Source organism: Cannabis sativa, chromosome 6 (genome assembly GCF_029168945.1).
Source record: "Cannabis sativa cultivar Pink pepper isolate KNU-18-1 chromosome 6, ASM2916894v1, whole genome shotgun sequence".
Lineage (NCBI taxonomy): Eukaryota > Viridiplantae > Streptophyta > Magnoliopsida > Rosales > Cannabaceae > Cannabis > Cannabis sativa.
Genome location: NC_083606.1, coordinates 56675648 through 56808521, shown reverse-complemented (window position 1 = coordinate 56808521; position 132874 = coordinate 56675648). Strand labels below are relative to the sequence as shown.

The 132874-nt window shown below is 31.5% G+C and overlaps 8 protein-coding genes and 1 non-coding gene across 14 annotated transcripts; 6 read left to right on the top strand and 3 right to left on the bottom strand.

Moving 5' to 3' along the window:
* The first annotated feature begins 12794 nt into the window (after positions 1-12794).
* LOC115694712 (pumilio homolog 6, chloroplastic) lies at positions 12795-21038 on the top strand. 3 transcript variants are annotated; one of them, XM_061117307.1, is made up of 11 exons: positions 12796-12976; positions 13349-13432; positions 14054-14758; positions 15035-16392; positions 16484-16625; positions 16733-16840; positions 18720-18932; positions 19039-19149; positions 19581-19775; positions 20293-20464; positions 20602-21038. In XM_061117307.1, exons 3-11 carry the CDS (start codon positions 14117-14119, stop codon positions 20613-20615), a joined length of 2955 nt encoding a protein of 984 aa, XP_060973290.1. In that variant the 5' UTR covers positions 12796-12976; positions 13349-13432; positions 14054-14116; the 3' UTR covers positions 20616-21038. The 3 variants fall into 3 exon arrangements, with proteins under 3 accessions (XP_030477659.1, XP_060973290.1, XP_060973289.1); XM_061117306.1 differs by having other exon boundaries at positions 13298-13432; XM_030621799.2 differs by lacking the exon at positions 13349-13432 and having other exon boundaries at positions 12795-12976.
* Positions 21039-39114: 18076 nt separating this feature from the next.
* LOC115696039 (small nucleolar RNA R71) lies at positions 39115-39221 on the top strand. Its single transcript, XR_004007640.1, has one exon. It is a non-coding gene; the product is annotated as a small nucleolar RNA R71 (small nucleolar RNA).
* A 5351-nt stretch (positions 39222-44572) lies between these two features.
* Positions 44573-49029, top strand: LOC115724928 (mitochondrial outer membrane import complex protein METAXIN). Its single transcript, XM_030654304.2, has 6 exons — positions 44573-44977; positions 46637-46971; positions 47102-47178; positions 47340-47400; positions 47822-47981; positions 48661-49029. Exons 1-6 carry the CDS (start codon positions 44815-44817, stop codon positions 48837-48839), a joined length of 975 nt encoding a protein of 324 aa, XP_030510164.1. The 5' UTR covers positions 44573-44814; the 3' UTR covers positions 48840-49029.
* A 201-nt stretch (positions 49030-49230) lies between these two features.
* Positions 49231-54335, bottom strand: LOC115724927 (protein ROLLING AND ERECT LEAF 2). Of its 3 annotated transcripts, none has more exons than XM_030654303.2 (5): positions 53600-54335; positions 51027-52547; positions 50669-50883; positions 50346-50569; positions 49231-50270 (listed from the first exon to the last, which is right to left on the bottom strand). In XM_030654303.2, the coding sequence occupies exons 2-5, from the start codon at positions 52411-52413 to the stop codon at positions 49526-49528; spliced, it is 2571 nt and encodes an 856-aa protein (XP_030510163.1). In that variant the 5' UTR covers positions 52414-52547; positions 53600-54335; the 3' UTR covers positions 49231-49525. The 3 variants fall into 3 exon arrangements, with proteins under 3 accessions (XP_030510163.1, XP_030510162.1, XP_060973288.1); XM_030654302.2 differs by having other exon boundaries at positions 54028-54335; XM_061117305.1 differs by having other exon boundaries at positions 51027-54335.
* Positions 54336-60607: 6272 nt separating this feature from the next.
* Positions 60608-61438, top strand: LOC115695254 (uncharacterized). Its single transcript, XM_030622333.1, has one exon. The coding sequence runs from the start codon at positions 60608-60610 to the stop codon at positions 61436-61438; it is 831 nt and encodes a 276-aa protein (XP_030478193.1).
* A 14744-nt stretch (positions 61439-76182) lies between these two features.
* LOC115695255 (uncharacterized mitochondrial protein AtMg00810-like) lies at positions 76183-77370 on the bottom strand. The gene has a single exon (XM_030622334.1). The coding sequence runs from the start codon at positions 77368-77370 to the stop codon at positions 76183-76185; it is 1188 nt and encodes a 395-aa protein (XP_030478194.1).
* Positions 77371-90073: 12703 nt separating this feature from the next.
* On the top strand, positions 90074-93565 carry LOC115725680 (pentatricopeptide repeat-containing protein At2g34400). 2 transcript variants are annotated; one of them, XR_009688432.1, is made up of 3 exons: positions 90075-91137; positions 91299-92326; positions 93127-93565. XR_009688432.1 is itself a non-coding variant. In XM_061117304.1 (2 exons), the coding sequence occupies exons 1-2, from the start codon at positions 90221-90223 to the stop codon at positions 92248-92250; spliced, it is 1869 nt and encodes a 622-aa protein (XP_060973287.1). In that variant the 5' UTR covers positions 90074-90220; the 3' UTR covers positions 92251-92686. The 2 variants fall into 2 exon arrangements, 1 of the variants encoding a protein (XP_060973287.1); XM_061117304.1 differs by lacking the exon at positions 93127-93565 and having other exon boundaries at positions 90074-91137; positions 91299-92686.
* Positions 93566-93596: 31 nt separating this feature from the next.
* Positions 93597-121483, bottom strand: LOC115725679 (putative inactive cadmium/zinc-transporting ATPase HMA3). The gene is made up of 9 exons (XM_030655263.2): positions 121130-121483; positions 97059-97319; positions 96785-96882; positions 96411-96666; positions 96177-96314; positions 95620-95947; positions 95286-95488; positions 94943-95145; positions 93597-94827 (listed from the first exon to the last, which is right to left on the bottom strand). Exons 1-9 carry the CDS (start codon positions 121326-121328, stop codon positions 93703-93705), a joined length of 2811 nt encoding a protein of 936 aa, XP_030511123.1. The 5' UTR covers positions 121329-121483; the 3' UTR covers positions 93597-93702.
* Positions 117849-120044, top strand: LOC115725681 (vesicle-fusing ATPase-like). Its single transcript, XM_030655265.2, has 5 exons — positions 117849-118484; positions 118653-118748; positions 118851-118932; positions 119032-119082; positions 119435-120044. Exons 1-5 carry the CDS (start codon positions 118264-118266, stop codon positions 119489-119491), a joined length of 507 nt encoding a protein of 168 aa, XP_030511125.1. The 5' UTR covers positions 117849-118263; the 3' UTR covers positions 119492-120044.
* Positions 121484-132874: the final 11391 nt, after the last annotated feature.

The window sequence follows — 132874 nt, the reverse complement described above, 5'->3', positions numbered from 1 at the left end:
CTTAGAATTATAATTGATCAATCACGAATCAATTAATGAGTCTTACAAGCAGAATGTTCTCAACTAGAATGGGGACCATGGATCTATATGCTGAGCTTCCAATAAGTGAACCAAATTTACCAAGTAAATTCCTACTTATTAATTCTTCGTTGAATCCACTCTTAGAACTTAGAATTGCACTCTCAGACTTATATAGAGCATATTGTATGTTTCACGATACCAATATACTATCTCATTTAACCATTGTTATAATCTTATTGTGATTTAAAGATCCTCTATATAGATGATTTACATCGAGATGGGATTTCTTTACCGTTCTCACCCCTCAATGTATTTTGCCCCTTAAAACACTTAGCTACCTATAAATGGTGTTTAGTGATCTAATAATTAGTCAGTTAAACAAGAGCTCATCCATTTACTTCTATTTGTTAAGCTCGAAGGGAATCATCACTTAACTTCTATACACCAGTAGAAGCTATAGATTCCATATTTATGTTCAGCACTCCCACTCAATCATACTATCATGTTCCCAAAATATACGTATCACCCTGACCCAAAAGTAGGCTTAACTAATAAATCAAAGAACATGAATAGCACTCCTGAGTTGAGCCCAAGCATATCAGGATTTAGATTCTTTTTAATCTTAAGATCAACTACTGATATTGACTTGGAAAGATATGTATAACGGTAAGTTTGTAATATCTTAACTTAGTTGCAATATCGGTCCAGTCCAATGTATACTCCATACATTCGAAACTAGTATACTTTACTAATGTCCTGGAAAGAACATAACACTTACTCCAAGTGTAAGTACACATCATCGCTGATTATCACATTAGTGTAAATCCAATAACACTGATGAAACAGGGACCAAAACTTTTGATACATATGATCACAATCACATTCCACTGTGTTGACGATACTGTAATTGTGAATAAACATATGATCTGGATTTAACTGATTTTGTGTGTATGAATGTAATAAACATATTAAACCATTAGCATGTAAAATTCATGCAAACATCAATCACTTCTAATTTCTTTTATTGATAACTAATCAGATTGTAAAGAGTTTTATTTAGGGCATAAAACCCAACAAACTCCCACTTGCACTAATATAAAACAAAATGTGCAAATAGGTCAATCTGATGTCTTGATCTTCAGATCAAGTGTAGTATATTTGAATCCACCCAAACATCTGGAAACTAGTTCATAAATACACTTACGAAACATCCTTTACTATATGCTTTACTTATCAAGGGATACTGAAATCTTTACTGTTTTAAAAGTACATCTGAATTAACAGAAGACATATCTCTCATATTTTAAAATATGTAATTGAGATAATACAGTGTAGACTTTTCTTCAGTGATATAACTTTCTGGTATTTTCGAATAGACCAAGTTATAATTCTTCTCTGGTAGAGCTTGAATTATTATACAATAATTCCTCCACCCCCAAAGTAAGCACCATCTTATAGAATTTCGAAATTAGATGGTGAGATACAAAGACAACTGATACACGGGTCCTTAATATCTGACATATAGATCACTTACATAAATCCTTCTTGAATATCTTCTAATGTTCCCTATTTGATTACATCTCAGATAGCTCCCACTCAATAGCAGATGTCTGGTTAAATAATACTTTTAACCTCTGATTGTTTAGAGAGTTACCTAGTTGTGACTTTTGTATTAGTCTTAAAACTTTAAGTTAAGACTAAGTCATCAACTTAGCAGACTAGTATTTGAAGTGAAAAATACATGCCAGAGATAAAGTAATCAAAATTAAGATACCATAAAATTTTATGAGGATTAAGAATTCTTGGTTCAAGTCATTTGAATGGACTGAACTAGAGTTCTTTATCTTATTCTCATAATTCTGATAAGTTATTACCTATCCATGTGAATGGTTAGATTTGCTTTTCAGTAGTGTTCTTAAGTACCTATCACAATTATCAACCTAATGAAGATGGGTATAGAACTTTAAAATTCTCCCACTCAATTAAGGTAGTGTGAAACTTTAACAAAGAACTTTCAAAGGTATCATACTTTTACTTACAGCAGTAAAATCGAAATGGAACATACAATCAAGATCAAGAATTTATATTGATAATAGCTGACTCATTATATTACTTCTATGTTTAAACAAGATATGTGTTTCATAGGGAATTGTAGAATAGACTCCACCCCTAAGAATATACATATAGGTACTATGGATAACCTCCACCCCTAAGTATATAGAGATTATGATCCACCCCTAAAGGTTGTAAAGATCATGATTCTCTTAGTGTGATAGAGTTTATGTGGAGTTGAATACTATCCAGAGTTCATTAGATATAAAAGATCGTTGAACTGCATAGTTTTCTTAACTTTTCTCCACCCCTATCAGATCATAAGATCCTTTTATTAAACAAATTCTTAATAATTGTATGAGAATTAACAATTATTGATAAACATAGAAATAATTTCTAGTGTTTATATAATATAACTCTATGAAGAGTTGTAAATATTATAGAATTTGCATCAATAATAAAAACACTTACACATACAAACATACAAATATAATGTGGTAATTGTTGATGAAGATAAAATAAATGAAGCTCAATCTCATAAGTTGCAATGGTGATTTCAAAAATAAAATAATACTTTTTTTAAAAAAAAAAATATTGCAACAATATGAGAGAAACAGGGATAAATATCCCTAACTAAAATTTGAAATCCAAATTGTTTTAAACTTAAAACAATTAATTCAAAAATAAATTGAAGAGCTTCATCTTCATCTGGACGATTTCACCATTGGTCCAGCTTGCTGATCCAACTCATTTGAGTTCAAGTAGCTGGGCCTATGAGAAGAAGAATACAAATAAACAAAGTTTAGTCCAGAATCATAAATCCAATTGGATAATAATTCACTAAACTCTTAAAGTTTATAAATGGAAATACCTTGTTTCTTTGCAAGAAGTTTAGGAAATTGGGGTTTCCAATGACCTTTTTCATTGCAGTAGAAACACTTTCCTTTAAGTGTAGCATCACCAGAAGGAGCAGCTTTTTTCATGGCTTTTGCTCGCTTCTTGGTGTTCTTCCACTTCTTCTTCGATTTGGGCTTTGAAGCAGAGGCAACATTTGCTTCAGGTTTCATCGTCCCATTACCATTACCAGGATTGTGAGGTTTACTCCCTTTCTTCTTGGGTCCTCCAATCAAATTTTCATAAGTTTGAAGGTCATTGACTAATTCATGAAAGTCAATTTCCTTCTTATTCATGACATAATTTGATGTGTATGGTAGAAATGCTGGAGTCAGGCTATTCAAGATAAGACTAACTTGAGTAGCACTGTCCATTTCAGCACCATGATCCTGGGCTTCTTGGAAATAACTGGACATGAGGAGAACATGATCACGCACGTTTTGATGAGGTTCATCCGTGCGTTAATGTACTTCTTAGTCGCGTCAAAGCGTGACTGAAGCGATGCCTTACCGAATAGCTCATTTAACTTCGTCATAACTTCAGCAGCCTTCTCAGTTTTAGAAAACCGAGTTTTGAGGGTGTCAACCATGCTAGAAAGCATAAAGTATAGAGCTTTGTCATTTGCTTTCTGCCAACGCTCATACTTTTCTTTCACAGCTTTGGTTGCATTGTCCCCAGGCACTTCAGGTGACGGCTCAGTTAAAACAAACAAGGCACTTTCTCCTATGAGAGTAATATTAATGTTCTCATTCCATTTATTAAAGTTAGATCCATTCAGCTTGTTTTCAGTCAACAGTGATAACATGGGATTCATTTTGATAATACAGGATACTACAAAATAATAGAAATCAACAAATAGAAATTAATAATGGTTTAACACACAAAAACAATTCAGAAATTATAAGCACATAGCAAGTAGGAATGATATGAGAAAATACTTAAAAAATTCAATCCTAAATAATTTCCAAGGTTTTCAACAAACTGATATCAGTGTCCCGTTTAGGCGAGAGTCAAAGCTACCATCCATTGAATAGAGTTGTCAGCTCATCTAAAATATTAAACATTCTAGCAACCTTTTATTCGATCAAGATCAGAATCCAGCGTTGTCCCGTTTAGGCGAGAGTCAAGGCTATTCTATCTCATGAGCTTCTACCATTGTTTCGCAATTTGCAAGTCAAATATGGTCGCCACCATTAGGGTGATCTATACCATATAACACTTACAAACCACTTATCATGCGAGATTAAACGGTGCGAAATTGCTAATGAACGTTCCTCCATTAGGGAGGATTACTCACTAAAACAAACGCGGTGTAAAACCTACAATGGAGATCGAATATCTTAATAATAATAAAGCTCATTGTTTAAAATGTATTTTCTTTATTATTCTAATAAATAAATCTCATTAAATTCTATTTAAGAATTAAAATTCAAAATAAGAATTTAATATAATATTTATAAAATTATACTTAGATGGTGATTGAAATAAAATTAATTATTTAAGGAAATTAATTATACTTAGTAATAATCTTAAATATAAATATTAAGAAAATTAATTTAAGTTGAATTAAATAAATAATTAGCAACTTAAAAATTTCCTTTGAGAATATATTTATTGGGTTCGAAAATTTAAAGTATATAAAATATACAATTTTCGAAAAAATAATAAAAAATAGAAAAGAAATACTTCAAGCAAAAATATCACCTATCTAGATTTTCTTTTGACTAGTTAATTCAATTTCTAATAATATATATATTTTAAATTCATTTATTTTAAATTAATCAATTAAATGAAAAAATCATTGAATTGAGTTGGTCCAAGAATTAATTAAAATAAATAATTAATTTACAACTCAATCTATTTTTCAAAAAAAAAATTCGAAAATATTGCATAATTAAAATGCAAATTTCGAAATTGATTAATAAAATAAAGAAAAATATATATTGAAAATTATTTAAATTTAAGTTGAGAAATTAAATTTCAACCTAAAAATAATTTTCTATTTAATTAAGTGTCATGAAAAATCAATAAATATTTAAGTATCATGATGAAAATCAACTTAGATATTTAGATTTTTCAAGTTAATTAAATGTATTAAATTCAAGAAATAAATAATTAAGTGTAGAGAAGGCTTAATTATTAATTTCTATTTAATACTAGGAAAAATATACTTAATAAAATTGTACCAAAATTAATTATTTAAATAATTAATTTCACAAAAGTATAATATTTTCCTATTTAAATATTAGAAATAATAAGTAGTCTAGAAATTACTATCTAGAAAATATCTTATTTGACTAAGTATCTTTTCAAAATTTGAAAAATATCTAATTTAAGTTATATAGAAAAAATCTAAAACTTAAATAATTTCAAATCTAGATTTAATTAAATATCACAAATTAAGTTGTAACCACTTAATTTGAAGATATCTTTTTAAAGTTAATATTTGAAAAGATATTAACCAAAAAATATCTAAAATATTCCATTTTAAGTTAATATTTGAAAAGATATTAACTTAAAAAAATATCTTAAGAATCTTTAATAACTAATGCCTAAGATTCCTCAACTTGATTTAAAATTTAAATCAAATATTCAAATTTAAGTTAGTTAAGAAAAATCAGTTGATACAACTAATTTATAACTTAAATAGGAATATTTAATTAAATAAGCTCCAGAAAGAATCTTAGTTAGTTAAAATTCTATATTTAATTAAATACAAGAAAAATACAAATAGTTTGTCTAGAAATAATATCTAAACTAAAAGTGTTTTTCTTAAAATTAACTTTAAAATATTAAAATGAAAATAAATTTCATATATTTTAAAAGTTAATTATGTTGCTAATTCAATTTTATTAGGTCAAACTAATATAATTAACCTAGTACAGTTGTTCAAATCAGGCAAATGGGCCTTCACAATTGGGGTAGTTCATGTGAGGGGGTGCTGGGTTCAGTATGTCGTACCCACTTCTATGGCTCCCAACTCTCACACAAGGCCCAAAAGAGAGGAATTTAACCTTAAAATGAATAACTGTTATTAATTGAATAGGTCCAATAACTAAATGGACCTAAATAAAATCTATCATGGTGTGACATTTTATTTAGCAACAACCTATATGCATCTATATAATAAAATAAACATATAGGCTCACACAGGCACACTTTGGATGGATCCTATCATGTTGCTAGGTCATACACAGATGAAAGAAGATTGTAAAATTTACCTGTTACAAATTATTAACTTGACCAAGGGAGCCATCAGATCATTAGATCTGGCAAAAAGTAACCATGGCTATTTGCAATCAAGTAATAATAGGTTTTGAAAACTTACACACAAGCTAAAACCACATACTCCTGCAACAAGGTTAGTTGGATAGTTGGAAGTAGGATTTATTTAATTTTAAATAAATAATTTTGAAAAATAAATAATTAAAAAATATTTTAATTTTCGAAAAATAAAATAAAATAAAAAAAAATATTTTAATTTCGGAAATAATAATTTAAATTTCGAAATTAAAAAAAAATATTTAAAATTAAACCTACTTTTTGAAAAATTAGGTTTCAACCAACCTAAATATCATTTCAAAAATTTGCTAACTACTTTTAAAAATTAAATGTTATTTTAAAAATAAAAATTAAATAAAAATTAGAAAAGATAAATAAAATATCTTTTTCAGATTTTAAATTTAATTTAAATAAATAAAATAACAAAATTTAAAAGTTAGCAAAATATCTTACATCTATTTAAAATTACATGATTATAAATATCTTATTTTAAATTTAAATAAGGTCAAAATATCTAAAAAGATTTAATTTAAAAAAAATCTTAAAAGATAAGATATTTTTAAAATATCTTAAAAGATAAGATATTTTTAAAATATCTTAAAAGATATTAAAAATATCTCATAAAATCTGACCTTAAAAAAAATAAGATATAATCAAATTTAAAAATAAGATAGATTTTTAAGCAAGAAGATAGATACTAATTCTATTCGAATTCAAATTACACTAATATCTTGAATTAAATTTAAAAAAAAATATTAAATTAATTCAAAAAGATTATTAGAATTGAATTAGGAATAGTAATAGTATATATACAAAACCATACAAAAAATTGGAAGTTAATTCCATGAAAAAGTATGAAAAATTGAAGAAAAAAAGAAAAAATTCGAAACTGTACGGACAGTTCTGCGATCGCAGGAAAATATCAAGATGTACTCGATTTTGTCAAATCTTCAAAAAATCATAACTAATTCAAATAAAATCCAAATTGAGTTCTATAAAAGGCTAACTTGCTTAATTTTTTCCATACTATCCAATAAAAATAATTCCAGAAACGAAATCACAATTATTTTCCACGAAAATTTCACAAACATCAATCAATCATCAAATAACACTCAATACAACATGATACCATCCAAAGAACATACAAACAATCGTTTTAAAGTCCAAATTACATGTAAGTAAATCAATTACCATGGCTCTGAGGCCAGTTGTTGGGAATTATTTTACCAGGATCTTAGATCTACTCACAAGTATGTTTATTAACATCCTAAATAAGAACTTTCTAAAACGATAAAATAAACACATATAAAGTTAAGAAAACCTTACATTGATGCAGCGGAATAAATGTCTCCTTCCACTCAGATCACTAACCCTTGATTCCTTTCTGTAGCAGAGTATAATCAAGATCTGAGCCCGAATCTCCTTCTTCTTCAATCTTTGATCCTTCACAGTCTTCCAATCTATGATTGAGTTGCGCTTCTTTGTGTGTGGGCACTTACTCTTTCACTAGGGTCACGAAAAAGATGAAGGGAAAAGAGAGAGAGGTATTTCGGCCAAGGTAGAGAGTGAGGAAGGCTCAGTTTTCTGAAGAGAGAAATTTCTATCACAAAGCTAATGAAAGCATGTGTAATTTGACTGAGCCATCACTTTCTATTTATAGGCAACTACTAGGTTTAGGTTAGGAATTATTTGGCATTAAAATAATGAAAATATTAATTTGAAAAATCTATTTAAGTGGCCGGCCATATGGTGTTATTGGGCCTCACTTAATTTTGCAATTTTATCAAATTTTATCTCTATTTTCTCAAAAACGCCAATTTTCCAATTCTAACCTTTTAATGCCAAAACTAATTATTTAATAACTAAAATAGATTATTAAATAATATTGTCATTTAATTTAATTATTAATTAGACATATAAAGTCCATTAATAAATAAATAAACCTAGAAAACTCTTTTCCTTACAATTTCACCCCTGCTTAGTGAAAATTCATAAAATTAGACATAGTCTAACTTTAGAATTATAATTGATCAATCACGAATCAATTAATGAGTCTTACAAGCAGAATGTTCTCAACTAGAATGGGGACCATGGATCTATATGCTGAGCTTCCAATAAGTGAACCAAATTTACCAAGTAAATTCCTACTTATTAATTCTTCGTTGAATCCACTCTTAGAACTTAGAATTGCACTCTCAGACTTATATAGAGCATATTGTATGTTTCACGATACCAATATACTATCTCATTTAACCATTGTTATAATCTTATTGTGATTTAAAGATCCTCTATATAGATGATTTACATCGAGATGGGATTTCTTTACCGTTCTCACCCCTCAATGTATTTTGCCCCTTAAAACACTTAGCTACCTGTAAATGGTGTTTAGTGATCTAATAATTAGTCAGTTAAACAAGAGCTCATCCCATTTACTTCTATTTGCTAAGCTCGAAGGGAATCATCACTTAACTTCTATACACCAGTAGAAGCTATAGATTCCATATTTATGTTCAGCACTCCCACTCAATCATACTATCATGTTCCCAAAATATACGTATCACCCTGACCCAAAAGTAGGCTTAACTAATAAATCAAAGAACATGAATAGCACTCCTGAGTTGAGCCCAAGCATATCAGGATTTAGATTCTTTTTAATCTTAAGATCAACTACTGATATTGACTTGGAAAGATATTTATAACGGTAAGTTTGTAATATCTTAACTTAGTTGCAATATCGGTCCAGTCCAATGTATACTCCATACATTCGAAACTAGTATACTTTACTAATGTCCTGGAAAGAACATAACACTTACTCCAAGTGTAAGTACACATCATCGCTGATTATCACATTAGTGTAAATCCAATAACACTGATGAAACAGGGACCAAAACTTTTGATACATATGATCACAATCACATTCCACTGTGTTGACGATACTGTAATTGTGAATAAACATATGATCTGGATTTAACTGATTTTGTGTGTATGAATGTAATAAACATATTAAACCATTAGCATGTAAAATTCATGCAAACATCAATCACTTCTAATTTCTTTTATTGATAACTAATCAGATTGTAAAGAGTTTTATTTAGGGCATAAAACCCAACAAGAAATCGTCCCCCTTCAATCGAGACTCATCGCCCTTTGGCTTCTCAACATCCTTAGCATTTTTATCACTCCTTCCAACAACCTCAGATGGATTCACATCAGCAGGGGCAACATCAGTAACAACCTTGTCAGCATCATGAGCATCACCACCAACTTTAACCAACTCACCACCATCGTCGGAGTCGGAATCAATATTTTCTGGATCAGGCAATTGCTTCTCATCATCCTTAGCATCATCATCATCATCATCATCACCACCATCATCATCAGAATCTTGAGTTACTAATTCATCCGATGACTTTCCCTGCATCAAACAACATAAATGAAACTTAAATGAAACAGTAAAGAAACTTAAAAAAAATATGAAAAAACCTAAACAATAAAATATGAATAAATACCTCATCAGAAGGACGACGATGAATGGCATTAACCTTCTCCTAGATATCCTTAATTACAGTCATTACGGACTTGAAATTAAGATCAACAAAACACCTCAAGGTTATGAAGTCTTCGGCCAATGATGATTGATTCGAAATGACCATCTCCAACTTAGATTTCATCAAATCAATATCCGCTGAATCAGACTTCTTTGAAGATGACCCACTCTCAAAGGATTGCTTCGCTACACCACGGTCATCAATAGACTCATCGAGAAATAAACCGTCAAGTTGAAGCTTCTGCCTCTCTTCATCAGTAGGACACATGTTTTTTATCTTCAACTGAACAGTATAATCAAACATAATATGAAAAATATTAAAACAATTGAAAAAACTAAAAATTAACAACATAAAAAAAAACTGAAAAGAAACAGTAAAGAAACTGTAAATTACCTTGTCCAACGACAAATCAAAAATCTTGCCCTTCAAGTCTCGAAGAGTTGGATTTTTGGTGACAATGGTGCTGCTCCAGATCAGAATCCTTGGAATAGAAGATGAAACTTTCTTACAAAAAGAGTTCACCATAGCAGGACAGCATTCATAAAACCAAACCGTAAAAAACCAAGGACATCCCAAAGCCCTATACCAGCCATCATACTGGCCTCCCTTCTCTGCCTTCCTATTTTTCATAATAATCCCATGCTGAATTCTGCCTTTGAATGAATCAATTGTCAATTCAAATGATTCCCTACCCCAACAATACTCGTCCCACCGACCGCTATCCACAACATCTAGATCAAACCTAGATACTTCTTTATCAGGAGTATTGCTAGGAAGAAAACACTGAATAAAATACCAAACAGCCATTCAAACCAAGAGACTCATCCAAACCCCACCGACTACCCAAAAAAGCATCCTCGATGGCTTTGTGGTCAATAGTTTTTACACCACGGAAACAGGTTTCTACCAACTGATTTGTTTCCTGTGAAAACAACAACTTGTTGCAATCACCGAAACAATCAATTCCAAAAATCAAGTAAAATTCCTCGACACTAAACCGTATGCAACGGCCAACAACCTTAGCCCAATACTCTTTAGGATTGGGCTGGAAAACTTCCCTTAGTAATAAACTATGTACAACTTGCGGATGAAAAACAAACTCAGGCATATCTAGAAAATGACCAAACTGAGTTTCACAAAACATAGAAAGCAAATTAACAGATAAAATGTTCTTAATATTATCTATCACGGAAAAAACACTAGTGCATACACACTTAGATCTATAGAAATCAGAAGGACTAAATTTGTAGTCCCAAACCTGCAACATAACGAAAATGGCCACAATAAATTATTAATCGTGAATAAAACAGTATGAAAACTGCAATAAAACTATAAACAAACTACAAACAAACTACCAATCAGATACAACTACACAAAAATAAACAGCAAAGACCTGAAATCGTTTTGAAACCTAAAAAATAACAGCAAACAACTAAACCTAAAGAAAATCGAAAAACACATCAAACATAACACCACAATAAATTATTAATAGTGAGTAATACAATAGGAAAACTACAATAAAACTATATACAAACAACAAACAAACTACAAAACAGATACAACTATACAAAAATAAAGAGTCTTCATTGAAAATCATTTTGAAACCTAAAAAATAACAGCAAACAACTAAACCTAATGGAAATCGAAAACACATCAAACATACCAACATTAAACTATAAAAAAACTAATAAGAAACTACATATGACTGATTGTACACACTAAAAACGAAAACAAAACACAGAACCTAAAGCACAAAAAAAACACTAAAAATAAAGAAAACAAAATCAAATTTAAAAATCAAACCCAGAAAATAACAAAATAAATTGTTCAAAACCAACAATAAAGAACTAAAAAATTAAACAACATAAAACGAAATGTGCAAATGAAACCCTAAAATTACACAAAGCAGAATGAACAAAAAAATGCCAAAATCTGGGGAAAGTGTAAATGTTGGAAGAGGGGGAACGATAATGAAACTTAAAACCAACCTGAGTTCGATCTTCAACAGAGGCACAAGATTTTTTCCTAGCAATTTCTGGAACCGTGTGCTCCTCCACGTTGAGCTTCGTTTTATTCGAAGAATGGGGCCTCCCACGCTTGGTCAGTGGAGCATCAAAATCAGAATCATAGTCTTCAAGGATCGGGCGTTTACCCTTGGATTTGTTGGCCAAAGTTTTCTTGCCCATTTTCGATTTTTGTTTGAGAACTGGAGAAGGAGATGATGATGAACGAGTGATTGCCATCTTGTAAATAAATTTGAAAAAAAATGAAAGTGAGAGGGAAAAACAGTTGAGAAATCATGGGCTTAGTGGGAGTTGAAATTTTGTGGATGAACAAAAAACGAGAGGGAAAAAAACGTGATCAATAATGGGTGGTTAAGCTTATGAATGGAGGTTACTTGATCTTCAAAACAACTTAGAAACAGAAGGAAAAATCGAAAATGAAATTGAAAGAAAATGAAAAAAGAGAGGGAAGAGAGTGGGATTTGATTGATGAGTGATGGGGATAGCACACGTGTATGTGCATGAAATGATGACTAAGTGGTATTTTTGTAATAAAATAAACATGGTAAGTAAAAAAGTTGATGTAGGCGTGTAGGGGTATTTTTGTAATAAATTGTGTAAAATAGATTTTTCATGTAAAAATTTCTTATTTTTTTTTTGGTTAAAACTTAAAAAAATCCCAAAATACATTTAGTTATTGTAAATTGTACACGTGTTGATATTCTAAAGGGTCAACTACTGTTAAGTGTATAGTATAAGAAAGACTCTATAATTAGCCCTTGAAAAAGTAACTCTTTTGTCTTCTACCCACACTTCAAGGATCATTTGATATTTGTGCACTCTTTCCTTTGCTGCACCTTTAAACCATAATATTTATTTTTTATTATTAAAAAAAAAACAGTTTAATCCAACCAAAGTCCACGACTCAAAAAGAGACAAAAATAAAAATAATAAATATAAAACCGAAAACTTAAGCAAAAGAAATAACCTTATCTGAAATTTGGAAATACCTTTTTTTCTCCTAATACCCAACACAACACAGTTTTAAATATCCCCTGGGTTCCAACTTCCATCCAAAACTATCATTTTTTAGAATAACACCATTCTCTCTCTCTCTCTAAAAGAATCTAGGGTTTGTTTTGGAACAGTGAGCTTTCGCTTTTACCTATACTCCTGGTAAGAGAAACCTCAGACCATTTTCTCCAACCTTTCTTGTGATATATAAACTCTACCTAGGGTTTCACGGAAACTGAAGTTGCTGTCTTAATTATCATTCTCTTATCACTATTATTCTTTTTTTTTTCTTCTTCGACTAAATTGGTTGAGACTTGCGTGCTTGATAATTGCTGATTTTGAAAAAAGGAAAGTTGTTATTTTGAATGTATTAAATTCAGTTTTTTTTTTTTTTAATATTTGTGTAATTATGGTGGTTGGTAGCTTAGTTGCTATTTTGGGATGATATGTGTATGCGTTTAACTGTAAATGATACTTATACAGTCCTTGTCTCTTCCCTTGTCGGTTATTTGAGTTTTTTTCCCCAAAATTGAGGTGCTTAAATGGAGGTGGATGGTGTTCATAGTTTTCTCAGCAAAGGGTTGACTCATACAAATTTTATTTGGTTTAGTTTTTGAGGTAAAACCGTATTTTTTTTTCTTTTATTGATGACTGGTACTGAAAAAGAAAATTATTTTAAGTTATTATTATTATTATCATTTTCAAGTATAATGCATTTTTGGGATCTTTTATTTAAAATGGGTGTTTCATTTTGTCATAATTTTGTGTAATTACGAAATCGGTTTATGTTCATGTATGGATATTGTTTATTGTATAGCCCGCCCTCTGAAAAAAAGTTTGCACCAATCATTATTGTTCTAGTATGATCGAGTTTTGTTCTTTGGTACCTTTGATTTACTTAATTTTGAAAATGCTATCTTGATCTCCCATATAAAGTAGTAAAGTTCACGAAAACAGCTCATTCTGTAAAGGTCAAAATAATGAACTCTCTGTTTCTTACCATAGCTTTTAGGGTTCAGTTAATTAGGAATTCCATATGCTTTTCCACTCTTGATAGAAGATTTATATTTTTGACATTTACTTTTTTCTTATTAAGTTTATCCCCTTAATTACGCATTAAATGTACTATTTTATTCAGAGTCAGATATCTTTTTAGGGTGTTTACTTAGTATGTTGATCCTCACCACATATTGAGTGATTGAGTAGAAATGTGTTATACTCTTTTCGCTGTTTTACCAGGTTACTATGTGATTGTCTTAACTACTACAAGAAGAACAAGAGGAACATTGATCTTTTAATAATATGGCTACTGAGAGTCCAATAAGAATGTCTGAAACTAGTGGAAAGTGGGCCTCCCATAAAAAGGCCTCGACCTTTGCTCAATCATCTGCTGGTATGGCAGCAGAGGATTTAAAGTTACTGCTGAAAGGCCACAGGTTTACTGGCAGTGGAAAAGATGTAGCTCCTAGTCGAAGTGGAAGCGCACCTCCAAGTATAGAGGGTTCTTTTTTATCTGTCAGTAATATTTTTTCCCAGCAGAACTTTCAAACAAGTGAAAGCATGGCTAGTCTAAATATTGATATTGGAAAATATGAGTCCGAGGAACAGTTACGTGCTGATCCTGCTTATTTTTCATATTACTGCTCCAATGTAAACATGAACCCTAGACTTCCTCCCCCACTTATTTCTTGGGAGAATCGTCGTCTAGTACGTCACATTGGTAGTTTTGGAAATAATTGGGGATTAACTTCTGTAGATGACAGTGGGAATGTTTCCTTGCACATGGCTCAAGGATCTCTTCCTACACACAAAGAGGAGCCAGAAGATGATCATTCACCCCAACAGCCTTCTAATAGTGGGGTTGATAGAACAGGTGAAATTTGGTCTGGACAGGATACTATTTCAATGGCAGACCAGCACAAAGTTGCAGGCAGTTTATCACAGGTAAAATTATGTTAATTCAGTAGTTCATTGAACTGCATTTGTTCATGTTCTTACTTGTTTTATCATTGTACCATTATTGAATATGATTTATTCGTTACTCTTCTTCCAAACATCTTTCAAGATGATTATCCTTTTATTGTAATGGAAATTACAAATCATATTCATGTGAATAAAATCTGTAGTTGATTTTTATTTGAGCTATATCTTGTTGCTTCTGGTTCCTTTTAATGAAGTTACTTGGCTATGCGTACATAAATTTATTTTTTGAACTTACAGGATGATTTCAGTGGTTCTTCATTGCCTGAATATGCTTCAAGCCATGGAATAACTGAGGAATCAGCAAATTGTGATGCTGGCTCTAATTCGTTTTATGGCTCTCCCATTATAACACCCAATGTCAATGCATCTAATCTGGGAACAGAAGAAGCAACTAATACTGACCCCTCTGTTGCTCCTGTTTCAAGTTCATCATCAGTTGATTCTATTAGAAGCTCAGGTGGTGATGAATCAGGTATTAACATCATGGGCTCTGAAATGAAGGCTCTTGCCATTAGCAATTCTCCAACTTCCAGCAATCAAGCAAACCAAGAACAGTGGCAGCAAAGCAACCAGAATATTAAACGACCACAGAAGATGAAAATGCAAAATAATTTATCTCTGCCCCAAAGTGCTAAATCTCATATAACTACTCAAGGATTTAATTGCACACACAATGGTGTGGATCAACATCTCCACAGTCCTTGTAAGTTCTCAGCAGAGGTACAGCCTGTACTGCAGTCATCTGGGTTCACACCACCACTATATGCATCTGCAGCTGCCTACATGACTTCAACAAACCCGTTTTACTCAAATATGCAGGCACCTGGATTTTTTAATGCTCAATTTCTTGGTGGATATGCTGTGAACCCCAATGCTTTTCCTCCGTATGTTCCTGGATACCCTCCTGGGCCCGTTCCATTGGTTGTTGATGGAACTGCCGGTCTAAGCTTTAATACTAGAACAACTGGGGTTCCAAATGCTGGTGCCATTCCACCTGGTGCAGATGTGCCAAACTTAAATAAGTTCTATGGACAGATTGGATTCCCAATTCAACCTTCTTTTGTTGATCCTATGTATATGCAATATCATCAACAACCTTTTGGAGAACCATATAGTATTCCTGGTCCATTTGATCCTTTGGCAGCAAGAGCTGGCGTTGTTGGAGGCCAGGTTAATATGCCTGATCTGAAGAATGGGTCAGATAATGCTGTTTATATGGATGAGCACAAGATCCAGCATCAGAGAGGTGCATCTAATGCTAATTTGAATCCACGGAGAGGAGGAACAATGAGTCCGAATTATTTTGGGAATACATCCAATGTTGGTGTCTTGATGCATTACCCTACCTCACCCCTTCCAAGTCCAGTTTTGCCTGGATCACCAGGAGGTGGAAATGGTCTCTCTCGGGGGAGAGCAGAAACAAGATTTCCGCCAGGTACTGGTAGAAATGCAGGCATGTATTCTGGATGGCCTGGGCAAAGAGGTTTTGAAATTTTTGATGACCCCAAGATGTATAATTTCCTTGAAGAATTGAAATCTGGCAAAGGCCGCAGATTTGAGCTGTCTGATATTATAGGTCATATTGTTGAGTTCAGGTAGGTTGCGGTCTGCACTTGTTTGAGTAATGTCTATACATTAATATCTGTTTGCAGAGGCGAGTGAATAATCATATATCTCCAATTCCAGTTCTGATCAACATGGTAGCCGATTCATTCAGCAGAAGCTGGAGAATTGTAGTGTTGAAGAGAAGGCATCTGTGTTTAAAGAAGTTCTACCACATGCATCTAAGTTAATGACTGACGTTTTTGGTAATTATGTTATTCAGAAGGTATACTGTCAATTGTTTCCTTACTCTAGTTTCTGTGTATGTTTGTCAATTTTCTATGGTCCAATGGTTGGTTTATTTATATTTTTCTTTCATTTTTCATTCTGCAGTTTTTTGAGTATGGAAGTCATGATCAGAGGAAAGAACTTGCAAATCAACTCAGAGGTCAGATATTGCCTTTAAGTCTGCAAATGTATGGATGCCGAGTAATTCAGAAGGTATGTTCGATACCTTTGGTCCATTTGTATTGCTCTCAAGTATGTTTTTATGGTACTTTACAATATATCTTTTGAGTTTTACAAAGATGTTTCAACTTATATCCTGTGTTAGTTTGGTTTTAGCACGGGATATTTAACATCTTGTAATGTGTATTCCTTAATTTACTAAGTTTGGCATCATTTTTTTTTTTTTGTAATAAGCAAGAAAACATGTATCTTAGTTTGTTCACCAACGAAGTGATTCTTTTATGGATGCATCTGCACAGAAATGGGGTTTGAACTTAGAAGTAAAAGATGTTTCATGTTCTGTTTTTTGTATGTATATTCTTTTCTGTCCTAGTTGTTATCGTTTTTTCTTTTCATTTTTTTAATTAAAATCAAATATATTATGTATAATTTGTTTTCCTAAGACGTGATTATTTCTTGCTTTCAAAAAAAAAAAAAAGACATGGTTATATCTTAAGACGTGTATAAACGCATCCACGGCCCTATATTTATTCATTGCAGTATGATACGCTAGAAGGACCACATGATTTTGACACCAAATATCGATTTAAGTTTGTTTAGAGTTATACCATATAATCTCTAATGCAGACCATTCCAGTTCTTCTAAAATCTTAGAAAGCTTAGAGGTACGCTAAAGAGATGCCCTTGGAACTCCTTGATATGAAGATAAATAGCAAAGAATTTTAGTATGGTTTCTTAAGTATTAAACAACATGATATGTGAGTTAAAACATTAGTTCTCAACACTTAAGGGTACTTAAGAAGCCCTCTGATTAGTACTTGTTTAATACTTGTTTATATTAATGCAAATATTTAATACCAATCAACTTATAACTTTTAACCCAAGAAGGGTAGCTCAAATGGTCAGGCATGTGGTTTCCTCCCACTAGGTCTGAGGTTCGAGTCCATCATGAGTACCTACATAGCAATTGATATAGTTTCTTCGTCCTCAAATATTGTAGGGTTAGGCGGGATTCTAATTTTTTTTTTTTAAAAAAATCAACTTGAAACTTTTAGGTAGATAGAAGTATGCTGATGTTTCACTTGCTCATTTTGTATTTTATGCTTGATGTGTATGTCTTTCAGCTTATTTAGAATGTCGGAAGAAATTGGGAATTTATCTGTTATCACATCCCATATATAGGCGAGCCCTAAGTTCAGGTGTCCATGATATTCTTTTACTGTTTTACATTCTGTTTTTACATGTCTGAGCTGAAAGATGGATCACCATAGTAGCACAGGAGTAAAAAAAATGTTTCTTGAAATTTCTAATCCTATAAGTTGACATATTTAAGAACTCGAAAATGAGTTGAGCTTCTCTTAGTGTTTTTAATTTTTGTTCAGTGATACCTTTCATGAGGTACATGCTCTTTTGGAGGTGCTTCTGTAATTGTACTTATGTCTATACTGTGCAAACAGAGGATTTGATGTGTGCATTTTTTGCATGGACCCTATCTGATCTGGCTTAGAAAACTAAACAATAACTAAACATATACAGGAAACTAACACTAGAGAATTTAGTATAAGTTGGAAACTAAACATGATAAAAAATTGATATTGCAAATTAGATAGTCTTGTGTAAAATAAATCAACTTTAAACATAATCTTAAATATTCAATTTAATAATAGTGTAAAAAATTCTAATAGTTTATTCTTGTCTGCATTGACTTCTATTGTTCCAAGTGTGTTTGTTTTTTAGAACATCTTTTTTTTTGTGTGTGAATTACACAACCGCTAATGTAATTAGTTTGCTAAAATTAGCCAGCTGTAATCCAACCCAGTCACACACAGTTATAATTACAAAATGTAACCATGATTAATTAAGTGCTATATGCATCTGTCATTTGACTTTGTTTATTTATTGGCTGGTGCAGGCACTGGAAGTCATTGACCTTGAACAGAAAGCTCAGCTTGTTCGTGAGCTTGATGGACATGTTATGAGATGTGTCCGAGATCAAAACGGGAATCATGTAATACAAAAATGCATTGAGAGCATTCCAACAGAAAAAATTGCGTTTATAATCTCTGCATTCCGTGGACAAGTTGCAACACTTTCTATGCATCCTTATGGCTGCCGTGTGATACAGGTAATCCTATCCTTGACTGGTGTGATGCAGTCTCTTTCGTTCTCTTTCCTAATACTTTGTTCTTCAAGTTATGCGACCTGGTTGCTAAGATTTGTGTTTCTTGCAGAGAGTTCTGGAGCATTGCACAGATGAGTTGCAATGTCAGTTCATTGTGGATGAAATTTTGGAATCTGTATGTACTCTGGCTCAGGATCAATACGGAAATTATGTGACTCAGGTTTGCAGTTTCTTGGGTCACTCTGTCTCTCTCATATACACAACAACTAAGGGTTACTCGGATTATCTTCAAAAAATTTAGTTAAATAAATTCAAAATGAAAGTGAGATGTTTTGGTTTTAAATTTTTATAAATGGAAAATAATATCAGCAAAATTTATCAGATTGAATCTCATCGTAGTAGAAACATAGGGGTATTAGATTGATTTTCACAATAAATTTATTTATGCCGTTCAATTTGTGATATGGGATCGTCCATCTCATTATTTTTCCCTTTTTAACCAAATTTTGTCTTATTTCCAAGTCATCATTTCCTTAGGATTATAATACTCTTATTGGCCCTAGCATGTTAAGAAATGAATTTATATTGATATGATTACCTTCCCTGCTGTGGTCATTGGAAATTGATGTGATGCTTGTGATATCTTCACAGCATGTTTTGGAGAGGGGAAAAGCTAACGAAAGAAGTCTAATTATCAGCAAGCTATCAGGACATGTCGTTCAGCTTAGCCAGCATAAATTTGCATCAAATGTTATTGAAAAATGCTTGGAGCATGGTGGTCCTGCAGATCGAGAACTCTTAATCAATGAGGTTGTTGGCCATAATGAAGGAAATGATAACTTGTTGGTAAGTCAAATTGTTTCTTTAACCATTGAAGAATAATATGTTATGTTATTGTTACTTATCCATTGGATATTGTGATTGCCAACTTGACCTAAATATTCCAACATAATTTGTTGGAGAATAGATTTTACACTTGAATGATGCACTGCTGTTTTGCTTGTCACTGGTTTGACATCTTGAGATTGCCATAGGTTAGAAACACAAGTTAGGATGTAATGACATGATTTAATCAAAATCAATTTTAGTTTAGAGTAAATGGCGACTAAAAATACTCAAATGTTTTCAAAATGTTGTACTTTTATATCCAATCTCCATCTCCAATACTTTTAAAATGTTATATTTTTATACCCAATCTTATTCGTTGGCAGTAAATATGCTCATTGTTTTTAAAATGTCGGTAGTAGCGATGGAATACCAGTTTTTGAGACATTTTGAAAAAAGATTAGGTATATTAATTATTATGATATATTGGAGTATTTTTTTCCATCTACTTAACCACCATCTTGTTTGTTCCTAGTAGACAATGATGAAGGATCAATATGCAAATTATGTGGTCCAGAAGACTCTTGAAATTTGTACAGACAGTCAACGGATTGTATTGCTGAATGGCATAAGATCTCATGCACATGCATTGAAGAAGTACACTTATGGAAAACACATTGTTGCTCGTTTCGAACAGGTTTTCGGAGATGGTAAATCCTAGTTTATTCTCCTACCATAACACCTGTTGAAATTTGCTAGTTGTGATAAACATGTTTTGTCTTCTGGTTAAGAGCATGCTCCTTTTAATCCAAGATAAACTTTCTACTGTCTGATTTTCTGACTGCAGAAAATCAAACTTAGCGACATAAAAGATTATGCCAAACCAACAAGGGAATCATCCAAGGCAGCCCGAAATTTGCGCATGTGACATGGGAAAGTATAAACTAATGATTTCCTTCTTGTAAATGGTAATTGGAATTTTATTAGGAGGCCTGTTCCATGGAGGTTGCCTGGCTTTCATGCTTGAAAGTTTACCTTGTTCGTCGGACAAATGAACACCTCCAAGTGTTTGAAGTTCAATCACTGGGAGTAATTAGTACATAACTTGCATATTTCTAGGATTATTGGTTTGAAATAATGACTTGGGAATATATTTGGAAGGAAACCCTTCCCTGGTCTTGTAAATTTAATTACTAGATTCCGTTCCACTCTCTAAATTTTAGTGCTTGCTGCCGGTGTCTTCCAATTTAGAAACTGGGAAAATCAATTTGTAATTACGCATCATTCTATTTGTGTGCCTCGTAAAGTAAAACACCCAAAATCAACTAAACTTGTCGAAACTACCAAAAGGAAAATTATATCCTTAAAATATGGTGTAAAATGCACTAAAAAAAAAGGTACAAAATATGACTTTCAAAATCGAACCTTAGTTTTCGGTACAACATTGCTCCTTCAAAATTCATTCTCTTCCCTTTTCTTCTCAGCCTTTTCATTTGTATGTGCCTGTCAATGTTAACATATATTAAAAGGTTATATGCCTAATCGAGGTCCTTCACTTGATTGTCATATAACTTTGTTTTTGCTAGCCTGCCATCGATATCATATTCACCACCCTAATGTTAGCAACAAATGTTAAATCCAAAGAGACTATGACAATGTCTATATCACATATTTAAATATGTGTATATATTTGATCATATCTTGAATATTCATCGAGGAAAATGAGAATTTATCTTTCAGGTAAGTCTTATTTAGATTGGTTCACATTTTTTTTAAAAAACAAATATATGGTCTTATTTAAACTTCTTAAGTAAAACTAATGAGAGAAATCTGAAAAAAAAAAAAAGAGTACCAAGATAATAATATTAATCAATAAGAATAGGCTTGTAAGAGCTAATACAACTTAAGTAGCCAGGTCATCAAATATAATGATCATTATAAAAAAAGTTAGTTTTCCACACTATTGACAATCCTAAGACAATAAGAGAAGAAAAAAACATTAAGATGATTACAATAAGCTAAAGTATTTCTAATAATACAACCAAAATGTAAATGATCAATAGATTGATTCGGAAAGGCATTGACGACATTGATACAATCAATTGATTCGGAAAGGCATTGACGACATTGATACAATCAAACTCCACAAACACATGAGAATAGCCAAGACGAACACAACCACAAAAGGCCAAATGGCCGTAGCCAAAACCAAAACAGGAGATGCCCGCAAAATCACTCTGAATCTTGCTCTAGCCTTCATACTATCCACATTGTCATCACAATTCATTTTAGTAACCTCAGTCGGGGGCTTCTCCCACCTGTGTATAACAGTCAGAACGAGGCTAGCATTTGGTGTGTGGTCAGACAAGCTATTGGTCTTATAGTAACAATCAAGGAATTCAAAGCTCTACTCAACAATAAATATATCATGGATTAGTTTCTTCTCATTAACAAGGATATTACGTCTATACCAAATTCTCCAAAAGCAAACAATTAACTTCTCAAGACTAGAAATGGGGGACACATTAAAGAGAGACAACAAATACTCGTAAAAATCCAAACCTGAGATAAATGGAACGAAAACTAGGCCAACCAAAGAATCTTGAATCTACCTCAACGCATCACAAGACCAAAGAGCATGGTGAATTGTCTCGGCGCCTTTAGCAAAAAGAGGACAAAGGGTGTTCACCTGAATACCTCTATTTGCTAAATTGGAGAAAGTAGGAAGCCAATTATGGTCTTTTTTTCACCGAAAATATTTCACTTTAACAGGCAACATCAATTCTAGAGCTTGGACCACACTGAGAAACCCCAAAAGAGCCTACGAACCGTATAACAACCAAACTGCTCATGGTGCCAAATAAGCCTATCCTTTGAAGGGCAATGAGTTCTAGAAGTAGGCAAAATAGAATCAGCCTCCTCCTTTATGAAGGAATTCAGAATAAAATCCTCCTTCCTGTTACCATCAGGATCAATCAAGAAATTAACAGTAGTGCCAAAGGAAGAAAACACACAGATGATGATCTATTCAAAGCAAATCTCTACCTCACAAAATAGATCTACAAATCAAAGAAGATTTCTAAGATTTGGCAGCCTAGAGAGGTATGAGGGTAATAAATTTCTTTCAAGAACTTTTGTTACGAAAATTGCAAAACAATACGCAAGTGCACGCAATCAAGTAGTAAACTCACGCAAGTGAGGTCGAACCACAGGTAATTGGATTAATTACCACTAAATTATACTTATGATTCTATTTGGCAAATCAATAATTTTCAAGATTTAAACAAAATAAAAGTAATTCAAGAAACTTAAAGAAACAAGTGAATATTAATCAAGATGAGAAAATAGGGAGAAGAATCTTGTTGTTTGTCTACCCAATTGTTAATGCCTAATTGCTATCCTTTTTCTTGATGTGAATGACAGATTATAAATTAACCTAACTCTTTTTAGATCTTTTAGGTTCTAAATCACATGCTCTTTAATTAATCTCTTAATTAAACTAACATGAAATCAGCATTAAGCAATAATCTAAATGTCACAAAGGCTATGCAAATACTTTCGTTTCACATTAAAACCTAGATTATCCAATTTTAGCATTCTCAATTCTCACTTTTCAGATTTTAAATTGAGATCATAGAACATGTAGAAGGTGATCAAGCTTACACATGGAATTAAACACGAATATAGATAATTTCACAATCAAGATGGAGGAATGACAATTATTCATTAACTAGGCAAAAACTTTAAACAACATTCATCATCCTCCCTAAATAGGAGTTTAGTTCAAAACATCCATAATCAAATCCATAATTAACATTGAAATAGAAAATAGCATAGAAAAATTAAAGAGAAGAGAAAGAACTAGTTGAAGCAATTGATTCGGGTCGCCACAAGTCGCTCTTCTAGCCTCCTCCTTTGTTTCTAGGGCTCCAAATCTGAATAATCCCTAATTTTCACGAGCTCTCTCTGTTTAAACCAAGTCTCATCTTTAAAATTCGTGAAATTACGAAACTGCCCAAAAATCCTGTCTCTGGGTCCCCGTCGCGACTGGCAATGCCCGTGTCGCGACGGGGTTAAACTTTGAAACTTCGAGATCCTCTCTGCCAGTTCCCGTCGTGACTGGCATGTTCCCCGTCGCGACTGGAACAGGCAGCGACACAATTCTTGGTTTTTCTTCTCGATTCTTTCACTACTTTTCCTCAATTCTTGTACATACTTTCTTTAAACACCCGAGGACCTGAAACAAAAGAATCAAGCGTAATATAGCCCTAAAACTAGAAACAAAGAGTGAAAACTAACTGAAAATATGACCCGAAACTTAGACTAATTTTAGCCTATCAAATTCCCCCAAACTAGATTCTTACTCGCCCTCGAGTAAGATGAATACTACTAACTACTAATCTACTAACTACGCTAAGAGTTAATCACAATACTACTGCTCATGTGTTGTTCTCTTCCATTGCTCAAACTAGAATTTCAATTCTACCAACTCTAACAATTAAATTAGATGCTTAGTTTGTCACATACTGTACAAACACAAGATGACTTCACAATCGAAACAATGTTATAATGGTTTTACTCTTTTCAACCATTCCACCACCCGATAACTCATATGCTTGCATGCTTACCTCTCTCCACTAATATTGACAACATCATTTCAGAATCAATAGGGCTTTTTGAGGTTTAGAAAGTATGGTATAGATGTTTGGAAAATGAAAAACAATTTTAGCTAAAGATATCATAAGCACAAAAATAACCCACAAGCTTCTTCTAATTTCAAATTTCCCAAAGTGTTCCCACAACTCGCCATGATTGAGAAAAATTATTTTCTTTCTTTTTCTCAACATCACTGAATTTTATTATTCTTTTCTTGAATCATGTTTTTTTCTTTTCTTTTTTTCTTTTTTTTTTTCAGTGATATTGATCTTACCACATATCTATTTTTTTTCTCAATCTTGCAAGTTTTTTTCTATCTTTTCTCACACCATGCATTTCGCTCCCCCAAACTAATTATATAGCTTATGATATCTTTGATAAAATAGTGAGGACAAAAATTAACAGTGTGGATACATATTTCGGTTCAACAGGTGAAGAACAAAACAAGTTTAGGCTCAAGAGGGTTAACTAAGGATAATCATTTCATGGTAGGCTTGAAAGGCTCAAACTATCCAACAAATGCCTAAATCATATTCCTATTGAATGTTGTCAAGGATTTCGCCTCAAAAGAATAAGACATGCAAGTTCTAAGCTATCCAGTCAATCTTACCACAAACCATAGTAAAACAATTATAACATATTTCATAGATCATCAAATTGCATTCTTACACATGTTATACAAGCATCCAAACTAATCCAAAGAGTTAACAGAATTAAGCACACATTTATTTTGCAATTTCAGAGCACATTACAATAAACACCAGCACACAATTATCTTCTAGCTTATTGCCCATTCCTAACTAAAAACAGAAAATTAAAGCAGAAAATAAAATTTTTAAATCCCTCCCCCCAAACTAAAGATTCACATTGTCCCCAATGTGATATAAAATTCAAGGTGAGAAGGACTTACCTGAACCCCCATTAGAAGGGGTTTGGCCTCAATACTACTTAAAATTGGATTAAGTCCACCTCTTGCATCCAATAGGGTCCTTGTACCAAATGAAGAAAATTGACCTCCAATGTTGCTAATTTCAGAGTTTTGCACAAGAGTAAGTTCACTTTCAGAATTACCACACATCAATCTTTTCCAACGCCGCCGAATCGTTCGAAGTCCCTCTTTAGGCTTTGCTTTCTTCTTATCAGCTTTAACAAAAGAACCCTTCACCATCTCAATCTTGCAACAGGTAGGAATGTCGGTTGGGGCAAAAACATTAAAACTGACCTCTTCATCTTGCACTCACAACTTTAACTCCCCCTTTTGAACATCTATTAATGCTCGCCCCGTGGCTAAGAATGGTCTTCCCAAAATAATGGGAATAGTTGAATCTTCCTCCATATCAAGAATTAGGAAATCAGCAGGAAAGATAAACTTACCAACCTTCACCAGTACATCTTCAATTATCCCACGAGGATGAGTCAAAGAACGATCTGCCAGTTGTAAAGTCACTATTGTAGGCTTTGCTTTTCCCAATCCTAGCCTTTTGAAGACAGACAATGGCATTAGATTAACGCTTGCTCCCAGATCACATAGAGCTTTAGTTTCCACCGAACCCCCTATAGAGCATGGAATATTGAAACTACCCGGATCTTTAAGCTTGGGTGGTAGTTTCTTTTGCAAAATGGCGCTACACTCCTCAGTTAATGCCACTGTTTCATAGTCCTCCATTTTTCTCTTCTTAGACAATATCTCCTTCATGAACTTCACATAACGGGGCATTTGTTCCAAGGCTTCAGCAAAAGGAATGTTGATGTGTAGTCTTTTAAAGACCTCTAGGAATTTTGTGAACTGCTTGTCTAGATTGGTCTTTCGGAGTCTCTGAGGATAAGGTTGTTGGGTTTTATGCCCTAAATAAAACTCATTTCAATATAATCAGATTTACTTATTAATATAGATCAGAAATAACATTTAATGTTGCATGGTTCACATGATTTATTTCATGATTATATGTACATAATGTATAGATTTATCTGAAACCCTTTTCACATACTTGATCCTGTTTATTGTGCCGTCAACACATTGGAAAGTAAACATGACTATGTGAATAAAGTTTCCTAGATTTATCAGACACAGGGTTTTACTGATATGATAATCTACAACAAGAGTTTACTTGTATTTGGAGAAATACTATGTTCTTTCCAGAACATTGGTTAAAGTAAAGCTCAGGTTGGATGCATGGAGTATGCATCGGAAGGGACCGATATTGAACTTTGACTTAGATTTAATTAAACTTACCGTAAAATCTATTCAAGTCAATATCGCCTAGTTGATCCTAGATCAAATGTTCTTAATCCTGTTATGATTAGGCTCAATCTTGAAAGGCTATTCGTGTTCTTTGATTTGTTAGTTAAGCCTACTTTTAGGTCAGGGTGATACGTACATTTTGGGAACACGGTAGTGCAATTGAGTGGGAGCGCTAGCATAAACATGAAATCTATAGCTTCTATCTGACGAATAGTAAGCAAAGGATGATCTCCTTCGAGCTTGACCAAACGAAAATAAATGGTGGAGATCTCATTTCACATAAGCTGAAATATCATTTATACGGGGTCAAGTGTTTTAAGGATAAAATACATAGTAGGGTGTTACGGTAATTTAATCCCTTTACTGTGTAGATCATTCATATAGAGGATCATTGATCAAATTAGGATTATAACAATGGATAACTAATGATGCGTCTATATGGTGGAACATATAGAGCATTCTATATACTGAGAGTGCAATTCTAAGTTCTATGCGTGGATTCAACGAAGAATTAATAAGTTAGTGAATTTTAGTGCTAAATTCTTGATCTACTTATTGGAAGCTCGGTTATATAGACCCATGGTCCCCGCACTAGTTGAGATAATATTGCTTGTAAGACTCATGTAATTGGTTTTGATTAATCAATTATAATTCTCAAATTAGACTATGTCTATTTGTGAATTTTTCACTAAGTAAGGGCGAAATTGTAAAGAAAGAGTTTTAGGGGCATATTTGTTAATTATGATACTTTGTATGGTTCAATTAATAAATATGATAAATGACAATATTATTTAATAATTATTTATAGTTATTAAATAGTTAGAATTGACATTTAAATGGTTGAATTAGAAAATTGGCGTTTTTGAGAAAATCAGATGCAGAAAAGATAAAACTGCAAAATTGCAAAAAGTGAGGCCCAAATCCACTTGTATAGGGCCAGCCACTTTTGTAGGAAATTTAAACTGATTTTTTCATTATTTTAATGTCAAATAATTCAAACCTAACCCTAGTGGAATGCTATAAATAGATAGTGAAGGCTTCAGGAAATTTACACTTAAATTTCTACACTTCTGATTCAGAAAAAACTGAGCCTTCTCTCTCCCTATCTTTGGCTGACCCTTCTCTTTCTCCTTCCCTCTTCAATTTCGAAATCCTTAGTGTATGAGTAGTGCCCACACACAGCAAGTGATACCTCAATCATAGTGAGGAAGATCGTGAAGAAAGACATTCAGCAAAAGGAGTTTCAGCATCAAAGATTCAGAGAAAGAGATCCAGGTTCAGATATTGATAATGCTCTGGTACAGAAAGGAATCAAGGGCTAGATATCTGAACGGAAGGAGTCATATTATTCCGCTGCACCCAATGTAAGGTTTCCTAAACTTTATATGTGTTTATTTCATCGTTTTAGAAAGTTCATATTTAGGGTGTTAATAAACATACTTGTGAGTAGATCTAAGATCCTGGTAAAATAAATTCTAACAACTGGTATCAGAGCCATGGTAATTGATTTACTTGCAAGAAATTTGGATTTTAAAACGATTGTTCGTATGTTCTTTGGATGGTATCATGTTGTATTGAGTGTTATTTGATGATTGATTGATGTTTGTAAAATTTTCGTGAAAAATAATTGCGATTTTATCTCTGAAATTATTTTTATTGGATAGTATGGAAAAAATTAAGCAATTTAGCCTTTTACAGAACTTAATTTGGATTTTATTTGAATTAGTTATGATTTTTTGAAGATTTGAAAAAATCGGGGCTGTGCTGATATTTTCCTGCGATCGCAAATCTGTCCGTACAGTTCACAATTTTTTCGTTTTTCTTCGATTTTTCATGCTTTTTCATGGAATTAACTTCCGATTTTTCGTATGGTTTTGTATATATACTATTACTATTCCTAATTCAATTCTAATTATCATTTTGAATTAATTTAATATTTTTTAAATTTAATTCAAGATATTAGTGTAATTTGAATTTGAATAGAATTAGTATCTATCTTCTTGCTTAAAAATCTATCTTATTTTAAAATTTGATTATATCTTATCTTATTTTAAATTTAAAAATAAGATATTTATAATCATGTAATTTTTAAATGATATAAGATATTTTGCTAATTTTTTTTAAATTTTGTTATTTTATTTATTTAAATTACATTTAAAATTTGAAAAAGATATTTATTTATCTTTTCTAATTTTTTATTTATAAAATAACATTTAAAATTTTAAAGTAGTTAGCAAATTTTTGAAATGATATTTAGGTTGGTTGAAACCTAATTTTTCAAAAATTGTAGGTTTAATTTTAAATTTTTATTTAAAATTTCGATTTTTTTTTTTCAATTTTTTTTTAAATTTTTGAATTATTTTATTTAATTAATTATTTTCGAAATTAAATATTTAATTTAAAATTAAATAAATCCTACATCCAACTATCCAACTAACCTTGTTCCAGGAGTATGTGTTTTAACTTGTATGTAAGTTTTTAAAACCTATTATTACTTGATTGCAAATAGTCATGGTTACTTTTTGCCAGATCTAATGATCTGATGGCTCCCTTGGTCAAGATAATAATTTGTAACAGGTATATTTACAATCTTCTTTCATCTGTGTATGACCTAGCAACATGATAGGACCCATCCAAAGTGTGCCTGTGTGAGCCTATGTGTTTAATTTTATTATAGATGCATATAGGTTGTTGTTGCTAAAATAAATTATCATAGTTCTTGATAGAATTTATTTAGGCCCATTTAGTTATTGGGGTTATTCAATTAATAACAGTTGTTCTTATTAAGGTTAAATTACTCTCTTTTGGGCCTTGTGTGAGAGTTGGGAGTCATAGAAGTGGGTACGACATACTGAACCCAGCAGCCCCTCACATGAACCACCCCAATTGTGAAGGCCCATTTGCCTGATTTGAACAACTGTACTAGGTTAATTACACTAGTTTAACCTAATAAAATTGATTAGCAACATAATTAATTTCATTTATTTTGAAATTAATTTAAGAAAATTATAGTTTAAAGAATTTTTTTATTCTAAGCTAAACTATATGTATTTTCTTGTATTTAATTAAATATAGAATTATAACCATCTAGATTCTTTCTGGAACTTAATTTAAATTTTTTCATTAAATATTCTTATTTAAGTTGATATTTAGTTATCTACAACTAACCAACTTAAATCTGAATATCTTTTAAATTTCAAATTTCAAAATTAAGTTGAGAAATTTTAGGTATTGGTTATTAAGATTCTTTAGATATTTTTTAAGTTAATATCTTTTCGAATATTAACTTAAAATGGAATATTTTCAAATTAAGTGGTTACAACTTAATTTTTGATATTTAATTAAATTTAAATTTGAAAAATATTTAAGTTCTAGATTTTTTTTCTAATACAACTTAAATTAGATATTTTTTCAAATTTTGTGGAAAAGATACTTAGTCAAATAAGATATTTTCTAGATAATTATTTCTAGACTACTTATTATTTCTAATATTACAATAGGAAAATATTATAAATTGTGAAATTAATTATTTAAATAATTAATTTTGGTACAATTTATTTTAAGTATATTTTTCCTAGTATTAAACTAGAGACTAATAATTAAGCCTTCTCTACACTTAATTATTTATTTCTTGAATTTAATACATTTAATTAATTTGAAAATTAAATATCTAAGTTGATTTTCATCATCATACTTAAATATTTCTTTTTCATGACATTTAATTAAATAGAAAATTATTTTTAGTTGAAATTTATTTTTTCAACTAAATTTAAATAATTTTCAAAATATATTTTTTCTTTATTTTATTAATCAATTTTCGAAATTGCATTTCTTAAATGCTAGAATTTCGAATTTTATCTTGAAAAATAGATTAAGTTGTAAATTAATTATTTATTTTAATTAATTCTTGGATCAACTTAAATCAATGATTTTTTCATTTATTGATTAATTTAAAATAAATTGAATTAAAGTATATTATTAGAAATTGAATCAATTAGTCAAAGGAAAATCTAGATAGATGATATTTTTGCTTGAAGTATTTTTCTAGTGTATTTAATTAAATAGAAAATTAATATTTAAGTTGATTTTCATCATCATACTTAAATATTTGAAATTTTTCTTATATATTTAATTAAATAGGAAAATTATATTTTTTGTTGTAAATTAATTTTATTAATTAATTTTGGGCCAACATTAAATTAGAATAATTTTTCCAGGATTAATTTTTTTTTTTATTTTAACATGATTTTTCGAAAATTGTATTCTTAAATACTTTAATTTTTCGAAATGCAATATATATTTATAGAAAATTAAATTTGAGTTGTAAATTAATTTATATTAATTTTGTAACAACTTAAATTGAATATTTTTCTAAATATTTATTAGAAATTATTACTAAGATGGAAATAATTCATGTTATTTTTATTTCCATCTAAGTAAAATTTATAAATATTAAATTAAAATTTATATTTAGAATTTTTCATTCTAAATTGGAAATTTTAAATAAATATATATTTAAAATAAATAAATTAAATAAAGAGAATCAAAGAAAATATAACTCACTTTAAATAATGAGCTTGATTATTATTAAGATGTTCGATCTCCATTGTTGGTCTTACAAAAGTTAAATGTTTTCAATATAACCTCGAGACGCTAGACTTCGTCCCCCTATGGATGGTTATTCGTTGAACGCATTTAACACTGTAAGATTTCATTTGATAAGTGTTTTGTGAGTTTTCGTCTCTATTTAGACTCTCCCCTACGGTGACTACTTAGAGATAAACTCATAAAACATGAAATAATGGTGGAAGCTCATAAAATGAGAATAACCTTGACTCTCGCCTACCGAGACAACGTTGGATTCTTATTTTGATCGAATAAAAGGTTGCTAGAATGGTTTCTATTTTAGATGAGCTGACAACTCTATTCAATAAATGATGCTTTGACTCTCGCCTCTTAGGGACCTTTGTATCAGTTTGTTGAAAACCTTGGAAATTATTTAGGATTGTATGTTTTAGTATTTTCACTAGTCATTCCTACTTGCTATATGTTTATAATTTCTGAATTGTGTGTGAATTTATATTGAACCATGTTATTTTCTGTTATTAAGTTGTAGTTTAATTTCGAATCTTCATTGTTGGTCTAACATGTTTGTTTTTCTAATGAGATAAATCCCTAATGGATTTTCACCATTAGACATACATAATAGTGTAAGATCTCGAAAGATAAATATTGTATGTGCAACATCTAGCTGTTCATCAATTGATGACACCTTAGACTAGTATTTTTATACAATATGAAACAAGAAGATTACATAAATAAGATTACTTTGTCTTTCGCTAATCGAAGCATCGTTGGATTCTTATTTATAAACGAAATTATCCTAATTCCTCTTAGCTTATTCATTTCGAATTAGCTTCAAAACATATCATTGGATGAATGGTCTATAAATCATTTCATGTCATTCTATATTTTCTCTTAAGAAATTAAATGACGCATATGATTATAATCCCGAAATTCTATTCCCAATTGATATAAATCCTCAATCTTAGAAATCTCCTACTTGTATGGGCAAATCTGACTTAGAGTTTGTATTAGAAGTGCTGGTCCAAGATAGAATTACTCATTATATTTGGTATAAATTTAAGTCTTTGACTTTAATTTTAGATTCCAAATAGAAATTTTCTTAAATTTCTAATTCCAGAATACAATACAGTTACACTTTCTCAAGTGTTATATATCCATCTTCTATTAATGGATTAAAACTGTATGGAATATGAGTTAGGTATTCTGTGACCAGGATCCACTTGCAGTATTCTAAGAACTCTTTGATGTAACTAAACCTATGTCATCATAGACACTACCACATTTCTTTAATCTATGGCATTTGTATCTTGTTCATAGTGGATTTGACAAGATCAATCTCTGCAAAGAGTTAATATGCCTATATCCACTGAAAGTAGTTCATCTCATTCGCAGATGGATGTACATTCAGGGGTGGATATGAGTTTTTCGTTATATTCTTAAAACGATAACTCTAGATTATACCTTTTAGCAAAGAAATTTGAAATGTTTGAAAATTTTCATTAATTTCTAGCAATGGCTAAAACCATTAAGGTAAGTGGTTAAAGATCTTGCGAACTGATAGGGGTGGAGAAATAGTTAGTAGATATGCAGTTCAAAGATCATTAAATTGATTTTTGAATTATATCCAAACTTACCTCCCCAGAAATTTCGAGTTGTATATTGATGATTAGTTACTAGTCGTTGCCTAAATCCTTCTATGGTAATACAATTTCAGAATGATGTAATGGTTGTATACTTAATGTAAATCATTACTAGATTCATGGATGACCTAATCAAAATCTTAAGAAAAGCTAGAACTGTTAACCATGGTTTGTTAGCTATTCTAAGTGATTAGGGGTGGACCATCCCATTGTCAATAGATAAGAAAGTGTTTGTTCAAACAAATACTACTTTTCTAAGAAAATGACTAAGTCTGAAAAACAAGTAGCAAATAAAGGAGATATTTAATTCTTGATTCCAAAAGTGTTCTATCATCTTATATAACATATGATGATCCCACTGCCTTTGTTGTCTTGTCACAACCGAAGAGATCAATACCATTTAGTTTTCTTAGACATAATTCACGGTGCCTTGTCGTAGTGGGAGAGTTTCTAGGAACTCACCTTCTTATGACTTGGGAGACACTAGTGATTAAAATCCATTGTGAGTTTAAACAAGTAATGGATTGTCAAGATAAGAAACTAAGAAGAAAGCCAATAGAACTATGGTTTAATCCATTCACATGGAATAACCTAAAGTTTTCTATTACAAGGACATAAAAGGAAATTTTCGTTTATAAGTCCATTCAATGGACTTAACAAAACTTCCTGTTCCTAGTATTATAGGTTTGAGTTTATCTAAACCTATGGCTTGTGGTATACCTTGTAATTACTTACTCTAATGCAAGCAACTTATTTTAGTAAGATGCTGAAGCATTTTCTTTCTAATGGAAATCTATAGAAGCTTCACAACTTCTTAGGTATAGATTTTATTTATCTAAGGAAAAGTCTTAACTATTCCAGAAAAGATAAAGCCATGAAAGAATTTCTTATATCAACAGTGAGAGGTCTTAGATATGCTTTTGTATGCCTTAGACCAGACACCTGCTGTTGAGTGGGAGTAATGAGTAGGTATCAGATTAATCCAGGAGAAGAACATTGGAAGACAATCAAGTAAATCCTAAGATTAAGAAGAGGAACTATATGTTAGTCTATAAGAATGTGTTTAAAACTCTTAGACTACACCACATTAGATTTCGAAATTTGCCTATGTGCTAGTAAATATTTCTGATAAGATGGTGGTTACTCTGGGGGTGGAATAGTGATTTTGGAGAAGTGTAAAAACCTATCTGAAGTCTCTAGGTCTACCAGAGAGGGATTGAATGTTAAGGTTGCAGGAAAGGTACTTATTCAGTCTAAGGAAAGTTCTATACATTTTTGGCATCATTCCAAATTGCCTTAAACTACTAGTGTTAATTTCCTGATTAACCAAAAGTAGTTGCCAAAGATATAGAATCCAGTATCCCAAGAGAGTAGACATATAGAGAGGAATTTCACATTATCAATGATTTTGTGATTAAAGGAAGAGTAATAGTGGAGGAAAGGTTGTGGTTAATTCAACCTTTCAGATCCTATTACAAGGAGTTTACTACTACTACACTTGATTTGTATATCAAGGTGTTGAGATTATTTGAAACCCACTTTTTGTTTTATATTAGTGCAAGTGGGAGTTTGTTGGGTTTTATGCCCTAAATAAAACTCATTTCAATATAATCAGATTTACTTATTAATATAGATCAGAAATAACATTTAATGTTGCATGGTTCACATGATTTATTTCATGATTATATGTACATAATGTATAGATTCATCTGAAACCCTTTTCACATACTTGATCCTGTTTATTGTGCCGTCAACACATTGGAAAGTAAACATGACTATGTGAATAAAGTTTCCTAGATTTATCAGACACAGGGTTTTACTGATATGATAATCTACAACAAGAGTTTACTTGTATTTGGAGAAATACTATGTTCTTTCCAGAACATTGGTTAAAGTAAAGCTCAGGTTGGATGCATGGAGTATGCATCGGAAGGGACCGATATTGAACTTTGACTTAGATTTAATTAAACTTACCGTAAAATCTATTCAAGTCAATATCGCCTAGTTGATCCTAGATCAAATGTTCTTAATCCTGTTATGATTAGGCTCAATCTTGAAAGGCTATTCGTGTTCTTTGATTTGTTAGTTAAGCCTACTTTTAGGTCAGGGTGATACGTACATTTTGGGAACACGGTAGTGCAATTGAGTGGGAGCGCTAGCATAAACATGAAATCTATAGCTTCTATCTGGCGAATAGTAAGCAAAGGATGATCTCCTTCGAGCTTGACCAAACGAAAATAAATGGTGGAGATCTCATTTCACATAAGCTGAAATATCATTTATACGGGGTCAAGTGTTTTAAGGATAAAATACATAGTAGGGTGTTACGGTAATTTAATCCCTTTACTGTGTAGATCATTCATATAGAGGATCATTAATCAAATTAGGATTATAACAATGGATAACTAATGATGCGTCTATATGGTGGAACATATAGAGCATTCTATATACTGAGAGTGCAATTCTAAGTTCTATGCGTGGATTCAACGAAGAATTAATAAGTTAGTGAATTTTAGTGCTAAATTCTTGATCTACTTATTGGAAGCTCGGTTATATAGACTCATGGTCCCCGCACTAGTTGAGATAATATTGCTTGTAAGACTCATGTAATTTGTTTTGATTAATCAATTATAATTCTCAAATTAGACTATGTCTATTTGTGAATTTTTCACTAAGTAAGGGCGAAATTGTAAAGAAAGAGTTTTAGGGGCATATTTGTTAATTATGATACTTTGTATGGTTCAATTAATAAATATGATAAATGACAATATTATTTAATAATTATTTATAGTTATTAAATAGTTAGAATTGACATTTAAATGGTTGAATTAGAAAATTGGCGTTTTTGAGAAAATCAGATGCAGAAAAGATAAAACTGCAAAATTGCAAAAAGTGAGGCCCAAATCCACTTGTATAGGGCCAGCCACTTTTGTAGGAAATTTAAACTGATTTTTTCATTATTTTAATGTCAAATAATTCAAACCTAACCCTAGTGGAATGCTATAAATTGATAGTGAAGGCTTCAGGAAATTTACACTTAAATTTCTACACTTCTGATTCAGAAAAAACTGAGCCTTCTCTCTCCCTATCTTTGGCTGACCCTTCTCTTTCTCCTTCCCTCTTCAATTTCGAAATCCTTAGTGTATGAGTAGTGCCCACACACAGCAAGTGATACCTCAATCATAGTGAGGAAGATCGTGAAGAAAGACATTCAGCAAAAGGAGTTTCAGCATCAAAGATTCAGAGAAAGAGATCCAGGTTCAGATATTGATAATGCTCTGGTACAGAAAGGAATCAAGGGCTAGATATCTGAACGGAAGGAGTCATATTATTCCGCTGCACCCAATGTAAGGTTTCCTAAACTTTATATGTGTTTATTTCATCGTTTTAGAAAGTTCATATTTAGGGTGTTAATAAACATACTTGTGAGTAGATCTAAGATCCTGGTAAAATAAATTCTAACAAAGGTATCTTCACATGATGATCAATACTGACTGGTGGAGACTGTTGTTGTGGTGCAGGATTATCAGTAGTCTTCTTATCTGATGATGTTGGAGTTGGTGCTGTTTGATCTTTAATCTCTTTATTCACTGGTTGTACCATTTCAGGCCCATCATATTTCTTACCGCTCCTCAGGGTAATTGCCTTGCAATTTTCTTTAGGATTAACTTCAGTTGTACTAGGCAGATTTCCTTGAGGACGGGTTGCTACCTGAGTTGCTAGTTTCCCCATTTGAGTCTGCAAATCTTTAATGGAAGATCTAGTTTCAGTCATAAATTGTAGCAATAAATCTGTCTGCAAACAAGAATTTCTACTAGAGCTTTGTTGCTGAGTATACTATTGGTTCTGTGTCTGGTGCTGGTTTCTCTGTTGATAAAACCCATTGTTCCTTCGGTTACCTCCTTGATTGAACCCATAGTTGTTGTTGTTGTTGTTCTGCGAATAATTTCCAATGGCTTTTGCTTCATCCATTGGCAAATCATCTGTTGGGTTTTATGCCCTAAATAAAACTCTTTACAATCTGATTAGTTATCAATATAAGAAATTTGAAGTGATTGATGTTTGCATGAATTCTACATGCTAATGGTTTAAATATGTTTATTACATTTACACACAGAATCAGTTAAATCCAGATCATATGTTTATTCACAATTACAGTATCGTCAACACAGTGGAATGTGATTGTGATCATATGAATCAAAAGACTTGGTCCCTGTTTCATCAGTGTTATTGGATTTACACTAATGTGATAATCAGCGATGATGTATATTTACACTTGGAGTAAGTGTTATGTTCTTTCCAGGACATTAGTAAAGTATACTAGTTTCGAATGTATGGAGTATACATTGGACTGGACCGATATTGCAACTAAGTTAAGATATTACAAACTTACCGTTATACATATCTTTCCAAGTCAATATCAGTAGTTGATCTTAAGATTAAAAGAATCTAAATCCTGATATGCTTAGGCTCAACTCAGGAGTGCTATTCATGTTCTTTGATTTATTGGTTAAGCCTACTTTTGGGTCAGGGTGATACGTATATTTTGGGAACATGATAGTATGATTGAGTGGGAGTGCTGAACATAAATATGGAATCTATAGCTTCTACTGGTGTATAGAAGTCAAGTGATGATTCCCTTCGAGCTTAGCAAATAGAAGTAAATGGATGAGCTCTTGTTTAACTGACTAATTATTAGATCACTAAACACCATTTACATGTAGCTAAGTGTTTTAAGGGGCAAAATACATTGAGGGGTGAGAACGGTAAAGAAATCCCATCTCGATGTAGATCATCTATATAGAGGATCTATAAATCACAATAAGATTATAACAATGGTTAAATGAGATAGTATATTGATATCGTGGAACATACAATATGCTCTATATAAGTCTGAGAGTGCAATTCTAAGTTCTAAGAGTGGATTCAACGAAGAATTAATAAGTAGGAATTTACTTGGTAAATTTGGTTCACTTATTGGAAGCTCAGGATATAGATTCATGGTCCCCATTCTAGTTGAGAACATTCTGCTTGTAAGACTTATTAATTGATTCGTGATTGATCAATTATAATTCTAAAGTTAGACTATGTCTAATTTTATGACTTTTTACTAAGCAGGGGTGAAATTGTAAAGAAAAGAGTTTCTAGGTTTATTTATTTATTAATGGACTTTATATGTCTAATTAATAATTAAATTAAATGACAATATTATTTAATAATCTATTTTAGTTATTAAATAATTAGTTTTGGCATTTAAAAGGTTAGAATTGGAAAATTGGCGTTTTTGAGAAAATAGAGATAAAATTTGATAAAACTGCAAAATCAAGTGGGGCCCACTATAACACCATGGCCGGCCACTTATTGTTGGTTTTTCAAATTAATATTTTCATTATTTTAATGCCAAATAATTCTTAACCTAAACCTAGTAGTAGCCTATAAATAGAAAGTGATGGCTCAGTCACAATACATGCTTTAACATGCTTTCATTAGTAATCTGACAGAAATTTCTCTCTTCAGAAAAACTGAGCCTTCCCCACTTTCTATACCTGGCCGAAACCCTCTCTCTTCTTTTCTCCTTGATCAATTTCGACCCTAGTGAAAGAGTAAGTGCCCACACACAGCAAGCAGTAACTCAATCATAGATTGGAAGACTGTGAAGGATCAAACTTGAAGAAGAAGGACATTCGGGCTCAGATCTTGATTATACTCTGCTACAGAAAGGATACAAGGGTTAGAGATCTGAGTGGAAGGAGACATTAATTCCGCTGCATCAATGTAAGGTTTTTTTAACTTTATATGTGTTTAATTTATCGTTTTAGAAAGTTCATATTTAGGGTGTTTAAACAACATACTTGTGAGTAGATCTAAGATCCTGGTAAAATAAAATATTCCAACATCATCCACATCTGCCTGACATTCAGAAAAGTGATGGTTGCCTCCACATATCTCACAAACAACTTGGGCTTGTTTAGCTTGCCCTGCGATCAGCTTTGTTAGGGCCTCAACCTGAGCTGTCAGCTTTGTAATGGCATCGACCTCCAACACATCAGCGACCTTCTTAGTTTGACTTCTTTCAGTTGGCCACTGCTGATTGTTTAGGGCCATCTCCTCCAACAGCTCATAAGCCTCATTCGCACTTTTTCTCATAAATGCTCCACCAGTTGCAGCATCTATAAGTGTTCTTGTGCTACCAACCAGCCCGTTGTAGAAGTTGTGAACCAGCATCCACTTCTCAATACCATGATGAGGGCACTTTCTGATGAGATCTTTAAACCTCTCCCAAGACTCATGGAGAGATTCATTTTCTTGCTGACAGAAGTTGTTGATTTCTCCTCTCAACTTAGCTGATTTTGCTGGAGGAAAGAACTTGGACAGAAATTTTGTAGCCAAGTCATTCCATGTGGCAATGGAGTTGGGTGGCAAGGAAATTAACCAACTCTTGGCTCTTTCTCTGAGTGAGAAAGGAAACAGTCTCAATCGGATGGCGTCATCACTAACTCCATTTACTTTGAAAGTCTGGCACAACTCTATGAAGTTTGATAGATGCAGATTGGGATCTTCAGAGGGGAGTCCACCAAACTGGACTGAAGACTGCACCATTTGGAGTTTGGCAGGCTTGATTTCAAAGTTGTTAGCCTCCACTGCTAGTGGCCTGATACATGACTGAGCCCCTGTGAGAGTAGGGAGAATATAATCTCTCAAGCTACGGCCATTAGCTTGATCTTCAACGGCACCTCCATTATTACCGTTGTTGCCTCCATTATTAGCATTATTAGCATTTTCAGCCATGATTTCTAGTATTCCAGCAGTTGTTGAAACTCTTTCTTGCCTCTTGTTCTTTCTGTTTCTCCTACAAGTTTTCTCGATTTCAGGATCAACTGGTAATATGACTGCTTGTCCTTGATGGCGCATACACTTAGGATTCCTGAAATAGATAAAGAAAATATTGCAAGAAAAATATTAGTAATTAGCAAGAAAAACAAACCAAAGTAGAAGTTAGTATAATTTTGTGCAATATTAATATTTATACAATTCCCCGGTAACGGCGCCAAAAACTTGTTACGAAAATTGTAAAACAGTACGCAAGTGCACGCAATCAAGTAGTAAACTCACGCAAGTGAGGTCGAACCACAGGAAATTGGATTAATTACAACTAAATTATACTTATGATTCTATTTGGAAAATCAATAATTTTCAAGATTTAAACAAAATAAAAGTAATTCAAGAAACTTAAAGAAACAAGTGAATATTAATCAAGATGAGAAAATAGGGAGAAGAATCTTGTTGTTTGTCTACCCAATTGTTAATGCCTAATTGCTATCCTTTTTCTTGATGTGAATGACAAATTATAAATTAACCTAACTCTTTTTAGATCTTTTAGGTTCTAAATCACATGCTCTTTAATTAATCTCTTAATTAAACTAACATGAAATCAGCATTAAGCAATAATCTAAATGTCACAAAGGCTATGCAAATACTTTCGTTTCACATTAAAACCTAGATTATTCAATTTGAGCATTCTCAATTCTCACTTTTCAGATTTTAAATTGAGATCATAGAACATGTAGAAGGTGATCAAGCTTACACATGGAATTAAACACGAATATTGATAATTTCACAATCAAGATGGAGGAATGGCAATTATTCATTAACTAGGCAAAAACTTTAAACAACATTCACCATCCTCCCTAAATAGGAGTTTAGTTCAAAACATCCATATTCAAATCCATAATTAACATTGAAACAGAAAATAACATAGAAAAATTAAAGAGAAGAGAAAGAACTAGTTGAAGCAATTGATTCGGGTCGCCACAAGCCGCTCTTCTAGCCTCCTCCTTTGTTTCTAGGGCTCCAAATATGAATAATCCCTAATTTTCACGAGCTCTCTCTATTTAAACCAAGTCTCATCTTTAAAATTCGTGAAATTACGAAACTGCCCAAAAATCCCGTCTCTTGGTCCCCGTCGCGACTGGCAATGCCCCCGTCGCGATGGGGTTAAACTTTGAAACTTTGAGATCCTCTCTGCCAGTTCCCGTCGCGACTGGCATGTTCCCCGTCGCGACTGGAACAGGCAGCGACACAATTCTTGGTTTTTCTTCTCGATTCTTTCACCACTTTTCCTCAATTCTTGTACATACTTTCTTTAAACACCCGAGGACCTGAAACAAAAGAATCAAGCGTAATATAGCCCTAAAACTAGAAACAAAGAGTGAAAACTAACTGAAAATATGACCTGAAACTTAGACTAATTTTAGCCTAACAACTTTGCAACAAGAGACTTTGGATCAAAGTATAGACGAGCAACTTGTTTCACCAATATAACTTGGTTGAATAGAAAAAGATCTTTAAAATCCAACCTATTATCTTCTTTGTGCCAACAATGTTTCTCCTAAGTACATCAAAAAAGTTTCTTTTTATCAACTCCACCTCCCCACCAAAACTGAGAATATTGCATATGAATCTCATTAATCAACGCAACAGGAATTCTGAACAGATTCATAAAATAAGTGAGGATTGTTTGGATAATAGACTTAATAAGAGCCTCCTTACCACCAAAAGAAAAAGATAAAGATTTTTAGTTGAAAAGTTTATCCCACACATAGTCTCAAATATATTAGAAGAAACATTTCTTACTTTGGTCCTCATAACAAGGAAGCGCAAAGTACTTCTCATGGCAAGCAACCACATTAACACCAAGAATAGAAGCTATAGATTGAGCAGCACTAGCATGCACCCGAGGACTAAAGCAGATAACAAAGTTGGTGAAGTTAACTTGTTGATCCGAAGCACTATTATACCATTCCAAGAGTTGTTTAAGTCTAATGCAAGCAAACTCTGTAGCTCTGAAGAAAAACAGGCTATTATTAGTAAAAGAGAGGTGGGAGATAAGCGGTCCAGAAGTGCCACATGAAATGCCAGACGGTAAGCCATTCAAACAATCCCGGGGCACAAGCACAAATATCTCTTCAGTATAGATGATAAACAAAAAGGGCGAGAGCAGATCACCCTGTCGGAGTCCCTTGCCAAGAACAATGTGACCCAAGACTTCACTATTGAGATTGGAAGAATAATTTACCAAAGAAATATAGGCGAACACCAATGAAATCTATCTCTCATGAAAACCCAACTTACGCATAAGAAAATAAAGAAAAAATCACTAAACACGATCATAAGCCTTAGACATATCAAGTTTAAGAGAAAAACCCCCGTTTTGCTTTTGACACGGTGCTTGAGATGGTTAAAGCACTCAAAACCAATCATGTCATTATCAGTAATCAACCTGCCAGAGAGAAAAGAACTTTGCTCATCAAAGATAACTTGCTCCAGAATCTCATGAAGTCTATTAGTCATATCCTTTGCAATGATTTTATAGAGAACTTTACAAAGGCTAATAGGCCCAAAATTAGAAACACGCTATAGTTCATCAAACTTTGGAATAAGAGTGATAAGAGTTGAATTAATACCTTCATTGCTACCATTCTCATTCAAAAAGCTAAGACAATAATTACAAACTTCATTATTCATAGTATCCCAATAATTTTGATAGAAACCAACAGACATACCATATCTTTTAGGACTTTAGAAGGATGCATTTGGAAGAGGGCACCTTTCCCATTATCACGAGTGTGCGGCTGGGTCAATTAGTTATTCATTGTAGTAGAAATTTTAGGAGACACATCATTGAGGACTGGCCCCATAGAATCTACAAAAGTGAAATCCGAACTAAAAAGCTCATAGAAGTAGTCATGAAACACAAAAGCTAAATTAACTTGGCCCTCTCTTAGATAAATATTATCATCAAGCAAAGAGTGGGTAAGATTTCTTTTCTTCCTAGCAGAAGCACTCTTATGGAAATAACTAGTATTATGATCACCAATCTTGAGCCAAATTTGTCTTTGATCTAGAAGCCCAATATTTTTTCTCCTTACAATGAAGAACATCAAGATCCTTTTCAAGAGAAACATATTCGCCCCAAATTAGAAGAAGAAACAATAGGATTAAGATTTTGCAATTTTTTTTTAAAAAAATTTTCTTATGCCTCCTATAAACATTAGAATTCCAATTACTAATGACAACAGAAACATTCTTAATTTTATTAATAGGACTCTCACCAAAAGAGCCTAAAGGAGCATTCCAAGAAGAAGAAATAATAGCCCAAAATCATATTCATCAGCCCAAGCTTGTTCAAAGTGAATCGAGATTTCATCCTTGGTCCAGAAATAACATTGTTAAGATCGGAAGTAAATTGGACATGTAGAGGCCTATGATTAGAACCCCAAAAACTAAGATGCAAAACTTTGTAACTTGATGTTGATACCAAAATGGTACGTTTTGCATTTATCAACTCGCAAGAGCACAAATCTTTATTGTATGTAGAAATTATGAAGAACAAGGTCAAATCCATAAGAATTGTATGAGATCGAAGAAATTACTTATTTAATCAAAATTATTAAAACTATAACCTAGTTTTGAAAATGATGAGATTTTTGGTAACAAAATAAAATAAAGTGTTTAACGGTAAAAATGACAGTAACAAATATTTGTAATGATATTTAGGGAGAATTATTAAGGTTTTAGAATCTACTTAAGTGTATATAAAAGATTTATGTTTATATTGATTCTCATAATTAAATTAGCAATCAAAGTAATTATTTTCTAACAAAAGATAAAAAATTTTTGCTTTAAAATTTTAACTTTTAAGCATTAAATGTGAAACAAGTTAATGCAAATACATGAAATCAAGTAATATTATTTTTAATAAAATTTAGAACCAAGCATTAATAATTTATGACTATAAAAGTATATAATATTAAAAATGAAATAAATACAATGAGCGATATTAAAAATCTAAGCATATATTATACGTGGCGAACATGGAAGAAGTTAAGTAGATGAGGGACCTTTGAAATGACTCTCTGGAAGGCATTGGTTGGTTGTGTAGACTAGATGGGGTTGTCAAGCATCAGGCATATCCATGACGGAGTATACCAACTAATAGTTTGAGCAACTAAAGAGCCATCTCGCAGAAAGCGTTCGACCAACGAGTTCATAGGAGAAAATGTCCAAATTCATTCTAATAAATTATTTTCTTACAAATAGGTCAATTAACACTTCTATAATTGAGAGATTGCAATAATCAAGAGAAATGAGAGGATTTTATGGGATTGACTCATTATTTATTCTATAATTAAATATAAATATTTGACATCCCGTTTCTTATAAATTATAAATAGTGCATCATATTCACTATTTAGGAGTGGTTTTTATATTCTCAAGAGAACTATTACATTGCCAATATACTTGTAACTTTTAGAGATAGCAAGAAACTCACTTGACAAGGTTCATTTGTTATCTAAACACTTTACTAATTCCGCCTAAAAATGAGGTCAACACTATATTTGTAAAAGAGAAATGCTAAAAGGCACCAGTATTGCCAAATACCCTCCTACGTGTCAATATCGCTATTGGTCTAATTTAGTATCGGGTTCCATATAATTTAATATAATAGATTTTAGAGAGTATCGCTAATCAATCGTAAGACGACACGTCTTAAGGCGACACGTCTTAAGGCGACACGTCTTATGGGTGATAGACAGTAGACACCACTAATAGCAATGCATACAAATTGTTCTCATTTTCAAAAAAAAAAAAAAAATGTTTTGACTTGGACCAATAGATAGACATAACATAGTAACCCTTTGACAAAATACCCAAAAAAAAAAAAAAAAAAAGGAAGAAGAAGAAGAGAATCCGAATCGATCTTCACATCACTGGTCATTTTTTGCTTTTGTGGAGAATTGATTTGTTTGTGTAGAGGACTAGAGTCTTTTTAGAGAGTCATAAACAGTTGTCGAGTTTCCCAAACCCAAAACCCTACTTACCCTACCACCTAGGGTTTAATGTTCTTCTCAATTTTGTGATTCCCGAACTTAGGATGGAAGGTGTAGTGGGCGAAGGAGAAAGTTACACTCTCGTGGTGAGGAAGCCTTGTTTCGGTCTCCCAACTGCTTGCCCCTCTTCCTTGCCTCTTTACTTGTACCTCAGATTCGCCAATGTCCCATTTCAATTAGATTTCAACCTTGTCTTCCCTGACTCTGGTAATTTCCTTCCTTCTCTCTCTTTTATCACGTCTTTGCATGTATATATTTTCTCCTTGTTGTTGTTTGTGATTTTTATTGAGCATTATATGTGTATTTTATCATTGAATTACTTGTTTCATGGTATGTTTTCTTAAAAATTGTTATGTAAACTTTAATTTGTCCTGGTTTTTTTTCCCTTACTTTGAAACTGAAAAATGATGTGTTGTGTGAAGGTTTAATGGAAAATTTTGTACTTTTTATTTTGGAGAGAGGGAAAAAAAGGTTCATGTTTCTCCCTTTTATTTTAACTTATATTTACTAATAGGAAGAAAGGAAATTGATAGCATACATTGCGTTTCAAGTTTTAACATCTCATTTGGATACCTATGAAAATTTTTTGGGATTTCTTTTTTGGGTTTTGTTACCAATTTGAAATGGATTGTATTGCTTGGACTAGAGATAAACACTTTATTAATAACTTCACTGTAGAAGTGGTGGATCGCAAGTATGTTATCCTTTGTCCAAGATTTTGGGCGTTGGGGAGCTAACTAATGTTATTTCTGGGTTGTCTGGAACACAACAGAAGTATGTGTGGTCTTGCGAAGACCGGAAGGTCTCTGGATGACTACCATGATTTTCCTAAATAGCATCTGTTCCCTGATGGCTGTACTAGATTGGGAATCTTAGATTATATATTCATTTATGAATTAAAAATTATTATCTGATAGGTCCCAGTCAGAGGTAGAATTAAACCAGGAAAACTATAGATCTTCTTAGGGTGAAAATCAAACCAAGTAATGATTTAAAATATGACTGCCTTTATTAATCAATGGTGATTACATATATAATATTCAGAACAACAACTTATTCCTAATTCTAAGCATGAAGCACCCTATTCTTCAGGAAACACATAGCAACGTTCAAAGACTAGTTCCACTATCTCATTTATTAAATAAAAGACAACTGAAAAAATGCATAAACTAATATAGCTGTTATTCCTAATACAAATACTTTGGATTCTGTTTAGGCACACGTGTAGACCTCCTAGATGGTCTATCATTATCGATTTCCACTTCGAAATTGGGTGCGCTTTTAAGCACTTTGTAGCATTAGTTTGATGCTGTTGAAGTGCATCTCCTTTCTCTATTGTATGTGAGAACATTTGCTGAGATCCTTTTGAACCCTGGTTTAAGAGCTTGACGAAGTACCATGAGCATAATACTTAATTTGAGTTCACTCTTAAGCACTATATAGTTTTGTAACATATGTATGGCCATTAATACTTCTGCTCACTTGTTTCTAGATGGTATACCAGCGGTTAAGTTGTACACATTTTTTTTTTTTGAAAAAAGAGAAGGAGGCCATATGGCTGGTCTCCCCCTATAATATTAAAGCCTCACTTGTGGCGGAGGAAAACCATGGTACATAAATTGTAAGAATACAATGAATTATCACAATGAAAACAAAAGAGAGAAAACCCGAGTTAATTTGTACACATTATGCTCTAGACAAAGTTCTCAATTGGAGGGGACTGGTGGATATTTCACACTTAATTTATGGTTTTTCTGGGCCTTTCAGTGTTTTTTTTTTGTACGAAGTATGAAGTTTTTCCTAACGGAAGTTATTTAAATAAAAATAACTAATAACAATCACTATTGTTTGAATTCCTTTTGTCAGATCAAATTCCTTACATTGAGTCTGGTGATTATGTGGCCTACAATAATGAGAAGGGTGGAGTCATTGAGAGATTAAAAAGAGACGGCATTATTGACCTCGACACTGAACTCTACTCTGTTCCTGAATGGATATCTACTAAAGCAATGCTTAGCTCCTGGCTTGCCGATGCTATCACGTATGAACTGTGGGTAGGGAGTGATAGTAGTTCTGCTGAAACGATATATTGTTCTGATCTTCCATGGCCAATTGGAAATGTTTTGTTTTTGAAACAAGTACATAGCGTTAAGCAGCAACTGGGGATTACAAAGGAAAATGCCGAGCAAAAAGGAGAAGAGGTTTATATTTTTTAGTTGGTTGCTAATCTACCACACCCTCATATTTTCCTTCCCCTTTTTTTTGTGTGTGTTTTGTTGCAAAAGCAAGTGTGCCAATTTCTGTTGTGATAAATGTTTTGTTGATGAACAGATCTACAGAAGAGCAGGCATTGCTTATGAAGCTTTGTCGACTAGGTTGGGAGCTCAGGACTTTCTCTTTGAAAACAGGTCTGTTCTGAATATGCTCCAACTTGTATCCTTTAATGTAAAAGGAAATTTCAGAAATATGTTTTTTTTTTCCTAATAATAAATTTGGTTATTTTACTTTTAATGTAATGAGATAAGAAAAGGGGAAGAATGCTGTCTCACCTTTGATGCTTTCCTTGCAGGCCGTCAAGTTTAGATGCCATCTTTCTGGGACAGGCACTTATTGTTCTTCAAGCATTACCTGTGAGCCAATTTAGTTAACTATATAAAGTTTAATATTGGTTTATTGTCAAAAATGTTTCCATCGTTAGACTTGTTTCAGATACCCTCTGAGAAACACTGTTGTGTCTGTGTTGACTAAATTAAAATGTACAGTGATATTGTGGGGATGAGGCTAACATGTTTGCTGATTGAGGCAATTGACCCCTTCTATTTTTTTTATACTTGTGGTGGAAGGTTTATCCTTGCATTATTTTGTTAGCACGTATAGGTAGAGCTTAACTATTGCATATAGACAAGTATTCCAAAATCATGTGTAATGTTATTTCTTTGGCGTTATCTAAGCATGTTTGGTGGAAAGTTTCAAAGTTTCTTTACTGAAAGTATGCTATAGATTGATTTTAACTACATAAATCTTATGTGCTATAATACTATGTTTTTTCAGGAGATGTCAATACTGCGGAGAAAACTCTTAGAACATGGTAATCTTGTAAGGTATGTTGAGAGGGTTAAGACTGAGTTTGTCGAGACTGGTCCTTCATATTCTGTCCCACATTTTAGAGCTGACTCATCATCATCAATTCCCAAAAAAGGTCCTAGTAAGAGTAAGATGCTTTAACATTCTGTATATGCTTACAAAGTTCCGTTATTCTTTTATATGTGGCTGACTGCCTTGCCATATTTGTACGTACTTTTTTCAATTACTTTAATTAAGTGTTGTACAATTTTACATTTCCATGCTAATTTAAACTGGATCTTGCTTATATTTTGGGAATTTACTGAAATTGCTGTATTGATACAATTTTTTGGGCATCCTTAATCTTTTTCCCTCATGGACTGAGTTTCTTAATCAGACTGAGTTATTGGTTTCTTGGTCAAGTTAGCAAAATTGGTGTAGTTGGGTGAAAAATTAACTATGACATTCTTCTGGATCAGAATACTTCCTCAGGAAAAACATTTCATGAGACTGTTTTATTTACTAGAACATTTTTTGAGACTTAATTATTTCCTTTATCTCCTTTGGCACTGTTCATTTGTTTTATATCGAAGTTAGTATTTTTCAAGTTGCATGTGAAAATTGATAATTTTTATAGCCTTTATTGCCATGTTTTATTGTAATTTGTTAAATGTTTAACGCCTTAGCTAGTGACTTTGTTGGAAAGGAGCTGTTCCTAATAATTTCCTATTGATAATTCATTTTGGTGATTGTCATTTTTTTATATTATTTTTTTTTTGTAAGGTGGTGATTGTTATCTTTATTCATAATGTTCTAATTCATTTTAGGTTCCAAGCCCAAAAGCAAACCGAAAAAGGAAAAAACAAAGGAAGAAAAGACTTTTAAAAGAAGAGCCAAGTACTTCCTGGCAACACAACTGGTTGCAGTTTTACTTTTCCTTACACTTATGGGAAGACCGGATGATGTTGAAGTTGATCTTGATGACGATGATGAAGGCTACGACTGAGACAATCTACAATCTGACCAGCTCATTTAACATTTAAAATACCTTCATATCTTTAATTCATCCAAGGTTACCACCTGATGAATGTTATTTGTGTCTGTGCTTTCAATTTTTTGTAACCCAAATGAAGATTTTGGAGAATAAATCCTCATGGAGCAAAAATTTTTGCACAATAGATAAAAGTTACTTTTTTTTTGGTGGTTTAGAAGAGATATTTATTGCAAAAACGATATACAGAGAACTTCTTTGCGGATTGTACTTTGGGCTGAGTAGGAATATGAAACTTTTAGAGGGAGGCAACGAGAATGTTTGAATGTTCATTCCTATTGCTTTCTCTGATTTTGATCAATTTGACTGAACAAACGAGGTTAAATTTTTGCTCTGTTCTCGTTAGTTAAGTTGCATATTGAAACAATTACGAAAATTTGTTCTCTTTTTCTGTTTACAACATTTTCCAACATCATACAGTTGTACTTTCAATGTCTTCTAATCCCCTATTCTATTTGCCGATTATCATTATCATCAGCCAAAAAACAACGCCCCCACCCCCTGAAAAGAAAAAGAAGAAAAAAATTCTAAGCTACTACCCCCTCTTTAGTTAAATAAAAAAGGTGCTGCTGGCTAAAAACTCATCACCTACTACCTTCTGTAAATAAGTTAAATTTTTTTACACCCCCCAAAAAATACTACTACACTCCAACCCTGCCTTGTAGATTTTGAGGTGGCCACTGGGCGGTCTCCCATTGGTTGATGAGCTCAGCATAGGCCTTGGCAGAACCATTAGAAAACTCACTTAGTGAGCTCATGGCAACTGACATCCCAGCACAAAGCACCCTTATGGCAACCTCAGCCATTTTCTCTGCAGTCATGACATCTTCCACCTCCCCACCTCCGATCTCCACAACCTCCATATTGTTCCCTGTGATAATTTCCTCAGAAAATCTCTTGGAGCCAAGATGTACACGTCGTGAGGAATCTTCTCTTTGTTGCTGCTGAGCGTAAAGTGATCCCATCCCAGCAGCAAAGAAATCAAGGCCATCCAGTACAGGAGCTTCCCTGGAAGCGTCCATGGACCTCGACCATTGTATGCATAGTCCAAATATGGGAAGGGCTCCAGCTGAGCGGCGTGGCGAGAAGGGGATCTTCGAGGTGTCAGGGTCTGATCGTACACACCTAAGGAGCCAGCCTGAGAGAGCATGCACGTAGGATCGCTGAGAAGCGATCCATGACTCAAAGCATCCTTGCCAGTTCCTAAGTTCTGATTCAAGGTTGGCAGCTGAACGAGCTACCCTTTGAGGGTCAGAAACCGACATGAAAGAGTGCTTCCTCGAATCAAGTTTTGATGGTGTTCCTGCTAGCAAGAGTTTGGCTTCGTCTAATGTCCGCTTTTGTGACTGATGACACTCAGCCATTACTTTCCACATTCTTGATAACCTAGAGGGAATTAATATGATATATTTTAAAAACCATATTGGTCAAAGTTATTTATTAAAATTTAAACATACATACCCTTTTACCAATTCTAGAAGTTGAGGCTGCAATTCTTCATCTCTCAAAGTTTCAATCCTTTTGGAAATAGCTTCAACCGAGTGTATTGAAACCTTAATCTGAGTATGAAGATCTCTAATAATTGCTCTTGTTTTATCCACTGAAGAAGGATCATCTCCTTTCACATCTTGGTTTCTCAATTGATTACATTTCTTCTCATATGCTATTCGAACCTTTTCTCCAGACTAAAACAAATATAAAAATAAATGATTAAAAGGAATGCACTGTTGACTGGTTTTGGGAACACAACTAAATTTTGTTTAGTTTATTAGAAGTGTTTGTACCTTGACTTCATCGAACAGTTTCTTTTCCCAAGCATATAGTCTGTCCAATGTTGATTGGTGACTCCCTGAAAACATGCATTCCTCTGAGAAATCACTGCTACTGCTCTCTTCAGTTTCCTCTCTAGAGGAGCTTGAAGAATTCGCTATGAATCTTGAGGAAGATGACCGAGATGAAGCTGACCGAATCAGTGCTACTGGGTTTAAAATTTTCTTCACTGAAAGGGGAAACACTTTCATAAATAAACAACATACATACAAGAAGACTTAATGATATATATTCTATGGTTATTTGAAACTCAATCATGTCTTAAAAACCATATTATGCCATGTTTGAGTGAGCTAAAAGAAAAACAAAAACCTGTGAGTTCGTTGGAGGATGATGAGTACTGAGCTTTGTTAGCCTCTAACATTGATGATACCTCATTAGCTGCACTGCAAACAACCATGAACTGATCTTCTAGCTCCTTGATTACCTCTGCCATGCTTGTAGGCCTCCGGTTTACATAAACAGTAAAACCCGGTGTCTCATCTTTACGTTCTCTACCACCACCAGCCACTTCTTGATTACTGGTTTCAACTACTTGTCTTGCAGTTTGAGACCTTGAAACCTCTATGGTAGTTGTTCTCCCATGTTGTGGGTTCTGTGCTCTAATTTCACTCTCACAATCACAATCACACTCACACTCAGATTCTTCCTCTTCATCATCATCATCTTCTTCATTCTCATCAACATCTTCAACAATGACTTCATCTTCTATGTTTCGATTCATATTAGATTTGGTTCTTTCATCTATCACATTTGCATTTTGTTCAGGTTCTTTTTGTTCAATATCATCGTCTTCTAAGTCGGGAATACCTTCTTCTTCTCGGAGCTGCCTTAGTCCTCTTATGTCATCATCCACAATTGTATGCTGCTGATCTAGACTAGCTCTATTTGGATAGCCATAGTAGTCTAACGATGAAAAGGGATTCCAGAAAAAATCCCATTGAGAATTTTGGGGCGAATTAGGGGGGAGATTACTAGGCCTATTTGGTGAGAAAGAAAAAATTGAAGGATTCATTGGTGAAGAAGATTGCATTGAGAAAAAACCATCAAAACCATATTGTTCCATTGGAGGATAACTTTCCACTCGAACTCTTCCAGGTGATTGAGACATTTCTTCAACAGAAACAGCTCTGTTCCCACCTGATCTTAGGTAACTAGGCCTTGGTGAACGAGGGGGAAGATTAATAGACCTGTTTGGTGAGTAAGAAAAACTTGAAGAAGGATTCATTGATGAAGAAGATTGCATTGGGAAATAACCATCAAAACCGTATTGCTGCTCCATTGGAGGGTAGCTTTCCACTCGAACTCTTTCCGGTGTTTGAGGCCTTTCTTCAACAGAAACAGCTCTGTTACCACCTGATCTTAGGTAGTTAACTTTGATAGTTGAACTGGGATGGGACTGGATTTGAGCTGGGACAAAAGATTTTGGAGAAATCGATATAAAACCAGGACTAGTTTTCTTAACTGGTGTGAAAGGTGGGGCTATAAAGGAGTCTAATAAGAAATCATGAGGCTCATTATGTTCTCCTTCAATATAATCACGTAGAGCAGCTGAAACTCTTTTCAAAGATTGAATATAAGCCAAGTGTCCTGAGGCAAACTTTGCTCTTTGCTCAACAGCTTGTTTAATGAATCTCTTTCTATCTTTACAGAGTTGAACTGCTTCTTCATCTTCCAACTTTGATGTAGAACATCCCATTATCTCTCTCTATTCTTCCCAAAAATTCTCCTTTTTTATTCAGACTATGAATTTTTCAGGCTCAAATCAAAACCAAATTCACAAGGGTATTCTTTTGTATTTCTGTCCAGATTCATAAGGATATAGTGAAGAAGCTGGATTAAGAAAGAAGAAAGAAACAGGTCTTAAATTAGTTAACAAAGAAGAAAATATGAAAGGAAGCAATAAAGAGACTCTTAAGAAACTAAAGTTTAATTAACAATTTTTTTAAAAAACAAATGGCTCAATCCCACCATTTTTTCTAGATTTTTAGCCAAGAAAATGGTGTATTAATTTTTTTTTGGAGGTGCTTTTCTTTCAAAAGAAGTCAAATAGAGACGTTATTAGAGGGAACATCTTCTTGTTCACATACAAATTTTTGTAGATACTTTGCATTGGTCTCTCTCTATTGGCCAAACGCTAACAAGGCAAGAATTCAACAACTTGTAAAGGAAAATGGCAAAAAAAATAAAAATAAATAAATAAAAAAAAAAAAAAGAAGAAAAGATAGAATAAAAGCATAAACTTTAGAATAAGGTATAACTCCACCTCCCTAAACCAAGAAAAGGTGATACTTGTTTAGTGTTATTTACCACACACATATAAATAATAATACTATATATAATTATTTTGGACAGAGAATATAAAAAAAATAATAGATATATTAATGAACATTCATAAAAGTGTAAAGAATAACTAAATATTAATATGTAAAAAATTATTATTGATATCCTGTATCTTTTAAAGTAGTAAGAGAGAACATGGGAAAAGAAATAAAAGTTTTAAACAAAAGAAAGGAAAAGAATAACTACAAGTGTGAGATCAAAGATATGGTAAATCTAACAATGAACACATAATTGGAAAAATATGGGATTTTTAACAAATTTCTCAAGAAAAATAAAATAAAATTAAACATTTAAATTTAAAGGTTGGAGGGGAAATTATATTTCTGATAAAAAAATGTTATACAACACGTTATCAAAGAAAAAAAAAGGAATGAAACTAATTTTTCACAAACCCATTTTAAGGTTAGGAAAACTGGGAAATTGTATATAATAAGTTCACAAGAAGGAAGAGACAATTCATATCAAAGAGAAGACGAAAAGAAAAACATGAAAATTCATATAAAAGAGAAGAAGAAAGAAATCCATATTTATTTACTGCCTACCTGACATAAAAATAAAATATAATAAAAGCACTCATAAGCATCAGACGAAGAAGGGGAAAAAAACAGAGCAACCAAGTGAGCCAGTCAGCCAGAAGAAGACAATCTTAAGAAACTTAAAAAACACATTTGGCTTGCATTAAAATAAACCAAAACAAAATCCATTTTATTCCTTCAATATTAGAAAAGAGAGAGAGAGAGAGAGAGAGAGAGAGAGAGAGAGAGAGAGAGAGAGAGAGAGAGAGAGATTAATTTGTAATGCTTAATAAAATTTCTGACATGGTTGAAATGAGATGGGAGAAGTAGGTAAAAAGCAAATAATGAGAAAAAAACAAAATCAAATAAAATCTGCAGTGAACAAAGATTATTTTATGTGTGAAATGCAGTAAAAAAAATGGGGTGAGCGGAAGACAACGGAGGAAGAAACGTACCGGGAAAAACGGCCGAGTATAAGAAAATGGAATGGAAGGGAGAGAGTGTGAGCGCTTGATCACAGTGAGAGTGAAGAGAGAGAAAGAGAGCCGTTGAGAAAAAGCAACGGTCAAAATAAGAGTGAGAGAAAGAGAGAAAAATAATTAAAAGAAAAACATAAAGAAAACAAAAATAAAGTGCACAAGTCCGAAAATAAAAAGATAAAGTGAAGAGAACAAAGATGAGATTGAGATGAGAAGAAGAGAATATGACAGGTTCTTCTCTTTTTGACCTCAATCTTTCTCCAAATCTCGAGATTGCCACGCTGTGTTAGTTTGTTCGCACTTCACACTTTTTTTTTAATGACTAATATTTCCGAACTTTCCAATATTACAAAAGAGATTTTCTAAAAATTAAAATAAAAAAGGAGTTTTTTCATTCTTAAATGGGAATAATAGTGACAAAACTTCCAACTCATTTTGTAGCACTTAACTTTATATGTAAAATGTTTAGTAGTAAAACTCTTTATTTTAAGAAGGCTAATTAGGATTTTTATCCATTAAATTTTAACATGTACTAAATCATGCTTTTTGAATTTTTTTGGCCGTTAAAAATTCCCCTTAAACTATTTAGATTGTTAGATTTAAGAACTTTTGTCTAATTTCATTCAACTTTACTATTTCAGTGATTGTTTATGTACTAAATCATACTCCCCAGACTTTGATATCTATCAAATCATGCCACTCGAAGTTTGACATGTACTAAATTATGCCTCTTGAACTTTCACTTATGTTAGATTTTTTTTTACTAAAATCGGACAAAAGTCCTTAAATCTAACAATCTCAATAGTTCAGGAGGCATTTTTAACGACCTTAAAAGTTTAGGGAGTATGATTTGGTACATGCCAAAATTCGAGAGAAAAAAATTCTAATTAGCCTGTTAAGAATTTGTAGCAATACACTTTCTATTGACTGCTTAAAAAAAGTTAATTTTGACTAAATTAACACATGTCATAATATAATTTTTATTTAATAATTATGAGAATAATTATTTAAATTATTTTTAAATATTAAATATTTTAAAATATAAATGGTAAATCTATTTTTTTTTACAGATGGTAACCCCTGGTTAATATAAATGGTAAATCCAACAGATAGGGACACAAGGAAAATTCAAAAAGAAAAAACCCTGGGACGACACGTATCAATACCCGAGTTGTACCATCTGACACCCTTAAATATCATATAGAGAAAAGGCTACCTACCAAACCAACAATAAGATTTCGTGTTAGATTTTATGCCCTAAATAAAACCCATTTTAATATAATCTGTTTTGTTATCAATAGAAAATTAGAAGTCATTTATGTTTATATGTAGTTTCATGTTTATGGTTTAATGGATACAATTTTTGTTAAATCCAGAACATATAATCAGAGGCGGAGGGAAGGGGGGCATGTGGGGTCATTTGCCCCCCCTCAATTTGTTATAAATATAAATTTTGCATATATTTTTTTGGGGTATTTTATATTTTGACCCATAAAAATAATTTTTTTTCATCTTTGTTATTACATATTTTTATATTTATCCCCATAAAATTTATATTTTTCACTTTTGTTCTCACATATATTTACTTTTATTCTCATAGAATTTGTGTTTTTTTAATAAAAATTATATTTGTCATTAATGCTTCAAAATTTTTTTTTTGCCCCCACTAAAATGTTGGCCTGGCTCCGCCACTGCATATAGTTATTCACAATTAAAAAGATAAAGTGAAACCAATTAAAAAAAATTAATATAGAAATAGAACCCGACTCTTGATGAATATGCTCTCTCCCGAGAAGAGCCTGCCGGAAGGATTGCTGAACAAGCCCGTGACAACCATGGAAGATCTACTATCTCAGACTAACAACCTAACTGTTCTTGATGAAGACGGTTGAGAAATCAATGAAGATGGAGATGCTGAAGTGGGGAAGATGTGTGCGATAGGACGTCTCTGTTCTAATCGCACAATGAATCGTTCTTTGATCAAAACGATTCTGAGCCGAGTATGGGGATTATCTTAGAAAGTGTGGGGTGTCGAAATCAAGCACACTTCAAAGAATGCCATTTTCCTGGTTTTCTCCTTCAAATCGTCCCAAGATTTAAACAGAATTCTTATCAAGAACCCTTGGTTTTTGAATAATGGCACACTAATCTTGGAACGTATGAAGGAAATTCCATTAAATTGGGATTCTTGTCTCTCTAGAATTCAATTGAGTGGAAGAATTTTATCCTTGCCCCCTAAATCAATCACTCAAAGGAATTTAGAAAGACTTGCGGGTATGGTGGGTGAAATCATTGAAGTGCAGAAAGCAGATGTTGCCAAGATTTCTTCAAAGGGGTTCTTCACTTTCAAAGTATCGTGTGATCTGAACAAACCCATTTGTCCGGGGTTCCTATATCCATTCGAAGGCAGGAAATTATGGCTCCCATTCAGGTATGATAAATTACCTTATATGTGTTTCAATTGTGGTTATATTGGTCATGAATTGAAGGTTTGCTTAGACCCTATCCGACGGGTAGTGGAAGACCCAAACAACTTAAAGCAGGGATTTGGAACATGGCTCAAGGTGGATGAGAAGAAGGATATTGCAGATATTTTTGGGAAAGGAAAATTGGGTACTGGATCGAATGCTACTGTTGGTAGACATAATTATTTAGATAATAGGATCACCAATTCTATACACTTGAGGAAGGCACAAGAACAGGGGAGTATCAAGCAATCGGATATGTTAATTCCCTCGGAGAAGTCAGTGGCACATAATACACAGGAGTCTGGAACTGAAGATATGGAGGTGATCGTAGAAATGGGACCATCGATGATTGATAAAACTGTGGGACAAAAACCAGATCTGTTTAAAGGAAATCCTCAACTCTCGGGGGGAATAAATTTGATTAACCATAAACGAAATGGGGATTGGCGGGAAGATCTGATGGGGAACTTACCATCCAATTTGGAAATTTTGAACTCTATTGATACACAAGTCTCAACAACAATTCAGAAAACAAATACTCTAGAAACTGTTCAACTCTTTGAAGTTCCGGTTACTTACGAGAGTAAACTCAATATATCTGGACTGGATGAAGGAAAGTCGAAGCGAAGGAAGATCACTCCGAAACGACTCAAGAACAGTGGCAGTTCGAACACAGGTCTGGTTAGTTCTGTGGCTGGAAAGAAGGAAGATGGGAGTAGCACCTCAAGGAAAATTTCGGATTTGACCGATTTGATCCTTGATACTAAATTGGAAGCGGCGAACCCAACTGGTTTGGGTCGCCGATCGCAATGAATGCTCTATTTTGGAATGTCCAAGGGCTTGGGAATCCTTGGACATTAACTACTCTCAAATCCCATGTCAAGGAGATTCATCCCGGGATGATCTTCTTATCCGAAACTCGTCTTTCAAGTGCTGCTATGGAATTTATTCGTGTTCAGCTTGGTTACGAAGGTTGCTTTTCTGTTAATGCTAAAGGGAAAAGCGGCGGATTGGCTCTGCTTTGGACAAATTTGTTTAAAGTTCAGATTAAGTCTTTTACGGTTTCTCATATTGATGCCTTAGTGGAGAATGACTTGGGTTTCATGTGGCGTTTCACGGGTTTTTATGGAAGTCCGGATTCGGGGGGTCGAAAAGAAAGTTGGAAATTACTAAAGAGGTTACAACCGATGTATAAGGGCGCTTGGGTTTGTGGAGGTGACTTCAACGAGATTACAAAGAAGTCCGAAAAGAAAGGGGGAAATGTTAAACCGGCCTACCTTATGTCTAATTTTAGAAGAGCTATTTCGGATTGTTTCCTGAAGGAAATTCCTGCTGAGGGAGGAAGTTTTACATGGTGCAATGGTCGAGTAGCGAATCTTGTGTTTGAAAAACTAGATCGAGTTCTTTGTAATTCAGATTGGATGGACAAATTTAAGATAAACTTGGTTAGACTTTTGGATTGGAGAAATTCAGATCATCGGCCTTTGGTTATAACGGCTCATCTCAACCATCCAAACCGTGGGGGTAGGTGTTCAAGAGGTCCTCGATTTCACTATGAGCAAGCTTGGGAGGATAACAAAGAGTGTCAAGAAATTATCCACAAGGTTTGGAATAATGCCATCCCAGCCGAACCATTGTCAAAACTTACTGCACTCTTGCAAAGCTGTGGGGAGAAGCTCCATGGGTGGAATAGGAAGCAAAAACAAGACCTCAACAAGAGAAGTAAAGAGATAAAAGATAAAATTGAGGGGCTGTCTAAATCTTCCTGTCAATCCGATTGGCTCACCATGAAGAAATTGGAGAATGATCTCAAGTGTATGGAAGACAAACAAGAAATGTATTGGAAACAAAGGAGTCGGGCACTTTGGCTAAAACACGGAGATAGAAACACCAAATTTTTCCACTACAAAGCTTCCCAAAGAAGACGAAAAAATACCATTGAAGGCCTATATGATAACCGGTTGCATTGGCAGACTAGTTTGGAGAAAATTGCTGAAATTGCAATTAGTTATTTCAAAGAGCTATTCACAAAGTCGAACCATGGTGTTGAGCTAAGGGATATCCTTGTCAATTGTGTTCCTAACCGAATTAGTAGCGAAGAAAATAGTTCACTCCTCAAACCATTTAATGAACAAGATGTGAAGTTAGCCATGTTTCAAATTCATCCATTGAAAGCCCCCGAAAAAGATGGCCTACCGGGTTTGTTTTTCCAAAAACATTGGGAGTTAGTGGGCAATTAAGTCACTAAGGCATGCCTTGATATTCTCAACAACCAAGCCGATTGTGGAAGTATTAATGAGACTCTTATTTGCCTTATACCTAAGACCAAACGACCTACAACAATGTCTGAATTCCGGCCCATTAGCTTATGCAACGTGGTGTACAAAGTGGTGTCGAAATGCCTTGCCAACCGAATGAAGCCTACTCTCAATAATGCAATATCTCCGAATCAAAGCGCTTTCATTGGTGACCGAATCATCCATGACAATGCTATCATTGGTTTCGAAAGTCTCCACTGCATGAGAAAAGGGAGATTTGGCAATGGGAAAAAAATGGCCCTCAAGCTTGACATGTCAAAAGCCTACGATAGGGTGGAATGGAATTTCTTGGAAACCATGATGGCTTGCCTCGGCTATGATGAGCTCTGGATCTCTAAGGTAATGAATTGTGTCCGTTCTGTGTCATTTTCAGTTTTAATAAATGGTTCAATTCATGGTCATTTTATACCCGAAAGGGGGTTAAGGCAAGGTGACCCCCTTTCTCCTTTCTTATTCTTATTGTGTTCTGAAGGATTAACTTGTCTTTTGCATGAGACGGAGAGAGCCGAAAAAATACACGGGCTGCGGTTTGGTAACATGGAACATAATCTATCCCACCTCCTCTTTGCGGACGATAGCCTCGTCTTCTTGAATGCCAACATTGAGGAAAGCAAAGCTCTTAAAGAAGTGTTGGACTGCTATTCTGCCATATCGGGTCAGACCATTAACTTAGAGAAGTCTAATTTATGTGTGGGAGGGAAGATTAAAGAGGACATGGCCAATTCTTTAGCCACCTATCTCGGGGTTCACCTTGTGAAGCATCATACAAAATATTTAGGCATGCCGACTTTTGTGGGGAAAAATAAAAAAGAGGTCTTTGGGAAGATTCGAGATAAGGTGGAAGCTAAGCTCCAAGGTTGGAAAATGGGACTTTTCTCTCAAGCGGGAAAGGAGATATTAATCAAAGCCGTGATTCAAGCGTTACCTTGCTATGTTATGAGTTGCTTTCGTATTTCAAAAGGCATCCTTCATGACATAGAAAGCATGATTGCTCGGTTTTGGTGGGGAGCGAACTCAAAGAAGCATAAAATACATTGGGGATGTTGGGAAAAAATGTGTAAACTCAAAGAGAATGGGGGTATGGGTTTTAGAGCCTTAGAGGATTTTAATCAAGCGCTTTTAGCAAAACAAGGATGGAAAATAGTGACCAATCCCGATTGTCTTATGGCTAGAGTCTTGAAAGCACTCTACTTTCCCAACAAAAATTTCTTAGAGGCCAAGATGGGACACTTCGGATCTAATATATGGCGGGGATTATTATGGGGAAGGGATTTGTTACTTAAAGGATACCGCTGGATAATTGGGAATGGTTCCAAAGTTAGGATCAATGAGGATCCTTGGATCCCTAGAGGAGCTCCTTTTACTCTTCGTACTAAGGTTCAAGTCCCGGCTGAAGTGAAAATTCAAACTCTAATTACCGAAGAAGGGGATTGGAAAACTGAAGAGATTGCTGGCTGGTTTCATGAGGATGATATTCCTTGGGTTTTGGGGATTACTCCTTCGATAAACAGGGAGGATGGAATCGGTTGGAGCCTCACCACTAACGGTCAATACACAGTGGCAAGTGGTTATAAACTGAGATTTAAGGACCCAAACATAGCAGAATGTTCAGATAATTCTGCCATTAAAGCTTGGTGGAAGGTGGTTTGGGGGTCTCGGCTTACTCCTAAAATGAAAATTTTCATATGGCGTGTGTTCCACCATTAGATTCCGGTAAAAACAGAGTTAATTAAGCGTGGTATGTCCATGAATACAACTTGTAATAGATGCATGAGTCATGATGAGGATGTATGCCATGCTTTATGGAGTTGCCCCAAGTTACACAAGGTTCGGAAGCATTTCGGGTTCCTACACCAATTCCCTACTTCCTTAAGGTATGCCCCTGACTTTCTCATGGTGATGAAGGGGAAGCTTTCAAAAGATGAGTTTATTTTCTTCATTGGTATTACTTGGCTAATTTGGTTTCGTAGGAATAAATGTATTTTTCAAAATAAAGACATTGATGATAGTATTTGGATTCCTTGGGCCATGGAAATGTTAGAAATGCACCTTGCTGCTGCCCCAAAAGATTCACATCAAAAGCCTACACAGGACAAGGTCTGTTGGTCTCCTCCTCCTTTGGGATCTTTTATGATAAATACTGATGCTTCTCTCATTGAGGGTAAACCAGGTTGTGGCTTAGGAGTCATTATTCGTGATCATTTGGGTGAGTTAGTCACTGCTGCAACAGACTACATTCTGGGATATCTTTCAGTGCTTATGGCAGAGACTTTGGCGATCTGTTTAGCTCTGAAACTAGCTGCTTCTCGATCCTTGCAGAATATTTTCATAGCTTCGGATAATCAATCAGTGATCACAGCATTGAAAGGGCAGACTAGATTCAACACGGACTGGGGTAAAATTCTTGAAGACTGCATCATAGCAGCCAAAAACTTCAATACTCTGTCTTTTAATTTTACTCCTAGAAAGTGTAACAATGTAGCTCATTGCTTTGCAAATTGGAGCCGTGTGGCTCATGTATCTGATGTGTGGACATCTTTTTTGCCTGATTGTGCTGCTGCTACTTTGATAGCAGATATGCCCCAAGGCGTTGGTTTGTAATCAAGTTTCTTACTCAAAAAAAAAAAAAATAAGATAAAGTGAAGAGAACAAAGATGAGATTGAGATGAGAAGAAGAGAATATGACAGGTTCTTCTCTTTTTGACCTCAATCTTTCTCCAAATCTCGAGATTGCCACGCTGTGTTAGTTTGTTCACACTTCACACTTTTTTTTTAATGACTAATATTTCCGAACTTTCCAATATTACAAAAGAGATTTTCTAAAAATTAAAATAAAAAAGGAGTTTTTTCATTCTTAAATGGGAATAATAGTGACAAAACTTCCAACTCATTTTGTAGCACTTAACTTTATATGTAAAATGTTTAGTAGTAAAACTCTTTATTTTAAGAAGGCTAATTAGGATTTTTATCCATTAAATTTTAACATGTACTAAATCATGCTTTTTGAATTTTTTTGGCCGTTAAAAATTCCCCTTAAACTATTTAGATTGTTAGATTTAAGAACTTTTGTCTAATTTCATTCAACTTTACTATTTCAGTGATTGTTTATGTACTAAATCATACTCCCCAGACTTTGATATCTATCAAATCATGCCACTCGAAGTTTGACATGTACTAAATTATGCCTCTTGAACTTTCACTTATGTTAGATTTTTTTTTACTAAAATCGGACAAAAGTCCTTAAATCTAACAATCTCAATAGTTCAGGAGGCATTTTTAACGACCTTAAAAGTTTAGGGAGTATGATTTGGTACATGCCAAAATTCGAGAGAAAAAAATTCTAATTAGCCTGTTAAGAATTTGTAGCAATACACTTTCTATTGACTGCTTAAAAAAAGTTAATTTTGACTAAATTAACACATGTCATAATGATATTAGTTCAAAATAATTTTTATTTAATAATTATGAGAATAATTATTTAAATTATTTTTAAATATTAAATATTTTAAAATATAAATGGTAAATCTATTTTTTTTTACAGATGGTAAACCCTGGTTAATATAAATGGTAAATCCAACAGATAGGGACACAAGGAAAATTCAAAAAGAAAAAACCCTGGGACGACACGTATCAATACCCGAGTTGTACCATCTGACACCGTTAAATATCATATAGAGAAAAGACTACCTACCAAACCAACAATAAGATTTCGTGTTAGATTTTATGCCCTAAATAAAACCCATTTTAATATAATCTGTTTTGTTATCAATAGAAAATTAGAAGTCATTTATGTTTATATGTAGTTTCATGTTTATGGTTTAATGGATACAATTTTTGTTAAATCCAGAACATATAATCAAAGGCGGAGGGAAGGGGGGTATGTGGGGTCATTTGCCCCCCTCAATTTGTTATAAATATAAATTTTGCATATATTTTTTTGGGGTATTTTATATTTTGACCCATAAAAATAATTTTTTTTCATCTTTGTTATTACATATTTTTATATTTATCCCCATAAAATTTATATTTTTCACTTTTGTTCTCACATATATTTACTTTTATTCTCATAGAATTTGTGTTTTTTTAATAAAAATTATATTTTTCATTAATGCTTCAATTTTTTTTTTTTGCCCCCACTAAAATGTTGGCCTGGCTCCGCCACTGCATATAGTTATTCACAATTACAGTGATGTCAACACAGTGAAAGGTAATTGTAATTATATGCTTCAAAAGATAATGTCCCATGATTCATCAATGCACTGGATTTACATTGATGTGATAGTCAGCGATAAAGCTTACTTACACCTTGAATAAGTGTTATGTTCTTTCCAGCACATTGGTAAAGTATGCTAGTACGGATGTATGGAGTATACATTGGACTGGGACCGATATTGATATTGGTAAATATATTATAATCTTACCGTTGTATCTTCTTAAGACAGTATCACTTGTCAGTGGGCTTGGACCATTTAAGGGGTTAATGCCCATTTTGTTTGAATTAATTAAAAGAAAAATAAAGAGGAAAACAGTAATTGTATCTCGAGCAGCCAAGAAAAAAAAAAGAAAAAGAAAGGGAAAGAAAGAAAGAAAGCTAGAGAGAGAAAGGGTTTTGGTATTTTGCATTGAAGATCAAGTGGTTGATTCTCATCCATTTTAGCTCAAATGTTGGGTTTTGAATCCTTGCAAGGCGCTCTACCAATCTGTTGGTTCCGATTTGGCGATTGTCCTCTCTAAGGTGCTCTTCTACAATACCCACTTGGTGAGACCCAACCTTTTTCTATTTGTGTATCTATCTTTTGAGATGATGATGATGATGATGATGATTGTATAGGTGATCCAAGAATGTTTAATCTTGATGTTGTTGTGAGCCTCTAGTTTTAGTAGAGAAGAACTTTGTAATCCCATTATTAAACTTTGGTAATAGTAGATGATTTGAGCGGACTACGATCCTGTGGTTTTTTTTCCGCATTGGGTTTCTACGTAAAAATCTTGGTGTCTCACTTTTATGCTTGATTTGCGTATTTTATATTGTTTGTGGTGCTTTGGTTGATATTTGATAATTGTTTATTGTGGTATTTGATAAGTATCCTATTTTTGACATACAAAGAGTGAATATATTGTGGTTAATTGCAATAGGTTTTCCCAACAGTTCTCTACCCTCCAAACCTTCAAGGTCTGTTCTCGAGTCGAGTAGAAGAATGCATCCCACATCAACCTCAAACAAGAAATGGTGGTGGGGGTGGAGAGAATTTCAGAGAGAGAGAGAGCGTGGGAAGGAAAGGCGATTAGGATTTTTAGGTTGTTTTTGTTTTTTTTTTCTTTCACTTTTTTATTTTAGGAAATTAGGGTTTAAAAAAGAAAAAGAAGAAGGAAAAAAGAGAAAAGAAAAAGAAATTGTTTTTATTTTTTATTTAAACTAGGAAACAGGCCGCGCTTCACGTGCGGCGGTTAAATAATTATACATATAAATATTTATTGAACAATAAAATTGAAATCAAATAATTAAACTTATTTTTATGTATAATTTTTTTGAAATATATATGCTTATAAAAAATAATAAATCTATGTAGAGAACTCTAAAGAATTTTAAAAAAAAATTATCATGCAATTTCTTATATAAATACAAAAGCACACTTTTTTTTTTTAAATGTACAGTATAGAAGAAAAATTAGAAATTGAACAATCCTTACGCAATATAGAAATTTGAAATTATATATATAAATATTAATTGAATAATAAAATTATATGAAATTATTTCAAACATATTTTTATGTATATTTTTTTTTAAAAAAAATGTAAATCTATATAGATTACTCTAAAGAATTTTTTTAAAAAATATCATCATACAATTTTTATATAAAAAGAAAGCATATAAAAAAATATCTTCAAAATAAATGTTATCACAATATTTCATTTGCAGTCACCACTACATTTAAAATCGATATCATTACCGTATCTCACTTGTAGTCATCATTAATATATACTGTTATATATTTTGTTAATAATTTTAAATTAATTAATAATCTGTATTTTTTTTTGACTAAATTGGTGATCTTTAATTAAATAATTTAGAATAAAAAATAATTAATTAATGATCTCTAATTAAATAAAAAATAATAAAAAATGAAAAAAAAACAATGAGACAATTAGAGAATTTAAAGTAGAATAAAAAAATTCGAAAAATAAGAGAATTATGGAGAAATTGATAGAAGTATTTGAAAGAAAAAATATCTTGAAAATTATAATATTTTAAAATTTAAATTAAAATAAAATTTATATAATAAATTTTATTGTTATAAATATTTTAATTTAATTTTAGTACATCTTGCAAATCAAATTTATGATCACAATAAATTAATTAAAATATTTAAGTTTAAAATTATTAATTTGTTCAAAATAAAAATTTTGTTAATGATTGGTACATAATTTAGATAAAGATATTTTTTTTTTTTTTAAAAAAAAAATAAATATGTGTATGCTAGCACACAACATGACATATATATAATTAGATTTAGAGTTAATTAAGTATTTTATTACATATATTTGCATTTTTTTAGAAAACTATTTGCAACTCATAAAATGATAAATACGCTCTATTATTAAAAATATAAACTTAAATAATTTTTAAAAATTACTCTTAATATTTTTTTTAATTTTTTGCTCACATTATTTTATATTAATTTCAATACTTATTTTTATTTCATTTTCATATTTTTTTCTAACTCATGTATATATATATATATATATATATTTTCTAAAAAAAAGTTTATATAATTTTTTATTTTAATATTTTTTTCATAATATTTAAAATATAATTTATTTTTGTTTGATAGGTATATTATTTTAAGAATATGAATTAGAAAAAAAAAGTTAAAAAAAAAGCCCTTAGTACAATTAAAGATATAAATTTTATATAAAATACAAATTATTAAAATGGAGTGTCTTTATAAATTTTTGGTTAATAGATATTTTAGACAAATAAAATTTTAAGAATGATTTAGAGACATAATTTAAGATACATATAAAGAATCGTGATAGAAAAAAATAATAAAAGATAAAGTAAAAAATATTCAAAAAAACGTATGATATTTTTTTTAATTTATCATATATATGTATAGATTTTGGAATTAAGTGATGATATATAATTTTTAAAAAAATTATTTTTTTTTTAAAAAAAAAAGAAAAGAAAAAGCCAAAATATGGCCAAAACATAACTTGAATATGTTAATTTTGATGATATTTTTTAAAAAAGTATTATTTTTAAAATTTTCAATTTAAAAAAAAAAAACCAAAACGTGGATAAATATACTTAGATTTCATAATTATATATATTATATTAATTAATATTTATGAAACTAATAAAAAAATTAAAAAAAGAGAGAATTAAGGAGAGAAGAGATAGTGAGATTAAAGTGATTTTAGAGTGTCACATCACCGTTTCATACTTCTCCTTTTATATATATATATACTAGATGAGAGTTACGTGGCGAGCCACGTAAATATTAGTTTTATATAATTTCTAGTGGTTTTTGTTTAAGAATTCAGTAACTAAGCAACGACAACAACAAAACAATGGTCATTAGATCTATTTAAGTTTTTCATATTTGTAAAGATTATAAATCTAAACTTTTAATTTTCTTGATTTGAGATTTTGAATTGTTCTGATTTATTTGTTTATGAATTTATTGAAATACTTGAATATTTATTTGTTCTGATTTTGAAATTAGTCTGTAGCTTTATGTTTCTAGAAAAAAAAAAGTATTATTTTATTGTTGAATCGTTTTTTTTAAAAGGATTCTATTTTATTCCTTTATTAATAAAACTAGTAAAGAGAATAACAAAAAAAATAAAAAGAATTGGTCAGAAAAAAAAAGAGAAAATATATATTATTATTATTAATAAATAATAATATAGATCCACTTTTCTCTCTAACTTCCCACTTCCCACTCTTATCACTTTTCACATAGTAAAAAAAAATAGAGTTTATAAAAAGAAGAAAATCAGACAAAAGAGAGGGAGGAGAGTATTGCATTTTGCAAAGAAAAAAAAATAGAGAAAGAAAACAGAGAGAAAGAGATAAAAAAAATTACTGTCATTGTTGTTCTTCCAAGTATTCAAGGTCTTTAAGGGTAAGAATGCATGCATTCCTCTTTCTCTCACCCTCTCTCTCTTTTACTTTGTATTTGTTCTTTTCTCTACTCATTTATGGAATGCCCTCATTTTGTAAATGAAAAAGGATGCCCTCATCCATGGAATGCCCTCATTCCACCAAAAAATTGGATGCTCTCATCCATGGAATACCCTTATTCCACTAAATTTAAATTTATGGAATGCCCTCATTCCATTAAATTTATGGATGCTCTTATCTATGGAATACCCTTATTCTACTAAATTTAAATTTATGGAATGCCCTCATTCCATTAAATTTATGGATGCCCTCATCCAAGGGATGCTCTCATTTCACAAAATCAAAAGATGCCATCATCTATGGAATACTCTTATTCCATAAGTAAAATAGATGTTCTCATCCATAGAATACTCTCATTCTGCAAATAAAATAGATGCTCTCATAAAAAAAATGTATTCATTCTACAAAATTAAAATGGATACCTTCATCCGGAATACACTTATTCCACAAAACGATTCAAAAAAAATCTCAAAAGAATATATGGCTTAGACAAATGCTACGAAAATGTCATTTGGTTCAATATGTAAATTGGTCCGAATGATACGAACGACGTGATCATTTATACATACATATAATTCATATATATTGAACTAAATCGTTTTTAAGTGCCTTTTGAAAAGTCAAAACCCATATATACCCAATGATATTATAAAAATGGTACAACTATATATGTGAATATATATATATATATTGATACATACTGTACTCAATTTATGTATATACGTATATGTACGAATGCATGAATCTGGGAGATCAAATATTTGATGTTTGATGTAATTAAAATTCTTTTGTCTCAACTAACCATAGCGTGGTAACACATATTTAGCTATTGTGAAAGTCGGGTATGTTAGCCATGATCTTTTTTTTTTATATATATATATATATACTAGCAAAAAACTACGTGCGAGACACGTATACTAAATTTTATGCTAAGTTTTTTCTATATTATTTGAAAGTGAAATTATTATTGAATACTGAATGCAATATATTAGTGTTTAAGAAAGCTTAATGATTTAAATATGTTCTTAAGTTAATCCAAAAATAAACTAAAAATTGATGTTCTAATACTTAAAGAAACATTACTTAAATGGGGGTAAGATAAAAAGAAAATTAAAAATCAATCTCTAAATTGTTGATAAGTGAAGATAGCATTAGTCTAAAAATTGTAGATAAGAAAACTAATGATAGTCATTGGTGGATTTCAATCTTCATTTTCTTTGATAGAGACAATAGTGTAATTTTTGTATTTTGCACTTTTCATTCTAGCTGGGTCCGCATATATCTGGATTATCCATTTTTTCTTTGATAAATTGAATATGGTAGTGTCGACAAAGCGGCAGTATTCCTGCAAACAGTGATGTATTTTCATGTAAGATGATTAGACATGGTGTGCATAATTTATTTAATTGAAAAATCAACTTATGAAAGGCATGTAAAACTATTTAATTTTTTAAAAACTACACCTCTGTAGTATATTTCATTAGACTAAATAAATGTGAACTTTATAATCAGGTTAGACTTTTTTTATTATTATTTAGTCTGAGTTCATATTTATTGATTCACTACATATTTTATTTTATAATTAATTAATTTTTAATCAATTTTTTTTTTTTATGTATCTCTATAATTTCTGTTTCTTTTATTAATGTGAAACTTTAGCCTTAATTAGTTCCCTTCTAGCCCAATAAAATTAAGCCAGATCTACTTCTCACTTCCCTTTCATTATATTTTAATTGATGTTTCTTTACGTGATTCTTTATATATTCTCTATTGTTATTATTAATGATTTAAAATTGAATTATTGATCTTAGATATTAATTGATGATCAGCATTATTATTAAAGATAGTGTTGGAGAACTTCATCCACTGAAGTGTGCTCGAAAGCATGAGGAATTCCCGCTGGTGATAAGATGACAACGACGATTTGAGCGCTGCACTTGACGCACAACTCACTCGCCTTCTTGAAAAGCCCATCTCATCTCTTAGAGAAACTGACAAGCATATTAGAGGGTTTTTTTTTTGTTGTTTTTGTTTTTTTTTTTGTTGTTGTTCTTCTCCCTCTTCCAAACTTCTCTTACCCATAGTACTTGTAGGAGAAGAAAACATAAAAGTATTGTCTTGGTTCAAAACTTCTTAAGACAGGGTAATTTGTAATAAACGATAGATAAATTAAGTTATCAATACATCCCAAACGATCAGGAAAAGTGAATTCAATTCAATTTGATAAAATCAAACTCGAGAAACAACCCAACCGATATCAAATTTTCTATCGTAGAATATAATGATCCGCTAACCAAACCCTAAACAAGAAATTAGACGTTTGGTATTCATCGTGAAAAGAAATAAACATACAGTTATTATCAAATATAATCACATAGTGACTTCATCAAATAGCATACACACATATATACTACTACAATTCTTTTTAAACTTATTTCAGTGAGGATAAATGAAACAAAAGAAAACTTACAGTAAAAACTCTAAAACGGCCACAAAATCAATAAGAAAAAGCCAAAAACCTAAAAAGCACAAGTGTTCGGTAGAAAAAAAAAGTAAATAAAAAAATAGATAAATAAAATCATGGAATTCATTTTCTATCCCTAAGATGAGATCAAAACATAAAAATAACATGTACCATTATGATTTGTAAGGGAAAACGAGAGCATACAAGCAAACGAGGTGAAAGAGGAAATAGCAGAATAAGAACGCCGGACTGTAAAATTTGTTAGTCTATTTATCAAAATAAAATACAAAATAGCATATATTTATAGTTCTAAGCAAAACCCATAAAAATTTTGAAGAAAAAATATGTCAACAATGGCTTAATCAGATCTGTGACTTTGAGATAGAACACCATGATTCTCAATATACGATAATGACAATAGGTGAGAAACAATAGTAACAATGACTTTGAATGGTCAAGATGTAAATATAATGCATTATGAAAGAAAAAGTGTTTACTTAAATAATAATAATAATAATATTAATAATATTAATAACACTCTAATTTTTTTCTATGTCACCTACTTATTTATTTTTATATTCATAATTTTTTAATAGAGCTATTTAAAATTTCATATACTTTAATCTTATAACTATTAGCTTATTAATAAATAAATAATGAAATTTTTTAATCCTTTTAATAATAATAATAATTAATATTAGGGTAAATACTATTTTAGACCCTCTATTGTATTAAATGACAAAATAGACCCTATATTTTCTAAAATAGTACAAATATGACCCTGAACTGATTTTTTTGTCAAAATAAAATTTAATAATAATCCGATCTAAAAGTGTTATGACAAAACTATATACATTTTTTGTATCTGTTCGTGTTAGGAATTGTCTTGAAGTTGGTTACACTAAAAAAAAAGTTATCGAAAATTTAGCTCAGAATCATATTCTTACCATTATGAAAAATACAGGGTCCATTTTATCATTTAACAAAACAGATGGTCCAATCGATACTTTTTGCAAAATACAAAATCTAAAATGATATTTACCCTTAATATTATGGTGAATAAACTTAAAATCATGATGTTTTAATAAATAGAATTATTATTATTATATCAGAAAAATATTATAATAATGACGTGGATTATATTAATTATCAACATGATAAGTTTTCACTCTAGATACAAGGTTTAAACGTTGATGAGTTGTACGAAATACAACAAATGTTGATATTATGACGATATTTATTGTATGTTTATTTATTATTATCATTACTAACGAGTGATAGGAACTTGTAAAGTGAAAGGAAAAAAAACATTATGTGAAGTTGGCAACTATCAATAATGTTCATCGAGATTATAGGCCTTGCATTACCAAACTATATAAAATATACTAAATTATAATATCACTGAACTTATTACTTACCCAAAATAAAAAAATAAAAATCATAAAATAAAGCATGTAATGGAGTGTCATTTTAAGGTTCCATAGCCAATTTACAGTCTACAGATTTAGCTATTTTATATCTGAGTGCTCTAAGCAGAAAATAAACGATATTAACTTCATATAATTAAGTGGTAATAAATGAATATTAATATATAAATAAAGTTGATAGATCATAGAATTATGAACATTAATCAGTGGAATACGGGTCTTGTGGATTTAAGAAAAAGCTCAATTAGTTGCTCCTCGATAGACCCCTTCGACTCCTTCTGACTATTTTGACAAAATAGCATATTATTAACTTGAGTACACTGCCAACGCCATGAGCATGCATAATATTGTTTGCTCAAATCTCCTCTCCGTATCAAATCTCTGGTTGTTTTCTTTTTAAATAGGTTGTGATTCTAGAATATCAATTCAAATATTAATGAGATTTGTTTTATTATTATTTTATTATATATAAATAATATTTTATTATTTTATTAAATAAAAATAAAAGTCACCCATTAATTTCTCATAAACCAAAAATTTTAGTTATATAGGCAAACTTTATATAGAATAGATATATAGATATAGATTTATATATATATATAGATTTTAAATTATATATAAAAATATTATATTTTTGTTTTATGATAATTGAGTAACTTGTTAAACTTTAATTTCTTTTAGTATAAGATTAAAAAGAACTAATATTATAGATATAGAACAAATATTAAAATAAATATGATTTTTTAAGAAAAATAATTATCAATATTGTTATATATATTTTAAAACTAAAAAAAAATTAAAGCAGAGATGGCATATTAATTATTTCAAAATATACCTTTATACACATGCTTCTTCCACAAACATCATCAAAGTAGTAAATTTATAGTTTTTAGAAAAATATACTACAATTATTATAGTATATTATAAATTATAGTAATATCATCAATAAATTTATCAACTCCATAAAATATCATTAATTATAGTCGACATGGTCTTAATTTTGCGCTTTGATATCCACTATTGATTTTGCATAACACAAACTTATAAAGATTTAAGCAAACATAAAAAGAGAGTATTAGTCTCAAAGCTCCTACTCTAATATGTATATTATAAACACAAATAAATAATATATAATAACACATACAAATAAATAATATATAATAACACTTAATTGTAGATACAAAATCAATACTATGTGAAGTAATTTTTTTTTTAAAAAAAAAATACAGAAGTGGAAAACAATTTTCCCATATAAAGAAAATTAAAAAAAAATAAAAATAAACTGATAATGTAGAGAGAGGCATAGAAGGGAGAGTGATTAAGATTTAGGGTAGGTTAATATCACCTAGTCTCAATTTTGTGTTTTGATGTATATTATTTACATACCACCACACTTATAAGAATTTAAGCAAACACAGAAAGAGTGTTAGTCTCAAGATTATATTCTAATATGTATATTATAAACACAAATCAATACATAAAAACACTTAATTGTAGATACAAAATCAATACCATATAAAGTGATTTTTCTTTTCGCGCGGGTTGTGATTTTTCTATTGTAGATACAAACCGCGAAGAGCGCGGGTTGTGATAGACTTGCATATGTTTGCAATTTTCTTTTCGCTAATTGTTAGAAACAATGATACGAACCCCAACATCATCAACTCTGTATTAATTCATGGTTAACAATTAGTTATATATAATAGTCCCACAATAATCAATTCATATTGAAAGAAAAGCATTACGAATGAAAATCACACCTGATTTGATCTTATCAAGAGCTTCAAGTAGAAATTTCTTCCGTCTTTTGTTTAGAACTTCATGCTATAAACAGTGTGCTTCATGCGATATAAATTGGGGATTCCCCGTTAATCTCAGCCAAAAAAGGGTTATTAATAAATAAATATTAATTTATAATTAAAGATATTTTGAAAAGTTAATCGAAAAAGAAGATAGATAAATATTTTAATATTTTTTAATTAATTAATTAATTAATTAATAAAAAATGAGAGAATTAAGGAGATAATTGATAGAGGCATTTAGGAGGCTATTTTATATAGATATATAGATGGTTGTGATTCTCCAATATTTAATATCAGTTCAAATATTAATAAGATTTGTTTTATTATTATTTTATTATTTTATTAAATAAAAATTAAAAGTGACCCATAAATTTCTCATAAACTAAGAATTTCAGTTATATAGGCACACTTTATATAAAATAGATATAAATGAATTAAAAAAAAAAGAGACTTACTGTGTATAAAAAATATGTGATATACGAAAAGTTAATTAATTACATTCATACATAACAATATGAACATGACTAAAAATACAATCACGATATTTTTCTTGTCAAAAATATTTCTCTCAAACATTATGAAATTTAACTTCATAATATAAGATTCAAATTACTTTTATAAAGACACAAGATTTAGAGTAGTTTTGAATTTTATGTTACAATTCTCATCAAAATAGAATTGTAATCCGAGTGATCTTCCAATTCACTAAAATTAGACCAAAATGAGTTTCGAACCAAAATAAACTCAATGTCTTTAAAGAATAAGAGATCATGAAGATGCAATTTTTTATGAACTACGTTCGATTTGATCCCATTTTGGGTACGTAGGCAACCTAATTGCCAAGATTAGGTACAATCACAATTTCTAAAATTCTCAAAGAGGTCATTAATCTCATCAAATCCCAAATGAGGTCATTCACCTCTATAAAAATTCTAAATGAGGTCATTCACCTCAAAATTCTCAAATGAGGTCTTTTACCTCAAAAAATCTCAAGTGAGGTACTCTTATCTCAAAATGCTAAATGAGGTCATTCACCTCAAAATGGCAAAGTGAATTCACTTTCACAAAGATTGTCGGAACTACGTTTGACTTGATTCCTATAAAAGGATACGTAGGCAACTTAGTTGCTAAGACTAAGTGCAGTCCCCGATACCGCAAAATGGTATAAAACATAACTCTCAAAATTCCATAAAAGGTCATACACCTAGGAATTTTTCCAAATTTTCAAAATAGCAAATGATTCCTGAAAGTGGTTATCTACCGGAATCCTTATATCCAAATTCTAAAATACCGCATTCTGACCTACAAGTGGCTTGATCCTTCACAAAGAAGGTATGTAGGCAGCTCAGTTAATTGAATGGACTGAGTTCAGCTGTAATTCCAAATTTACCCCAAATTTCCCAAATTTATTTTAATTATTTAATATCATCGTAATTGGAATCAAAGGGTATTTCCTTTATTTGAAAGGATTGTAATTAAGAGGTTATTCTTATAATCTTGGATGGATCGAACTTAAATTAATAAACTCTTATGCTATAATTTTGGCATAGGTGAAATTGTGTTTTGCATTTATTTTTAATATTCTAAATGTGAAATTTTTGCTTAACATTTATATAGAGTTTAAATTTAAATTTATATAAACATATTTATTTTTAAAAAGAGTAATTCATCAAAAAAAAAAAATCGCATAAATACACAAATACACAAATATATAAGCCCAATGAATAAATTAATTCAAATAGAACATACCTCTAATTTCAGATTGTTGGTGATTAGTCGTAATAATTCAAACTTTTGGAAATAAATTAGCTCATGTCCTTTTGTGCCAATGTAATTGGAAAATCTTTTGGCTCAGTTCTACCTGAAAGTTGCTTATCAAATTAATTGACAAATATAATTTCTTAATTTCCTTTTCTTTGTTATATATTGAGGATATATAATACTATTATAAACAAAACATTTGAATAAATATAATTCTAATAAATAGAAGAGATATATACCTGATATATATCACACACACTCAATGGAGAATTGTTCACTGCCAATGGAATGAGATGTGAAACAATAAACCATAAGTTATCTATGCTATGATTTAGTTGATAGTAAAGAAGAGATAGATATTTTTTGGGTTTAATTATTGAGTTTATTTTTAAATTTTAATGAAAAAAATATAATGGTTAGGTGTATGGTTTCTATATTATATAAATAATACAAAATTAAAAAAAAATAACAAAAAAATATCAAAAATTAGGGATCGATATACAGTTTGTTAGAGAGATATGTGGCTAAGATGATTTTTTTTTAATTTAAAAAAAGATTGTATCATTTTTTGGGTTTAATTATCGTGTAAGAATAATTCATGTGTAAATTTAAAAAAAAAATAACAAAAAAAATATCAAAAATTGGGGATATACGGTTTGTTAGAGAATATGTGACTAAGATGATTTTTTTTTTTTTTTTAATTTAAAAAAGATTGTTTAATTTTTTGGGTTTAATTATTGGGTTTATTTGTTAACGGAGATCAAACCTATTATCATCGTTAAATTTAACAGAATATTCTTTTATTTTTAAAGTATATTCTGTTAAACCAAGAAATGCCGTTAGATAGACATTTTTAATATATAAAGATATTAAATAATTATATAAATAATAAAATTAAATTTATTTTTATGTATATTTTTTTTTTAAAAAAAAATATATGCTTATTTGAAAAAAAAAATAATAATATCTATATAGAAAACTCTAAAAAATTAAAAAAATTATCATACACCTTCTTATATAAATAAAAAATTACGCAATTTTTTTCTTTAAATATACATTATACTAAAAAAAATTAGAAATTAAATATTTCTTACACAAAATAGAGATCTAAAATAGAAAGAAAATAATAAATCTATAGAAAATTCATCATATAATTTTAAAAGGGTAAATAGTGGCATAAGTACCCAAAGTTTTAGGTTTGTAAGCGGCATAAACCCAATGATTTTTTTAGTAGCATAAGTACCCAATGTTTATAAAATTGTAATTTTCTTCTAGTTTTATCAGTACAGACTCTGTTATTATCTTAAACAGTCACACATATAAGACCAAAATTTTAGATTATTTGGTCTGGACGAAAAATATGTAGTATCGAAAACTTCCAAATTTTTTTTAATAAATTTAAAACGGAGCCTGTACTGACGAAAATAGAGAAAAATTACAGTTTTACAAACATTGGGTACTTATGCGACTAAAAAAAATCATTAGGTTTATGCCGCGTACAAACTCAAAACTTTGGGTACTTATGCCACTATTTGTTAAAGAAATGAACTTTTACAAAGAATGAATTCTCATTAATTAACCAACTGTAACAACAGTTTATATAGGTACACAAGCTGATATGAAATGACCAAAAGACCATTAACTAACTTAACTGAAAAACCGGTAACAGACAACTAATAATAAACAACTAATTACAGAACAATTTATTCTATACTCTTAACATCCCCCCTCAAACTTAGGTTGGATAGAGATACAATCCTAAGTTTGTCCCTGAGAAGAAGAAATCGTGCATTGGACAGGGCCTTTGTGAGTATGTCGGCAGTTTGATCGTATGCAGGGGTGTGCTTGACAGTTAGAGCTTTGGTAAGAATCTTTTCCCTCACAAAGTACAGGTCGAGTTCTATGTGCTTAGTTCTTGCGTGAAGAATAGGATTGGCAGACATGAGAACTGTGCTAAGGTTGTCGCACCAAATGGTTGGATGCCTAGGAATTTGTATCTTTAGTTCACTGAGCAAGCTTTGTATCCAAGTGATTTCTGCTGTGAGGCTAGCAAGGCTTCTGTATTCAGCTTCAGTGCTGGATCGGGACACAGTGTGTTGCTTCTTGGAAGACCAACAGATGAGATTGGAGCCTAGATAAACACAAAAGCCAGTGGTAGATCGTCTGTCATTGATGTCGGATGCCCAATCTGCATCACAAAAACCAACCAGGTCTAAGGATGTTGATCGAGACATGTCAAGCCCATAGTCGAGTGTGCCTTTTAAATATCTCAAAATTCTTTTTACTGTTTTCCAGTGAGATTCAAGAGGTGAGTGCATAAATTGACATACTTTGTTTACAACAAAGGCAATCTCGGGTCTGGTCAAGGTTGCATATTGAAGGGCACCTACCAAGCTTCTGTACTGCTGGGGATTCTTGACAGGATCACTGCCAATGCATGATAGTTTTTCCCCACCTGTCATGGGAGTTGGAAGACTGTTGGCACATTCAAGTTTGGCCTTGCAGAGTATATCTGTTATATACTTTGTCTGTGAAAGGTGAAGGCCATTTGCTGTAGCAGTCACTTGGATTCCTAGGAAGTAGTTGATATCCCCGAGATCCTTGAGTGCAAATTTGGAGTTCAGTTGAGCAATCAGAGTAGATATTTCTGTTGAATTACTTCCAGTAATTAAGATGTCGTCTACATAAACAAGAACATAAGTTGTATGATTGTTCTGAAACCGAATAAAGAGAGAGGCATCTGCCTTTGAACTGTGGAATTCGTAGTGTAAGAGAGAAGTCCTTAGTTTGTCAAACCAGGCGCGAGGGGCCTGTTTTAAGCCATAGATGGCTTTGTGCAATTTGCACACCATGTTTGGACCTTGTTCTTCAAAACCAGGAGGCTGTTGCATGTAAACTTCTTCAATGAGATCACCATTCTAAAAGGCATTGTTCACATCAAGTTGTTTGATGTCCCAATGGTTGTAAAGAGCAATGGTGATAATGATTCGGATAGTGGGTGATTTAACAACAGGGCTGAATGTTTCAGAGTAGTCAAAGCCATATTCTTGGTGAAAGCCTTTGGCTACTAGTCTTGCTTTGAGTTTAGACACACTCCCATCTGCATTTTCTTTAATCTTATAGACCCATTTGCACCCTATTGCTTTTCTTCCTGGTGGTAATGGAACAATGGTGTAGGTTCCATTTCTTTTGAGTGCCACTATTTCAATGTTCATTGCTCCATTCCACTTGGGATCTTTTAAAGCTTCTTGGACAGTTAAGGGTGTTTTAGAGCTTATATACACTTTAGGTTTGTATACTCCAGCTTTAGCTCTAGTTACCATAGGATGCGTGTTGACAGGTGGCTCTTGGGATGTTGCAGCAGAGTTCATAGGTGATGATGCAGAATCGGGTTGCTGTGATATGGATGCTGAGTGGGATAGAGGTGATTGGGGAGGCATAGGTGAGTGATTATGGATGTCATTTGCTCTACTGGGATGAGTTTGAGTTTGAGGAATGACAGGAACAGAGGTTGAGGGTGTGTTGAGTTGAGAGTAAGGAGGTGGAGAGTTTCTGGTGTGAGATTGGACAGCAAAGGGGAATTTATGTTCATTGAATATAACATCTCGTGAGATGTATACCCTTCCAGTAGCAGAAAGGCATTTGTAGCCCTTATGCTTCAAGCTATAGCCAAGAAAGGTGCACTCCTCGGATCTAAAGTTGAGCTTATTTTTATTATAAGGTCTGGTGTTTGGGAAGCAAGAGCACCCAAACACTCTTAACATGCTATAGTCAGGTTCAAGATTGTGAAGTTTGTGAAGAGGAGTGTCTCCCTTAAGCACAGAGGAAGGCAGTCTATTAATTAGGAAGGCTGAAGCTCGCACAACTTCATCCCAAAATTTCAATGGGAGAGAGGCATGTGCAAGCAGAGTCAATGCAGTTTCTATTAGATGCCTATGTTTTCTTTCCGCCACACCATTTTGTTCATGTGTGGTTGGACAAGAAAGTCTATGGTGAATACCATGCTCAACAAGGTATGAGGTGAATGCTTGAAATTCACCTCCCCAATCGGATTGAAGGTTCTTAATGGGTAAGCCTAATTCTTTTTCCACTTGAGTTTTAAAATTGATAAATGTCTGAATTGCATCAGATTTGTTTTTGAGTAAATAAACCCAAGTGAATCTTGAGTAGGCATCAGTGAAATGAACATAATAGATGTAACACCCTAACTATCTTAGGCGTATTACGTGATTTTTAAACGTACTGTGCAGCTCGTTGCTAGTCAACGAGGTTTATGGAAAAACGTGATTAATTAAAATTTTGCTTTTTCATTAAACTTATAAACCATTTTGCAAAAAGTCTCGGGATCCCGATTTATAAAGATATTTACAAACGTTTTTACTGTTCAACTTTTACATCAAAATAAAGTCGTCTAACGACAGTTACAAAATCTCAGCCCTGCTGTCCCGAGGATCGTACGCTCCAGGCCTAACCGCCCCGACATGTACAATCTCATATGCTCGATCACGGTCCATCAGCCACAGCCTTGCCTTTACCTACACATGAACGTAAACTGTGAGTCGACAGACTCAGTAAGAAAAGCATAATAATAACATACATAAAACTGACTGCCGTGTCCAACACGATACTGAGTCCCGCTACTGCCATGTCCAACATGGTACTGAGCACTACTGCCATGTCCAACATGGTACTGAGTTTTGAACGTTCAGGGGACGGTACTATTGACAAGTATCCTCCTGATCGGTCGAACCGGTCATACTCCGCCACGGTCATACTCCAGCTGTACCGACGGGATAGGTCAATAGCACCGAACCACCAACCGGTGTCGGCTGATCGGTCGAACCGGTCATACTCCGCCTTGGTCATACTCCAGCCTGTACCGACGTGACAGGGTTGGATGGTTCGAAGCCTAAATACATATCTAATGTAATCTAGCAGGCTTCCTACATGCACGCTAAACATGTAATCTACATATGCATACTGTTATACTAATCTTACCTGGATTCCGATTTCAGGTGTGCCGGTCAACCTGACTGGAACTGAAGCTGAACGGCGGATTACTGGCTCCTAAACCATAAAAATCACAACGCTATAAGTGACACGCTAAATCACTTCCCGGGGACTAAAACTTGAAACTAAAAGTTTCCCTATCGATAAAAAGCATGGCAATACCCCCAAAAACCCAAAAACGAGGAAAACTAGGGTTCTGAAAAATCCCCAACCGGAATTCCGGTTCTGGGAAAATTCAGGACCCCATCCGGAATTCCGGATGCTCAACCGGAATTCCGGTTCCTCGCAGGCAGCCAACTAAAAATCTCCTAACTTGACCAAATCAAACCCAAATGGTCCCAAACTTTCCAGACCTGCTAAATAGACCCTAATAAACATTTCCAAGGCATCAAACCTACCCAGAAACCACATACACAATTTTTGCCATTGGAGCTCAAGCTTTGAGTTCCAAACTCAAGCTTGAGCAAAACCACATAAACAAGCAATCCACAAGCTTAATTCTACTAAACTAAGCATAAAAATACCTCTGCAAACTAACAGAAACATCCAGCAATAACACAGAAACATATCATAGCATTTCATCCAAAAATCACATATTTTACATATAAACTAAAAGCTTTGAACACCCTATCTAGCATGCTTCAAATAACTCAAATAACATCACATAAACATACTTTGAATCACACAATTTAACCACAGAAACACAGCAGCAAAACCAACTAAAAATTATGCATGCATCTCATTTTTTTCCACATTTTTCTCAAGAATTTAAAGAGAGGAAGACAAGAACCAACCTAGCTTGCAAAGAACCTTAAGAGATGATGAATAACCAGCCAAAATCAAAGGAGAAAAGCCCCCTCCTTGCTGCTCAAAGCTTGGCCGAAAGAGAGAGTGTTTGTGTGTGTGAGTTTTTGGAATTTTCTTTCAAAAATGACTAAGTGTTGGAATTTTGGAAAAAGGAATATAACACATTTTATTTTAGCCAAATAATCACTTAAACAATTATTTATTTTCCATTTAATAAATCATATAAGACAAAACACTAATGGGGCAAAAAGACCATTTTGCCCCTCCACCATAAAATCACTAAAATCATACTAAAGGGGTATTTTTGGGACATTCTAAATTCTCGGCCAATCCCGACATTCCCAATGTCTAAAACCCGTCCCCAAAATACTAACATACTAAGTTGTGATTTCTACTGAGCCAAACGCCGAGTTCCAAAATACCGGACACCGGAAATGCGAAATATAAAAACTGCTGATGACATAATTATGCATATCTGAATTTCATAATTAACAATGATAAATTATTTAAATGGCTATAAATAATTTCATGATTAACATAAATAACAGCTAATTTCCAATTTAACTAAGCGGGCTTTACAATAGAAGTAACCATTAGATGAAACCATAGGAGAAGGTCCCCATAGGTCAGTGTGGATTAATTGGAGAGGTTGTGTATAGATAGTGTCAGAATTTAGGAAGGGAAATTTATGTATTTTACCTAGACAGCAGGCAGAGCAAAAATCAGAGATTTCTTTATTGATATTATGGATGTTACAATTGTTCAAAACACTCTTGACAGTCTTGGTAGCAGGGTGACCTAGCCTCGAATGCCATAAATGAAACAATGATTCATTGTTTGAAATGGTTACATTTTGAACATTGTTACAAGTACTATGAGCTGTATTACAGGATGCATCTAATGGAATATAAATGTTGCAAGGCTGGTGTCTGTCAGGAATGGAGGGTAGATTTAGAGAGTGAAAAACATATAGGCCAGCATCAAGTGAACCCCGCAGCAACACCTTCTGAGTCTTCTGATCCTTAACAAGACAAAAGTTAGGGTGAAACTCAAAGAAAACACCATTGTCAGCAGAAAATTGGGAAACACTAATCAAGTTCTTAGTGATTTGAGGAACATGTAATAGATTATTCAAAGTGAGAAGAGTGGACTTATCTGATGCCAAGATTTGTGTTTTACCTATGTTTTGGATTTGTAGGCCACTGCCATTGCCCATAAAAACTTGTTCATTTGCTTGGCATTCAGTCTTTTGCCCAAGATTGTCCTCATTAGCCGTACAGTGATGTGTTGCCCCAGAATCTGGGTACCAGGAGTCATCACAGATGGTTTCTGCAGTGGCAAGCATAGCAGCAGGGTATCCTTGATTTTGTGATCCATAGCCAGGGAATTGAGGGTTGAACCTTTGGTAACATTTGAATGCAATATGACCTGTTCGAAAGCAAATCTGACAGACAACCTTATTGGTATTCTGACCTGTTCCTCGAGATGAATTGTTTGGGTTTCCAGTAGAACCAAACGAGTTGAATGAATTGCCTCTGCCATTTGGCACTACTACAAAAGGCAGAATTCGCGACATTTTAAAAAACGCTTTTTTTCAAGAACCGTCGCTAAAAAAATTATCTGAGTGTTGAAAACTGTCGCCTATACTACATTATAGGCGACAGTTTTTAATACTCGTATAGATTAGGCGTCGGTTTAAAAATGCGGAGCAAAATTTTTTTGAAAAAATATTACACTATACCCGACGGTTTTAAACTATCGGGCAAAGTATTCGCCACAGTTTTAAAACGTGGCCCATAATTTTGCCAGACGGTTCAAAACCGTCGGGTATAGGTCTCAAAAAATTAAAATACCCTTGCACCTCTTGATCTCACTCATTCCCCCTATCTTGCTCTCGAACCCATCAAACTCTCCATCTGAAACCCTCGCGCCTCCATCTTCTCCGATCTCACTTCGTCCATCTCTCTCAATCTCACTCCGTCCATCTCTCTCAATCTCACTCAGCAACTCACTCCGTCCATCTATCTCAATCTCACTCAGCAACTCACTCCGTCCATCTCTCTCAATCTCACTCAGTAACTCCCTCCATCGCTCTCTCGATCTCACTCACTCGGGTCTCTCTCTAGATCTCTCCATCCATCTTCGTCTCTCTCTCTCTCTCTCCCACGGTGACGCAACATCGACACCACCAGCGACGCACCTCCGCCGCCCCTCCACCAGCGATTTAACAATGAAAGGTTTGTTTTTTTTCTCGATCTCATCACTCACTTGTTTTTGTGATTATGAGTATATTTCGCTTTACATGATGGGTATCATCACTTATAAGAAGACATATTTACATAGTGTAATTAGTTTATTTACATAGTGTAATTAGTTTTAGAAGCTTAGGAAACTTCAAAAGTGTCCACGATGGTGATGACTTTTTCTATACTTATAGTGACAAATGATTTCAATCTGTTTGCAGACCTTTGCCTCCTCGGTCTTCTTGATTTAGAAATTTCTGAGAACTTTGTCGTGATTGCTGCCGATTTACTGCGAGTGTGGGTTAATCAACATAATTAATTGCACGAGATATTGCGATTGGTAGAAATTTGAAATAGTTCTTCCAAGTTAGGTGTTACCATCCCAATTAAATTTTTACTCCAGTAAATTTGGTCAAATTATACAAAACTTTGTTGTTTTATTTGCTTAACTTTCTTTTTTAATATTACTATGGATGGCCAGGTTGCTTTAGTTTTATGGGTGACATCTTATATTGGAAGTTTCAATTCAGTTCATGGGTTAATAATTTGAGGTCTCTAGGCTATCATATATAAGTTAATCTGAGTTTAGAATAACTGAGTGTTTTTCTTTGCAAAGCACTATGTAATCGGATGCATTTGGTGTCTGAGCAAAATGAATGAGTGGAAGTAGTTTATTAGTTCCTGTCAAAATGAAGAACAGTTGAAAGATCAATTTTTACTAGGAAAATATGCACTTACAAGTACAAGTTAAAGATCAAAATGATGTGTGTATATATATATATATATTTCTTTTTTCTAAAGCTTTTTCCTTTTTTTTTCGGTTAATCATTTATGGGCTAGATTAAGAAAGGTAAGTTATTCTGATTTAAATATCATTAAATTTGTGTTCGGTTGGTGCTTTCCTTCTAAAGGGGCCATTTATAATTTGATTCAATTAGTGTCTGAAACAAACTGAATGAATGGAAACAATTCATTAGCTTGGCTTTGGATGTGAAGAAAGTTAACGAAAGTGATGTGTAGATGTTTAGCTATTGCTGTTTATGATTTTTCCTTTGTCATGACCGTTGATTGGCTACTTTTGCAGTTTGTATGGTGAGGCAATTCCTGTTAAGGAACTGGCTGAACGTGTTGCAAGCTATGTGCATCTTTGTACACTATATTGGTAGCTCAGGTTAGATAATAAATTTATAATGACTCATTAAATAGTGTTGTCAACTCAGCCCACCTTTGTAATGTGTTTGAAACTATCTATAATTATTATTTATTTTAAATTGTTAATGTTTAATTTTTTTAGAAGTTCATTTGATTTTCTCGATGGTCCAACAAAGTCTTCCTCTTTTATCGGTGGTTCTCCGAGTGATCTCCTCATTCTCGGTATATTATTTAACTGGATAAGGTTATGTATATGTTAAAGAATTTGAGAAAATTGATTAGTCTCAATTAAACATGTTAATTAACAGTTGATGCATATTTTAAATTTAATTTTTAGGTATCGGGTCTTTTGTGTTGATTGAAGAGTACACAATGAAAGAAAGAGTTGAAAAACAATGAAAAAACTCAAGATGAGGAATAGTTCTGATTACCATTCAAGGAATATAGTAGTACGTACTAGTAAAGTTTTTATTTTGTCCAAGTTCTTAGTAGTACCATTTGAGTGTTGTCTTTAAAAAGAGTTCTTAGTAATGATCCTTTTTTAAAGAGTTTTGTTTTTGCTTACATTTTTAATGTTTTCTTAGCTAGTGAATTAGTTAACTGTTTCTGGTTCTTTTGATTAAGTTAAGTATTGTTTATTTTCTTTATTTGGTTGCTTTTAGTCTCTTTTAGGTCACAGTTTTGATGTCCTAATAGTTCAAAAATTGCATGGACAATAATTATGCTTGTTATGCTTTTATCATAAATAGAAATGAAAATATGTATTGGCTAAGCTGAAAGATCTAGTAAAAAATAAATACAAGGAGCACTAGAGATTTATAGCCACATATACATTAGTACTAATTAATATATAATTTCTTTCTTTTTTGTTTTGCAAGGTAAGAGCAATCCGTAACTTAAATGACGAGATGAATCTTCTGCGTGATCAGTGAATTGGATACGTTCGAGCACATGCAGTGCGACAAGGGCTATTATAATAATTAGTTTTTATTTTTATTTATAGTTTACAATATAACTATTTACTTTCATATAACTAAAGATTAATTAATGTTTATACTTTATGTTTGAGTACATAGTTTTATATTTAAGTTTTTGTTCATTATTAATTTATGTTTATACTTTACCTTAATTAATTAGTGACAATGTATAAATAAGTAAAAATTAATTAATGCAGGAGAAAAAAGCAATTTTTTTTTATATTTTTCATTTTTTGACTGTCAAAAACCGTCTATGAAAAATATAAAATTTAAAATTAACCTGAAAACTTTACTATAAGCGACGGTTTGAAACTGTGCCTATACAACTATTGGCGACATTTTAAAACTGTGGCCTATAGTATAGGCCACGGTTTTAAACCGTAGCCTATACTATAGGCCACGGTTTTAAACTGCCGCCAATAGTGTTCACTATAGGCGACAGTTTTAAACCGTGGCCCATACTGTTTTGCCGACAGTTTTCAACCATCGTCTTTTTTTCCTAGTATTCGCGACGCTCGTATAGGAGACGGTTTTGCGGACTGTCGGGAATTCTTTACCCGACTATGTAAAACCGACGGGAATTTGGGACTTTTTAGTAGTGTGGGATTGGTGGTCTGTAAGGTTGAGTATTAGACGTGTTATTGCTAGATCGATTGTTAGCATAGGGGTTCCAATGATTGCTTGTTGGTTGGCTGTTTCTTGGTCTAAAATTCGAATTCGCAAGATTGATAGAGGCTGAATCAAGATCTTTATTCTTGCGTTCTATGCGATGTTCTTGGGCCAAGAGTAGAGCTTCAAGAGCAGTGACTTCAAGGGGTTCAGCTCTCGAGTTTACAGAGATGATGAAGGTATCATAATCTGGGGATGGCAAGCCACGAAAGATAGTAGAAATGTGTTCTTTTGGTGAAGTTTTATGTCCAACAGAATTTAACTTGTCAATTAAAGAACGTACCTTGAGAAGATACTCATTGAGGGTATGAGCACCTTTCTTGAAATTCTGAAGTTCGGTTGTGTATTGATCGATTTTGGCCTCAGTTTGAGAAGCAAAGTATGTGGTGAGAACAGACCACAACTTGGCTGAGGTTTCGCAATTTACGACTCGAGTGAGAATTGGTTCTGACATAGAAGATAGTAACCATGAGTAAAGAAGTTGATCTTGTTGATCCCAATCCATAAAGGCAGGATTAACAGTCCCAGAAGTTTGATCTTGATCTGAAAGAAACTGTGGTGGAGGAGTGAATGTGTTTGAAATATACTGTTGAAGCTTGTGTCCTCTAATGGCTGAAATAACTTGTGGCTTCCATAAGAGATAGTTATCATGATCCAGTTTGGTAGACAATTTGTGAGAGAAAACGACAGGAACGAAGGGAACACCACCAGAACCAGCAGCTCTGTTCTGGCTGGTTCCAGAGGAAATTGTTGGAGACGATTCCATTGAGAAGAAACGATGGAGAAGATGAACGAAAGAGTATCAACGAATTTTAAGGTGAATGAGAGCAATAACCTGCTCTGATACCATGTTAAAGAAATGAACTTTTACAAAGAATGAATTCTCATTAATTAACCAACTGTAACAACAGTTTATATAGGTACACAAGCTGATATGAAATGACCAAAAGACCATTAACTAACTTAACTGAAAAACCGGTAACAGACAACTAATAATAAACAACTAATTACAGAACAGTTTATTCTATACTCTTAACACTATTTATCCATTTTAAAACAACAATCATCACCTTATCTCATTTAGTCACCACTATATTTAAAGTTGATGTCATCACCGTATCTCACTCTTGTAATTATCATTAATATTCTTTCTAATAAGTTTGCTTTGTACATAAAATAAGTTAAACAATGATCGATAAGTACTTACTTTTATTATGTGAGGGAACAAAGAATGATAAACATAATAATTTTAGAATTTTGATATTTTTGACATATTAGTTAATATTAACTATATCTCTCGCTTAAAAAAAATTATATGTAGATCAATTTTTTTAATACATATATATTTATTTATTAGTTATTATATACAAATATATATTCAATCTGTTAAAAAAACAAAAATCAAAATAGTCTACATTAATAAAAATAGACTTCCAAAATGAGATGAAATTCAAAACATTGAAGAAATAAAGAAAAAAGAATAATGCTGAAGATGTAAAGTAAGAACGTATTAGTATTAGTTAGGGTGAAGTTTAGAAAATTCAAAGTATTTTCTAGTCAAATTGAGAATAAATAGTTTTAAAAATTTTTTAGCCGTATTATTTTTATAAGGTTTTAAGAATGATTTTTTTAGTAAAAATTAGAAAAAAAAATAGAAAATTAGAGTAATTGTATACGTATATAAATATTTTATATTAAAAAAATATAAAAAAAATGAAAGAATTAAGGAGAGAATACATAGACCTATTTGAAGTATTTTTAGACTGCCACGTCTCCGACTTATAGTTCTCCTTATTTTTTTATTTAATGGGATTTATTTTATTTTTATTTTATTATATATAAATAAAAAGTGACCATGAATTTCACATAAACCATTTTATTTTTAATAATAAATCATTTTATTTTTAATATAAATAAAAAGTCACCCATAAATTTCTCATAAACCAAGAATTCTGTTATATAGGCACACTTTATATAGATAGATATACATCATATCAAATTTTAAAATTTAAATTTAATGTATTTTATATAATTTTTTTGAATAAATATATTCTCTATAATTTGGTTTCAAAATAATATCAAAAATTATTCTACCAAAAATTTTGGTTTTTTTCCTTATTTTTGATAATTTTATTTCTTACTCTTGATAAAATAATAATAATAAAAAATTAATAGTCTCAATTTTCTTAACTATGTAAAACATACTTTGAAACAACTATGAGTGTGATGTAGATTTTTCTCTTTAATAATATTGTGAATAATTAACCAAAATATATAAGTAACAAATTAAACAGAACTACAACTATAGACTACAAAAATGTAATATAATAATGGAAAATTCTATAGTGCACCCCTTTAAAAGGGATGCACCGATACATCTCTATCTGTTTTAGTATCCGAAATAATTTTTTAGTCAAATTTTTTCTTATGGTCATGTAAATTATACTTATTTAAGACATCCTGCAAAATTTTAAGAAATTCGAAAAAGTTAAACACGCCGAAAATCGCGTTCAAGTAGTGTGTTGCACGCGTGATTATTTTATTTTATACACGTGTAAAATAGACTGTTTGAACATTGTTTTCTATATTGTAAATTATTCCGAATTTCTTAAAATTTTGTAGGATATCTCAAATAGCTATAACGTACATGAATATGAAAAAAATTAGACTAAAAAATATTTCCTGGATGCCGAAACGAGTAGAGAATGTATCAATACATCCATTTTAAGGAGGTGCATTGTAGAATCACTCTATAATAATTATAGTTTAGATAAATTACAACGACACATCTTAATTATTAGCATATTGACCATGAATATAAATCCTGCTTTAATGCTTTCAACACATAATGGTATTAGTTACAAGAATGATCCAATCTAAAAAATCCAGTGCTCTATCATCACAAAAAAAATAAAATACAATTATTGGCTAAATATATCATATAAAATTATCAAAAGTACAAAACAAAAAAACAAAAAAACGATATGAAGACAAGTATATTAAAATAAGGAGACTGAGATAATTAATGTTTAAAAAATAAAATAAAACATACCTTACCACATAATTATAATTATTAACAATTTGATCAATTAGCTTCAGAAATCCTCAAAATGTTTGTGTTGACAATTGGCTTCAAAAATCGTCAATGTTTGTGTTGAATCAAGTGTAGTAGATGATGATTATTCTGTATTGAAAAAAGAACAAAATATATATTATGTCACATATATATGAGATTGGTAGTATTACTTTAGATGTACTACTTTGTATCATCAAAGACATTGCATAATTAATTCAATAGTAACAGAATTATATTGCAAAATATACAAACCATGCATGAATAGCAACAGAATAGAGAGACGTAGAGGGAGAGAGAAAGCAATATTTAAGAGAGGAATGATTAGGAGGATATGGTTGTGCTTTTAAATTTAGGGTTAAGGCTTGTTATTGTGATTTAGTATTAATAGTACACAAAGTTATTTATTAGGCATCATTTTGTGATAGATATTTTAGATATGTTGTTTAATTATTAATTAATGATAAAGATTTAATTATACGGTTGATATTTTTATTATTGTTATTATTTTATTAGTAGTAGTAGTCGTCGTCTTATATAAAACTAATAACTAAGTGACATATACAAATAGATGGATTAATTAATTAATTAATGTTTATAAATTTAATTAAAAATTAAAATATGAGACAATTAAGAGTAGAATAGATATGAGCATTTAGAGTAATTATAGAGTGCCATGTCACCGCCTCATATCTCTCCTTTATATATATCTTTATATATTAAAAGTGTCTATCTAACGGCATTTCTTGGTTTAACAGAATATACCTTAAAAATAAAAGAATATTCTGTTAAATTTAACGATGTTAATAGGTTTCATCTCCCGTTAACAAATAAACCCAATAAAATAATACATATCTCTCTAACAAACCATATAAAATAATACATTTTTTTTTCTAGAAACATAAAGTTACAGTCTAATTTCATTAACAATCATCAATATAAAATTTAAATTCTATATTAAAAAATATCTTTTTTTTTTCTAAATCCATAAAGCTACAGACTAATTTCATTAATATAAATATTCAAGTATGAATACATCAGAACAATTCAAAATCAAAACCAATAAATATTCAAGTATTTTAATAAATTCATAAATAAATAAATCAGAACAATTCAAAATCTCAAATCAAGAAAATTAAAAGTTTAGATTTATAATCTTTACAAATATGAAAAACTTAAATAGATCTATCTACCATTATTGTTGCCGTTGCTCAGTTACTGGATTCTTAAACAAAAACAACTAAAACTTATATAAAACTAATATTTACGTGGCTCGCCACGTAACTCTCATCTAGTATGTATATATATATATATAAAGTTATTGTTAATACACTTATTTACATTGGCTAATTAAATTGTGCTACATATATACTCTGTCTATGTATACATAAGAATTAACCTTGACAGTTAACAACTAAAAGTGAATAAAGTGGCAAATTATGAATTTTGAAAGTTTTACCATCAAAAAAATAGAAATTGGGGATTAATTGCTAGCGAGGTGATACTTCTAGTGGTCATGCTGCAATTTACTCTTAAAATAATTAATATTAAGCGCACCACTTAAATTCTTCCACATGTACACTAGTGTATACTTGAGCAAGGTTCCGATGGTTTTACTACCAAAAATCGGATTGTGGGGAGTAATTTACGGTGTTTATATTACACTCACTAATTAAGCCTTAGTCATAATAAAATTTTGATTGGATAAATGATAAGTTTGGTGTGATTTAAAAAAAAAATAAAAAATTTTCAAATTGTGTTTGGAGTTGGAATAAAGGTCTTTACAAGGCAAAGGGAGTTTGGAGAGACGATGCTAAGCACGAAAATGCATGCAGAGGTTATTTCCCGCCATCTCATATTCACTCTTCAAAAGTCTCCCACTTACCCTACCAAAAACCCATGTCCACCACTTTCTGAGAAGCTATTATCTCTCTTGAAAAAATGTTTCTCCACCAGGAAACTGCGAGAAATACATACCCAAATGCTCGTAAACTCCATTCTAAGGCCCAATTTCCTTCTATCCAAAGCCATTGATCTTAAAGACTTTACTTACGCTTCCCTGCTCTTCCACCGTATCCCTGAACCCAATGACTATGCCTTCAATATCATGATCCGGGGACTAACCACTACATGGCAAAAATACGAACTTACTCTTGAATTTTACTATCAAATGAGGGTTTTAGGGATAAACCCCAATAATTTCACATACCCTTTTCTTTTCATGGCTTGTTCTAACCTGTTAGCGTTAAGCCATGGGCGTGTTGCCCAGTCATCAGTATTTAAGTTTGGTTTGGATAGGGATGGACATGTGAGCCACTCCATTATTACTATGTACGCCAGGTGTGGTCAACTAGTGTGTGCACGGAAGGTGTTCGATGAAATTACCGAAAGAGACTCTGTTTCTTGGAATTCAATGATTTCGGGGTATTCGCAGATGGGTTATGCCCGGGATGCGACTGCACTATTTTATGAGATGAAGGATGCGGGTTATGAGCCTAATGAGATGACTTTGGTGAGTGTCCTTGGAGCGTGCGGGGACTTGGGAAATTTGAGTTTGGGGACATGGGTGGAGGAGTTTGTTGTTAAAAATAAGTTAAAGCTCAATTCTTATTTGGGGTCTGCTTTAATTGGTATGTATGGAAAATGTGGTGATTTGAGCTCTGCAAGGAGGATTTTTGATAGTATGATTAAGAAAGATCGCGTGACTTGGAATGCCATGATCTCAGGGCAAGTGATTCTTACTCTGTTCTTAATAAGTTACGTAGTGTTTTCACCTTCAACTATTTATTGGTTAGAAATTCGACTTATTTTATGTGTGCTAACTAAGTAGTCTTACCTGGCAAGTTCTTATATTTATATATATATATTATTTATCTTATATATGACAGATATGCTCAAAATGGATTGTCAGATGAAGCAATTATGTTATTTAATTTCATGAAAGAGGCTGGTATTGATCCAGATAAAAGAACATTGGTAGCATTGCTTTCTGCTTGTGCTTCAGTGGGGGCTTTAGATATGGGAAAATGGGTTGATAAGTATGCATCACAAAGAGGCCTCATGAATGATATCTACGTCGGTACTGCATTACTTGACATGTATGCCAAGTGTGGGAACTTAGACGATGCACTGAGGATTTTCAATAATATGCCTAAGAAAAATGAGGTTTCTTGGAATGCAATGATATCTGCATTTGCTTTTCATGGGAGAGCCACGGAAGCCATATCCCTATTCAAACGCATGATTGCAGAGGGCGGAGCTACTCACCCGAATGACATTACCTTTGTTGGAGTACTTTCTGCTTGTGTTCATGTTGGTTTGGTTGATGAAGGTCGTCGATGGTTTGATATGATGAGTACATCATATGGTTTGACCCCAAAAATAGAGCATTATTCTTGCATGGTTGATCTTCTTGCACGTGCTGGACTTGTACAAGAAGCTTGGAACTTCATTGAAAAAATGACTGAAAAGCCAGATGAAGTTTTATTGGGGGCATTACTTGCTGCTTGTCAGAAATGCAATAACGTAGATATCTCTGAGAGGGTAACTCAGCTTCTTCTGGAGTTGGAGCCATCAAACTCTGGAAATTACGTTATCTCATCAAAGATATATGCAAAATTAAATAAGTGGGAAGAGTCAGCAAAGATGAGAGTATTAATGAGAGAGAAGGGTGTCAGTAAGACACCTGGTTGTAGCTGGATTGAGTTTGAGAATCAACTTCATGAGTTTCACGCTGGAGATCTCTTAAATGATAGTTCAACTGAGATTAACCTAATATTTAGATTGCTAAACGATGACCTGAAGAGAGAAGGTTATGTTCCTAACCTTAGTGTTCTATAAAAAAATATAAAGAAATGTGGTTTTGCACTCACACTTGTCCCTCCAAAGAACAAACATGGTATCATCCTTTTATCAGGTTGGTAATCTCAAACAAATGTAATTTTTTGTTGGGCTAGGGCAGGTTATAGAATGCAATCTATTATTATTATTATATCTTTCATGCTCATGCTCTTACTGGAAAGGTGAGTAAACTCCTATTTTTATTAGTTTCCTCTCACACACCTACATCTGTTATTTTTCCCATTTAATAAATGTAGAAAATTTCAGGTTTTGAAATCACGGTGAAGCCGAAATGTAGTAAAATTTAATTAGCCTCTACTGGTTTAGGGTCATCTTTCCATATTCAGCTCATGCATTATTTGCAAGCTTTTCGGTCAGTCACACAATTGTAATTCAGAAGAAACTTGATGTGATTATATGAAATCCTAACTTCTAACAGTTTCCTTTCATCAAAAAAAAAAAAGTAGCCTTACAAGCTAAGCTTATTCTGTAGCTTTTAGAAGTGCTGGTTTATTATTTTGGTGGTATTAAATTCATTTACTGTGCACAAATTTGATGGTCTGTCTCTATATATATACAAGGACAAAACAGTGATGATACTCAATAACCACATGCTTATTCTTCATTGGCTTTTGACAAAAATGTTATTGTTGGGTTGATATTGCAAGTAAAACAATACTTGATGGACGTAATGCCAAAATAAAAAGGTCATTCAATATGCAAATACTGTACAACGCTGGGGGACTAGTGGTGTAACGTTTTTCTTCAATTATATACTCTTGTATGCGTATGAGTAGATTCAATAATTATCTTTGATAATTTTATATTACTTGCATCTCAGCTCTAATTATAGCAAGTATTGATTAATTTTGGCAGGAACCAAACATGCATGGGTGATAGTCTTCAGCCGCGACAAAAAATTCTGATGATTTTGTAGTTAACGGTGCTGCATATTGTAGGCGTCTTGCAAGGCAGATCTTGGGAAATCAAGGCATATGTTCATGACAATGGGCAAAGTAGCAGCTCAGTTTACTAAGCCAATTCAGTTCAACTGCAGCAATTTTTGACCATAACAGAACAGGTTTTTATCTAAATTGGGAACTCCAACCCAAAAAGATAATTTAGAAACCTAGTCAATAAAGAAAAAGAAAACATATTTATAGAAAAAGCTACTTTGAAAAAGAAAAGAAATTTCGTCTCATGTTTGCCACTTTATTGAAAAACATCATTGTATATTCTTTTCAAGGATTGCTTTATAAAGTCATCGATTCTTTTACTGTTTATAATTTGAATAGAATACATAATTTGGTGTTTTATGTGGAATACCTGATACATGATACCAGTCACAATATATGATTTTCATTTTCAAATAAGAAAAAAAGGAAAGACTCTTATTTTTGTACAACTGAAATTTTACAGAATATCATTGTCCAGAATTACATCAATCAGCACCTATTCAATAACAATGTATAACAAGTTTTCTCTAGAACTAGCCCCATGTTCATAATTAAGACAACATTGCTCCCTGGATTGCTTAGAGCACCCAGCAATCTCTGTCTTCTTTGGATTAATTTCTGAGACGCTGGTACTTTTATTAAGACATTGCTTCTCCATTTGCTTGCAGTAATTATCAGTTTCCATCTTCTTTGATCTTTTATAGGGGTCAGTAACATTGTTTTCCACAAAGTTAGTACCCCATGCAACGTCAATGGCTTCACAATAGTTTAATTCACTAGAAGCCCCATCATTTTTCTGGCAGCAGTGCGAATTTATATTGTTCGTTCTAACTGAAGATTTTTTCTTGCAACAATTTTGTACATCAGATTTAGAGCAGCATCGACTGTCATTTTTCTGGCAAGTATTTTGTTCCGAATGCGACTTGTTCGAGCCTCCAACATTTATGACCTTCTGACAACTTCCATCAGTGCATTTTTTTGCTCTGCAAACTTGTTTGCTGCTTCCACCTTGCTTGGAAATCGGGTCTAACTTTTTCACCTCACGTGTGATTTTTTTGCAGCATTCATTGTTACAATCCTTTGTCTCCAGGAGCCCATAACCTCTATTGTTCTTCAAGTGACCTTTGCTTTCATTGTTTTTACATGACACTGAAGAGAAAGTCCCGTACTCAGACCTGGAAACGCCTCCATCAAGGTTTGGGGTGTCTTTCAGAAGTAGCATACTATTAAGAATTACAACTAAGCATGTCCCAACATCAGTTAGAACAGCTGCCCAAACAAGAGGATAGCCTGCAATTGCTAATGCTAGTATGATACTTTTGGTAGTGATGGAGATAAGGACATTCTCAACCAGCTTTTTGAATGTCCTTTTTGCAAGATAAATGGCATTTGGAATCTTCCGGATGTCATTTGACATGAGAATTATGTCTCCTGTCTCCATAGCCAGTGTTGAACCTGAAATGCCCATAGATATGCCAATATCAGCCTTAGCTAGTGCAAGAGCATCGTTTATTCCATCTCCAACCATTGCTGTAGGTCCATCCTTCTTAAACTCTTCAATGAATTTGGCTTTCTCCTCAGGCAGAAGTTCGGCATGGATAATCTCTAGAGAACGGTCCAACTAAACATGAAAATCATCGAAAGGTGCAATAAGCCAGTGACAACTAAATATTTAATCAAATTGATACGTATCTTAACAGTATTTTTGGATAGCCGGAAACAGCTTAGTTCTGCACCTGATCCCATGCAAGCATGGCTGCTGCATTACTATCCCCTGTAAGCATGGCAGATCTAATGCCTAATTCTTTCAGCCCTTCAATGGCCTCTGCGGCCCCAGATCGACATGTATCAGAGAGCCCAAATCTTCCAACTAGAGTTGCTCCACAGAATATGTAGCCATTTGTTTTTCCACTTGTTTGTTGGACAGCATCCAATGACCCTAGAAGTTAAAGCTACGCAGAATCAAAATTCCATACTGTAACACGGGTTAAAAATGACTAAAGAAAGAACATAGAGAAACTTTATTATCTTGAAGCTTGAAATATAAAATATAAAAATTGAAACATAAGATAGACAGACTTCTTTGGCAACCAGCTCTCAGACCAATTCTCCAGTTTCCTATGTAGATATCTTTTCCGTCAATTTTCCCAAAGACTCCTTCCCCTGGAAAGGTTTGAAAGTCCTCCACATTTTCGGGTTTTGATTCAATGGAGTGTAAACTTCCATAACCAACAAGTGCAGCTGCCATTGGATGGCTTGATTTGCTCTCAATGCTTGAAACCCTTCATAATTTCAATAAAATATTTCAGTTTCTATTTTCTGCAGTGATACAAACCCTTCCAATTACATGTATCAGTTTCTATTTCTTACTATCTAATTCTCAAATACTTATCAGTTAAGTGTGAAAACTTACCAACAGAGCAATGTATTGAGGCTGATTTCATCACTTACAGACTGAAAATCAATCACCATAAATTCACCCCTTGTCAATGTCCCAGTTTTGTCAAAAGCTACTGTTTTAATCTTCGCAAGAAGTTCAAGATAGTCTCCGCCTTTTATTAAAAGTCCTGTTGCGGCCGCCTTCGAAAGCGCACAGAAAATGGTCACAGGTGTGGAGATGACAAGTGCACATGGACATGTACTTACAAGAACAACCAAAGCCAAGTGAAACCAGTACTCTTCATTTGGAACTCTTAGTACGGCCGGAATAACAGCAACACTGGCTGATATTATCATAACAGCTGCATTAAAGTCACAAAAAATGAAAGGTAAACAACAATTAGATGAACAATAAACAAAATATTAGTACATTTAAATAAAATTTGAGAAGAATGCTGCCATTTCATTCATCTTTGAGAGTTAATCAAGGTAAGAACTTTGTCACCATTAAACAAAGGTGCAGTTTGGTTGAGACTTGAAAAGGTCACTATTACAGCACTGAAATTTCAAGAAGAGTGGGGAGCAACTTACTTGGAATATAGTACTTTGCGCACTCATCTATAAATCTTTCTGCTCGAGACTTTTTCTTAAGCGCTTCTTCGACAAGCTTCGTCATTCTTGCCACCACAGAGTCTTTGGCTAAGGCAGTAGTTTTCACACTAACATAACCTTTCAAATTGACAAGAAAAAATCTCAAAACTTCAAGCACAAAAATGTCTGACTTTCTATGAAATTAAAATGATGCACTGGACTGAAATGGCTAACCGTTTAGATTTATGGTGCCTGCCCAAACTGTAGAGTCCTGTTCTTTTGTAACTGGAAAGGACTCACCAGTCATCAGTTTCTCATCAACTTCACATTTTCCTTCAACAACAATTCCATCAATTGGAATGGCCTCACCAGCCTTGACTGCTAGGATAGTGTTCAACTCAACAACATCGACATCAACTTGTTCACCGGTTTCAGCTATTGTAGCTTTCTGAGGAGCCATGTTTGTCAATACTGACATTGCAGCCATGGCCTGTCATGTGTGAAATATGTGGAAAAACATACCAGAAATCAAAAGGTTATCTTAGGCCATTGCACATTTTATAAATAAAAAGATACAGAAGTAGGAATGTATTGTTCTATTTAAATACCTCATGACTGGCTTTTGATTCAAGCCACTGAGCAATGGAGAATAGAAAGACAATAGTTCCAGCTTCCCAATAATCCTGTAAAGCAAGAGTACCTACCACTGAATAACATCAAATGAAATATGCATTAGTTAGCATTCTTTAGTTAAATATTATTGTCATTTAGCTAAATTAAATACTTCTGCTCAATTCAGTCACGATCTGTTTTGTGACATTATTGTGCATGGATACACAAAATGAAAGGGTTACTAGAATTTGAGTAGAAATGTTTACATACCTGCCAATAGAACAAGAATGTTTACATTAAGTGTGAGGTTCCAAATGGAGGTAAAACTTCTGATAATAATGGAGGGAGCACCAATGATAACAGAGCCAAGGGCCAACCACTCTAAGGGTTGATATAAGAACTTCATAAACGACATAGCAAGTAATAATCCACAGGCCATGACCGATGGGACTGGCCATTTCTTCTTTAAGTATTTTTCATCTCCCTTTTGCTTAACACTAGCTTCCAACCTTGCCTTGTTCAAGGCTTCAACTGCCATTTTAACATACATAAATTACACTGAAAAAACATAGATATGCTAACTTACATGCGTTGATTTATATAGGGATTATTGTGACATAATTATCCAAAATTTTGAGTATGTAATTGGTATAAACTCAATATATTTTTTTTTTTTTACCGGCAATGCATAAATACTCAATGTTAGTAAAATTATAATTCCGTCTAATTTTGTCAGAACTAACTCCGTTAGTATTTTAATTAGGACACACGTAAGACCCAAATGCTAAATTACTCGCTATGAATGGAAACATATAATATCAGTTAATTTTAAAAACTAAATTTGGTTATAAATTTAAGACACTAACAAAGTCTGTAATGAAAAAACTAAATGAAAATTACAGATTTATTTACATTGGGTACTTAAGCTGCCAAAAAAAAAAATCATACGCCGCTTATAAACTTAAAACTTTAGATACTTATGTCGATGTTTACTCTAGTATAATCTATACAAATATTATCCTCCAATATATCACTTTTGTAGCACTTAAATAATTTATTTAATTTTTAGTGGCGAAAGTACCTAAATAACTATGTTTGTAGTACTTAAGTACATTTTTTTTGCGGTAAAAATATCTAAATTATTATATTATTTTCTTACAACGAAAGGACCTAGTTTATTAGTAAACTAGTAAACGTAGTCACGCTTCACGCGATTATGTAATAGAATAAATATAAATTTTGCTTCTGCGTTTTAAAAATTATTGGTCATTCTCTCTATTTAGTTAAATTATAATTTAGATATAGTGTTTCGCAAAATAAAGTAAAATGATACATTGAGTCTAATTGTGATTTAATATTTTTACCTTAACATTAAAACTTTCTCTTCCTAACCCTCAATAACGATCGTGATCCGATTTATGATCTAATTACACTGAATCGATCCAATTACAACGAACCAATCAAATTCATTCCAATTACAAAAATTGGACATCCAGTTATAGTTGGATTATATTGGAAGTGAGTAGTTGTATTTTAGAATTGAATCAATTTTTGAAAGAAACTTTCAAAATCTGATTAACAACTGATCTAATCTAATTACATGTAATACATATTATATTTGTTCATCTATAATAAAAAAAATATTTAAATTTCATTTTTATTTATTGTTTATTAATTTTTGATAAATCCTATTACACCTAATTAAAGAAATCCATATAATAAATACTCACATATAGTTTTGTTTTTATGTGTTTTTTTAGTTAATATTAAAAATCAAGTATTGAATAGAGATACTATTTATGATACCCACTCCTAGTCTAACCATGATTTTTTTTAACTAATGTGTCAAAGAATCGTGTTGTAAATAATAGTTTTCTTATGGTTATTATTTTATAATATATTTTTTTTTTCTTAATACTGAAATTTTAATAAAACAATAAATAAAAAATTATAATTAATTAAAATTAGATTGAATAATAAAAATATTTTATTCAACCATTATATGTGACAAAAAACTAATTTTGTGATAAATTAAAGCACCATGCGACGGTTTTATGAACTGTCGAGAATTCTTTGGCCGACAGTGTAAAACCGACGGGAATTTAGTTTTTTTAGTAGTGACAAAGATAATAATTTGGGTACTTAAGTGTTAGGAATATAATAATTAAGTATTTTAAATGCGTACAGAATAGTTTGAGTAATTTTTTTTTTTTTTTTAGGAAAGGGTCTCAACCACCAAACACCAAAAGCAACAGGTACTCTAAAACGGTGGGGGTGAGAATTTATTCAAAGATAGCATCAGCTATCAACATATCCTAAATACAATTAGGACTCCCTGGCTACCAAATCATGCTACTACTTGCTGTTAATGTAAATTTGGCCAAGACATGAGCAACACCATTACAAGATCTCTTACAATGAGCAAAACTAACAACTTTGAGCCTATTACAAAGACTAAGAATATCATCCAACACTAGACCGAACGAAGTGATAACAAAGATATTGTTTTTAGTTTTCAGCACAATACTCAAATAATCAGATTCGATAATAATATTTTCATACCCAAAGGAAAGACATTGAGACAAAGTTTTTCTAATTGCCAATGCTTTAGCCACCTCAGGCACGAAACAACCATCCAAACACCAGCTCACTAAGGCACAAACAAAGTTCGCATCATCTTTAATAACCATGCTTAAACTACAGTAATTGCCTGAAGAGCATATAGCCGCATCAATGTTGACTTTGAGACAACCTAGAGGAGGGGTGATCCATTTAGACGCTTCAGGAGGGGAAATATGCCACATCAAGGGTAAGCCATAAGAGTTAGCCATCGCCAAAGGAGGAGGAAGAGGAGGATGCTTGGTGAACGAACCCTGGTTGTTATGAAACGTCCCTAGAAATTTACGAGCCCAAAGGACAGTGAGAGCAATAGATAAATCCACATTATTATAGACCTGTTGCCCCTGATTTCTCCCAAAATACGTGGACCAACCGGATGATGACACGAGGACGGAAAGGGATTAGCATTTGATAAAACGGCTAAGTCTCCCTAAAGCGCAGGAGTACCTTATGCCTCCTGGAGAAGGCATGTAAGTCTCGTATGCTCCCAGAGAGCTAGATTGCAACAAAGCACCTCTGGGTGGTGTCAGATCCTCTCTGAGCAGTCATCTCACATTTAATGCCGCATGGGAGGAGGCATGTTGAAACTGTTGGGTTTTATGCCCTAAATAAAACTCATTTCAATATAATCAGATTTACTTATTAATATAGATCAGAAATAACATTTAATGTTGCATGGTTCACATGATTTATTTCATGATTATATGTACATAATGTATAAATTCATCTGAAACCCTTTTCACATACTTGATCCTGTTTATTGTGCCGTCAACACATTGGAAAGTAAACATGACTATGTGAATAAAGTTTCCTAGATTTATCAGACACAGGGTTTTACTGATATGATAATCTACAACAAGAGTTTACTTGCATTTGGAGAAGTGCAATGTTCTTTCCAGAACATTGGTTAAAGTAAAGCTCAGGTTGGATGCATGGAGTATGCATCGGAAGGGACCGATATTGAACTTTGACTTAGATTTATTAAACTTACCGTAATATCTATATATTCAAGTCAATATCGCCTAGTTGATCCTAGATCAAATGATCTTAATCCTGTTATGATTAGGCTCATTCTTGAAAGGCTATTCGTGTTCCTTGAATTGTTAGTTAAGCCTACCTTTTGGTCAGGGTGATACGTACTTTTTGGGAACACGGTAGTGCAATTGAGTGGGAGCGCTATCATAAACATGGAATCTATAGCTTCTATCTGGCGAATAGTAAGCAAAGGATGATCTCCTTCGAGCTTGACCAAACGAACATAAATGGTGGAGTACTCATTTCACATTAGCTGAAATATCATTTATACGGGGTCAAGTGTTTTAAGGAATAAATACATTGTAGGGTGTAACGGTAATTTAATCCCTTTACAGTGTAGATCATTCATATAGAGGATCATTGATCACATTAGGATTATAACAATGGATAACTAATGATGTGTCTATATGGTGGAACATATAGAGCATTTTATATAACTGAGAGTGCAATTCTAAGTTCTATGCGTGGATTCAACGAAGAATTAATAAGTTAGTGAATTTTAGTGCTAAATTCTTGATCTACTTATTGGAAGCTCGGTTATATAGACCCATGGTCCCCCCACTAGTTGAGATAATATTGCTTGTAAGACTCATGTAATTGGTTTTGATTAATCAATTATAATTCACGAATTAGACTATGTCTTTTTGTGAATTTTTCACTAAGTAAGGGCGAAATTGTAAAGAAAGAGTTTATAAGGGCATATTTGTTAATTATTATACTTTGTATGGTTCAATTAATAAATATGATAAATGACAATATTATTTAATAATTTATAGTTATTAAATAGTTAGAATTGGCATTTAAATGATTGAATTAGGAAATTGGCATTTTTGAGAAAATCAGATACAAAAGGTGGTAAAATTGCAAAATTGCAAAGCCCAAGGCCCAATCCATTAGTGTATGGCCGGCCACCTATTGTTGTGTTTTAAATTGATTTTTTCATTATTTTAATGTCATATAATTCAAATCTAACCCTAGTGGAATGCTATAAATAGATAGTGAAGGCTTCAGAAAAACACACTTTTCTTCTGACTTTTTCTATTCAGAAAAACTGAGGCTTCTCTCTCCCTATCTTTAGCTGACCACTCTCTCTCTTCTTCCTTGATAATTTCGAAATCCTTAGTGTATGAGTAGTTCCCACACACATCAAGTGATACCTCAATCATAGTGAGGAAGATCGTGAAGAAAGATCATCAGCAAAGGAGTTTCAGCATCAAAGATTCAGAGAAAAAGATCCAGGTTCAGATATTGATAATGCTCTGCTACAGAAAGGAATCAAGGGCTAGATATCTGAACGGAAGGAGTCATTATATTCCGTTGCACCCAATGTAAGGTTTCTTAAACTTTATATGTGTTTAATTTATCGTTTTAGAAAGTTCATATTTAGGATGTTAATAAACATACTTGTGAGTAGATCTAAGATCCTGGTAAAATAATTTCCAACAGAAACTGCCATGCGTAATAACAGTAAGCCATTTACCTGGATCCCATTTACCCGATGCCTTTGGTCGAACCAACAAGACGGAAGCTTGTGCCTATTATTAAGTTAAATTAAAAGAATGCTAGCCGACTCTAGCTCTGAACCAGTCCTACAGTTCAACCCCCAATCTGTACCTACTAGGCTATGATCAATAGTCTAGTGACGGCTACTCTGTGAGGAATCACATCAGTCAAAAGGGATGAAGGACTGCACTCATAAAATCCCTACAGAATCTAGGGATTAGTGTTAGGTTTTATGCCCTAAATAAAACTTCATTTCAATGTAATCTATTTTATTCAACATCAATAAAGAAACAGAAGTATTTTTCATTCATTTGTGTATGTTTTGGTTCACTTTATCAATTGCTTGTCTATTTGATTTATAAATTCATCTTAAACCCATTTCACATACTTGATCATGTTTATTGTGCTGTCATCACATTGGAAAGTAAACATGACTATGTGAATAAAGTTTCCTAGATTTATCAGACACAGGGTTTTACTGATATGATAATCTACAAGAGTTTACTTGTATTTGGAAAAATACTATGTTCTTTCCAGAACATTGGTTAAAGTAAAGCTCAGGTTGGATGCATGGAGTATGCATCGGAAGGGACCGATATTGAACTTTGACTTAGATTTAATTAAACTTACCGTAAAATCTATTCAAGTCAATATCGCCAAGTTGATCTTAGATCAAGTGATCTTAATCCTGTTATGATTAGGCTCAATCTCAAGAGGCTATTCGTGTTCCTTGAATTGTTAGTTAAGCCTACTTTTAGGTCAGGGTGATACGTACTTTTTGGGAACACGGTAGTGCAATTGAGTGGGAGCGCTAGCATAAACATGGAATCTATAGCTTCTATCTGGCGAATAGTAAGCAAAGGATGATCTCCTTCGAGCTTGACCAAACGAAAATAAATGGTGGAGATCTCATTTTACATAAGCTGAAATATCATTTATACGGGGTCAAGTGTTTTAAGGATAAAATACATAGTAGGGTGTTACGGTAATCTAATCCCTTTACAGTGTAGATCATTCATATAGAGGATCATTGATCAAATTAGGATTAACAATGGATAACTAATGATGTGTCTATATGGTGGAACATATAGAGCATTCTATATACTGAGAGTGCAATTCTAAGTTCTATGCGTGGATTCAACGAAGAATTAATAAGTTAGTGAATTTTAGTGCTAAATTCTTGATCTACTTATTGGAAGCTCGGTTATATAGACCCATGGTCCCCGCACTAGTTGAGATAATATTGTTTGTAAGACTCATGTAATTGGTTTTGATTAATCAATTATAATTCACAAATTAGACTATGTCTATTTGTGAAATTTTCACTAAGTAAGGGCAAAATTGTAAAGAAAGAGTTAATAGGGGCATATTTGTTAATTATGATACTTTGTATGGTTCAATTAATAAATATGATAAATGACAATATTATTTAATAATTATTTATAGTTATTAAATAGTTAGAATTGGGATTTAAATGGTTGAATTAGGAAATTGGTATTTTTGAGAAAATCAGATACAAAAGATGTTAAAATTACAAAATTGCAAAAAGCAAGGCCCAATCCACTAAGCCATGGCCGGCCACCTTTGTAGGCTTTTTAAGTTGATATTTTCATTATTTTAATGCCAAATAATTCAAACCTAACCCTAGTGGAATGCTATAAATAGATAGTGAAGGCTTCAGGAAAAATATACTTCACACTTTCTGAATCAGAAAAACCTGAACCTCCTATCTCTCTTCCCTAGCCGCCACTCACTCTCTCTCTTCTTCCTTTGATTTTTGAACTTATCTTAGTGATTAGAGTAGTGCCCACACACAACAAGCAATACCTCAATCATAGTGAGGAAGATCGTGAAGAAAGATCATCAGCAAAGGAGATTCAGCATCAAGGATTCAGAGAAAGAGATCCAGGTTCAGATCTTGATAATACTCTGCTACAGAAAGGATACAAGGGTTAGAGATCTGAACGGAAGGAGTCATTTAATTCTGCTGCACCCAATGTAAGGTTTCTTAAACTTTATATGTGTTTAATTTATCGTTTTAGAAAGTTCTTATTTAGGATGTTAATAAACATACTTGTGAGTAGATCTAAGATCCTGGTAAAATAATTTCCAACAATTAGACCATGCGTTACCTATGATATATTCATTGGGAATGTGTGGCTTTACTGATAGTTACAGAAATGCATGTACCTTAATTCTAGGGATCACCCCACAAAAACACTATAAATACCCCCCAAAGCTCATTAAAGAGGGGTCGAGAATTCTGGGTTTTAAAAGAACTAGAAGAGTAAAAATCCACCAAGAACATTCTCTGTAATAAATACTATCATAAATACACAGACTCGTGGACTAAGGCTCATTAACACCCCCAACCACGTAAAAATCTCTCTCTTAATTCCATATAGCTCTCTAAATTATTATTATTATATTGGTTGCCGAAAACCTCGGTTAACAAGACCATTTTATTACGTTTGTACTAGAATCTCCACAAGATCACCAAAACCAACTCCATCATCTCTTTCAATAGGGGATTAAAATATCTATGAATAAAGTCGAGAAAATCCCCACAATGAATAAGAGGATCTCCCAACACAAACGCTCATAATTTTCTACATTGAGTGAGCGAGTTGCAACCCCAAAAAGCATGGCGTGTAGTTTCTTCTCCCAACCCACATAAAGGACACAAACCATCAGATAAAAGATCGTGATGATCCAAATTGATCTTTGTTGGAATCAAATTATGGGAAGCTTGCCAAGCAAAAAGTCTCACCTTTGGAGGGAGATTCAGGGACCAAATCTTTTTCCACCAACCTAACAAACCCCCTGAAGGAAAAGCCCAAGATATTTCCAAGTTGCGAAGAGCAAGCCAATAACCACACATAGAATACCATCTTGACTTTTTGAAGTTCCAAATTATCTTATGTGAAACATCATGAGAAGCCCACGAAATAAAAAGAATAGCCTCAGCTTCACTAGTCAAGAAGCTTGAGCAAATCAAGTCTTTGTCCCATATGATGCATCCCTAAGTAAAGAGACCTTACTTGAGACATCGAATGCAGAGAGGGGGTCAAGACAAAGGGTGGCACTGACGGAATCCAAAAATCTGTGTGTAAATAGCAATATCTTGCCATTCCAAATATCTCATTATTTTAAATACATTTCTATCACAAATTATATTTATATTTATTTCTCAACCTTTCATGCTCCTCCTAGCCTAATAGGCATTAAGCCCAATTTGAAAAGTAGGTTTTTTTTTGACTGTTTGGGATTTTTGCTCCCCCCGAATTATGACCTATGTATTATTGTACCCCTTGAACTTTTCAGCCCGTTAAAAATGGTCTCTGAACTATTCACAGTGTTGTAAGTTGATTCTTCTGTCAAGTTTTATCACACGTGACAAATAAAATAATTACATGGTTGCTTAGCTAATTGTCACGTCAATGCCATGTCAACACCACGTGTGTAATTAATTTGAAAAAATAATTAAAATTTTTTCATTTATTTTTTACGTAATTTTTCTAATCATTAATTGATATTTAGTTTACTAATTTTTTAAAAATGCATATTTTTTATTTTTAATGTTAAATTATACTTGTGGTGCTGATGTGACAATTGGCTAAGCACTCATGTCATTATTTTTTTTGCAACGTGTGACAAAACTTGACTGACTAATTTACAATATTGTGAATAGTTTAGTGACCATTTATAACGAGCTGAAAGTTCAGAGGACACAATAATACATAGATCATAGTTCAGGAGGTAAAAATTCTAAATAACCTTATTTTTTATTTACAAAGAGTGGCGCCCCAAGTAGAAAAAAGAAAAAGAGAGAAATGGAATGAGTTCGGAGCATTGCATAATCATAAAGTGGTTTTGTTTCAGTTGAATTACAAAGTGACTACAAATTTACTAATTTCAATTTGTGGTTTATTATTTAGAGTGAGACTTAAACTTTTTCTTCTTCTTCTTCATCTTGATAGATATTGAATATGGTATTGTTAATCAAAATTATATTTTTGAAGTTGTTGTTAGCTATTATTAAATATCGGGATCCACACATATCATTGAGAGGCTCCATTAAGAGAAATAGACACTTTAAATTGTAAAACATCACAAGATGTAGCTGTTGGGTTTTATGCCCTAAATAAAACTCATTTCAATATAATCAGATTTACTTATTAATATAGATCAGAAATAACATTTAATGTTGCATGGTTCACATGATTTATTTCATGATTATATGTACATAATGTATAAATTCATCTGAAACCCTTTCTCACATACTTGATCCTGTTTATTGTGCCGTCAACACATTGGAAAGTAAACATGACTATGTGAATAAAGTTTCCTAGATTTATCAGACACAGGGTTTTACTGATATGATAATCTACAACAAGAGTTTACTTGTATTTGGAGAAATACTATGTTCTTTCCAGAGCATTGGTTAAAGTAAAGCTCAGGTTGGATGCATGGAGTATGCATCGGAAGGGACCGATATTGAACTTTGACTTAGATTTAATTAAACTTATCGTAAAATCTATTCAAGTCAATATCGCCTAGTTGATCCTAGATCAAATGATCTTAATCCTGTTATGATTAGGCTCAATCTTGAAAGGCTATTCGTGTTCCTTGAATTGTTAGTTAAGCCTACCTTTTGGTCAGGGTGATACGTACTTTTTGGGAACACGGTAGTGCAATTGAGTGGGAGCGCTGTCATAAACATGGAATCTATAGCTTCTATCTGGCGAATAGTAAGCAAAGGATGATCTCCTTCGAGCTTGACCAAACGAACATAAATGGTGGAGTACTCATTTCACATAAGCTGAAATATCATTTATACGGGGTCAAGTGTTTTAAGGAATAAATACATTGTAGGGTGTAACGGTAATTTAATCCCTTTACAGTGTAGATCATTCATATAGAGGATCATTGATCAAATTAGGATTATAACAATGGATAACTAATGATGTGTCTATATGGTGGAACATATAGAGCATTCTATATAACTGAGAGTGCAATTCTAAGTTCTATGCGTGGATTCAACGAAGAATTAATAAGTTAGTGAATTTTAGTGCTAAATTCTTGATCTACTTATTGGAAGCTCGGTTATATAGACCCATTGCCCCCCCACTAGTTGAGATAATATTGCTTATAAGACTCATGTAATTGGTTTTGATTAATCAATTATAATTCTCAAATTAGACTATGTCTATTTGTGAATTTTTCACTAAGTAAGGGCGAAATTGTAAAGAAAGAGTTTATAGGGGCATATTTGTTAATTATGATACTTTGTATGGTTCAATTAATAAATATGATAAATGACAATATTATTTAATAATTATTTATAGTTATTAAATAGTTAGAATTGGCATTTAAATGGTTGAATTAGGAAATTGGTATTTTTGAGAAAATCAGATACAAAAGGTGTTAAAATTGCAAAATTGCAAAAAGCAAGGCCCAATCCACTAAGTGTAGGGCCAACCACTTTTGTAGGAAATTTAAACTGATTTTTTCATTATTTTAATGCCAACTTCAAACCTAACCCTAGTGGAATGCTATAAATAGATAGTGAAGGCTTCAGGAAATTTACACTAAAATTTCTACACTTCTTCTGATTCAGAAAAACTGAACCTTCTCTCTCCCTATCTTTAGCTGACCACTCTCTCTCTTCTTCCTTGATAATTTCGAAATCCTTAGTGTATGAGTAGTGCCCACACACATCAAGTGATACCTCAATCATAGTGAGGAAGATCGTGAAGAAAGATCATCGACGAAAGGAGTTTCGGCATCAAAGATTCGAGAGAAAGAGATCCGGGTTCGGATATTGATAATGCTCGCTACGTAAAGGAATCAAGGGCTAGATATCTGAACGGAAGGAGTCATTATATTCCGCTGCACCCAATGTAAGGTTTCTTAAACTTTATATGTGTTTATTTCATCGTTTTAGAAAGTTCATATTTAGGATGTTAATAAACATACTTGTGAGTAGATCTAAGATCCTGGTAAAATAAATTCCAACAACTGGCCTCAGAGCCAGGTTAATTGATTTACTTGCAAGAAATTTGGACTTTAAAACGATTGTTTGTATGTTCTTTGGATGGTATCATGTTGTATTGAGTGTTATTTGATGATTGATTGATGTTTGTGAAATTTTCGTGAAAAATAATTGCGATTTTATCTCTGGAATTATTTTTATTGGATAGTATGGAAAAAGTTAAGCAAGTTAGCCTTTTACAGAACTCAATTTGGATTTTATTTGAATTAATTATGATTTTTTGAAGATTTGACAAAATCGGGGCTGTGCTGATAGTTTCCTGCGATCGCAGAACTGTCCGTACAGTTTCGAATTTTTTCTATTTTCTTCAATTTTTCATTCTTTTTCATGGAATTAACTTCTAATTTTTTGTATGGTTTTGTATATATACTATTACTATTCCTAATTCAATTCTAATTATCATTTTGAATTAATTTAATATTTTTTTTATTTAATTCAAGATATTAGTGTAATTTGAATTTGAATAGAATTAGTATTTATCTTTTTGCTTAAAAATCTATCTTATTTTTAAATTTGATTATATATTTTTTTTAAATTTAAGGTCAGATTTTTTTTTAAGATATTTATAATATCTTATCTTTTAAGATATTTTTTTTAATAATATCTTATCTTTTAAGATTTTTTTTTAAATCTTTTTAGATATTTTGACCTTATTTAAATTTAAAATAAGATATTTATAATCATGTAATTTTAAATAGATGTAAGATATTTTGCTAATTTTTTAAATTTTGTTATTTTATTTATTTAAATTACATTTAAAATTTGAAAAAGATATTTATTTATCTTTTCTAATTTTTTATTTAATTTTTATTTATAAAATAACATTTAAAATTTAAAAGTAGTTAGCAAATTTTTGAAATGATATTTAGGTTGGTTGAAACCTAATTTTTCAAAAATTGTAGGTTTAATTTTAAATTAATTTTTTTTTTATATTTTTCGAATTTTTTCAAATTCTTTTAAAATTTTCGAATTTTTTTTATTATTTAATTAATTATTTTCGAAATTAAATATTTAATTTAAAATTAAATAAATCCTACATCCAACTATCCAGCTAACCTTGTTGCATGAGTATGTGTTTTAGCTTATGTGTAAGTTTTCAAAACCTATTATTACTTGATTGCAAATAGCCATGGTTACTTTTTGCCAGATCTAATGATCTGATGGCTCCCTTGGTCAAGATAATAATTTGTAACAGGTATAATTTACAATCTTCTTTCATCTGTGTATGACCTAGCAACATGATAGGACCCATCCAAAGTGTGGCTGTGTGAGCCTATGTGTTTAATTTTATTATAGATGCATATAGGTTAATGTTGCTAAAATAAATTATCATAGTTATTGATAGAATTTATTTAGGCCCATTTAGTTTTTGGGCCTATTCAATTAATAACAGTTGTTCTTATTAAGGTTAAATTCCTCTCTTTTGGGCCTTGTGTGAGAGTTGGGAGCCATAGAAGTGGGTACGATATACTGAACCCAGCACCCCCTCACACAAACCACCTCAATTGTGAAGGCCCATTTGCCTGATTTGAATGACTGTACTAGGTTAATTACACTAGTTTAACCTAATAAAAATTGATTAGCAACATAATTAATTTCATTTATTTTGAAATTAATTTAAGAAAATTATAGTTTAAAGAATTTTTTATTCTAAGCTAAACTATATGTATTTTCTTGTATTTAATTAAATATAGAATTATAACCATCTAGATTCTTTCTGGAACTTAATTTAAATTTTTCATTAAATATTCTTATTTAAGTTGATATTTAGTTATCTACAACTAACAACCTTAAATCTGAATATCTTTTGAATTTCAAATTTCAAAATTAAGTTGAGGAATTTTAGGCATTGGTTATTAAGATTCTTTAGATATTTTTTAAGTTAATATCTTTTCGAATATTAACTTAAAATGGAATATTTTCAAATTAAGTGGTTACAACTTAATTTTTGATATTTAATTAAATTAAAATTTGAAAAATATTTAAGTTCTAGATTTTTTCTAGTACAACTTAAATTAGATATTTTTTTTTCAAATTTTGTGGAAAAGATACTTAGTCAAATAAGATATTTTCTAGATAGTTATTTCTAGACTACTTATTATTTCTAATATTAAATAGGAAAATATTATACATTGTGAAATTAATTATTTAAATAATTAATTTTGGTACAATTTATTTTAAGTATATTTTTTCCTAGTATTAAACTAGAGATTAATAATTAAGCCTTCTGTACATTTAATTATTTATTTCTTGAATTTAATACATTTAATTAATTTGAAAATTAAATATCTAAGTTGATTTTATCATCATACTTAAATATTTCTTTTTCATGACATTTAATTAAATAGAAAATTATTTTTAGTTGAAATTTAATTTTTCAACTAAATTTAAATAATTTTCAAAATATATTTTTTCTTTATTTTATTAATCAATTTTCGAAATTGCATTTCTTAAATGCTAGAATTTCGAATTTTATTTTGAAAAATAGATTAAGTTGTAAATTAATTATTTATTTTAATTAATTCTTGGATCAACTTAAATCAATGATTTTTTCATTTATTGATTAATTTAAAATAAATTGAATTAAAATATATTATTAGAAATTGAATTAATTAGTCAAAGGAAAAACTAGATAGATGATATTTTTGCTTGAAGTATTTTTTCTAGTGTATTTAATTAAATAGAAAATTAATATTTAAGTTGATTTTCATCATCATACTTAAATATTTGAAATTTTTCTTATATATTTAATTAAATAGGAAAATTATATTTTTTGTTGTAAATTAATTTTATTAATTAATTTTGGGCCAACATTAAATTAGAATAATTTTTCCAGGATTTATTTTTTATTTTAATATGCATTTTTCGAAAATTGTATTCTTATATACTTTAATTTTTCGAAATGCAATATATATTTATAGAAAATAAATTTGAGTTGTAAATTAATTTAAATTAATTTTGTAACAACTTAAATTGAATATTTTTCTAAATATTTATTGGAAATTATTACTAAGATGGAAATAATTCATTTTATTTTCATATCCATTTAAGTAAAATTTATAAATATTAAATTAAAATTTATATTTAGAATTTTTCATTCTAAATTGGAAATTTTAATTAAATAAATATATATTTAAAAATAAATAAATTAAATAAAGAGAATCAAAGAAAATACAACTCACTTTAAATAGTGAGCTTGATTATTATTAAGATATTCGATCTCCATTGTTGGTCTTACAAAAGTTAAATGTTTTCAATATAACCTCGAGACGCTAGACTTCGTCCCCCTATGGATGGTTATTCGTTGAACGCATTTAACACCGTAAGATTTCATTTGATAAGTGTTTTGTAAGTTTTCGTCTCTATTAGACTCTCCCCAACGGTGACTACTTAGAGATAAACTTATGAAACATGAAACAATGGTAGAGGCTCATGAAATGAGAATAACCTTGACTCTCGCCTACCGGGACAACGTTGGATTCTTATTTTGATCGAATAAAAGGTTGCTAGAATGGTTTCTATTTTAGATGAGCTGACAACTCTATTCAATAAATGATGCTTTGACTCTCGCCTCTTAGGGACCTTTGTATCAGTTTGTTGAAAACCTTGGAAATTATTTAGGATTGTAAGTTTTAGTATTTTCACTTGTCATTCCTACTTGCTATATGCTTATAATTTCTGAATTGTGTATGAATTTATATTGAACCATGTTATTTTCTGTTATTAAGTTGTAGTTTAATTTCGAATCTTCATTGTTGGTTTAACATGTTTGTTTTTCTAATGAGATAAATCCCTAATGGATTTTCACCATTAGACATACATAATAGTGTAAGATCTCGAAAGATAAATATTGTATATGCAACATCTAGTCGTTCATCAATTGATGACACCTTAGACTAGTATTTTTACAATATGAAACAAGAAGATTACATAAATAAGATTACTTTGTCTTTCGCTAATCGAAGCATCGTTGGATTCTTATTTTAAACGAAATTATCCTAATTCCTCTTAGCTTATTCATTTCGAATTAGCTTTAAAAACATATCATTGGATGAATGGTCTATAAATCATTTCATGTCATTTTATATGACGCATATGATTATAATCCCGAAATTCTATTCCCAATTGATATAAATCCTCAATCTTAGAAATCTCCTACTTGTATGGGCAAATCTGACTTAGAGTTTGTATTAGTAGTGGTGGTCCAAGAAAGAATTACTCATTATATTTGGTTGAATTTAAGTCTTTGACTTTAATTTTAGAATCCAAACAGAAATTTTCTTATATTTCTAATTCCAGATACAATACAGTTACACTTTCTCAAGTGTTTAATATCCATCTTTTATTAATGGATTCAAACTGTATGGAATATGAGTTAGGTATTCTGTGACCAGGATCCACTTACACTATTCTAAGAATTCTTTGATGTAACTAAACCTAGGTCATCAAAAGACACTACCACACTTTTTTTTAATCTATGGCATTTGTATCTTGTTCATAGTGGATTTGACAAGATCGATCTCTGCAAAGAGTTAATATGCCTATATCCACTGAAAGTAGTTCATCTCATTCGCAGATGGATGTACATTCAGGGGTGGATATGAGTTTTTCGTTGTATTCTTAAAACGATAACTCTAGATTATACCTTTTAGCAAGAAATTTGAAATGTTTAAATATTTCATTAATTTCTAGCAATGGTTAAAACTATTAAGGTAAGTGGTTAAAGATCTTGCGAACTGATAGGGGTGGAGAAATAGTTAGTAGATATGCAGTTCAAAGATCATTAAATTGATTTTTGAATTATATCCAAACTTACCTTCCCAGAAATTTCGAGTTGCACATTGATGATTAGTTACTAGTCGTTGCCTAATTCCTTCTATGGTAATACAATTTCAGAATGATGTAATGGTTGTATACTTAATGTAAATCATTACTAGATTCATGGATGACCTAATCAAAATCTTAAGAAAAGCTAGAACTGTTAACCATGGTTTGTTAGCTATTCTAAGTGATTAGGGGTGGACCATCCCATTGTCAATAGATAAGAAAGTGTTTGTTCAAACAAATACTACTTTTCTAAGATAATGACTAAGTCTGAAAACAAGTAGCAAATAAAGGAGATATTTAATTCTTGATTCCAAAAGTGTTCTATCATCCTATATAACATATGGTGATCCCACTGCCTCTGTTGTCTTGTCACAACCGAAGAGATCAATACCATTTAGTATTCTTAGACATAATTCACGGTGCCTTGTCGTAGTGGGAGAGTTTCTAGGAAGTCACCTTCTTATGACTTGGGAGACACTAGTGATTAAAATCCATTGTGAGTTTAAACAAGTAATGGATTGTCAAGATAAGAAACTAAGAAGAAAGCCAATAGAACTATGGTTCAATCCATTCACATGGAGTAACCTAAAGTTTTCTATTACAAGGACATAAAAGGAAATTTTTATTTATAAGTCTATTCAATGGACTTAACAAAACTTCCTGTTCCTAGTATTACAGGTTTGAGTTTATCTAAACCTATGGCTTGTGGTATACCTGGTAATTACTTACTCTAATGCAAGCAACTTACTTTAGTAAGATGCTGAAGCATTTTCTTTCTAATGGCAATCTATAGAAGCTTCACAACTTCTTAGACATAGATTTTATTTATCTAAGGAAAAGTCTTAACTATTCCAGAAAAGATAAAGCCATGAAAGAATTTCTTATATCAACACTGAGAGGTCTTAGATATGCTTTTGTATGCCTTAGACCAGACACCTGCTGTTGAGTGGGAGTAATGAGTAGGTATCAGATTAATCCAGGAGAAGAACATTGGAAGACAATCAAGTAAATTTTAAGATAAAGAAGAGGAACTATATGTTAGTCTATAAGGGTGTGTTTAAAACTCTTAGACTACACCATATCAGATTTCAAAATTTGCCTTTGTGCTAGTAAATCTTTCTGATAAGATGGTGGTTACTCTGGGGGTGGAATAGTGATTTTGGAGAAGTGTAAAAACCTATCTGAAGTCTCTAGGTCTACCAGAGAGAGACTGAATGTTAAAGCTGCAGGAAAGGTACTTATTCAGTCTAAGGAAAGTTTTATACATCTTTGGCACCATTCCAGATTGCCTTAAACTACTAGTGTTAATTTCCTGATTAACCAAATGTAGTTGCCAAAGATATAGAATCCAGTATCCTAAGAGAGTAGACATATAGAGAGGAATTTCACATTATCAATGATTTTGTGATTAAGGAAGAGTAATAGTGGAGAAAAGGTTGTGGTTAATTCAACCTTTCAGATCCTATTACGAGGAGTTTACTACTACTACACTTGATTTGTATATCGAGGTGTTGAGATTATTTGAAACGCACTTTTTGTTTTATATTAGTGCAAGTGGGAGTTTGTTGGGTTTTATGCCCTAAATAAAACTCATTTCAATATAATCAGATTTACTTATTAATATAGATCAGAAATAACATTTAATGTTGCATGGTTCACATGATTTATTTCATGATTATATGTACATAATGTATAAATTCATCTGAAACCCTTTCTCACATACTTGATCCTGTTTATTGTGCCGTCAACACATTGGAAAGTAAACATGACTATGTGAATAAAGTTTCCTAGATTTATCAGACACAGGGTTTTACTGATATGATAATCTACAACAAGAGTTTACTTGTATTTGGAGAAATACTATGTTCTTTCCAGAGCATTGGTTAAAGTAAAGCTCAGGTTGGATGCATGGAGTATGCATCGGAAGGGACCGATATTGAACTTTGACTTAGATTTAATTAAACTTACCGTAAAATCTATTCAAGTTAATATCGCCTAGTTGATCCTAGATCAAATGATCTTAATCCTGTTATGATTAGGCTCAATCTTGAAAGGCTATTCGTGTTCCTTGAATTGTTAGTTAAGCCTACCTTTTGGTCAGGGTGATACGTACTTTTTGGGAACACGGTAGTGCAATTGAGTGGGAGCGCTGTCATAAACATGGAATCTATAGCTTCTATCTGGCGAATAGTAAGCAAAGGATGATCTCCTTCGAGCTTGACCGAACGAACATAAATGGTGGAGTACTCATTTCACATAAGCTGAAATATCATTTATACGGGGTCAAGTGTTTTAAGGAATAAATACATTGTAGGGTGTAACGGTAATTTAATCCCTTTACAGTGTAGATCATTCATATAGAGGATCATTGATCAAATTAGGATTATAACAATGGATAACTAATGATGTGTCTATATGGTGGAACATATAGAGCATTCTATATAACTGAGAGTGCAATTCTAAGTTCTATGCGTGGATTCAACGAAGAATTAATAAGTTAGTGAATTTTAGTGCTAAATTCTTGATCTACTTATTGGAAGCTCGGTTATATAGACCCATGGTCCCCCCACTAGTTGAGATAATATTGCTTGTAAGACTCATGTAATTGGTTTTGATTAATCAATTATAATTCTCAAATTAGACTATGTCTATTTGTGAATTTTTCACTAAGTAAGGGCGAAATTGTAAAGAAAGAGTTTATAGGGGCATATTTGTTAATTATGATACTTTGTATGGTTCAATTAATAAATATGATAAATGACAATTATTTAATAATTATTTATAGTTATTAAATAGTTAGAATTGGCATTTAAATGGTTGAATTAGGAAATTGGTATTTTTGAGAAAATCAGATACAAAAGGTGTTAAAATTGCAAAATTGCAAAAAGCAAGGCCCAATCCACTAAGTGTAGGGCCAACCACTTTTGTAGGAAATTTAAACTGATTTTTTCATTATTTTAATGCCAAATAATTCAAACCTAACCCTAGTGGAATGCTATAAATAGATAGTGAAGGCTTCAGGAAATTTACACTAAAATTTCTACACTTTTTCTGATTCAGAAAAACTGAGCCTTCTCTCTCCCTATCTTTAGCTGACCACTCTCTCTCTTCTTCCTTGATAATTTCGAAATCCTTAGTGTATGAGTAGTGCCCACACACATCAAGTGATACCTCAATCATAGTGAGGAAGATCGTGAAGAAAGATCATCAGCAAAGGAGTTTCAGCATCAAAGATTCAGAGAAAGAGATCCAGGTTCAGATATTGATAATGCTCTGCTACAGAAAGGAATCAAGGGCTAGATATCTGAACGGAAGGAGTCATTATATTCCGCTGCACCCAATGTAAGGTTTCTTAAACTTTATATGTGTTTATTTCATCGTTTTAGAAAGTTCATATTTAGGATGTTAATAAACATACTTGTGAGTAGATCTAAGATCCTGGTAAAATAAATTCCAACAGTAGCATACGTTATTAGTGCATTTCAATATCGAGTCTCACATATTTTAATTTAATAAATGATATGTTTTACAGAAAAAAATTAAAATTTAATAAATAATATGAGAAATAGCTAATCAATTATAGGGTGACACATCGGTGTTAGGCACCTTATTAAATTGTCAAATAGCTATGCTCCTTTATTAAATATCTGGTCTCATCAGTGTGGTGAATTTGAAAGAAGTATGCAAGGAAAGAAACTAGAAAAAGGAAAGTAATTATTATTGGAGAAAATAAATATTAAGGAAAACGCTCACGGGGATTAGACTATCTTAAACGATATCAAGCCAACTGTTGTTGTGTGGGAGTGGGTGGGTTTGTGTCCACCGGAAGTGGGAGCTGTGAAGCTGAATGTGGATGCTGGCATCAATGTGCTGAATATGAAGGTGTGAGAGTTGGTACGGTGTTATTGAGCTTGCTTAGGTTTCTCAGCTATGTCTATTGTTTCAAGTAGCCTCATATTGCTAAGCTACTGCCTTTTACAAGGCCATCTTTTTTTTTTTTTTTTTTTTTTAAGACTGAAGTATAAGGCGATTCAAGTTGACTCTAACTGTGATCAGGGTGTGTCAAGCGCTTAATAATGATATTTCCTATGTTTCTTAGTTTTGTTATGTTTTGCATGAGATTCATGTGTTGTGTGAATTTGATGCTATTTCTTTTACTCATTGCAGTTGGACCACTAATACTATTGCTCACTCTTTAGCCAAAGCCCCAAAACTCATGCTCATCTTGGCTATAGGCTAAGGAAAGGTTTAGTGGCCGGAGTTACCTTCATGTGTTTTGGCATGACTGACTAGGCCTTTTGTTTCCCGTTGTATATCCTTGGTTTATTAACTTTGATTAATATAAGTTTAATCTTCTTCTTCTCAAAAAAACCAAAGTATTAAATTAAAAATAATACAAATAAGAAACTAAATCTACCTCTTGTATTTAACAATTGATTGGATTGGACCTATTTTTTTTTTTGTTAAATAACAAATTAGAATTTATATTTTTAAAATGACACAAAATAGTAACGGGAGCTTAATAATTACCTAATAGAGAGGTGATATCATAAGTCTAATTACATTTTTTATATTTTTTCGTGTAATAAATTATCTTCAAGTCAGAATATTATTTTGTATTATTTAAAAAAATACAAAATTTAATTATTATTTATTAAATTAGAGGGTCTGGTCTAATCAATAATTTTTATAAAATATGAAGTCCAAATTAATATTATTCCTACTAAGAATAATATTAATATTTTATATCTTTATATATTAAAAGTGCCTATCTAACGTCATTTCTTGGTTTAACAGAATATACTTAAAAATAAAAGAATATTCTGTTAAATTTAACGATTAGGTTTAATCTCCCGTTAACAAATAAATCCAATAATTAAACCCAAAAAATTAAATAATCTTTTATGTTAGCACGTATCTCTCTAACAAACCTATCTTATTTTTATTAGTTAAAGATAAAGATGAGATTGAGGAAGTCGGTACAAAGAGGTGAGCCATTGTATACTTTAATGTTAAAAATCAGCATTACACATTACTGAGCTTGAGCTTGAAACATTTATAATTATTATATCAAATTCGGTTGGTTTCTTTACTGTGGGAGTTGCTAACAATAGTTTTCCATGATTGAATTATGTGTTTCAGGTGACACACGCGGACTTTAAGAAGGCGAAAGAGAAGGTAATGTTCAAGAAGAAGGAAGGAGTGGACTTTATATGTGATAGGATTGTCCAATGTTATTGGAGAACTATGCCACCATTGGAAGATGAATTAAAACCCAAAACTTTCGTTTATTGTTATTCAAACTCATAATGGATTCCCTTTAAAAAAAAAACCCATATTCTACTGAATTGTAAATTCTTCTTCTCCCAAAACCATATTCTTCCCAAAAGGACAAGGGCTTCGAGACAGCCAGCGACAGCGAGTTTGGGAATAGCGATGACGATGACAATCTCACTGTCTGAGAAAATGGCCGGCCGGTACGGATTCTCGTCATCGTCTTTTTCTCAGGCGACCATGAAGGTCACCACCACTCCATCTCCGGATCTCGCTCTCACCAATCTCGCTTACGTCTATCCCTCTGATCTCCAAAACTTCGCTGTCCCTAGCTCCAAGCTTTTCCTCGCATTGATCGGAAACTCATTCGTTCTTTCTCTTTGATATTCTTTATTAACTCAATTATCATCAATTTAATCCTTTTGTGTTCTTCATTGTTCTGATTCTTGCATTTCGAACTTTACATTTCCTAATTTCTTGCTATGATGATAAGAAAACATGTGTTTATTCAAATTATATTGTTATTGGATTTTTCTTAACTAAGAAGATACTCCTCATCCAAGCATACACAATGGAGAAATCGCTCTAAATGCAATCCAACTTCGGCATGCGAAAGTTTCTACTGGCGATGTTGTACTGGTGATCAGGTTATCTTCACATTACTATTGAAATTTTGATATTATGCATTGGACTATATATGTATAAATATGTAATTATGGCTGTATTAAATCGGTGTGTTGTGTGTGTAGATTTATTCCACCTGATGAGTCTAACCTGGCATTGCTCACTTTAGAGTTAGAGTTTGTGAAAAAGGGTACTAAAAGTGAACAGGTACGCTGTGTTGTGCTGTGCTGTGCTTATTGAGTTTTACATATTCAATTGGATCTAAATAAGCATCGTGACCATGAGTTTCTGGTTATGTGTTTTTAGGTTGATGCTGTTCTCTCGGCCAATCATCTTAGAAAGAGGTTTATTTACCAGGTAGATTTTTTACCACTTTATTTTATTATTGATCAAATTGTATTTTAGACTCTGGAGTGTCATGATCAGATGTTTTTGAACTGGAATTATGATTTTGATCAATGCCAACTGTTTAGTTTAGAGTATAGTGTCTTGTTGAATGCTGAACTTTGATGATTAATCAAAATGGAATGGCTTTTTGTGCTATTTTTGGATTGCTTTAAAATTTGTTATAATAATATATCCATTTTCTCTCAATTAATTGGTCATATTTTTACCCACACATTTCATAATCATGTTTTTGGTTTGTGTTTATTTTATTTTTTTGTAGTCTTTCAATTATTTTTGTTGATCATATTAAATATGTCCTTAGAGTGAAGAAAATGGCATGGAGATGACAAATTTCTCAGAATTTGAAGGAGTTTTTTGAAAGACCAACTAGACAAATACCTAACTAAATTGGAGAGAGTATAGCTGATGGCCAACAAGTTGTTTAACTAAAATATGGCCAACAACTTTAATGGTGTAAGGTTTGTAATTCTTCAGTTGATGTGGAAAGGCATGCTATTGACTTTATGGAGGCTGCTAAAAAGCTTCAATTCCATTTAATTGGCCTGCAACGTGAAGATGAACCAAGCAGGGCTGAAACACTGAGAAAGGTTATTGCATGATTTTTTGAAAGTTAAAACGGAGCTTATCAACAAACATGAGAAGTTGATTCAAGGGTGGAGAAAAGAATTGAAAGACCAACTAGACAAACAGTACCTAACTGAATTGGGAGAGAGTATAGCTGATAGCCAACAGGTTGTTTAACTAAAATATGACTTTCGCAAGTTGTCATTGGCATAATTTTATTAGTCTTTTGTACAACATGTAGAGCATTTTGTTCAGCTTTGTTAGAAGTGAAAGTGTTGGTCTAGGATTGACGAAAGGAATTGTATGACTATGTTTTGATAAGCAAATCAGTTTTTCTTTGTTGACAATCTTGTTTCATGTATTGTGATAACAGTTGAATTAAAATTAGACACAGAAACATTAGCTTTTGCTCTCTATTGGACTTTGTTGCTTAGGGAAACCTAAGGAATTAACAATTCATGAAAGAAATTCTGAAATTCGATTATGTGTGAGTGACAGTACAAGTCATGAGAGCATACTTTTTCTTTATTTCTAGGGGAAAGAAAGGACCGAAGGAGAGCCTTCTTGTGTTGTGTCGAAAAACTTGCCCTAAAAACCATGCATCTATCTTTAAATTATAGTGCTAATTTTTATTGTTTCTTTAAATTATAGTGCTAATTTTTATTGTTTCTTTAAATTATTTTGTTATGACTTAAGTATACCCAATTATATTTTACTAACCAAATATGATAGCTCACATATTACAAATCATTCGCATGATCATACATTACAATATAAATCAAACAATAAAGAACTAAAATCTAAATAAAATTAATATTTACGTGCCTCGGCACGTAACTTTTAACTAGTATATATATATATTATAGTGTTTGGTTGACATTATGATTATGTTAAGTTGTAGGTTTAATAAGAATCCCGTTGGTAACATTATGTAAAGTGGAAAAAAATTGTTGATATATGGATCGAAAATATTTTCACAACACAACATTATTTACTAGATCCTGGACTTATTAATCTTTAACAAATGAGCATTAAGTATCTAATACCATACCAATGTTATGTACATATCTCATAATTAATTGATAATTTTCTACATTATTTATTAAATTAAAATGTGTAAAACACATTATTAAAATAAACTAACAAAAATATACTACTTTTTTTGGTTATGACCCTCTTATCATTTTTCTTAACAAATATTTAATAGCCATTTAATATCCTATGTTTCCCTATGTACATATTTATTTAATTTTTGTTTGTAGATGTAGTCGAATATCTTAAACATACATAAATTACTCGATTGTTATTTATTGAAGGATAATTTAAGCAAATCATCAAGAAACTAATATATTGAAGAATATCACTTAGTTGAGCAAAACAAAAACTAAATAAAAATTTAATAAGAAGAAAGAAAAAAGAAAGTTGGACATACCAATTTGAGAATCGGAAAGGAGAAGGGAATCATGAAAAACAATGAGTGTTTTGGTTGGGACGATGACAGAGATGTGTTTGACTCCATTAAGAGCCCTAACAATTTTCTCAATCAGTGAAACTTCTGATGCACAACACAGCCCCAACACTTCAAAGTAGCTTTTCTTTATCATCACACTTCGATCATCATAATCATTCATCTTATTTTATCTCTTTGATTATGAAAATTATGAGATGAACAATATTTATCAACTTTATAAATCTTTTAAATACTGGTTGACCACCTATGTTATGTATGCTGCTGTCATTGTATTTCTAATAAGAGTTGACTTTATACTTATTTTTTGTTGTTTTATTTTACTTGTTCCTTCATTTCACTAAACATATGTAAAATGACAAACACTAAAAATTAGTTAGGTAGATGATTCACCTTAATAAAAATATATTCATGAATATGATATCTTAACTTCCTCGACAATTTAATTGTCAAAAAATATATATATATTTTTTAATTTAGATGACGCTATTGGTTACACTTTTATTTTTTAATTTTAAAAAAAATAGAAGTAGAGTTTTTGTTTTTAAAATTTTATTTTTTAAAAATAAAAATGTGTTATGTAACCACTTTTGTTTTTAAATTTTAAAGGAAAAAAACAAAGGTATCTTATGTAATCACTTTTGTTTTATAATTTTAAAAACAAAAAATAAAAATGTGTTTGGTAACTATTCTAATTTTTTAATTTTAAAAATAAAAAACATGAATTTTGATTTTTTTTTTTTCAATTAAAAAAACTAAGACTGTCATTTATTTTTAAATAAATATATAAAAATTATAATAAAAATAAAAAATTTGTATCTTAAAAAAATTCAAGTAATTTGAAATCACGATACTCATTATCTATAACACAAAATCGACAAAGTCGTAATAAAATACGAACTAGTGCTTGTCCAATCTTGAAGAAAAATTTAAAAAAGTCCTAACAGTTAATAGACTTCAAATATCTTCATCGTCGATTTGCTCTTCATATATGATTATCAATTTCATCACAGACATTAGCCATTTTAAGAATTTGATGTCTTGAAATGCTAAACTTAACACTATCATTCAAAGTTTTGTGTGTGCTTTGTACAGTAGTATCTTGCACTTCAAGAATCTCTTCATTTCCATCAAAATATATGTATTTTTTTGCATTCGTCCTAATAAAAGTATGAATCCCACAACAGGAAATCACAATGTACATCTGTATTTTCAAATTATATGAAGATATTTGCTTTAAAATAGAAAAACAAGCCTTCAATATGTCAAAACATCGCTCAATGACATTTCTCAAAGGTAAATTTCGATAATTGAACAACTCTTTTTTTCCTGAAGGATTACGATCTGCATATTGATTCAAATAATATGAAAACCAGGCATGTTTGTGTATCTAGAATCAATCTGATAATATTTTCCTAAACAATGTAATTCATATTAGTTAAATATTAATGTATAATAATATCAATAAACATAATAAGTTCGATAACACTTACCATGGGGTGGAGCTGGAAATTCATAATTTGGGTTTTTGTGGCACATTCTAAAAAAATTCGTGCATCATTAGCCGCTCCTTCCCATCTAGCAAAAACATATGTGAACTTCATGTCAAATGAACATATACACATGGTGTTTCATGTTGTATCCACCTTTCGACCTCGATAGGGTATTTGTTCATTAATGGGTTCATGAGCTTGCAGAGATATGAGTTCCATCTATAGCTCCTGCACAATTTTAAAAATAAAAATTAAATTATTGGCTTTGGTTCCTTATTTATTCATTAAATATTAATATAATAGTAAAAGAGATAGTATAAATTTTTTTACCTTGAAAATTGGATAATATTTTGGATTGAATCGAATTTCTGAAGGAGCTACATCAAACGAAGGTGGAGCAATTAACGCTTTGAATAAATGACATGCCACATTCAAAACATTCCTAAAGTATTTAGATGTAGTTGAGGTGAGTGTTGAAATCACTCAGCCACTACACAATATCATTCATTATGTCCAATGACAAATAAGAACATAGGAAGTTTCTCCTCAATTGAAAGATAGCGAGAGTTCTTCAATAATTTTACCACAAAATAGTTTAATGATATCCTTATCGATTCTGAATAAATCATAACCCTCTCCCCAGCCTCTCCCTTGCCCTAGTGCAATCTTGTTTTTGTGATATCTTTTGATTGAAAAATTATTTTTCATTGAAACAAAAGTCAAATTTTGTTAGAATTTTGTGTAGAATCCAAATTTTCAATTAAAAATCTAATTGCCAGAATAAAATTAATTTTTAATTAATTAAAATTAGTTTTAGATAATAGTAGTCTTTGAATTTTGAAAATTTTATTTCTCACAAAAATAGCCTTATGGTTGATTTTGAAATTTTACATTATTTTAATTATAAGATCAGATATTACATTTTTTTATTAAATTTGAATGATCTTATTTTGATATTAAAATATTATTTTTTTAAAATAATCTTGTTCAAATTTCAAAATTTGCTAACCATATCATATATATATATATATATATTTTTATCAAATTTGTTATTTTTGAAATATATTTTATTAAATAAAATTATAATATTAGGAATATGTTAGTTTTAACATTTTATCTTATTAGACATTTTTTTTTATTAAAATTATATTTTGGCAAAAATAACATGAAATTTTGAAAATTAGTTAGTTTAGGTTTGAATAGAAATTTTAGGGTTTCAAACCATAAATTTTTCAAACTTATTTTATTTTATTATTTTTAATAAAATTGAAATATTCTAACCATAAAAATATCTTATTTTTCAAATAGTTTATTTTGTAATATTTAAATTTATTAAATTATAAGACTAAGAATATAATATTAGGAATATCTAAATTTAAAATTCAAGATATTATATTACATTATCATATTAGAAATTTAAATAATTAAAATTTTGAATAAACTTGAAATTTGAAAAATTGGTTAGATATTTTTGAATTTAAGTTAGAATTTAGGGAATTTAGGAGATTGTTACGTTTTTGAATTTTTTCAAATATTCTCTCACAACCTAAATTTAAATTTAAGATATTTTTTTTTATTTTTTTTAAATTTTAAAATTGAGATATCTTAGCCTACTTTCCAGAATTCCAGATTATTTGTTACTTGGTTTGTATTGTTTGATTATTTAATTAATTATTCAATTTTTTTTACAAACCTATTATTTATTTGATCTAAATTGCTATGATTAACTTGTTGACAGATCCAATGATCTGATTTTAATGATAGTTCAATTGTCAATAGATCTTATAAATAATTTGTAATAGGTAAATTTTGCAAATTCTTTCATCTGTGTAAACCTAGTAACATGATAGGGCCCAACCAAATCATTTTGACCTGTGTGATCCTATATGTTTGCTTTTGGGCTTAGATGCATATAGGAAGCCCATTTAAGTTTTAAGTAATTAAATGGACTAGGTTGCTAAAAAAAATTTTCACATAAATAATTTTATTTAGGCCCAATTAGAATTGGACTTATTCAATTAATAATAATTGTTTATTTAAAGGTTAAATTCCTCTCCTTTGGGCCTTGTGTGAGAGTTAGGGAGCCAATAGCAGTGGGTATGACATACTGAACCCAGCCCTCCCTCACATGAACCACCCCAATTGTGAAGGCTCATTTACCTTATTTAAATAATTGTATTAGGTTATTTATATTAGTCTAACCTAATTAAAATTGAATTAGCAACATAATTAACTTTTAAAATATATATATGAAATTTATTTTTCATTTGAATATTTTAAAGTTAATTTTAGAAAAACACTTAGTTAAATTGAAAATTAAATATTTAAGTTGATTTCATTCTTGATACTTAAATATTATTATTTTCAGAATATTTAAATAAATAAAAATTAAGGAAATTTTAATTTCAGAATAACTTTAATTTGAATAATTTTCAAAATATATTTTACTATTCATTTTTTTTTTTATAAAAAATTCAAAATTGCATTTTTTATTAAATGCAGAAAATTTGAATTTTTCTTGAAAAATAGATTAAAGTTGAAAATTATTTATTTTAATTTTAGACCAAATTAAATCATTATATTTTTCATTTAAATGATTAATTAAAATAAATGAACTAAAATATATTATAATTAGAAAATAAATTAATTAGTCAATGAAAGTCTAGATAGTTATTGTCTGTTTGCTTGAAGTATTTTTCTAGTTATATTTAAGGGTAAATATCATTTTAAACCCTCTGTTTTACAAAAGTTACTAATTTGACCTTGTGTTTTGTTAAATGACAAAATGAACCCTGTATTTTCTAAACTAGTACAAATAGGACCTTAAATTGATTTTTGGTCAAAATAAAGTTTAATTATAATCCGATCTAAAAGTGCTATGACAAAACTGTTTACATTTTTTGTATCGGTTCGTATTAAGCATTGTCTTCAAGTTGGTTGTATTAAAAAAAAAGTTGTCAAAAATCAAGCTTAGGGTCCTATTTTTACTATTTTAGAAAATACAGGGTCTATTTTGTCATTTAACAAAACACAGGGTCTAATCTGTAACTTTTGCAAAATACAGGGTCCAAAATGGTATTTACCCTATATTTAATTAAATAGAAAATTAATATTTAAGTTGATTTTAATCTTGATACTTAAATATTTGACAATTTTCTCAAATATTTAATTAAATAGGAAAATTATAGTTATGTTGAAAGTTATTTTTTTAATTTTGGACGAACATAAAATTAGAATAATTTTTCCAAGATTTATTTTATTTTATTTTATAGCATTTTCAAAAATTGTATTTATTTTAAATACATTATTTTTTTTTTCGAATTTTGCGTTATATATTTATAGAAAATTAAATTTGAGTTGAAAATTTTTAATTAATTTTGGATCAACTCCAATTGAATAATTTTTGTAATATTTATTGGAAAATTAATACTAAGGATGGAAAATAATTTATTTTTATTTTTCCAGTCTTCCTTAAGTATTATTTTATAAATATTAAATTAAAATTTATATTTAGAATTTTATTCTAAATTGGTAATTTTAATTAAATAAATATATGGATAAATTGCGGCATAAATACCTAATATTTTCGATTTTATACACTTAAATACCTAATGTTTAATTAGTCAATGAAAGTATAGATAGTTATTGTCTGTTTGCTTGAAGTATTTTTCTATTGATATTTAATTAAATAGAAAATTATTATTTAAGTTGATTTTTATCATGATACTTAAATATTTGATAATTTTCTGAATATTTAATATAATAGGAAAATTATATTTGTGTTGAAAATTAATTTTTAATTAATTTTTGATCAACATAAATTAGAATAATTTTTCAAGCTTTATTTTATTTTATTTTATAGCATTTTTGAAAATAATATTTATTTTAAATACATTGTATTTCGAATTTTGATATATATATATATTTATAGAAAATTAAATTTGAGTTGAAAATTATTTTTTAATTTTGGATCAACTTATATTGAATAATTTTCGTAATATTTTTTGAAAAATTAATACTAAGGATGGAAAATAATTTATTTTTATTTTTCCATATCTTCCTTAAATATAATTTTATAAATTTTAAATTAAAATTTATATTTATAATTTTATTCTAAATTGGTAATATTAATTAAATAAATATATATATTAAAATAAATATATTAAAATAAGTATCAAAGAAAATACAACTCTTTAAAATAATGAGCTTTAGTTATTAGGATATTCGATCTCCATTGTTGGTCCTACATGGTTAATATGTTTTCAATATAACCTCGAGATGCTAGACTTCGTCCCCCTAATGGATGGTTATTCGTTGAAGCATTTAACACCGTAACGATCTCTTATGATAAGTATTTTGTAAGTTTTCGTCTCTATTAGACTCTCCCCTACGGTGACTACTTAGAGATAAATTTACGAAGTATGAAACAATGGTAGACGCTCATAAAATAAGAATAACCTTGACTCTCGCCTACCGGGACAACGTTGGATTCTTATTTTGATCGAATAAAAGGTTGCTAGAATGGTATCCATTTTAGATGAGCTGACAACTCTATTCAATGAATGATACTTTGACTCTTGCCTACCAAGACACTGTATCAGTTTGTTGGAAACCTTAGAAATTATTTAGGTTTGTATTTTCACATGTCTTTGTTATTTGCTTAATGCTTAATAATTTCTGAATTGTGTGTGAATTTATATTGAACCATGTTGTTTTCTGTTATTAATTGTAGTTGTAAATTTCGTGTAAAATAAGAATAACTTTGACTCTCGTCTACCGAGACATCGTTGCATTTTTATAGCTTCTATAGGTATTTAGAAGTGAAACGATGATTTCCTTTGAGTTTGGCTGAATAGTGATAAATGATTGAGATCTCATTTTAGTGATTATATTATTTCACTAAAATTACATTTATAGGTGGCCAAGTGTTTTAAGGATAAAATACATTGAAAGGGTGTAACGGTAATTTTATCCCTATGCAATGTAGATCATCTATAGAGGATCATTGATTATTGGGATTATAACAATGGATAATTAATAGCGTATCTATATCGTGGAACATATAAAGCGTTCTATGTAACTGAGAGTGCAATTCCAAGTTCAATGGTGGATGCAATGAGGAATTAATAAGTTAGTGAATTTACTTAGTAAATTCTAGATCCGCTTATTGGAAGCTCGGTTATATAGGCCCATGGTCCCCATACTAGTTGAGATAAACTGCTTGTAAGACTCAGTTAATTGATTTTAATTAATCAATTTTAATTCTTAAGTTAGACTATGTCTAGTTTATGAATTTTTCACTAAGATATGGTTTGATTGTGAAGAAATAGTGTTTTGAGGTTTATTTGTTAATTAAGAGACTTTATGGAGTCTAATTAATAAATATTATAAATGACAATTTTATTTGATAATTATTTTAATTATTAAAGAAATAGTTTTCGCATTTATAGGTTTGAATTGGAAAATATAGTATTATTGAAAAGAAGAATAAGTGGTTGAAATAAAGTGGCAAAATTGTAACTAGAGATTGGCCCTTTGAAGTGTACGGCCAACAAGTTAATTTTGCCCAATATTTTATTCTTTTTTAATCCATATAATTCAACCCTAACCCTATTGAAGATAGTATAAAAGGAAGGCTATGGTCTCTTCATCAAAACGTGATGCCTCCAAAGCTAAAAACCTAGATGAGACCTCTTCCTTCTTCTTTCTTCTTCAATTTGAAACCTATAGCCTTTCTTCACTAAATAATTTCAGCCATTGGTGATTGAGTAAGTGCCCACACACATCAAGTCGGTCCTCAATCATAGTGTGTAAGACTGTGAAGAATCCAATTAACAAGAAGGAGAATCAGGTTCAAGAACGAGAGAAAGAGATCCAGGTTCAAATCTTGATAATGCTCTGTTACAGAAAGGAATCAAGGGCTAGAGATCTGAACGGAAGGAGTCATTATATTTCGCTGCAATCAATGTAAGGTTTCTTAAACTTTATATGTCTTTATTTCATTATTTTAGAAATTCATATTAGGATGTTAATGAAACATACTTGTTAGTAAATCTAGATCCTGGTAAAATATTTCCAACAAGATAATACAAAATAACTACTCAACCATGTCTTATTTTTATCCTTTAGACGATCATTGCTACTTGGAAGGTTGTATCTCGCTTGATATGGATTATCCTCCTTGTCCATCTTCAAAAGGAAAAGAGCAAAGTGTTGGTAAGTCGTTCACCTCACCGCATTTCTTTATTTGATTCAATATTGCGAGGTGATTATCTTGTCAAGTGTAACCCGAGGCTATTGTATATGTACATTTATTCTACTTGAGTGGATGAATATCCACTTTTTTATCTATGTATTCCGAGACAGATATATGTCTCGCCAATATCAGTTCAATAGTTATTATTCTTATCTTGGTTGAGACTTATAGAGCCAACGAGTTTTGAATATTATCTATCATTCCTTTATTTTATAATAATGAGTTATTTTAATCTACATTTAATGATATAACTTTATTATATCATTAAAGTTGATTCATATTCTTCTTGTAGGACACGTGTCAGCTTTTGAATTGTAGCTAAATTTTGGGTATAACAATAGATATTAGAAATTTTTTAATTAGTGATTAGTAAAAGTAATTATTAGTAATTATTTAAAGAAGAAAAGTATAAATAAAATTAGATAAATCTTAAAAAATTCACCCGCAAAATAGAAAAATGACAATATTAAAATGATAGAATACCATGTCACTTACCTTCACAACAGGAGCAAACGTATACAAGAAATATCACTTTTGCCAGCACAAAAATGTTCTGGCAAAAGTTTGGTATTGTGCTGGTAAAATGGAATTTACTTTTGATGTGTTGGCAAAAGGGGTTGGTAAATCAATGTTGGTATTAGAACTTTTGCCAACACAAAATGAAAAGCGCTGGCAAAAATGACTTTTTTCAGCGAGTAAATGCGTTGGTAAAAGTTAGATTTTAGCCACTATAAATGTACGCTGGTAAAACTTTGACCTTTTCACCAACTGAGTTTGCGAAATACGCTGGTAAAAGTAACATTTCTTGTTGTATGTACACTTTAATATACTAGGACCATGGCCCCTCCCACAATATATTATATGTGCTTAAGTTTATAGAATAACAGAGTTTTTTTTTTTGATAATTTGTATATGGTGATCTTGTTTGACAAAATCAAACACAAACGATGAATATGATATGTTTTATAAGGAAATACTTTTATTTATTTACTTCTATAAAAATCTATTTGTTTCCTTTTATAATTTGTAGTATGATATGTTTTAAGACATTTATTTTATTTTTTAATAATATTAATTTACTTTGCAAGTTAGGCTTAATTGTCTATAAAGTGTAATATAAATACCACAAATAATTACTAAAATCACTACAACAAATTAAAATTTTAGGGGCGACAAATTTAGAGGCGACAAAAATTCACCTCTAATAATAGGGTTATTAGCGGAGACAACATTGTGTCGCTCCTTAAGGAATATGAGTTTTTTTTTTTTCTCTTTTCTTCTTCTTCTTCTTTTTTTTTTTTTTTTTTTTTTTTTTTTTTTTTTAAAAAAAAAAAAAATTTGTAAGCAATTAGGGATCGACGACAAAAGTCCCCTCTAATACTTTTAGGGCGATATTCGCCCCTAAAGGTATTAAAGGCGACATTTAATAATTTGAAAAGTGCCTATTGTATTTTGGTGGGATTTTTCCCGCTTATAACTTTAGGGACGACATTTATCGACTCTAAAAGTGTCATCTGACATAGTCAAATTATTTGGAGCCATTAGTTTGTATTTTTTTTCAGAAAGGATTATTGTTAAAAGCCTTAAGATTATTAAAGTATTTTAGTTATTTTTTCACTTTTTTATTTGTAGAATAATTATTTTGTATTATGTATGTTAACCAAAAAATAAGAATATGTTGTGAATGAGTAGTAAAGCTCTCATACACTAATATTTGTTTTTTCTTTTTCGAGTTTTGTGATGTAGTTGTTTTTGTTGTTTACTGATATGATGATATTGGTGATTTATTTTATTCAGATATCATGATATTGATTATTGATGATGAATTTTCTTTAATCTCAATGGTTCTCTTACTTTTGTTCGTAACCATAAAAATTATTTACGATGACATTGATTATTGAAAATGATGAAATTTTTTAACTTTACTAATCATTATATGAATCAATTCTATTTATAATGTACGATTATAATATTTACTATGCCATTCTTATTTTATTTTATTATTTTTGAATGCATTGTTTTAGGTTATAATGATGCATGGATATCTTAAACAAGAAATGATTTAGAGAGAGGGTGCTTATGATTTAGTGAGATTTGTTGATTGACTTGTAAAAGCATTTGAATTATGCAGATTGCAAAACGAAATTAAGAGATTGAAAAACTTCTTTTGAAGAAATAAAAAAAAATTGGTTATATAGATGTATATTTAGTTTTACTCCATTTTTATTATTAATTAATGTCATTAATGACAATTAATCATATTTTAATTATTAATTAGTTGTAATAGTTGATGTCTATATTTTAGTATATACCATTGTAATTGTTATTTATAAAAAATTATATTAATATTTATGATATTATAAATTTTTTATTTTTTTTTTAACATTTATTACATTAGGGACAACATTGTTGCCCCTAAAAATCAAAATCTAAAACAGACAAATACTTTTAGGGGTGACAAAACTCGCCCCTAAAAATAAAAGTTAGATTCTGATAATGAATTTTATTATCGCCCCTAAAAGTATTATTAGGGGCGATTACTTTTGTCGCTCCTAATAATACTTTTAGGCACTAAATATTAGAGACGACTTTTTAGGAGCAACTTGTTGCCTCTTAGCTATTAGGCGCAATTAGAGGCGACAAGTGTCGCCCCTAATGCCCAATCTTGTTGTAGTGAATTCTATTATGGGGTTAAGGCTTAGTAGTTACTAAGTGTAATATAAACACCGCAAATTACACACCACAAATTATATCCTTCGTTTCTATCGCTGGCACAAAGTTATCTTTTTTAACTATAAATATAGTGAATACTACACTCTGCAACAAGATGGAATAAATTTTTAAATGATTAATTGCTATTGCTAGTGTATGTTGAAAGAGAAATCGTCAAAATTTTTAGTATGAATTCACTTATTGATGACTTTGTAATATGCAAGAAAAGCGTTATGTATTTTAATTTTAATTATAAATTAAATTAATACAGAATATTGACGGTGAAATTTCCTTAACATTTGTAGTTGTTAGGCATTTGATCTTAATAAAAAAGTAGCAGTAAAAATACTACTTTAACTTATAATTTTGTTGGAGTCTTAATTGTAAGTACCAACTAAAAAACACATAGTGACATATTATTGGACAATATATTAAATAACTGTTATTTATCTTATTTTTAATCAAAAATATACAAATTTAATAATAAAAAACGATACCAATTTTTTATTAATAAAATAAATAAAAAATTAGAGGAAAACGTAAAAGTTTTTTTTTATTTAATAAATGATCCAATAATATGTTGCTTTGTGATTCTGAGTTGGTACTTAACAGGCTTAGTTGATACTGGAAGGTACGGCTACAATTATAACTATTTTCGATTCTGTGTTTTGCAAAAATTATTAATTGGACCATCTATTTTGTTAGATGACAAAATTGACTTTGTATTTTTTATATTGTACAAATAGGACCATGAACTGATTTTTTGTCAAAATAAAATTTAATAATAATCTGAGCTATAGATATTATGACAAAATTGGTTACATTTTCTGTATCTGTTCGTGTTAGAAATTGTTTAAAGTTAGTTATATTAAAAAGTAAATTTTTTGAAAATTGAGATTAGAGTTCTATTTTTACCATTTTGGAAAATATAAAGTTTATTTTGTCATTTAATAAAACAAAAAATCTAATTAATAATTTTTACAAAATACAGAGTCCAAAATAGTATTTTCTATAAATATTTATATGACTCTTGGTGACCTGAAAAACTACTAATATTATTAGACATCCATGTAGTAGCACATAAGATGAACATTACCTATATATGATCATGATTTGTCAAATAGTATTATTCGATCGTCTTGAGAGAGATGGAACACTATCCAAAAGATATCACATATTATTATGTGGTTGAATATGAGGTACTGTAATGGTTTCAAAACTCGAAAGTGCAATCAAAATATTCTTACA

Excerpts from the sequence above, each read along its gene's own strand:
- LOC115724927 (XM_061117305.1), bottom strand. The coding sequence starts at position 52,413 with ATGGGATGTTCTACATCAAAGTTGGAAGATGAAGAAGCAGTTCAACTC. Across the intron at positions 50,884-51,026 it reads ATCCTCCAACGAACTCACAG|TGAAGAAAATTTTAAACCCA; the intron begins GTTTTTGTTTTT and ends TTCCCCTTTCAG. Across the intron at positions 50,271-50,345 it reads CTTCTAGAATTGGTAAAAGG|GTTATCAAGAATGTGGAAAG; the intron begins GTATGTATGTTT and ends AATTCCCTCTAG.
- LOC115725679 (XM_030655263.2), bottom strand. The coding sequence starts at position 121,328 with ATGAATGATTATGATGATCGAAGTGTGATGATAAAGAAAAGCTACTTT. Across the intron at positions 97,320-121,129 it reads CCTTTCCGATTCTCAAATTG|TTGAAGCCTTGAACAAGGCA; the intron begins GTATGTCCAACT and ends TTAAAATGGCAG. Across the intron at positions 96,883-97,058 it reads CATTCTTGTTCTATTGGCAG|TGGTAGGTACTCTTGCTTTA; the intron begins GTATGTAAACAT and ends GATGTTATTCAG.
- LOC115695255 (XM_030622334.1), bottom strand. The coding sequence starts at position 77,370 with ATGCAACAGCCTCCTGGTTTTGAAGAACAAGGTCCAAACATGGTGTGC.
- LOC115725680 (XM_061117304.1), top strand. The coding sequence starts at position 90,221 with ATGCTAAGCACGAAAATGCATGCAGAGGTTATTTCCCGCCATCTCATA. Across the intron at positions 91,138-91,298 it reads TGGAATGCCATGATCTCAGG|ATATGCTCAAAATGGATTGT; the intron begins GCAAGTGATTCT and ends TATATATGACAG.
- LOC115724928 (XM_030654304.2), top strand. The coding sequence starts at position 44,815 with ATGGAAGGTGTAGTGGGCGAAGGAGAAAGTTACACTCTCGTGGTGAGG. Across the intron at positions 47,179-47,339 it reads GACTTTCTCTTTGAAAACAG|GCCGTCAAGTTTAGATGCCA; the intron begins GTCTGTTCTGAA and ends CTTTCCTTGCAG. Across the intron at positions 47,401-47,821 it reads TTGTTCTTCAAGCATTACCT|GAGATGTCAATACTGCGGAG; the intron begins GTGAGCCAATTT and ends ATGTTTTTTCAG.
- LOC115725681 (XM_030655265.2), top strand. The coding sequence starts at position 118,264 with ATGACGATGACAATCTCACTGTCTGAGAAAATGGCCGGCCGGTACGGA. Across the intron at positions 118,485-118,652 it reads TCATTCGTTCTTTCTCTTTG|TCCTCATCCAAGCATACACA; the intron begins ATATTCTTTATT and ends CTAAGAAGATAC. Across the intron at positions 118,933-119,031 it reads AGGGTACTAAAAGTGAACAG|GTTGATGCTGTTCTCTCGGC; the intron begins GTACGCTGTGTT and ends ATGTGTTTTTAG.
- LOC115694712 (XM_030621799.2), top strand. The coding sequence starts at position 14,117 with ATGGCTACTGAGAGTCCAATAAGAATGTCTGAAACTAGTGGAAAGTGG. Across the intron at positions 16,841-18,719 it reads GATGCCGAGTAATTCAGAAG|GCACTGGAAGTCATTGACCT; the intron begins GTATGTTCGATA and ends TGGCTGGTGCAG. Across the intron at positions 19,150-19,580 it reads ACGGAAATTATGTGACTCAG|CATGTTTTGGAGAGGGGAAA; the intron begins GTTTGCAGTTTC and ends ATATCTTCACAG.
- LOC115695254 (XM_030622333.1), top strand. The coding sequence starts at position 60,608 with ATGAGTCATGATGAGGATGTATGCCATGCTTTATGGAGTTGCCCCAAG.